This window comes from Ceratosolen solmsi, unplaced genomic scaffold (assembly GCF_000503995.2).
Source record: "Ceratosolen solmsi marchali unplaced genomic scaffold, CerSol_1.0 scaffold27, whole genome shotgun sequence".
NCBI lineage: Eukaryota > Metazoa > Arthropoda > Insecta > Hymenoptera > Agaonidae > Ceratosolen > Ceratosolen solmsi.
This window is the reverse complement of record NW_011948426.1, coordinates 743,824-865,719: the sequence shown is the minus strand read 5'-3', so window position 1 is coordinate 865,719 and position 121,896 is coordinate 743,824. Positions and strand designations below refer to the sequence as shown.

Genomic DNA, 121,896 nt, shown 5'->3' with positions numbered 1-121,896 from the left:
ATTGATATTTATTGCATATAAGTATACGAATCACTTGGAACATTTATCGAACAGCTGATTCAGGCCGAACTCGAGTTTTAAAACCAAAATGTACGTGCGATGTTGCGTTCTTGATTAAATTGACTTAATTTAAAAACTTTACAAATTACATAATAAATGATGTTTGTTCATTTGTAGGATCTATGAATGCAATTAATCTTAGATCCCGATAATAGAATTGCACGGCCATATAACCATTCCGGATGATCGTAAGCTAATACGTTAATTTTAAATTCCTGCGTATTTTTGTCTATGGTACATGAGTTTTGCGATTACCTTACAAATGAAAACTGTGGTTAGGACCATGGAGTTATATTGTAAAATATTAACATCAATATTATAATAAATTTACAATAGTTATAACAAAATAAAAACTTGTTGTGTTCTTATTAATACTTACCACGGACACCAAACCAAACAAGAAATATATCTCAGCTCATACAATTATTTACGAATGATTTTTATTTAATATTAATTCTTTATAATATATCGAATTTGTGGATTAATTTCGTGTTTCTATATTTAATTATATTAATATCGTCAATATAGTTTGAATTTTCTTTTAATATTATGTATATACTTTATTAGTTCCAGGAGTACGGAAAATTTAATTTTATCATCATTTGATTAACTTTAAGCGGACATATTGATAATATTGGTCGCTTCCAAAAGTTTCGTAACTGTAATGGATAACTTAAATGAAATATCTTTTATGGCTAGTTGACTTTTTATCCCAGCATTCTTAAGTGCATATTGGTATACATCAGCATAATACTGAAAGGTAATATACCAAATTTAAGAATGATAATTATTATTTGTGACTTAATTTAAAATTCATATATTTTACGTAATCTTTTTCATCCGCTGGATCACTACAGAATTCTGTGCTGACTTCTGAACAATTAACAACCGAAGTATGGAATGGCGTTACCAGGAGTATTGCGTTAGATTTCTAAATAAACCAAAATTTTTCATAAAGCATATATTTTTTTACATAATAATTATAATTAAGTATCAAATAAAATATTGCCCTTCTATAATATTCTTAAGAATGTCGATGCATATGAATGAATATGGAGCATATATCCATAGCGACAGACTTATTATTATAAAACATATATCGTAATAATGATCGAAAACTTAGTCCGAGTTATTATTATTCTAAGCAACTTCTCAATTTATTAACACATATATTAGCCGATAAAAACACAAATTTCTTATCTCGGAATATAGTGCTACGTCATTGGGTCCGTTAGCTCATGGTCGTATCATTAGATATTCTGCTCGATTAGGCGAATCCCAATCGGTGCTACATTATCATATATTCACCGCGTGTATAATGTATTTTTTTCGGTAAAAATAAGTTCTCCTTTAAATTTTCCATTCCAATGTAATAATTGTATCTTGATTGATTTAATAATTCTCTTGTAAAGTGTATTTCCTACTTTAAGTGGTCCTTGATGTATGGCAACCTCTGTTTAATGTTTCGTTGATTCCAGTTCTTCTTCATCAATAATCGTTGAACGTTGATTTTCATAAATTTTGATTTCATATCTTTATTTTTGCTCCTCTATTATTATTACACTTTTAACATTTAAAATTTAATCAGCTTTATGTGAAATACAAATTTGTTTGACGTTCTTTGGATGTTCTACATAATGTATGATTGTTCTTGCAAATATCTTATTTTTAGAGGAAAGTTTATCGGTATGCATGACAATGATTATAATTTCATTTTTATACATCGATTGTCGTACTATTTAAATTCAACTTCTTAAATACAAATCACAGTCGTTAAAAGCATTTTATTTTATTGCACAATTACAAAATTCTTTTAATTAAATCGTATTATATTAAAAAAATATAAAGAAAACTGAAAACAACTTTTGATATTTTAATATCGGAATAGGTATTTATTTTTGCAAACTACTTTTTACGATTACTAATGTACAAACAAATCATAAGTAACAAGGCATCTATTGACAAAGGAATAAATAAAGTTATTTTCAAACAATTTAAAACGTAAATTTTTAATAGAATAATAATTTCTCATTGTCTTCTGTTAAATAAAGTTAATTATCATATAATAACGATAGTACAATATATTAGTAATTAAATATAATAATATTATTGTAATAAATTGGAAAACCTTTACAAAACGTAAATATTGAATTTATTTTCGTTACACACAAAGACATTCGAATAACATTTTGTATAAATAACACAACAAAAATGTAGGAGATCACCCTTTTACCATACAGAGATATATATTTCTTAAATAATTACTAATATTTACTAACTATTTACTAACTAAAAATAAATAAACTAAATATTTACTTAAAGAATTTGAATAAATTAGATAGAAATATATATTATATATGAAATAAAAGATCACAAAATAGGATTATAAATAAATATTTGAATTTAAATAGATTAAAATTAAAAATTTAAGATTTTAAGATAAAATGAGTTGAATTAAAATGGCAGTTTAGTAAATTCGTATGTATTTTCAGTTTTCTGATATCACTTTTTTCATGTTGATATAGCAATAATAAAGTATAATGTTGTAACTATAAATACGAAACTTTTTTAAATTTTCTTTTGTAAAAGTAATTCGCTACGCATTAAATAATTAAAATCATTAGCTTATATTTTTTTTTCAACATTTTCTTCAAAATAGAAGTGTCAAAAGAAAATTATAGAATTTTAATTTATCTTAATTTAAATAAGTAAATCTAACAGCATAGATTTCATATCTAAACAATAATTAAAGAATAAATTTATCATTTCACACTAAAAATATAATAATTGTATACAAATTAGAAGAATAAAAACACACACACATACACACACATTTGTCTTTTATTGATGTTATGTCAAAGTAAACATTGGACAAGCAATTGACAAGATGTCTGTTTATATTTCATAAATGAATTTACTAGACTACACTGTTAGAGCTTAAAGAGGCAGAGATTCTTAAAGGCAAAATTTGCAAATGAATAAGTCGCGTGTGCATGTGTTTGTGAAGATAGTACGCACCTGCTTAGCTACAAAACCGTGGATTTCTTTTATTTGCACAACTATATCACGATATCCTCGTGTCGCATTCCATCTCGACCATGAAAATGAATAGGCGGTGGACACCAAACCCATGCACTGCAGCAGATGAGCTACGGCTATTGGATGCTTCACAGAAATTCCTTTGATGTAGCTCGCGGCATCTTGCTCGGGGAAGAAATCGCATCCCATTCTTCGTAATGTCTGTGAATGTTTATCGTATACATAATGGTACTTGTTTTATCGACTAGTTAATTTTGAATGCAATTTTACATTTGCCTATTAAATAAATAGCTTATCGATTATTATTGGAAGAATTTTTTTTTAATTCTATTACTCTTATGTAATTATGCAAGACATTTTTTAAACAAGACACAGTGTAATTTTTGCTTTATCACATGTTAAATAAAAATGATTTTACCATTAATCAGAAACATTTTCATAACAATAAGTATATATTGTAATATTATGCTGCAACATTTCTGAACGGTAGTCCTTATATATATATATATATATTTATATATATATATATATATATATATATATATATATATATATATATATATATATATATATATATATATATATATAGCCTATTGTTATTAGAGTTACGAGAAAATTATTTAATATATAATACAGTTTTAGTTCATAAGAGTTTTCGTAAGTATTATCATACGCCGGCTTGCAAATAATTAAATCTATGTAAATCAAATAAAAATATATTTCTAATAATATTATATGTAACATTCCATAAATATTTATTTTATTATACTTTTCAATGATGACAATTTTACTTTAATTTGATTATATAATATAGTGATTCATTTAAATGCCACGAATATACAAATAGTAACATAAAAAAAATAAAATATTTAAAACAAGTCAGGAATACGTAATTTTAAACATTGTATGTTTTATTCGATAATTGATGAGCTCGAGCATATTTTAAAATTCTTATAAATATAATAATTATTTATTACTTACATCGATTAATTTGTGAAGTCTGATAAACTCTCCTTCAATATTTTCAAAGACCTTATGCGCTGCACCCACTACTGAATTTAAACAGACCATATCTTCCTAATTGACAAATTTTACTTTATACTATCAGAAGTACTGCGGCATTAAGTAGACGTTAAAACAAGCGTATTATCACAGATTTGTTCTATGCTTGTTTAATTAATTTTGCGTTTAGATAATAGGGAATTGGAATAATAATGAGAATTTACTTGTGATAGATAGCAGATTCTATTCAATTTCTTTGATTTGTGATTGATTATATTAATTGCAACGGTAATAAGCTAATAATTGAAATCACATAATAGAACGCATAATACAAGTCATGTGAAATATTGACATTTATCGGGGAGAAATATTTTCTTCGCATAAATTCATATCCAGCACATAGTTCATACCCTTATAAGAAATTCCAGCTGAATAATGGCGCCGGTGATACTGAGTATGACGCCGTTACCATTTTTATCTGCCTCTGGCTTTAGCTCCCAACTTTGGAAGGGTAAATTGATAAAGCGGTAGGCTACTAGACCGTGAATGCCGAACTTGCCAGTGCGAAAGGTAATCGTTTGCTTCTCTTCGTTGTATTTAATGTCATGTACATCCTCCGTGGACCATATCTTTTCATCTGATAACCAATGTGCAACTAGCGGTGGCTCGAACCACAATTTGGTTTCCGGTAGCCTGTGGAGATTAAATGGCCTGAGACGATTGCTCGCAGAAAAAGTTAAATTCGCAAATACATCGAATCTTTAAATAAATTGATTATAACACTTAATTTGCCTTTTTATTCAACAATTTAAACTTATGAGAATTTTCTAGTACCATATGCAATAGTACGCCGCACAGCCCACGTTAGTTTAAGATTCAATTTAAATGCGTTTTCCAATACTTTATTCACTTAATTTATTCATAAATTAAAAAACACCTTATCAAATGTTAAAGAATCACAATAACTTTTATAAATATTATTGAGTGTAATGATATTATTAAATATGCGTATTAAATTCGAGGAAAGAAATAAACTAAGAAACTGCTTGTTCTTTTGTGCGATATTGTACTCAGTAATTTATTGCTATATTATATGATTGTTGTAATATAGTAAAATAATGATAAAATAGTAATAAATAATACACAATAAAAAGAATAAGGCCCACTTAAGAGTGACAAGGATGAGTGCCTCCATCGATGCCTCCAAAGCTTTCATTTCGGCCTCAATGATTTCTGGTGTTCTTTCGGACTCTGGCGCAGTTGGTGGAGCTTTATAAGGTCTTGAAAACTTGATAAATTCAAGTTGGTTCGGTAACTGCACTAAATAAATCATAAAATTACATTAAGTACATAATTCAGCATAAAGTAAATTTTAGGATAATATTATTTATTGCAATTTGCACACTTATGACTGTACTATTGTATAAAAACTAATTGTTGTCGATTGTACCATTGCTATTGGTTTTAAATCTTTATCTCAACTATCACAAAGCATTAATATCTTTGGATATTTATGAAAGTGCAATCTCCTTTATCTGATATATTTTAAAAGTTTTAATAGGGCAATTTTCCATCTACTTAGTTCCCTTCACTCAGAGTTATTTTTTCTCTCATGCCTTTTTACGAAACGGACTGTTCCCATTTCGCTTTTTATTAGTCTTAATATCTAAAGCTTCTCCATATGCGCTTAAGCTCGGACAGTTTGAAAATGCATGTCAAAAGTGCCCCAAGGCCAATTGAATTAGAGGAAAGGAGAGATCAAGGCAGTAAGGGTAACTTACTTTTAACGATAAGATAATTTGCATTTAACATTGGTAACTTAACAATACTAAAATAATCACACGCTACTCGTTTTTCTCAGCAATGCCTACTGATATATACACAAATACATACGTAATTGCATACGCGCATACTTGCATACACACAGACACATACACGGACGCATTTACACGCACACAAACATACACGCGCGCGCGCGCGAGCGCATATTTTTGTTTGTGAACGGATGCAATTGTATCTGTATTATCAAATATATTTACATAATCTAGTAGTTTCTCATTTTATCAAAATCATATGCCACTCGATGATATATATATATATATATACAACTACATACACAGACATACATACACGCGCGCGTGCGCGCGCATATATATATATATATATATATATATATATATATATAAATGACACGCACAGATATATGAGTGAAGTGTGCGTATGTGTGTGTGTGCGTGTGTGTGCACCTGCGTATGTAATTGATTCTGTTCATGGAAAATAACGTTCTCGTTTGTTTCTGTCTCATTTTGTAATATACTTAAGTATGTATATATATATATATATATATATATATATATCAAAATATAAGCCTGCGTCTTACACGTACATAAGAGCACGCATGCATAAATGCATATGTACAATTTCACCTTGACAAGTGCATACATTCATTTAGAATATCGGTCAGGAACTGATTATTGCTTTTCCTTCTTTGTCTTCTGTCCTCGTTTGACCCAAGGAATTAAATTTACATATGAGCTTGCCGTACCCTTGCCCTTCACAATGCATTTTTCTGTAACTATTTCTTCAGCACGCATATATTTACTGGCCAATCACATATATTTTGCAAGCTTGGCAATAACCAAACGATAAGTTCTTCAAATTTTATAGAAAGAAATCTTGATCCTTAAAATTTCACCGTTGGAATGTTGTAATAAATAAAATATGTAGCTTAAAAATTTGTGTTCTTTGTTATCACATTCACCCAATTATTAATTCAATATATTTAATATTAAAGATGATATTAAAGAATATTTTAATATGAAACAATACTAATTCTACACCATTTATAAGTTTTAATAACATTTAATGAAAATCAGCCCCAAGACACTCTAACACAACACATTTAAAGTTCATGATTTTAAAGTTGAGAAATTCATTTAGAAAAGTCTAATCTACATAAAAATAAACTTATAATATATATGATTTCAAATAATGTTTTATATGCCTCGTTCAGTTACTTACGAGTTGTAAGAGAAATGTCTCGACGGAAATCTTTCGGCTGTGGCGGTTGATTTATTAGAGCAATTTGATAATGCCCTCCTAAAATTATGTATTTACGTAAATTTACTTCTGTTTTTTTACATTTCGTAAAAAATAAGCGTCTTCTTTCTTTCTTCGTTTCATCTACCATTACATAATAATTATCAGTAAATGATAAAAGTATAAACCATAAAACGATACTGGATATAAAATGATTAATCACAGAGTGAAAATTAAAATTTAGTAGTGTTTTCATTTTTATTAAATTTGTATATTGAATCTTAAAATTGTGTAATGAATTTGAATCAGTACAATACATAACACCAATAATTGAATGAAAGTACAGTAAAAAAAACAAAAACAAAAAAAAAACTATAACAAATTTTAATCATATTGTAATACTGTAATATCATCACTTTCGTTAGAAAAATTTTATTATGGAATAAGGAATTTTTCTCGTAAAACATTATTATATACAGACCTTCATGATGCGCGATAACTTCCTCTGGGTTAGCTAAGTTTGTTTCCGGCCCAGCCTCGATTGGTGGCATGAAATCGGAATTTGATTTTTCTTTGTGTTTCTTGCGCTTCGATGATTTCGATCCTGCGGTTGACTCATTCGTGGGCGGATTTAATATACGCTTGATCAGCGCTTTTTTCTCAGCTAATCGTTGCACACGAGTATCCTTCTGTTCTTCCCGCATTTCATGAAGGTAATTGCTTTCGGAAATGCAGAAATCTAATAAATCTGTTGGATTTTGAGAATTTAACAAAATTTATTTAAGCCTCGTGTAATATCTAATTTCTTTGTGCAAATATTTGAATATAATAATAAATTTTATGATATTGATAAATTTAAGAAATAAATTTGAAATTACTAAAAGATTATATAATAATAATGTATCTGATACTTTCACCAAAAAATTAATATTATTTTTTATATTTTTTGTGCATCATTTTAATGTTAAATAGTCAAAGAAGACTAAATTTAGCCAGCAATTTCACAATGCATTTTAAGCAGTTTCATATACTTAAGTATACTCATTAATGAGTCAAAGTAATGTATTTATTATACCTGGGACTAAGTTAGATAGATTTAACTTGATTGAATAAAATGAAGTTCATTTGAGTAACGAATAAATAGTAATTAATGCAATATCAACTTGTCATGTATAAGATACATAAAAGAATCAACAATATGTGTTATAAAATATTGAATAGGATAGCGGTTATAATAAATCTGACCGTTGCTACCACAATTTTATCATATTTAAGTTATTTAAACAAAATTCGGAAGTGTTTCATATAATTAAAAAAAAAAAATATATATATATATATCAATCATTTAAAATTGTTAGAATAGATTTAAGAATACACATCATTAAATTTGACTATTCAAAAAACATTTCAAAAAAAAAAATTTTCAACAATGAATAATTTATTATACTTTCCTCTGTCGATTATAATTAATTCTAGAAAATGACGTTATGATTATTATGAAAAAATGGATAAAAAAAATAAAGCTTATTTTAATCTATTAATATTAGTTATTTTATTAAACCACTTAATTATAGTAATTCGCGATGAAGAATCCTACATTTTTATATTAAATTGTAGCAACTAATTCTTAAAAAAAAATATTTTAAATACCATAAGCATTATTTTAAAATAGCCAATACAAAATTCATTGCAGTAAAATAATTATTTCGTATTTGTGCTTTAGATAACATGCTGGCTTATAGAAAATTCTAAATTATTGAATTATTTTGAATTATTGAATATTTATTGAAATTATGTGACAGCTGTCCTTAATATAGACAAGAAAATTTATTTCTATGATACGATAATGAAATTAATTTGGTTCACTGACATTATGAACTATCAGGCTAATAGTATTTTTTGTCTATTGATAAATTTTGAAATCACATGAATCGTAAGAAAATTGACACAAAATTGAAAAAGGAAATTTTATTTTCTATAAAATTCATATTTTAAACCATCTACAGACATCAATATTAGTTGAAAAATATCAATTCCAAAGAAAAAAATATTATCAATAATAATCTGTTATTGACAATATAAATACTTATACATTCTTTCTACAAACAAATGTCTTATCGATACAATTTTTTTAAATACATATGTTCTCTTAGTAATGAAAGACATTGTTTAATAGCGCTACATAATTTCTTGCACTGAATATTAGTTAGAATTTATGTTTGAATTGAAGAATAATTATTGAGTAAACATTAAAGCACAATAAAAATTAAACATAAAAATATTACTGTATATTTTATTTTTCCTTCATTGTAAAATAAAGGTTTTGTACTATTTCTACCAACGTATACCTAACCATTTTTTTTTATAAATTAAAACTCTCACGTACATTTTTACGTTAATTCATAACAGATTTTCATAATTTTTTTACAATGATTTTCAATGCTGCACCATATATATATATATCATATCATGATAATTTTAAGTAATAATAATAGCAAATTATATAATGAAAGAAATGAAAACTTTATTATTTTATATTTTGAAGATTATTTTATTACTATGAATTTGAGAAAATATTACACGTCAAGTATATTAATGAGATACAAGTTCAATAAATAAATTGATTTATAATAAACATTCGTCTCAATATAATTTTGTATTAGTTTTATTCAAAATTTCAGGATAAAAATTTTATTGTAAATTATATATTGAGAATTTTATTTATTAAGATTATCATATAAATTAAGAACAAACTATAGTTGTAATGAAATTTTATTAACATAATAATGAAATAATGAAAAAATATTTGCTATGTTATTAGATGTATGATAAAATAAGTTACCCATTTTCATTTGGTATTTATCTGGTAGTTCCGGTATATGAAAAGATGCCGACTGATCGGAAAAATAGTCGTAGCTTAGCCAAATAACTCGAATGGCTGAAGAATAGCAGTCGATGTCAAGAGGTAACTTAATTGTCAAATGAATCTCTTCAAAATCAATTTCTATGGCCTTTCTAATAAATTATAAAGTAAAAGGTTGTTATTGGCACCCAATAAGGCATACATTAATGATGATAAAATTCAATAAAAAAATCTGAATAATTTTAGAGAAGACAGTCTTATTATTAAAATATCGATTATTTTTGTATCCTCAATAATTATATTACTTTATTTTTAACCTCAATTAAAAATACAGAATTGTTTGGAACATTAGAATACAAGATTGTTCAAATATAAGTATAGTGTCACACTCATAAGAATGAAGAAAATATGTGCTAGAAGCAAAATTATAGCAATGAAACTAATCAATACAACCGTCGTACAATACTATATTCAAATATATATCCATAAGTATATTAACAGTTATAATAAAGTTAATGCCTGTCGAAGTAAATCTACAACTAAAGGGATATCGAAACTATTCTAATAAATCATTCGATAAGCTTAGAAAAATTAATAAATTGCAAATAATTTAATAGACCAAGTTTCATAAAACTATTAAATTAATTGCAAAGAAATTTGATATAATACGTTTCCAAAATTTTTTAAAGCATTAAAATATCAGTCAATGTTTGCAAACAATATACAAAAATTAATAGTTGTACGAATGAAGCAACTATCTAAGTGTTTATATATTAATTTTTAAAAATGATAAATATATTCATAAATGGAGGTGATTTATTTAGGATTAGTATCTTATATTTAGTAACTGGTATGAAAATATAATAGAGAATTAATTCACATATATTTTATCATGCATTTTTTAATTATAAAAATAAATAATACAAAGCGAATAGTACAGTTCACATAAACGAATATGATGACATTAACGAAAATATATATAAAAACCTGTCTTTTTCAGAGATTTGTTTCATGCTGATCGGCAGCTTTATAAAGGCCCAAAAGCAACAAACAAGTGATGATAATTCCTTAATGTATTTTGCATTTTTTAAATCTACTTTGATCGTGTCCCTTTCTATTTGACGAAGCAAATTATAACTTGCCGCGTCTATCGCAATTTGAAGACTATCTCGATATTTTTGGCGCACCTATACATATTACATATACGTATCGTTAAAGGAATCGTGCTTTCCATAATAATTTTATTTACAATATTCGTTTTTTTTTTATATATATATATATATATATATATATATATATATATATATATATATATATATATATATATATATATATATATATCGTTAACAAATAATTTCTATTATTTGAGAGCGTAAACTTTCACTTACCGTTATTATCATCATTTGTATTGATATAATTTTACAAATACAAAATTTTTAAATCTCGATCGAAATACAATTTTTCCAGCTATTATTTACAGAAATTTAGTAGCTACACATTTTATTGCAATACATGCATTAAATAGTTATGTAATTATTATTTTAGCAACGAGAAAAATATAAATAATATAGTAAGCCGTATAAATATACTATTTTTCAAATAAATATTATTTAAATAATATACATTCACCTCCTTATAATTTTCAATCGAAATTAATTTATGATCCAAGGGATAATCAATGATTTCATTTAACGCGTTTATAATCTACAAAAATACAAAAAGAATACTTTAGAATAAAAATAATTGACATATTATTTTTTTTAAATTCTTACGCAAATTCTCATCTGAAATTTTGTTGACAGAGTATTTACGCTTATTTTCGAATCATCCAATGATTGAATGAACAGAAACGTATTTAGATATTGAACATTGTGTGTATCTGGTAAATTTTTGCATATTCTGTAGCAACACCACTGAGATTTTAAGTATTCTATATATTAGTTAATTGGGATTATATTGTAAATTATAAATGTCAGAAAAAATTTAATCCGTTTATGTAACAACGACTAATTCTAAGAAAAATGTATAATAGGTTTATAAAAAATGTAACGATATAAAACGAAACTATAAATATTTTAGTAATGTATCTGCCGATACATAAAATTATATACCATCATTCCATTTAAATGAAAATCTTTTTAATAAATAAATAGATAATGTATATATAAATTCTATAAAGTATTATCCCAAAAAAAGAATATGTAAGTATTTGTTTGCTATCTAATAAGATAAGTAGTTAAAATTAATTTCATAGCATTTGCATATATAATACATCAATTTTTCATTTTCTAAGACTTTCCTTTACAATTTAGAAAATATATAATTTATATTACGTATATATAATTTATATTACATAACGTTAAAAATTTTAGCTGACAATATTTAATAATATAATGTAATATTTAAAAGAAAATACGGTAGTTATTTTATCCCTATTTAAATTCTTTTAAACAAAATTAATTAAAATTAAATATTTACTTCTTCTTCTTCCCAATATTTAAGTTTATATTCCGTGAAAGCTTTCCGTTGCTCATTTAGTAGATTAATTAATTTTTGTAATTGAATTTTTCTATGAACCATCTGCTCCTTCTCTATCACAATTTTGTTCTCAGTTTTAAATGTTTCCGTATCAATTTCATTTTGTAACTCTTCGACAAGTTGAGTTCTAATATAAAATATACATTTATTATTATTATTATATTATTATATGTATATGTATATATATATATATATATATATAATCGTCTCATTTATATTAATGTTATGAAAGTTACCGATCATTAATTCGTTTATTTTTATCATTATTATGATTATCAACATAACTATTAAAAAATTTTATTTGTTCTAAATATTCACTTATTGTAGACATCATTTTTATAATAAACTCGGATTAAAATTCAATTTATTTGAAATTATCTTATATGCGTTTTTTATTTATGTATTACGAAGATAAATATGTATAATTATTCTGAGGATTTTAGTTTTAATTTTAAGAGAATAAAATTTTTATTTACTTCGTTTATTGATATTTTAATCATAAATGTAAGACTGTTAATAATTGTATTGAACGTAATATTATGTAAAGCAACATATTCGAGATTTTATTATAAATTATATTAAATTTATTCGTAAGAAATGATTATTTTATTGAATAAATTTTAGTATTATTTTCACACTCAAAAGTACAGTGAAAAATTCAAATTCAATTTAAATTAAGTACATAAAAATGATATATTCTTAATTACAAATACACATAAACAGGTGCACAATTGTTTGTATATATATATATATATATATATATATGTTTATTTATACATTTATCTCTAAAATGTTTAGATCTATCTCATAATAAATATCAATTATAAATCACAGAAGGAATGTCGGGATGAAAATCAAAATAAGTAAATATATTGATGTAAAAACTACACAAACTCGACTACTATACTTTTTTAATTAACTAGACAAAATACGAATATAAAGTTAGAGTATAATGAACGAACAAATGTTGATTTAAAGCACGAACTGAAATTTACTGCATTCGATTTTCAACTGGAATATACTCGGAAATGCTTCTATATGCTGTATAAGAGAACTGATAGAGGGGATATAATGGAATATATAGATATATAGATGGATGGATAATTAACGTTTCGCGCAGCTGAAGCGTGTTCCTTAAATTCTGCATAGTACATGAAAGGAGCGCGGAGCGTTTCGTTGGAAAACAGCCAAAATCTCACATAACCCACAAACGTATCCAATGCTCTTACTTTCATTGCATAGAATCTAATAAATCGTTTATATGTAAGAGAAAGTTCCAAACATACAAATGAGTCTGTCTAATCATGCAAACACACACATTTTTGCAAAAACACACAGATTTAATGTATCATTATTATGACAGTTTAATGATTTATAAGTATTTTACGAACCTATTTATATATTTTTTCAATTATATATGAGGATAGAAAAAAATATTGTATACGTTTTATTACTTTTATTATTGTTTATGAATAATAATTTTGTGTATGATTTAAATTAAGCAAATGGCTTAGCGAATTTATGAATATACGATAATCGTTTGATTATTAATTTTGAACAAAATATATATGGATATATTAAGATATATTACTATTTTACAAGTAAAGATGTTATTTTTAAAGTTTTACGAACGTTTTACTGCAAAACTGGATATATGTTCATATATGTACATATACAAGTTTGCATTGCTCTTAGAAAAAGAGGAGCCGATTTTAATAATTATATATATTATATATGCTTCTTAAATTTGTTGCATTCATTATAGAACTTAATATGTATATATATATATATATATATATATATATATATATATTACGAATAACTATATTAGTGCACGTGTAAATGTGATGTTGGTCGTTTTGCGAACGTGTTTATATCAATTAATACGTAAATACGCGTATGTTGGTGCATGTGCAATTAGTAAACGTAGTAATTATGCCACGCATCTCATCAAAATGAAAATCTACGCATGGTACATGTATTTAATTTACCGTAACCTTTCATCCAATTAATTTAGCACGCAATCTTCCTACCCAGCATTTCGATGCATGCAAACGATTGCAGAAAGTACGTTCTCTCCCCCCTCCCCCTCCCCGCCCCCTTCCCCCTCTCACACTCTCTATCTCACTCTCACTCACGCTGTTCCATATTTGACTACGTACTCCGGAGTTCCATGGCCGTGCACATCCCATTTGCATGGAACATTCATTTTACAATAAATAGTCGTTCCTGAGAACAGATGGTGCACCGATAGGATGACGGCGGAAGAACAGAGGGCGAAACGTCATGAATAATGGACAATGATAAGTGAGGCAATCGTAATGAGATGTTTCAACTAGCGAATCGGACACTTTATTTTGAGAAAGACGCTACTTATCCGTAGTATAACGAGGCGACTGTATCATACGGTTAACGAACTCCAAGTGACAAAACTTTGCTGCATACGTAGATGTGCATTACGAATTATGACTTGCATGAATTTCATAATTATTTATTATAATTCCATAATAAAAATAGCATTTAAAAAAGAATTTATTAAGTCGTGAACTAGTTTAATAATATATCTTCGATAATAATGAATTTCGATAATAATTATTCATGCTAATTTACAATCAGACATTAACATGGATGAACATTAAAAGGCATTAATAATAAAAATACTACTTTCGTGTATTTAAAATCGTAAATTTAGATTACGAATTTTTACACAGACATTACAACTCTTTACATAAATTTTAACACAAATTTATCTGGTCATTATAATAATGTTAAAAATTCGAACTATGCTTGTTATTTTACAATATATTCCAAAAAATCATTAGCCTCGTAGTGAAAAACTAATAAAATATTATCTATTATTAAGTAAAATTATATTTTTATTTATTATACATTAATTTAAGTTTTATTTAAATTAAATAAAAAAAAAAAATACCTCTCATTATACAATCACTTAACACTTCTCCATAAAATAATTATAATCAAGATCAAATATTTATAAATTTCATTTTTTATCTTTTAATGTATATAATTCATATTTTTTAAATTTAATTATACCGAAATAATATTACTTTTTTATTATTTCATATTACTAATTTTACTTTTTTGTATACTTCTCTAATTTTAATGGCGTTTAAAAATATTTACATTTCGTTTTCAATTTTGAACTTTTGGCCTAGCTGATAGACTTAAAAAAAAGTATAAATCTTGTTAAGCTACATAAAATATATAGATTATTAATACATAAAAATATTTTTTTATATTTTGTATCTATTTAATCTGAAATATTTTAATTATAATAATTAAATTCGAGAGAAAGTTTTATCATTAAAGAGTCGATTGTGCAACAATTGTGCTTTCATAGATGATGATACATACTTCAATTCTATTTAATTATAAAAAGTGACATACACTTGAATATTTATGTCTTCTAGATTTTGAGCCATTGTAATTGCATCTTGTCCGTCAATCTTTTTTTTTTTTTTACTCAATCCTTTTTCTAGTTGCTTTTGGGAAATCTATATGATACGAATAATAAAATATTGTTTATTAGCAATATTATTTTTAAATAAAATAAATAATTGAATATTATAAAAAAAGTCTTTGTATATATATATATATATATATATATATATATATATATATCCATAATGCATAAATGCTGTAAATATTAGATTCGCACAAAAAACGATTTTAAATATTGATAATCTGTATTATATTGTACGAAATAAAAATTATATACTAGATTATAATAAAATTGTCATATTATAAAAGTGGTTTCTATGTTGCCTCATGTTAAAAAATTTTTACTATTTTTGTTCTTTCAATAATGAGTATTTAAAAGCGATGGTAAATTGTCAATTTATTATGAAATTATCTGTTTCAATTGTATTATGTAATTTTTCACACCTACTCACATCCAATCGAGTAATCTTTTAAAAGATTTCATTTCATTCAATTCAAACAAACAAAAATATACGTTCCAATATTTCAAAATATATGCATCTACAGAAGTTATGAAATTTATAGACTAAATACTTTCGAAATCTACTTTTAATAAATGTTAATATTAATTAATATTATTATTATATTAGAAGAATAAAATGAAATTTTTGTTTATTTTGTGAGGTTAATTCAGTCGATATTATGTAATGTATATTCTAATTATTTTAAGTTTTTTATATTTAGAAAAACCAACTTTTGTACAATAAAATATTGTTTAATTTATTATCGTAATTTATAATATCAGTACCTATCAATTAGTATAAGCAGATATTATTTTTCATTTTCTATAAATTTTATTTTTTTGGATGTACTGCTTAAATAACTATTAATTTTATCTGTTTTTTTTATCAAGATTATTACATTGATACTATTGAATACTTTTAAATATTAAAATGACTTCTATAGATACTGTTGTTATTAATTTGTTCTTTATTACAATAAATATTAATAATTAATCTTTAATTGGGATCATATTCATTCAACTAATAATTATTTAAGACATAAATTATACTTTTAATGATTTTTTTTGTTGAGCAATTAATAAATAAATGAATTGTGCATTAATTTGAATATTAAGGAGCTTTCACATTTAAGAATAAATTCTCATTAAGTTATTCAATTATGATTTATTAATTAATTTCAATTGTAAATTTACATTTTTTTAATTAACATAGATTAAATAATTTTTGTTTATAAAGTTGCACAATGTAGATATCTTATTGCATCTTTTTAATATGAATATTTTTCATTTATTATAGAAATATTCTTATTTCTAATTATGTAATTGCTAAAAAAAATATACATATATTCAATAAATTCTTTTCGTAAATTTTAATTTATATTTATTGTTTCTTAACTATTTGCAAAATTCTAGACTTTATTTGAAAATCTATATATTTTCATCTTCAAATTATCATACACGTAATAATAAATCCGATTTATTCTCTGAGGTAATACTCGAATATTCATTATTATTTATAGAGTTGTAAAAAAATTAGTTATTAGTTTATTTTAAATTCAAATAATTATTACAATATGTCTAAAGAATTTATTTTACATAATAATACTTATTTATTAACGCCGTTGATTTATAATACCTTATGTACTAAATACTTTACTATTTATTACTTGAGAATTTTATTTATCAAAATTTTTTTGCTTACAAAATTCTATGTAAATATCATGCTTTTTATTAATTACGTTAAAAAATTGAAAGCAACATTGGTATTTTTTTCTAACTCATTTACATAATTTAGGAGAATTAGATTAGAGTAATTAAAAAGTAATTGAAACTAATATAGATAAAACATAATTAAAATTCTATTAATTTACAGATACTTTAGAATCTAAATTCTAATTTAAATGTATTGTCTGCATTACTTTTTGTGATGTAAAATTATCAAATTTAATTAGTAATTACTAATTAGTAATAGCTACTTTTTAATTTGTATACCCATAATATTTCATTTTTAATTAATTATAGGTATTTTATTTTTTATTTTTAAATTATAGATGTTCCATTAATAAGCTATATCATGTAAGATCCATACATCATACTTTTAATATAAAAATCATAAAGTGAATAAATTTTTAGAATAGTAAAATAAAATGTTCGAATAATTTTAAATAACAAAAAAGTTTCTTATTAATAAGTTTCTTAAAAATTTGCTCGGCCATCAAAACGATTTTAGATTTCAAAATGATATATATGTAAATTTTTTAATTAACTTCTTGTGTCTTTCGAGTGGAATTTAAATTTGATATTCTAACTCCAATTGTAATAATTTAACATTAAAATATGAAGTTTATAAAATTTCTAAATATATAGAGTTTTTACAGTAACATTTGCTTATAATCATTGTTCATAAAATAATTATTTATAAATTAAATTGAAATTCTATATTAATTATATATATATATATATATATATATATATATATTTAAATTACCTTGCAAAAACTAAAGAATTTATGAAAGATGTTAATTATTATCAAAAATCTATAAATCTTCACTATTGTATAATTGAAAAACTTCATATTTTCGATGTGAACTGAATAAAATAACAATAAAATAAGATACACATATTCATGAATTAATTAATAAATATAGAAAACATTAATTAATTAACTATATGATTAATATTTTCTATCAATATAAACCTGTTTGTTATAAAACTCTAAGCGGATAAAATTTTTATGAATTTACTATAATAATCTTTAGAATTACAATTGTGATGAATGCATTTAACATTTTAAGCGGAAAAGAAAAATTTGTTTATTTACATTATGTGGTCAGAAATTTTCAATAATCAATGGATAAAATTAAAAAATTTAAATTTCATACAACAAATTCCTTAATCTTTCAATTCGAATAAGATAAATGTTTTGGTTGTCTTGTTTTTCAACAAATACGTTATTATTTATTAAATATATGAAAATATGAAAATTCAAGGAAAGCCGAATTGTAACCTAAATTTCTAAGATATTTTAAAAATAGTATCTTATATCTAAAATGTAAATTCTCAGGCTTAAAACAATAATGTACAATCATTTGCCATAGTCTCAGAATCTTCTTATGAAACGGTTCGTTTTCAATATCAGAACCCTCCATATTTCGAGCGATATCCTCTTCATATTCATCGTATATAGTATCTATCGGGTCGTCGATGATTACCGGATTTAAGAGCTTTTTTTTTTTCTTAAGGGACTTCCCCTTTCTTTTAGAAGAATTTGACACTGTTTCCGGCTCGTTTACATTTTCTATAGAGGTTGAATTCATTGTATCGACTGATTTTAAATTATTCGGAATAATTTCTTTGAGATCTTCGGTAGTCGACATTGCTTTTCACTTTTGTATTCACTTCAAATATAATTGAAAAATTATTAACTTCCTGAACGTTCAATTACCTTTTAACAAACTTATTGTTTTTATTTTTACTAGGTTAGTTTATCTTTCGTTGTTTATAAATGATGTATATTATAATTATATATATATATATATATATATATATATATATATATATATATATATTTGTATATGAATATAGATAGAGTTACAATAATACATCGAAAGCTTAAAAGTATAAAGAGTAAGAATTATATGTATATATACATATATTATTAAACTAAGAAAATAAAAAAAAAATTAAAAACCTATAATTAATACACATGTACAGTTAAAATAAAAAGAAATAAAATGTACGATGATTCGACTTTCTTAATCTTGAAAATTAAATACTTAATTATATGAAGCGGAAATCAACCTAGTCTAAGCTATAAATGGCCTTGGTAACTAAAGTATTTATAATATGTAAATCAGAAGGTTCCGTTAGAAAACTGATTCGTATCTGATTGTACTGCAAGCGTTACATACACAGTTCAATCCCATTCAATGCAATCATTATTTAAAATAAATTATATAATTATTTAATTTTTAAAGCTCTAAGCTTCAATTTCATGTTATTTTTGTATTTTTATAATTGTAGTCAACAAAATAAATAGTCATATATAATTGAGTTTCGTACTTATTATACAAATACATTCTACAATATTTTTACTACGAATTTAATTAAGTCATAAAGTTATAAATTAATTACAATTATTAGTGAATAAAAATGGCAAAACTGTATCAAAAAATTACTATTTCCACTTTTACTTTTGATGAGAAAATGTTCATATAGAACCAAAGATAAAAAATAGGGCTTTTGAAAGTAAATAGCACTTTTATATTAGTCTTACACTAAAATAAATGTTAATTATAATTAATATTAATTATAATTTACGTAATTATTATTTAATTATGTGATACAATTAACTCTAAGTTCATTTGTAATAACTAAATTCTATTTATCTGTCATAAAATTTTAATATTAATTCAGTACACATAGGAATTTAAAAACTACTCAATGTATTTTTTATAAAATAGAATTATATTAATTTAATATATCGTCGACTTTATTAAGAGACACTATTAAGCCTTTGACGATACTGTCAATTCATTTTTTGATTATATAAAAATCACACACATTATCATATGGAAAAATATTTATTCAATTAAATATTTAAATATTGAAGCATAATTTATAATGAAATGAAGCCTCTATTATAAGATACTCACATCATTATCTTAGGAGTTTGTTTCTCTGAAAATGTATATTCCATTAATATTTACAACATAAGGTAATTTAACATTTATAATAAAATTAAAACAATCATTTCATTATAACCAAGAAATAGTACGACGAATGATATTAACGTATTTTATTTTTTCTTTCATTCGTTTCTTTATCAAATGAAGATAATGAATTAAAAGTTGTTAAGTCATTTTATTTATTTAAAGGTGCACTATAAAATAAGTATATTAAAGGCAGTAGCTTATATTTGTTAAATTATTTGAATAATAAATTAATTAATTTGACATACTGTCAGTAGTTAACAAAAATGTAATGGAAAAAAATATTTTTTTTAACAACGACAAATGTAGAATGCCGAAGAGTCCAGATTATAATCAATGACTATTTAATGTATTATAATTTAATGTAATATTAAGGATCAACGTTGAAGAAATTTTATCGAAACATTGATAATCAATAATATTTAATTACTTCTTATCTACAAGTACATATAATTATTATAGTTCTTTTTTATATATTTCACAAAAAGCAGACATGGTTTTACGGTTAAAATAATAATCTTTTAAGTTATATAAATACTAAATACATTGATATTGCGATAATTAATATTTGAAAATTTCATTTTTTATAATATCTTGAAAATAATTGATGATCAATGGAAGTAGGTGTACAAAATAAAAATATTTTTTCCCAAGTTAGATTACTATATTTATTAAAGATATTAGTCGACATGTATACATCTTATGTTATGTATTATGAAAGACTTGTCTTAATATGCTAACGATTTAATTTTTCTTGATAATTATGAGAAGTAATACATTTTACGAAAGTGACGTGACCTGATGGATCAATCCAGGTACCTCACTGCAGGACAAGTATAGAATCCTTTTTGCCTTGTTTAAAACTTTTTGCAATAATATTATTCCTATTATGTTATATAAATAATTTTAATCGACGTATGAAGGTAAATGAAATAGATAGCGAGAGTTTTTCATATCAATTTTAGATATAAACTTACAGTAAACATGTTTCCTCACGAACCTAAATACAGTACGAGAATACATAGATGTTTATCTTCCCTTATAAATACTATTTACATTTGTTATAATGAATTTACTACTTGACTAGATTAACAAATCGTATCAAGATCCAACAATGACTCATGAACCTCTATGGAAATAATCATTGAAGTATATAAACTATCCATTAATTCCAAATTTAATTCCATACTAGGATGCTTATAAATTAAATGTCGTGAAATTTATATTTTATAAAAATATACCTAAATTATATGTTTTATCAATAATAATCTAGAAAATAAATACGAGGATAAATTAATTTAATTCTTTCATTCTACATGAAATTTTTAAAAATTAATCATTTATAATAGACAACTGATAAAAGAAATTCATAAAAAATTATTATTATATATTAGCCAGAGATTATATTCAGAGTATTGTTATTTGTTCAGTTGTTTTCAAATAAGTTTAACGTTTACTCTTCGTACAAAAGAAGTAAGTAAATGGTATAAAATATACAATTAGAGATAATTAAAACAATTGCTTTTTTTAATCGTTAGATTAAAATTTTAAAGATTTTAGATTTTAATTTACATTTTTTAGATTATATCGTAAAATTTTATTTAGTAATTGTATATTTATTTTGCTTATTGATTGTTATTTTCTTAAAATATTCAATTTGAATATACCGCACGATAGAAAATTAATTTATATTATATATCAAAAGATGATGTAAAAAGAAATTACTATAGATGGAATTATCATTATTTTAAAATTCATACTACATTTATATAATATAAGGAATAATGATTTGATTTTTTTTTAATATTAAAATTTCGTAAAATCAACGACTATATGATATTAGAAGTTTATAATATTTATTTAAGACGAAAAAGGTGTTAAGTAGCTATTAAATTTAATGATGGAATTATTAATGCTGAACGTCGAGTGCTTATAAAACTAAAATTGAACACAATTTTACTTCATATAAATGATCCAATTAGCAAGTATATTCAAAGAATATAAACAGCAATATTCACTCTTGGGCGTAAAGCCAACTAAAGTGCATACAGAGATACAATGGATTTAATTACATTTATTAAGTATAAACGAATAATGACTAACCAAAATAAAAAATGTAAATTAAATAACAACAAAGTCATTAATGTCGTTGCTAGTATTATCAAATTATGCATACGAAATCTTTCACATATACGTACATACACATACCAAGTTGCACGATACAATGTTGACTATGTACATCGACTTACGCAGTTATATATATTCATACAAGAATTTACATAAACACATGAGTATGTTCATATTTAAAATTACAAAATTTAAATATAATAATAATACACGAAGCCAAAATAAACGAACGCATATAAATAAATGTGTGTAAATATGATTAAACGAGAATCCAGGCGTAGCGTCTATATGCACACATCGTTATAATGTATGGAGAGTGAAGAGAGAGAGAAGAGAGAGAGAGAGAGAGAGGGAGAGAGAGAGAGAGAGAGAGAGAGAGGGAGGGAGAGAGAGGGGCCGAGAGGGAGAGGGGAAATTTCATCAAAATAGCATGCAAAATAAATGTATGAAGAAAGAAAAATCTTTTGTAATATAAGTGCTGTGCTCACAATCTCGAAAAAACAAATGCAAATGTGTCGCATTATATCTAACATCGCAGCAAAGCGTCGACCACGCATTAAATAATTAATGAGAGGCAGGAGCTACCTTTTGACCCCGTATACTGGGGACCTTAGTCACCGTCTCGCGGCTGCTTAAGTACCTGGCCAAGAGGTATTGTGTCACTTCCTGTCTAGCGCCTGCACAAACTTATTGTCGATGGTTCCAACAAACAGTCACTAGTTATTTTTTCACTGCTGCTTCAGATTTCTTCTCTGAAGTTCATTCATTTGCACTATTATTAATATATATTAATTGGCCAGTGAGTGCTCGTGTACTTTTTATGTGACTCTTATTATTTACTGTGTTTCCCGTAGTGGTTCGCGCAAATATTTCGAAATCGTGGATCACAAACTGATAATAAAGTCAGTGCGGTAGGTTTCAATAAAATAATATATATTAGAAAGATAATTTTTAAACGTAAAAAGATTTATATTATTTTTTACGAAGTCCATATATTGTTCTTTACATTTTGTAAATCATTTTGAAAATATATAAAGTTCATTTTATTATCTACTGTTGTAGATATTTCATATCTAACGATTAGTAGAATAATTTTGTCGGCAAGATGTTGATTGATCGAGACAGTTGATTGAATTTTGTTTAAATTACATTGTATTTGGCTTTTGAAAAATTAAAAAAATTATCAATTATTAAAGAATTTCTTTCCTTAATAGTGATCATTCAAAATTTTACATGCTATTTATAACAATTTTTTAAGCATTAATACATATAATTTTATTAAATTATCAGTAAATTACCAAAGGTAAAACATGTTTTTATAAGTTTTATATATTGTAAATATGAAAAAAAAAAGAAAAATACAATAAATTTAATTTAATAAAATATCAATTTTTTACTTCTTTTTAATTGATACGTTGATAAAAATAATCGCGTTGATATAACATTAAGTAAATATTAATAAGGTAAATAAAAATAAATATCTGTCTGTACATTAATTTTAATTCGAGTAGTACCGTTTACTACGAAGTACTTATCATTTACTTCCTAATATCACTCGGTCACTATATATAGCCTATTGTAAAATTAATTTTTTTTTAATATTAAATATCTGATTGAATGTTTGATATATGTACGAGAAAATTATCAGCTATTTCACATTTTTTGCTAATTATTCAAATAAATATTAATACTAGAATTAGGAAATTGTTCTATAGCCTATGAATATAAGTAATTTATAATAATTCAATGTGTTACGAGTATACATCTTGTTAATGTTATAGAATAATAATAATAACGACAAAATATTATATGAAATGACATTGTACTTTCCTTCAATAAAAAACTCTGAGATTTAAAATATATTTTTTTCTTGTTCTGCTTAAACATATTTACTACGTAATTTCAGTTTTATAATATATGGTCAATAATATTTATAATTATATTCAATGATTTAATTAATTAATACTAATTTCAAGTAAATACATAAACGAACAATTTATTAATAATTAAAGTTCTTATAACAAGATATAACACTTTTTAAAAATTAAATGATAATTTAATTATGATTATTTTATTGGAATCGAAGATTAAAAATATGGTAATCGGTTCAGCTTTCATTATGTACATATCGATTTCTTAATATGAACTTGATATACCATTATTGATTTATAAGTACATGATTTTCAAATCGATACAATTACATTGGCAATTATTTAAAAAAATTATTTGGAAAAGAAAAAAATTTATTATTTGTCATTATATTTCCCTACGAATATTATCTCCGTTTCTATTTTACGAAGATGGAGACGATAATTTCACCAAGATTTTATATAGGTTTGATAACTCGATATAACTTCTAAAAATCATGAAAATTATAGGTATAAATAAATATGAATATTTGTCCTATATAGAAATAAATTAACAATTGAAAATATTATTTTTAAATTATGAGTAGAACGAGTAGAATAACGTTAGAATAATACATGTTAAGCGTAATAAAACTGTACTTGAAGTCAGTCATTCTAAAAAATTATCCAATATTTACATATATAAGTTCGTATATTGGAATTATGTTCAAATATATATATATATATATTTTTTTTTTTTTTGAGTTTGTCCTATATTCAGTTTGTCAATTGTTGAATTTCCATTATTAAATCTTTGCATTATTGACTAGAGATAAACATTATATTACATATATATTAATATTGATAAAGTTATTATCTACATATAAGTGCTTGTAAATTACTATATCACTACTTTATAAATCCTGGATAAATATGGTTTTATATTTATAAGATGATAGGTCAAATGCTCTAAATAGTTTATTATTGAAATAGAATATTATAAGAAAAAATTGTAATTACAAATATTTGATATGCTTATTCTAATTAGAAGTAAAACGTTCATGAATTGCTAATATAGATAAATACGTAGAAAATATAACTAATATTTCAAGCGTTAAAATTTGATGGAATTTAAATGTTAGAAATTGAAAGAAAAATAATATTTGGAAACTATACTGTTTATATTATACTATTTGATATTGATAGTGATTTTCATTTATTACTTTTTATTTAACCAAATAACTGGTCTTATGTATATTTATCTATAAAATTCATATATAAAATCTATTTATTATATTCTTCTAAATATTATATTAATAAACTATTCTAAAATATAGTTTAGATGACTGAAAAAATAATCTTGATACGTATAATCATATAAACATTTAATCGATGTTGACTTAATTTACAAACATACTAATTAAAATTCGCTTATTCTTTAAATTAACAAATGTACGTTTACAACTATTTGAAAGAACACACTATTTATTATATGAAATAGTGTAAAAAAAATGAAAGCCTTAATATCAAAGATTTTTCATAATCGGATACTGCTAAGTTTTATTACAATACGATCAATAATATTACGTTATTTTTCACTTTTCATGCAACTTTACAATGATAGCCATTCAGTTATAAAAAATGCGAGTTCCTTTGGAGCAGCAGCCTTCCATCAAATACAAATAAATTCTAAGATTACAAAATAAAACCATATTCTGTATATTAATGCAGACAACCAATAAGAAAATGGATCCATCGAATTCGATTCCGGCGTTCTTTGCCGGACGGAGTATATTCGTGACCGGCGCCACAGGTTTTATGGGCAAAGCATTACTCGAAAAGTTACTTTGGTCCTGTCCTGACATCCACGAGATCTTTCTACTAATGAGACCGAAAAAAAAAATGGGAATAGATGATAGGTTGAGACACATGCTGACATCACCTGTGAGTATCGTACGATTTTTAGTTTTTGATCAAATTTCCAATATATCTGAAAGAATTGCAATTATTTGAACTTCAAATTATATAATATTAAATAAATCAAATTCATATGATTTTACAAATGTTAATTATTAAGATTATAAGAATAAACAAGTGTAGAACAATTTTAATGCTGTAAATTCACTCAAATTAAGGCTCATTAAAACAAAATTTAGCTCATAAAGGATATTCTTAGTTTTATCAATTTTTGTGTTAGTGAACTGTACTAATTTACGAATTTATATAACATCTGCGCGTAAATAAAAGCAAATAATAAATATATACGCTTTTATAATACGCAACAATAATAACAAATCATTGAGCTTCTTTAAAAATAACAATACTAAAAGAAAAAGCTAATAGATTTAAATTGTTTATAGTATAAAGTTTGAATTATTATTACAATATTTCAACATCAAAATAGCGTATGATTAACTTACTAAAAATAAATTACTAAAATTCTTAATATATACGATAATAGAGATTGTTGTATTTTTATAATATTATTGCGATTTTCACTACTTTATTGTCATTCGAAGCAGATGTGATTACAAATTATAGGCCATGTAAATTTCAATTTTTATAATGCTCATTACATATAAACCTGCGTACCATTACTTAAAAACATGACCTCTTAATTATAATTATTAGATATAATATTGTTTAAAAAATCACGTAATTCATAACATTAACATTTAAAAACATAATTAAAATATTAATTAATACATTATTTTTATAGTGCAGAATTCTTATGATAGAAAACTGAAAATTTATTTATCCTGTCAAAAGATTATGGATATTAATCACATCTAAGAATAAATAATTAATTTATTTTATGCATTCTAATAATAATATTAATTATATCTAATATATATTAATAATCATTTGTAGTATTTTTTATTATATGTTATAATTACATAATAAATTCTTTAAAGATATTCATTAATAAATTTATAGAGTTGTTATATCTATCTATCGATGTTTAAAAATTTTATGTTTATATTATAGTTATTTAGAAATTTGCATGTCCTAAGTGAATACAATTTCATAGGAATTTAATTTTTCTATTTAACCACGTGTTTTTAAAAGCTTTATTTAAGTTTAATATTATTCACAAATTTATTTATACAATCAAATATCTTGTAATCATAACTATTGATATTACTGGATAATGTTGGATGGAATGGTACTCATTATGAAATTATATTTATTCGCAATGGCATAATTTTCATAAAATTTTTCTAAGCGAACATTATAAAACTACGCCCCTTTATATTATCATAATAATAATAATATTTCCCTTTGATTATAAATCTACATAGAAATCATAATATTTAAATTTTCAAATATTAACTTAGCTTCGATAAATAAGTTCCATTACCTAAATATTAAATTAAGACAAAAAAAAAGAGAAAAAAGCAAAAATGAAAGTGGAATATAAAAGATATATATATATGAAAATATATTTTAGAAAAACAAGTATTGTAATGAGTTTGCATCTAATTAGTGTTTAATTTGAATTTTAAAAACATTAAACTGTGTGATATATTGGCATCAATAAAATAATAACACGATTGTCCGGCATTAAAAATTCTAAGTCATGCCTAATTAATCATTAATTATAATATTTAATAATTCCTCTTAATGTAATTGATCGTTACCATCTAGTTTACCGCTACATTGAAATAAAAAGAATAATACATGTTATTCTTCAATTCCGTTTAGATATTTATGAGATTGCGCGAAACACGACCCAAAGCTTTAGAGAAATTAATTCCAATACAAGGAGACATAAGTGCAGAGGGTTTGGGATTACCATCGGTGGAAAGGCGAGTACTCATTGAACGAGTTTCTATTATATTTCACGTAGCTGCGAGCGTAAGATTCAATGATCCTCTTAAAGATGCAATTATTATCAACACAAGATCTACGAGAGATATATGCATTTTGGCAGCGAGTATGAAAAATTTGGTGGTAAGTGATCTTGTCTAATGAACCAATACGATTATGAAATGCAAAATTTTTGCGTTATGTGATTTGATAGTATAAAAAAGGTATGCTCCTTAATACTTTTTTTTTTTACAAAATTAGCTGGTTATTTTGCCTTAAAAATCTTCAATTTCTCTTAAAATTTCGAAAAATCTCTAAAAAAAAAAAAAAAAAAAAAAAAAAAAAAATAGATAATCGTAAAAATATTAACAGATATATTTTACCAAAATAATAAGGCTACGAAAACAAATCTAAAATTTAATGGAAAAAGAGAGACAGGATGGCGACGATGTCGATGCTATTTAAGATATATCCCCTCCCGATAAAAAGAGTAAAAACATTATCTCGATCCCTGACCTTTGTCGATTTCTCATCCCACAGCTATCTTTTATTCGGTTGTCGGTGATCTCCTGACCAAATTTCATTTCGCGTCTCTCTCTCTCTCTCACTTTCGCGCGCGTGCGCGCGCTTTCTGTATCTGTTGCGAGTATTAGTATTGCAGATTGGCCGGAAACTCCTTAATTTTGCCGTTCATCTTTTTCTGAATTTTGCGTACGTGATTGTAACTCTGTGCATGTGTGGTTTTATACTTGGTAAACGCGCATAACTGAATATTGCCAGTGCTTTATATTTCTGGTGCATCTCAGATTTTCTAATGACTAACGCTTTTAAAAATTCAGCGAGCAATAAGAATTCAACACTTTGATTGATAATTCTTAATGCACTAGAGATGCTTTTACGAATTTCCATATATTTTTTAAATTACGGATAATGTAAGAAAAATTTTTTTACATTATGTATCTGATATTTATATTAATGAACTCAATTGTTAAACTATTTTTATTGTCATTATTCATTTTTAATTTTGTTTATTTGATTAGAACTCTCGTTCTATTATGTCGAAGAAGTATTTTAGATAGCATTCTCATTTAGCGCAGATATATTGTATTTTACAGATTATTACGCATGATAATATATCTTTTACGGATAACGAAAATAAGCAAATGTATTATGTTTATAATAGATTAATTGTATACAAGTCATTCGAATATTTTACTAGCAGTTTATATTTTCTGAAGAAGTGTTGAAATAATCACGTTTTTCAAATCAATAAGAATTCTCAAGATTCTTTTTAATAATTTTAATCATTAATACATAAGTATTATTTAAAATCTTTATGGAATCATTTTATTATTGTAGTAAATTTTAATTCGTCTAAGTAAAAATCTTAAAGTAATAAAATTATAGTGTATAATAATTGTAGAGAAATATTTTTTTTAATATTGTATTACGAAGTAATTGTTTGTCAATATTATTTTTCAATGTTAATACGTTTTTATGCATTATTGATAATTCCTTATTAATTAAACGAACGATTCTTATTTGGAGACATTTAAAAATATTAATAATAAAATTTAAGAATACACGACATTTATTCATATACAGTAAATTTAACGAACGGAATAAAATAGATTTTTTTTACAAAAACTCTATTAGAAAAAAATATTGTTCAATACTATCTACACCCGACACTCTAACTACACCAATAAAAATATTTATAGAACCAATTGTGTTTTGTAAATATACTTTCTTAAATGTTTGCATGTTTGATTATACCATGAGACTTTCTTATTTACAATTCTAATATTTCAATTCAAGTCTGAGAACATCAAATCAAACTCATTTCATTATTTTGCTTCCTATTTATGTAAATGACAAACTCCAGGCACTTATGCATGTCAGTACTACCTATTGTCAATCGGACAAATATATTGTCGAGGAGCAGTTATATCCCAGTGAAGTGGATTGGAAAAAAATAATTCGTATAACCGAAACTCTTAATGATTCTGTCATAGAGCCCTTAACATCAAAGTAAGTTTTAACTTCAGTATATAAATAGCGAATGTCTATACACCAACACACCATTGAATTCCATGCGTATATATATATATATATGCACGTAGGCACAAATGTATACACATTTAGTAAGCATTCAGAGTTGTACAATATGATTTTTTTAAAAGAGTAATTACACGTATATATTTATAAATTTATAAATTCTGCCACATTTATTAATCAATTTAATGATTATTATTTTAAAGACATGTTCGGCTTCTTTAAATGATGATAAAGAAACGAGGCTTCGTCTAACAAGTTATGATATATTAAAATTACTTTTAAATATTACAGAAATATATTATTAAAATGATATTAGTAATATAAATGCGTAAAATAATTGTTGTGAAGAATTCAAATAAAACGTCTTTGCTTTAGTATGCAAAAATTAGTCATTGATGATAAATATTAATAGCTTCCGTTCAATTATAATTGCAATATTAATAGATTTACTTATAGGAAATTATAAATAAATTAAATCTTAGCATATTATTACACGTAAAATAAAATATATTGTAATACGCAATGATAACAAAGACAAAATGAAAAATTTGTTTGATTATTACGAATTAATATATCGAAAGTCAATTTTTTTAATTATTTTTAAAGATTGATTGGTAATTTTCCAAATACATATACATTCGCCAAACGATTGGCCGAAGGAGTTGTTGCCGATTACGCTGGCATATTACCAATTATCGTGTTTAGGCCATCTATAGGTAAGTTTGATAAATATTATTCATTAGCCTCAATATAGATTATATTATTTCATTTTATTATTTTTTTTTAATGTTCCATATATTACTGAAAATAACTACTTACTATAAAAAATTAATAGTAAATATTTATATATTCATTTATTCAGTTCAATCAATGGAAAATATTATTACTCTATACACATATCGATGTTTTTTCATAAGTCAATCATTTCTTAACATCTTTTTTTCCAACCCAATTACTAATTATTGTTTAGCAATATTATCGTGAATTAATAAATTTGCTATAAATGTGTATCGTGCGCATGCGACTTTATTTTCAGTAATATCATCGGTGGATGAGCCTCTTGTTGGTTGGTTGGATAATTTCAATGGACCTGTTGGCATGATGGTGGGTGCTGGAAAAGGCATTCTTAGGGTCATATATTTCGATTCGAACACCAACGCCGACTTTATACCTGTAGATGTAGTTATCAAGGCCATGATTACTTCTACTTGGAAACGGGGAATCGTTACGTACCGATCGTTCCACCCTCCATTTTAAATTATTCATTTCAGATTTTTCTTATTTCTTTTTATAGACTCTTAACTTTAGAGATATTATATTGTATGGAATTAGAATATGGATTTTATAGCACATATACATTTTGAAGAATATACCGGTGAATTTATATTGCAAAATTCAATATAGATTCTGAAATATAGTTAATTGTTCAGGCTTATGTCTTATTATCAGCTTATGCCTATTATCAGTCTTAATTCAATAATTCAAGCTTATGCACTACACAGTATTACAAAAACTCTAGTTGTATTTACTTTCTCGCAAATTTTAGTTAAAAATTCAAGCATAATGCTTGAAGCCTAATTAGATTATGCATAATTATGAATTAAAAAAGATAATCAAAGCATATTTCACTACTCACATTTTATATATGTATTATTTTTTCATTCTTTTAGAATATTAATTAGCTGTACCTTTCGTTGCTATCGAACGATTTTATATATTTAAAATGAATTTTGAAATTTTAAGATCTTTGTTTATTAAAACCTTTAATAAAAAATTGTTTAAAAATTTATTATTTTTAAATCTACATGTGCACTAATTACTTCTATTGATATTAAATGATTTAAAAAAGATATGTATATAGAATTTTGTATAAAATAATTACAACAAAAAATATGAATGGATATAATTTTAAGTATAAATATTTTTTATTACTAAAAATTTTTTACATATAATTATTGTTTTTTAAATGGAATACTAAGTGATTCGTATTAAATGAATAATAAGAGGATTATTTTACATAAATATCCGAATTTCAGTAAAAACAAAAGTTAAGTAGGTTTGTGGAATGACAATTATAGTGGTAAGCATCCATTATACATAATTTATGCTATTTATGATGTATTTAAGACAGTTTATTTTTTATCTTTGAATTATGAAGTTTTGTATAAACATTATCAATTTTTATGATTCTTCATTTAATAAATAAATAATAAACAAGGTCAATTCATTGTAATATATTATTATATTCAAGAACACCAATATTATTCAGTTATTATGTGACGATATATGTTTTAAAGAATTATAATAGATTGGTTTTAAAATAGCTTAATTGCGTTAGTAATGATTTTTATATTAATGACATTAAAGCTTGTTTTTATTTGGAATACAAAGTTGTTTACAATTCTGTTGTTTTTCAGTTGGAACAATTGAGTTAATAATAACATTACATAAACCATATTTAACCATGAAGATGAATAAAATGATGTTGAAATATGTGTTTATGTAAAGCTACAAGTGTGCAAGACACTGTATAACACAAGTTCAATATTTAATTAAAATTTTTATTTATGTAAATTGTACTTATTTTAAAAATTATATTTGCAGTGTTTTGATTATTCTCATTTACACAAGTGAACTCATTAATTTTCTTATTATTATATTTATTAGCTACTTCAACTATATACATTTCAGAAATTTTAAAATATAAGAATAGATTCTGTACATATTTATTATAATATATAAATATCATTATATGACATTTAAAATAAAATAATAAAATTAACTAGGTGCCTTAAACAAAAATTATTTTTCGAATTAGAATTTTATAATCATATTTAACATAAACATTAAGCGCTACATCGTAACAATATTAGGTTAATATTTTAAAAATATATTCATGAATATCTTTAGACATTGCATATACATCATTTTTAATGAAAATTGAAAAATGAAACCATACTATATTATATCTCATGAGTTTTAAAATCATTCTCTTCTACATTATATATTTCTATTAAATGGTATAATAATGTTGTCGTTTAATAAAAGAAATATATAATTGTATTTTTAAATTGCTTATTTACTTCTTTAATTTTGTTAAAGTATGTGTTTTTTTCCATTCATGATATCAATTCTTTCCCTTAGGATTACAAGGGATCCTAGTATTCACGTTTATAATTGCTCATCTTCTGATATTCGGGGTGTAAGTATGTCAGTAATAGTGGATTTAGGACTCCGATTCACCGAAAAAATTCCCTTGGAGAACATATTATGGGTTCCTCAAGTGGTCATTGCCAGTAATAAATATGTCTATTACATCCTCACACTATTATTGCATTTATTACCTAGTTTAGTGATTGATATGTTTTTAAAATTCGCTGGAAAAAAACCTATGTAAGATCTATATTATATATTTTTATGTATTAATTTAATTTTTGAAATTTTCATGAATTAGACATTTATTCAAATATAATTTTATTAAAATATATAAACATTTAAATACCCTAAACGAATTACGTATTAAATTTATGTCGTGAAAAAATATATTATATTTTATGTTTTGTTAAATAGCAATTTCATAGAAATATTTGAATAATAATTTAACAATTTTATGATAAAAATCATAAATATAATGTCTGATTGCGTTTCAGAAAAATAAATTAAGAAACTTTTAAAGAATAGTCATTTATAATAAAATTTGATTAAATAGCAGTTTTTTAAACGTAACAATATTAAATTATATAGATATAAATATAAATATGTTTATAACAGAAATTAATCGATTGTATTATACATTTAATTTATACCGATTTATATGCTTGTTTTTAAGTAAAAGCTTTTTCCCTATAAATTACCGGTTAAACAATGTTTGATTTTCTAATTCACTATACAGAAGTAAAAATTATAAATAAGAAAAAATATATCTATTGAAAAAGTTTAGAAATGCATTTAATAATACATATATTCATAACTAATTTAGATGTCAATATAAATTATGATTGTCTAATTAATGAAATTTAGAAATAAACTAATTTTGGCTGAAGTATATGTATTGGATATCTATGAAATGTATGAATGCAATAAAAAAAAAAAAAAAAATGTTTAGGTTGTTCAAGCTACAAAAAAAGGTCTATGCAGCTAATAATGCCTTACTATACTTTTTAACAAACGAATGGAAATTTAAGAATAAGAAGATGCTCACATTATTAACGGATATTTCAGCTACAGATGTTAATGATTTTGGATTTGATTATGCCGCATTTAGTGTAGAAACATATTTTTCGTAAGTCAACCAATTGTACATCACGTTATTAATTGAAAATAATCTTTTCTCTATAATGTAAGTAGATTTAAAACATCTTTTATTTAAAAAGTTCTTCGTTTACGATATTAATTGAAAAAATGATTTAATTATTTTAATAAGAATTGTAATATGGAATGTTGAATTAATATTAAATATAGTTTAATAAAATACAGATTTTATTTATAGATCTTTTTCGATTATCAATGCATATGCTTTTATATAAAACGCTGTTTATACATTCTAAAATATTTTGAAATACGTACATATATTTTTATATTATGTTATGATTTACGTTTCAGTTTAACAATACATTTATCGAATTTTTTTCTATTCTGTCAAATATTATTCATTTATACTATATTATTTATCAATTATAAATTAATAAATTGAAAAAATATTATTGCACTAAATTGTACTTTAATTTCGATCTGGGATGGAATAAATTTATGTAATTAATAATTCAGTTATCCCAATTGTATTTATAACTAAGTATTAATAAAATAAATACTCAAACATCATAAGATTGATATTAAAAAAAATGTTTTTAATTTTATCGTAGGAATTGTATAGTTGGCGCAAAAAAATACCTGCTTAATGAAGACATGAATAAAGTAAAAGAAGCTAAAATACACTATGACCGGTAAGTCATTTACATTCGATAATTTTCTTCTTAAAGAATATAATTTCTATTTTTATAATATCGGTAATTTATTGATTTTGCTTTTAATACAACGAAATAAGATGAATATGTATGAAATTGATATTTTTAATCTTTGTTGATATTAAATCATTTATATAATATTTTATGACTATTTTGACTAATATTTTGCAATAAGTATTATTAGAAAATTATAATAAAATTACTTACATCATTATATTTTTATTTTATTTTGAAAAGTAATGGTAAATCGTAATCATTATTATGCTATTTTTGTCCATAAAGAATACGTCAAAAAAAATTTCACTCCATCTTATAATTCATAATATACGTTGTCACAATTTTTTCTTGCTTGGTACAACCAATTTTAATCTGTTCATTACCATTTCTTTGATATTGAAAACTATTGTTCGCATACTAGTATACTTAGATGAATACTTTCTTTACTTATAAATATCTATACATGGTTAATACAATTTTTACAACACAAACTTATATGAATTTTTCTACTGCTAATAATCCAAAATTGTTTGGTTGACTAACTCTTCGTTACCTTAGTACCGAGAGTTTGATCAATCGTTTTATACCTAAAACTAGGTTATCTTTTGTATATTTCAGGCGCTCTTTCTCCCTTTCTTCCTTATGATTCTATACAATTTTTCCTAATTTTATTTTATTTTAAACTATTATTATCTATGAAATAAATACTTTCCATTGATACATTTATACGATATAAATACGAATTCATATTGAAATACCATAAGATGCGCAGGAATTGCGCATTACTGATATTAATTTAAAATTTTCATGCTTCTAAAATATTGTAAATCATTTATTTTAACAAGATAAAAATATTTGTATATGATATGTAATATAAGATAATATAATGTAATGATAAGTATAATTATGAAAAGTTTTAACAATATTTCTGTTACAGAATGTACTGGATTGACAAATGTTTTAAAATTTGGATATTAATATTTGCGATATGGTTTGTACTTAATTTTAACATACTACCCACTAACACAGGTTTATATATTCCAATGAGTAAAGTGTTCCAATAATTAATGGCAACAAACAAAATGCAATTATTTTATACACGAAACTGATCAATTCATCATAATGTGGTCTTCGCAATTCTTACATGACGTTAACCTTTGTCTCTCGTCGATGTTCTTACTACTCGTTCTATTTATCTGTCTCTATATATTTTTCACGCTTTCTTTGTTTTTTATTCATGTTTTTTCATTGCCTTCGTTTAATATCTTTCATAGCGTTTTATTTAATTACATAAATAAAAACGATTGCATTTACAATCATTTTATTATAATAAAAGAAATAAATATGTTTATAATCAATACTTCTTATCTCCTTATTTTATTTTATAATATATTTAATAATTAATCCATAATTGATAAATTAAAAAAATGCAGTTAAAGACGACTTACGTATGAAATTCATGGAAATATTTATTATATTTTAGATTTTCTTTTGTTATTAGCGTTTATAACTCAGAAGCTTATTCTTTATTTTTCACTCTTATTTCAATAATAATTAAAATACTCTGGCGAATTTCATAATGTATTAAAAGGCTAAGGAAAAAGATAAAAAATCTACGCTTGTTTACATAAATAATACATTATTAAAAAATTTTGATTTACTCTCTTTTGTAATTTAATAAAAATAAAATTAATAAATTGAATATAATAACCCCGTATCCAATATTTATCATATTATCATATTAAGTAATCTTGTATTACGATCTATAAAGGTAAATTACTCTTATTTTCAAAACATATCTAACTCAATTATAGAAAAGAATAATTTATTCATATCAATTGAATTTGTAACTCCCTTTTGTAATTTCTATAAAACTTTCGTCATTAACAGATAATTTAAATATTAATGCAACATAAATAGTTCTTCACTTCAATTAAAAAAAAAATCGTATTATATATATATATATATATATATATATATATATATATATATGTATTTCGCATTTAAATAATTAGGTAAAGAAGGAAATTAATTGAGTACGAAAAATTTGTGATGTTATGTTTATTTAATTTTTCGTATTAATGATTACTCTATATTTATAGTTGACATTATTTTATAAATATATTACATTACGATGAAAATTGCATAAAACCATTTATAGGATTTTTTTGAATCTTTGAAACTTATATATATTTTTAAATAATATTTTAAAGTTTCATGTTGAATTATAAAAATAATTAAGCTTTTGTTCATTTTTATTAATGCGCTAATATTCATACAATTATACAATATGTTTATTGGGGTATACACACACGCACGCGCACAAAAATACATCCACACCCATGCATACACGCACAACACAAATACACACACATGCATCCACGCGCAACTCAAATACACGCACACATACGCCTGCGCGGGCGCGCGTGTTTATGTATGTGTATATTTATAACGATATATTTGTGTATTAAAATATTATTTTATTGTATTAAAAGTTTTACCGTAAACTTTAAAAAATATTTTTACAATTTATTTTTAAATAGAAATGGTCAAGCTACATGTAACAAACAAAAAGATATTCTATATGCTAAAATGATTTTTGCAAAATATAGCTTATCCAAATACTATTAAAAATCACTTTATTAAGTATAATATCTAAACAAATTTTAATAAATATGTAATTTTTTAAATTTAGTGTACTAAAAATCAATATGACATTGGAGGAAATAATATTAATAAGAATAGAATTAAATAATACTATATATTTTCATTAATTTAATGGAAACTAATTATATGGAAAAGTTTTGTCGTGTAATATATATCGAAAATATTACAGTTGAACAAGTACGTAAAAAATCATATATTCATAAAAATTGCTCAGTAAAAACTCAAGCAATACATATCGATTATTTATCACGCGGTATTAGAAACAATTCTTTTAATTTATAATAAAATTAAGAAATAGAATATGTAACAGAACATGCTATTTATAATGCAAAGTAATACAAAAATTATGATGTAAAAAAAAAATTATGTTAAAGTATTTTATTGTGAAACCTTAAAATTAAATAAATTAATAGTTTTGCATAAATATTTGTATACATCTATTTATACAAGACTTACTTCTAAAAGAATTAGTTGCCTTATAAATTGTATCCCCAGTATTTTTCTTATACTGCTCATTCGATTAGTTTTTATATTCATTTATTGTGTTATTCACCTCTCAAAAATAGTCAAGAAAAATTTGTGAATTTTATTGGAAGAAGCCTTTTTATACGTGAATAATATTAAATTTAACTCATCATTATAAAGTTAAAAAAACTTATGTAAATTTTTGAACTTCATATTTATTTAAGTGAAAATGTATTGAGAGTCTTTAGAAAAAATTTCCATAAAATACATTAACAAGCTTCGAAACTCTTAATTCATTCAATAGTTCGACCATTCTCACTTATCTGTTTGTATTTTTGTCTAAAAATATTTATTATGTACGATTCTTATACTGCCATGTATTTTTTCACTACATTTTTACTATAATTTTATTTTATTTATACATTTAATGTAAGTTTTATAAACAATATAATATAAATAATTGCATAAATATAAGATAGTGAAATATATATTATTTGATAAAAATTTTTTTATATAATTTAATTATAATATTCCAGTATTTTGTAATAATTAATTAAAATTATGCTACAAATATTAATTTTGAACAAATTATACATCTAAATAATAAAAATATAGTTAATAAATTTTCATTTATATTAATTAATTGCGGTAAGGAAACTTGGTGAAACAATTCTTATTCTATTAACTTCGAAAAATTTCTTATTATTAGCAGTTAGTGCTTATTAGGACATGTTGATGTTTTAATATTCAAGTATTTCTAAAAAGTAAAAATACATAAGACTGATATTTATAAAATTACCTCAATTTTCAATTCTTATGAATAAGATTATAAATTTTATATATATATATATATATATATAATTAAATACAGATTGTCTATTAATATTACATGTAAACACAATCTAAAATAATGATTTGCATAATCGATAGAAGATGAAATGCAAGATTGTTTAATAGACAATTCTAGAAATATATAATAGATAAAATAATGGATGATATAAAAAATAAGAATATTTTAATTTATATTTTATTAAAGTTAATCATTGAGAATCAATTTTTATAATTTGTTCATAAAATGTAATATAGAAAATAAGAATAATAGTACTCTTGGCTACTTAATTTTCAAATTGGCTATATGATTAATATGTAAATACACTTAATGCAGTTTAATGATACCTTTTTATCGTACTGATAAGGAATATTGCGTTTCACAAAAAGCGTACGATTCAATTTTACGCCGACGAAATTGAAATATATTTAGACATTGGTATTTTATCTAATCTATAGATCCTAAGTAACACTATCGTATTTTTAATACTTTTATTTAATTGTAAACTTCAATTTTTTGCGGACTCTAATGTTAGTTTGAAAAAATTAGAATTTTAAGTTGTCAATAAATTGTATAAGCAAAATTATTTATCCAAATAAAAATATATTTTATAAGTAATTATTAAAAATTTTATTCGCAACATTTATTTGTCACAGTGTACATTTGTGAAAGTTCATTGCTAATTATATTTTATATCATTTGTATTAATAAATATGAATTCACTATCATATTTTATATGATTTATATATTCATTCAGCTTATAAATATTATTACCTTGTACTTGTCGTTTAATAATTGTGATTTTATCATATTTCGATAAAATGTTCAATCTAAATTATAGGTAGTGTAACTTGTAAAAAAATAAAATTATATAGTCATCAATTAGATTTATAGAAAATAATTAACAGCATACAAACAATGAATACCCTATTTTATATAATTCCAATAATTATAATTGGTCCTTATAATAAATAGATAAATTTATATATTTTATTTTATAGCACTTGTTTGTTTTATATTAGTAAATTTAAAGACATTCAATAAAATTTTATATCATTAATTACACATTATTAGGTGAACATAACAAATTTAATGATAGACAAATAAAACTTATTAATAATAATAAGAAATAAATATTGCTTATAGAATAACTAAATTAGTACGTAAATTATATTGAGAAAGATTTATAAAATGTATGACGAAAAGAAATATTTTCTATTATAGAAGTAGATAATTTATATTTTAGTATTACATTGAAACTTTGAAAAGAATATAGAAAACTACATACAGCAAACAGTTATTTTAATTTTAAATACAAAGCAAACATTGAAATTTACAATAAATTTATTATGAATAAAATTTAGATAAAAATAAATATATGTACAATATTTTCCTTTCATAATTTTTCACTTTAACGAAAAAATACTACAATATCACATACTATTATACTGGATTTTATATATTTTTTTAATATGAACATTTATGCCTGTTAAACGCTTTTTAAATATTTATTTATAGATATAAATATCAGTTTGGTAAAGTTAAAAATTCTTATAGGATCTTTATTAATTCAAATGATTTTAACCATACACAATAGTTTAATATGATAATTTAAATATGATATTATTAAGATTAAATATGATATTATTTATATAAATTCTGATAGTCTTAAATATTCAGTTAAAGACTTTAAATTACATAATAATGCAAATATATATATATATATATATATATATAGATACCTAAATAATATGTAGTAGAAAAGTAATTTTTAACAGTAAATTATATTAATTGTGGAATATGAATGCGATTCATAAAATACAAAATTAAGAATTTTAAATAAAAATTAAATATTTAAATTATTTACATGTTATATTCTTTATTTAAATATTATTTTTTATATCACAAAGATATATAATTATTGTAATCAATTTGAATATTTAACCGAATATTTAATTTCAATAACCATTCAATTCAAATTACAACTATTTATTGTGCACATTTCTAAATAGTTTAAAAAAAAATCATAACCCAAATATTTATATTATATTATGAAGAAAGTTAAAAGAAAGTCAAAATAAAATGTTTTTCTTATTAAATTTGATTGGCCGTAATATTTTCTTTACTACTATATATATAAAAAATAACTGTGTATTACAATTTTTTTTTTAAATAATCATTCTTATTCATAATAACGTCAAATGGTTACTTTATAAACTTGTTAATTTATATTATTACATACATAAATATATACATAAGAATTATACTATATATAAATGTTAAATTAATGAATATTTGAATAAAATAATGATATTTATGATAAGTAACTAGGTATTAATTTGTTAAACAGTAGATAATTATTGATTATTTAACCTTATTGTATGCTTTACATATTACGACAGGTAAGAGATCATTATAAAGTATTGTTTTTTTATTCCAAATTTATTGTAATTTTGATAGTGATGATATACTTGGACTAATGTATCACTTATTGGTGTTAGATTCACATGTATGATATAAAATATAATGATGTACTTAAGGATTTATGAAATTTATAAAATTATATTAGTTTTCCAATTTGAATCGAATTTAAATAACTAAAATTAATGTAAACTTTTTGAATAGAGATATTAAATTTTATTAGGTAGAATCTTATGAATATTTTAATTCTATATTGACAGATCTAATTAAAATTTAAAAATATTATGAAATTAATTTATACACACACACAGATACACACACACGCACACGCACACACACACACACACATAGATACACACACACACACATATATATATATAATATGTATACTTAATGAAATGCATTAGCAGATGAATCATATGAAAGATTTGTTATATGAATATTTAAAACTATTAATACTAGTTTAAACTTTTACACAAGGAAAATTTCTATTATGAATTTGAAGAAATTGGATTAAATTATGTAATGATATAATAGTGGATAAAATTATATTTTCTTCTGAATCCATAACTATGAAAATCATTCGGGATAATAAATCAAATACAATTTTAATTATATAAATATATGTATATTCCTATCTAAATCCTTTGTAACTAACACTATTACTGTTTTACTATTTTATTATATAAATATTATGTAACAATGATTGGATGCGGTAAAGGTCCACATATACAAAAAACAACGAGTAGAGTATAAAATATATTTTTCATATTATGTTTTTTTTTTTTTTTTTAATTATTCTCTATAACATATGCATTATACATAAGAATATTGCTCGTAGTATATAATAAACCAAAATGGTTATATTACTTTATAGTAAATTTTAGCTTTTGCAAGATTTAATTGTAGTAAATAGTTAATAGTAAAATAAATATATTAATTTAAAATTTTGAATCATTGTGAAAGTAAAGTTTAGAAAGTTAAAGTTCAAGCTTTGTAATAATTTATATATTAATACATAGAAGAAAGTAATATAATATTCAGGCTTAATTGAATGTACTTGATATATGAATTAATTAAAAAAAAAACAACAACCGCTATTAAGGATATTTATAACGAATGGAATATTTACAATTTTTCCGATAAATTCATAATTCTTTTCATTCGTTATTATAATAGGAAAGTGAAATTTCTTGCAAAATGTAAAATTCTTTTCATTACTCATTTTATTATCTCAGCAAAATAATTGTGCATCATATTATAAGAAATTAAAAAAGAATGTGTTAAACTTTTAGAAAATAAAATACGTTTAATTAAATTTACGTAGAATTTTAATAAACAATTATCGTACATTATTTACTAAACTAAATTTACTAATAGCTAGATAAATATTTTTGAATGGGTATTTCCATATGACGAATAAGTCACGACACGACGTCAATATTAGCAGTGCTCAACAATTTCAAGATAATATTCAGATAATAGTCATTTAATGATTAAAAAGTTCACTGCCAACCGAACACTTCCTTCCACTCCATCGTTACTATACTTAATTTATGCCCTTATGCCCTTATGGTTAAGAGATCTCTGTCTACCTGCGCGTTAGCTCCCTCACGTACGCGTATTAAGTGAATCCGGGCCAAGTAAATCCTCTATAAAATTGTTCACTATTCGTGCTGCAGACATTTCACAACCAAATCTTCAATAAAATCTTAGCCCATCCGAAGCGTGCGAGAAGTCACACACGCAGGAGGCCTTTGGCATCCATACACTAATGTGCATTCGCACGTAGACGCTAGAGCGGGAGCCTTCGAGAGTTTAATCGGTCGCGCAACGCTTTAGTACTGTCTGTGCCGCCGTCGTGATCGGCACAAGTAACAGAGACTGTCCTCTCCAGAAAAATAGATATCACCGTTGTTACATGTGCACGCGTATGCTTGCGCACACATATAAACGAATGTTCGTGAACGTAACTTGTACGTAGCGTATCGTGCGTGAGTCGTGCTTTCGTAAATTAGCCTATCATCGATAGCAATTTCCATTCGGTAAATTAACGGGGAGGCCGTTCCGCAGTTTAGTGAATATCTTTCAATAATTTAAATTTAATTTTATACTCAATATACAATAGCTTACGTAAACACTTGTATGGTTTAGGATACATAATAGTGAACATGATTATTCTTTTATAGTATTGTGCATACGGGAATGATGAAAGACGGACGAGAGAAGAAATGACAGATATTAAGGGAGTCAAGGGGAAAGTGGAAGAAAGACTGAGATACAGAATGTAAGAGACAGAGATAGACATAAATAAATAGATAAATAGATAGATATAGAGAGTGAGATATAGAGAGTGAATGAAATAGAGTATATGTATGCGCGCGCGCGCGCGTATGTGTCTCGCAGAGAGACAGAGAGAGAGAGAGAGAGAGAGAGAGAGAGAGAGTGTGTGTGTGTGTGTGTGTGTGTGTGTGTGTGAAGGTGTGTGTGTGTGAGAGAGAGAGAGAGAGAGAAGTAAAGAGCAAGTTTAAGTGCCGACTGCAATGCAAGAAAGACAGAGATATTATACCGCATGCGCAGTAAATTAAGTGTGAATTCATAATCATTATACGTTTATATATATATATATATATATATATATATATATGAGTTTATGTACTATTCTAAGCCTCAAAACATATTACAATAAGTATAATTACAAGTTTTTAACGTTTTAATATAATCGTACAGATAAGGGTTCATTTTTCTTATGCCTATTATTAAATAATGATACTATCAATAAAAATCATCACAATCAACGTATGTTAAAGGTAAAAAATGTCTTAACATTCTGTTTATACATTTGAAAAACAATTGCTCAATAAATCTCTATTTTATATTGCACAATTGTTATTAAGTTGTAGTACAGTAAAAACTGATTTTATTGAATATTATTTTTTTTAAATTTCCTAATACTATAAAGCTATATAGCTTATATCATATTGGCAGAAACTACTTTTTAATACATTATTTTTAATTCTTATTATATTTTTAATATAAAAAAAATTCTGGTCCATAAAGGGATTGGAATTTGTTCAACGATTATATATATTTCAATTCTTGTATGTACAAACCAGAAAATATGGTTTAAAATTTCAAATGATTTTGTTTAAATAAGGTATATTACTCTTATATATTATTGTTTGTTTGTGACTATAGTTTATTATATCTAGTATGATTCCATTATTTCGATTATCAAAACTGTAGAAATAGACTGATAAAACTAAGCTTAAGCAGTCTTTAAAAATAATCTGAATGCGTATTTAAAATGATCAAAAATTACATAAAAGACCATTGAAAAATATATATTATCATTAAATTATTGAAATAGATAATTGCATAATATATAAATAATTAAAAAATAATTAAATTCTATACTTTTGAATTTTCTTTTATAAAAATTAGATGTTAAGTATTTAAAATAAAATCTCACATTTAAGAAACGAGTCTATAAAACGATTTCTTCCTGATCTTTTAATATAATTTTTTTTTTTTGAAAAATGTTTTTCTATTGTAGCATTTCATCTTTTAATTTAAATTATCAATAATAAAATGATTTTTAGATCTCACGTAAACTTTAGAAAATATATATAATTCAACATAAATAAAATATAATATTTAATATAATATAATATTTAATATATTTTATAATAAAAATAAAATATTTAATTGAATTTTATTAACTGATAAATTGTAAATTCTTTTTTTATTTTTAAATGTAAAATAATATTTTGGCCTGAATTTAGTATAAAATTAATATTGAATTTAATAATGATATAGAAATAATAATAAAGAAATGATAGCTGATTGTATATTGAGAAAAGTAATGAAGTTTAGCTCTTATGTATTTAATTTCATTTGCTACCTTTAGCCTTTCCTCTTGAGCACATTATCTTATTATTTTATTATATTAAATAATTAATGAAAGTAATGAATAGACTTATAATTATAAGCCCAATGATGTCTTCAATTTATTTTTATGAAATTCTTGAATTTTTTCTTACAATCATTACAATTTAATCCAAAATTAAGTTGAAATTAATTTGAATAATATAAATAGTATATCAACATAAATTATGTATAATGATGCGTGTGTGGCAAGACAAATATATACATACGTGCTTTGGATATTCTTCATTATCAATTTAATTATCTTATATCTAACGTAACAAACGGTTGATTCTATGATCTTGAACTAATCTTGACATCACCTTTGATGAAATCTCACATTTTAATTGGCATATGATTAGAAAGATAAAGTACGTAATAAAGAAAATTTATAAAACAATGACATATATAAATTGTAACTATTATATTAAAAAAATCATATATCATACTTATTTAATTACATGTAGATTTTACATTTAATGTAATTAGGAATAAGATTTTTTTATCATTGCAATGTTCTTTTTTAAGTTTGACCATTGAAAGAAATATATATTATTTGCTACGATCATTATAAATATTTATCAGTTACACAAAGTACCTTCTATTTACCTTCAAAGCATTTATCTTTATAATTTATATCGCCTGATACTTTAATTACAAAGATGTAATAATATCTTCGTATAAGGTCTATTCATTTCTAAAAATTGAAAAACATCTGCATTAATATATCTCTGCACGGTTCAACTCTCATCATATTTTACTTCATTATTATTTTCTTTCTTGGCGAGATATATAATTGTTGTAGCTTTCTCGTACGGTAGAGTTGTATCCTAAAATTAGCGTGTCGCGTATGTTAGTCTTTTGCGCCTTGGAACTGGATTGGCGTCGGCGAAAGCCATGACGCATGTCACGCGGAAGAATCCATGAGGTAATGTCGTCAGACGCATTAGGAAGGGAGAAAAGCTAGAATCAACAATAAATGAAGAAACGAGAATAAATGATCTATGAGTATAAAATAATAAAAAGAGAAACGAACGAGACAAAGTATAATAGATAAAGAAATCAGTGGAAGCGAGAATGAGTAAGAGTAAAAAAAAAGGATTGGCGAGAAACAGGGAGAGAAAGAGAGAAAGAAAGAATTTGTGTGTATTTGTAATAGGGAGTTAGTTCTTTTCAATGAATTGATAGTATATATATGTATATGTATATATATATATATATGTAATAACAGATATACATACACATACAGTATTTTTGTAATTTTTAATGCATATGCTTCTTGAAATTAAAGTGTCTGGCTATTAGAGTAATTAGTATACCTTTTAATACAAATTTATACTGCACTTCCATTATAATACCTGAAGCATAAATTAGATAGTTATCATAAATATATAAAAGTTAATGAGTACACAATTCTAAAAGGTAATGAAAGTACTTTTTCATACATGCATTCGCAAGCGCATGCTACACAAACACACACGCACGCACGCACGCACGCACGCACACACTTACACGCACATCACATTACAAATTATCAAATTATTAAGTTTAAGATTTTTCTTATTATACTAAATATTTGTTGGTATAATCATATTTATGATTTAATTATTCTTATTAATTCTTTAATATATCCGAGAATGTATTTAGTTTTTTTCAAAGAACCAGATCTATTTTTCATTGCTCTCCATTCCCCTTATCAATAATTAATTTTTCGATTATTGGTATCATTTGTTTTATGTTATTGATTTTTTTTTTTAATATTTTATATATATTTTTGTTAATTTTATTTCTCATTAAATTTCAGATACTTACATTTTATCGCAAATAACACTTTTAAAACGGGGTCATTCTATTATTGTTACTGCAATTTATTGTTTATTTGAATAGTATTTAAACCATAATATATAAATAAATTTTTGATGTATTGAAATTTCATTTATCGTTACAATTTACATTCAACCTAAACGTAAACTAATAAAATAAATTGGTAAAATCATCTTTCATTCAATAGTAATCATTGTTATAGTTAAATTGTTTAAATGCTTATAGGTATGAATATTTTATTTAGCCAAATTGTTATGATTCAATTGATTGCATACTAAAGTGTGATTGATATTCAATCAAATTGATTTATTTCAGAGGATATGTCAAGGGATTAAAAAAATTATTAAATTGTTAAATATTAATTAAAATTTTAAATATGAATGTTGTATATAATCAATAACTATACAAGCTTAAAAATTTTCCAAATTATTTGTAAATAATACCGAATTAATTAATTTCCTTTCAAAAGATTTTCTCAGAAGTAGAAAGTTATAGATATATTATTGAACATAATTATAGATCTAATTATTTATATACTATTATAATATAACATTTAGAAAAAGTATGACAAGAATTAATTTTCACTATCCGAATTTTAAATAATATATTAAATTAATAAAATTATTATTATCATTTTGCATTCATTCAAGTAAAAATTAACTGATTAAAAAATAAGCTAATGATATTGAAGAATGGAGACCGATGAATTATAAAAGACAAATATATAATTAAATGAATGTTATGTTTTAAACATTTTTATTTTTAATATAATTTATATTATAAGAAGCAATTGGAGCATTAAGTACTACTAATTAAGCAAAATTTTGAACTTAATTGAAAAGAGTATTTCATTTTAAATTTCTATTATTTTGACATTCTAAATAATTAATTTTAAATTTGTCACTATTGTGAAAATTTGAAATTCATGGTAAGTAATAATTGAGAGTTTTACAAAGGAGAAATATGGTTTAACAATTAAAAGCTATTAATATATATTCATATAATAGTATAAGAAATATATAGTATTATAGATTGAATTTTTATTTTATTCTTAACAATTTTTTGATTATCTAAATTATCTAAATTGATTATCTCAATTATTTTCAAGATAGTATTCTATAATTATATGGACATAAAATAACGTACTTTTAAATATAAATAAATAAGGTTATCAAAAATTTGAATAGATGATTAATTAGATTTAGATTATCAACAGAAAGCTTATACAAAAGTTATTTAAAACTTGTTTACTTGGAAATATATACACTATTTTTGTTATTTATAAATAAATAAAGTTATATTCATATGATCGCAACATAAAATTAAATATTAATATATAATAATTTTTATGTTATAACAATATTCATGATAAAATTTTATACCGATAAATTTACATCGAAAGAATTTTCAAACATCCTAATTATTTAAATTATTGTTTGAACTTTATTTTATAGAATATTCTACATATTAAGTGGATTAAAACAAGTTATAATTATTAATAATCTTATCACCATAAAATTAAATAACGTAGACTAGAATATGGAGGTTTATCGACTAATTACTAACCTATATTTTTTATAATGATTATATATAACAATTCGTTAAACAGTCAATTTTTCTTAATAAATTAATTATAATATATAGGAAAGTATTGGAAATAGCTAAATAGAATAGATGACCATATAGATTAATAAATATTACTTAATAAATATTTCAGATATAACCTGTTCTGATAGTTAATCCAATCTCAATACATTAAACTAGTGTTTTAAAAATTATAATGAAAGATAATTATTTAGTTAAAATTACGTAAAAGTTATTCTATATTAGCATTGAAAGAATTTCGTAATATAATACTTTGAACAAAATTCTTAAGCTAATTTTATAACTTCAAATAGCATTTGAAATTCTTTTATTTTATTAATAAAATTTGTGCGATTAGCCTTTCAAAATTTTAAGTGTGAATTTAAAAGAATCAGTCATAAATTGTTAAGTTTTATATAAAAGTTTCATTTTAAAAATACATTTAAAGTAAGATATTTGAATATTCTTAGATAGAATATTAGTAGTTCTTTCTTTGAAACTTTAATAAAAAGTTAAAGATCAATGACAAAAAACTAAAAGCATTTTTAGTTATACAATTATGACCATGTAATATAAAATATTTATAATTAAAATTTTTAAAGCTACTAGATTATCAATTTTTCAGATGTTGATATTGACTCAATTATTGTGAAACTTTTTAGATGTCCTTACATATACCTTTACAAACACACCGTTACAGAACACCTAATAATTATTTACATTATTATTGTACAGTAATGTGTTAGATATTCTATTTTTGTATTAAATATGTAAAGATTACAAATTCTATAGATTTAAATATTACATTCAATTAAGAATAAAATTAATTTTTATAACAATAAAGCGGTAATGTTCGATTAAGTTTAGCACTATATACAAAATTCATTTTATTTCATGAATTATTAGAGATTAAACTACAAAAACGTATCAAAATGATACAAAGTTAATTATATTTACATTAAATAGATATTTAAATATCAATTAAAAATTAAAGTTGAACAAATAAAGATGAAGAGATAATAAATATAGCAACAAACTGCTCATTATATTGATCTATACAATGTAATATATTAGACGAAAAAATAATTGAGTATTTATTAGGAAATATTAAGAAAAATAAATTTAAGTTAAAATCGTTTGGCAACTATAATACTCAAATTATTGCGTAACGAATTACGATCTTGATATGAAAAAATACATGTAAGGACGTACATAAAAGAAAAGTTTTCGATTAATCTAGTCACAGGAGAAATGTTATGTCTTCCACGCTATAAGTTATATTTTATTTCGTCATAATAATTTTAAAAAAAAATTATTGATATATTAACTATTAATTAAAACTTGTTTTACTATTACGAGCGCCGAAGATTACAAAAATATTGAGAAAACTTCATTTTCTACATATTAAGTATTTAAAATTTTAATAAATATTTTTTTAATCTATATAAAATGTAAAATTTTATTTTAAATCTTCTAACTCAATTGTAAAATATCAAAATATCTGCACGTTTAAACAAATTCCAATATACAACTATCGTTTCAAAAAAATATTAGCATACATAACAAATGCAAATGAGATAAAGTTAAGGGAGAATAGATTCAATACCTGAATATTTAATAGACTATAAATTCAACTTATAGTTATGCTTGATATAAATTCGGATGATCAAAATAAAAATACATTCACAGAGGATTCAACGCACTATAAAATATGTATGAGTATTTTGACAATATGTTAACGATGATTATTCAGTATTATAAAGTAAAGAAACAAAAAAATATATTGTTACTTGGCAGTTTATTAGAATAGAATATCTGTGATATTTTTATGTTATAAAATTTGCATATTTTATAAAAAATTTGTATAATATATTAGTAATGAAAAATCTTATACAATTAGTAATATTGCATTTCAGAAATATAATTTATAAAATATAATCCTTAAAATTCAAATAAATTGAATAAAATAAGAAAAGCAATAAATAATTAATAATGGAACTTACATTAAAGAATATTTATGAAGTATTTTAAGTCAATAATTATCTTATCATTGATAAGTGGCCAAAAATATCTACGCAACTTAATTAATTTTAGACAATTCTAAAATATATATAAAGATATGATCAAGTACTTAAAATACATCAGATATATGAAAAGTCAGTTATTCGATTTTATTTTTTATTTAATATAATGTTTTTTATATTAGCATCAAAGGAAGACTTTTTCTATCCCTGTAGTAATTTGTATAATAAATATAGTATAATATAATTATAAATACGAATAGTTATACTGCATATTATATATTTATAAAATGCTTACTACAAATATAACTTATGAAATTATTTGAATAGTAATTTAGTACTGATGGAATAAATATAAAATCAGTATTTGAAACACTACAAATATGAATCATTCTAATTACAAATATATATATATATATATATATATATATATATATAAATTTTGTTAATTTATTTAACTAAATATTACGTGAAATAATCCAATATTTAAACAATGTAATATTTATAATTATTCATATTATTTTCAGAAAATTATTCTATACTGTATCTAACTTCATAAATTTAATTTTTGAACGGTTATAATAAATTATATTTTTGAAGTTACCATATTATTGCTGCTATAAAAATATTAGTTATGAACATTTTAAAACTTACAAGCTGAGAATTATACTCATATTTGAAAATAACTTTTTGACGTTTGAAATTATATAGTAATAGATTTTCATTAGATGATACAATGGAAAAGTTTTAAATGGATGATAGAGAATTTTTATCGATGATAAATATCAGAAGTCTTGTTTATAATGAAATAGAAGTGATTTGAGAATATAAGACAAAAGGAAATCTACAATTAATTTATCTGAAATATATAATGAAAAGGAAATCTAAGCACTTTGTATCACATATTATTTAGTTAGATTTGTTATGTTAAATAAATTTCCTTGCATCAACACGATATTATTGATCAAAAATCTTTTTGGATACAACTACGTCTTAATAAATAATCCTGCTTTTTTGGAATATTAAAAAAACTATTTTGTTCCATAACAATGTTCAATAACAATGTTTGGTCTTTTTTTTTCTACGAAATTTATTAAAATATTTCTCTAAAATTTTATTCCTTTGTTTAAAAAATATAGAAATGTAATGTAACATAATATTAATAAAATATAATTAAGACTAATAAAACTTAGAATAATCATTAGATCACAAGTAACAAATTTAATATTTATGCGCATACGAAATGAAAAAAAAGGCAGAGAAATTTATATTTGCTTAAATAGAAAACGACGTATATATCAGTAGATATATAAATAGTGGCTAGGTCGATACATAGTAAACGCAAGCGAGAGAGAGAGAGAGAGAGAGAGAGAGAATAAATTACGTTTGTAACTAGAAACAAGTTCTACCGGTTCACAATTAATATATAATCCATTATCGCCTTCATTATACATGCTTGTGATCATCCACGTGTATATTATAATTTGATACAAGTTCTCTCTATACTCTCTCACTTATTTCATCTCTGGAAATGTTGAATTCATAATCGATCGAGCAGTCGCATGAAGGTCGCCAAACGATTGAACTTGGAAAGCGCATTTCTTCCTTTTTGATCACTCATATTTTTATATCTTGTATTCTGTATAATTTGTGAATTTATTTTCTTATTTAAAAAAGTTTTACTAACATAAGAATTTATACTTCTTCAATTTCTTTCTTTCTTATTTTCTACGATCACAGACAATCTTATTTGGATAGTATTATACAGCGATTCATTTGAATATTTTTTTGCGTTTTATAATGAGCAAAAGTATTAAACAAATAAATTATGTTTAATATTTTCTGAGTAAGACATTAAAGTAAAAAACAATTATGAAAATTTCTACTTTTAACGAAATATTTTATATATCTTTATTTTTACTTTATACATTATGCATCTTATAATTCTATTTTAAATGCATGCCTGACACAATATTGTTTTTTAAAAAAGATATAATTAAACAATTTATCAATAGACTCAATTTATTGTATTTGATAAATGCAATTATATTTCGTAAGTTATCACTTGAATTGTATCATCATTATAATATTGAATTAATTCATAAATACATTATTTTCCTATCACTTATTATTTATTATAATAATAAATCTGACTGAATCGGATAATAAAGCTGACTGTTAAGACTTAACATGCTCTAAAGTAAATGTAGATGCTGAAATATTTATCTAAATATTATAAATAATTTGCAAATAGAAATTAAATTTAAAATAAATATGTCTTGAAGATTATCTAAGAACTTACGATAAAAATTATTTATCGTAGATATACAAGTTATGAAAATAGTTATTTTTTTTTAAATATTGTCAAACATTTGTTTTAAAACTAAGAAGACACCCTGGATGTTTAATTCTTTTTCAAATACTTATTTTATAATGTTATTTGTACTTTGAAGCAGAGAAAATTTTATATATTCAAATATTATTTATTTATACTTATTATATGACGTACATAAATATTTATATTTAATTAAATCTATTTTATAAATTGCATTTCATTAATACAATTTCAACATATTGTAGATAAATATTAGAATTTTTGATTCGCTGAAAAGAAGATAACATTTTTCTCAGTTCATCTTTGATATGAAATAAGTAATAATTATTATATAAAGATAATTACTAAATAATATACGTCTTTATTTTCGTTATAATTACTATTTCTTATGACTTTAGTGTAATAGTAATTGTAATAATATGTAACTAGCCCTAACTATGTTTAACATTAATACTAAACTTCTATTAAATTTTTTAATGCACAACATTACAATTATAACATAACATTAAATTTTTTTTGTTAAAGTCAATGATAATTTATTGCAAGTTTAAATTTCTCCTAAAAATTTTATTATTATATATTATTGTAAATGGTTTTTTATCGCTGATTTTGAAATAATGCGAATGTTAATAGTAAAGATGCGATGGTCCGTTATTTAACGAATGTTGAAAAACTGTTAATGATGTATTCCTCACACATTGCCACATATATGTATATAATTTTTGTTTTTATGTCATGCAAATAATACTATATCGATAGAAAAAATGTATCGATGAATTAACAAGATGAATATAACTTCTTCTATATTTATGATATTTTCGTTCATAATCATAATATTAATAAATAAAAAAATGACCACTATGCGCTTAATGGAAGGATTGTTGATACTTGTTGAAAAATTATTGATATCTAAATTATATTCGAAGTTTACTAGTTTGTATTTACTTATAGGATTGAAATAATGTCGGAAGGCCAATTATTCATTTGCTTTGCAATAATCCAAGAAACTTTTTTGTTATTTCATCATTAGTTCGACGCGTAACAATAATTTTTTCAACAAAAATGATTAATTAAATAACATGGACTCGCAGATTTTCACTAGAATTAAAAGAATCCACTCAGTTGTTTGTAAACTGACGTTAGTTCTGCTAAGATAACTACATTTTTATTATTGCTGTTAACGTTAATCAACCTTACGTTACGTGATAAATACAAGGTAAAGGTAGTTTTATCTTACAACATCATAAATAATAATTTGTTAAATAGATATTTTTTAATTAAAGGATAAAAGATCAATTTTGTCATTAGTGAACAAAGAAGTATAAGTGAAAAATAATAAAAAAAAATTAATATGTACTTCATCACATATTAATATTATTATTAATTATATATTATTTTAGATTTTTTCTAGCTAATATTAGCAATTTAGAGGATATTCAACAATAATATAATGCTAAAATGCAAAAATTGAGTATTTAATCATTATTTACAATAAATATCAGAAATTTATTTTCGATATAGTATTACACGATTAATTATTTTTCTTATTTATGGCAAACAAAATTAAATTTATTAACTTCTTTTATTTTAAAATGAAGTATCTAAAATAATTTTAATAAGTTTGTAATATTTATTTTAATTAATGAGAAAATGTATAATAGAAAATACATGCCCTTTTAATTTAACCAAGAATTATAAGAATTACGGTTCATTTTTCTTAGATGAATATTTGAGATTACTTATGTCGGTATAAATGAGTAAATTATATGAAACGTGAATACAAATAAAAAGTTGCAATTATTGTATTAAAATTAGTTATCATATTTCACTTTAGTGATACGCAAATAAATAATAAACATAAATAAGATATGTTAATGAACGCAAAATTAAATATAAAATTTATCGTTTTGATGTTTTATTTTATTATAGTTAAAAATGATATTATTGATAAATTTAATATTTTATAAAGAAACTTATATACCTAATACAATAAAAAAATATGATCGAAAACAAGGTAAATTCTGTGTAAGCCGTAAAATGTAGATATTACGCTCGGGAAACGATAATGATATGTTACACGTATTTATAAGATTTTTCTACTCTCGTCAATTTTGCAATTACAATGTCTGATGCATTTTTATAATTGAGATGTGTACATGCAATGCATGTATGATCGGTTTTCTTCGAATTTTAAGTTGTATTAAGTTTTGAGAGCATTTAGTTGTATGATTTAGAATTTAAAGTTTTTTTTTTTTAATTGAATTTTGATCACATAAAAATTATTATAAGTTTTTCATACATCATAAATGCCATTGAAAGAGCAAAAAATAAAATTAACATAATAACAAAAGCGAATATGCTTTTGAAAAATATCTCATTTTAACTAATGTTCCTTATTAATCCTTAACATTGCTTCCTTACTAATAATAATTAAATGCTAGAGATATAAATCATCAGAAAATGAATAAATAATGGATTTAAAAGCATAAGTAGAATATGTAAATATACAATTTTGTATATCGTAGAAATTATCTAAAAAATAAATATATATACAAAATTATAATTTAGTAAATTGTACATTTTTATTATTTATTTAAATATTCATAATGATCTTATGATATTCATATTCAATTATATATTTTAAAACGTTAAAATATTTTTATTATACTTTCATGTATGAACAAAAATAACTATTATAATGCAAGAATCAAATGAAAGAAATTGGAAAGATTTGATTTTATTCAAAATTATTATGTCATGTATATTAAAAAGAAATCTATATTTCGTAGATTAAAACCCAATGAATTATCATAATATATAAATTTAATGAAAGTTGAATTCTGTAACATTCAATTTTAAAATGTTATGGCATAATTGTTTCTAATATCGTAAATTTTCAATATCAAATATTAATACTTTATTACATATTTGATCGAGCAACTGAAATTTTTGTAAAATGATTGAAATATAGAAATGACGAATATAGTTAAATAATAGACCTTATAATATATTTACATCAATTGTAAGTTTCAATATTAGAGTTTAAAAAAAAAATGAACTGTTTGTAATTATGTTTAAAAAGTAATTTTTTATATATGTAATAATATCCTTTGTTATTAGTTTTTTAAAATTGTCAATGAAACGTATACACTTTTAGTGCGGAGTTAAAAAAAATTAGAGTAATATTGGAAATATTGATTTTCTTATATATCATTAGATATTGAATTAGAACGTTAAAAGAATATATTGATATGAAAAATTAATAAATATATTTCTGAAAATTTTTTTAATTTAGTATGTGGTGTTATTTTTTCCTTATGTAATTTTCAAAATATATAGCTATTATAAGTGCAAACTAATTGAGAAACAATATATTTCAGCTGATTAACTAGTCGGTTTATCATGGCAAAAATTCGTATGCCAGAGAAGGTGGAATCAAAGCCCACATCTCTTCAATCACAGCATATTAGCGATAAGTTTAAGTATTCCAAAAACAACAATAGATCCTTCGACGATCTTAATCACATGATAAATGGAGTCCAGAGTATTAAAATAATTAAAAGTATTATCATTAATAGCAAAAATTCAAGAAAAATGATCATAGAGCCACATAATCATCAATCCGTTTTGAAATCAAATTTTGCATACAAAAATAATAATGTAGTTTGTGATGATAAGAAATTAGACAAACAAAGTGACGAAGATGAAGAGGATGATGACGACGACAATGACAATCTTATTGAACGAGATCTACTTAAGTCCCAAGCATATTTCGTGGATAGGTCAACGCCGTATACAGAAACATTTCATTGGTCAAATTCTGATATTATACAACAAAATGAGGGCTCGACAGATTATGATATTAGTGCTAAAGAAATTCTAACCGATTGCGAACATAAGAAGAAGATAGACTTTTGTCTTGATAAACTATCGAATATGAATCAGGAGCGACAAATAACTAATTCATTTCCAACAATTTGTTCGGATTTCACTGGAGCTTCGTGTTATTCGGTAAGAATTTTTTTTATTGTTCTAGTACTTCGTATGTATAGTTGAAAAAATTTTAATGGCAGAAAAAAGTACGATGTAAAGAGAAAATATTTAGATCGCATATCCATTATATATAATTACTGTTATATATAATTATTTTTTTATTTTATATATAATAATTTTTTTATTAATAAGTGACATAAATTATTGCTATTTATTAAACTATATTTTGCATAATTAGTTGTTGGAAAATATATTATGTCCCTATTAATTAAAATGTTGAATCTTGAAACAAGATAATTTAGTTTTACTTTTTTTTTTAATCATATAAATTTTCAACGCATAAAAGTACATCAATATTAAATGTGTTTTAAATTTTTAAATTGATACAAATATAGGAATATTATATTGTTACGAATAGTCGAAAGTTGTAACAATTTTCTTATTAGTACTTTTTTTTTATATTAGTATAATATTCTTATTATACTTTATGAAGAAAAACCTTTTACTTGCAGGTATCGTTTAAAAGTTCGAATTAAATTATAAATATACATTCTATTGAATTATATTTTAATTGTACCGAAAGTTTTTTTAAAATTATATAGATTCATTCGTGGAAGGGAATTTAATATATTTTTACCTTTTTCCACAAACACGCACACACGCACACACACACACACGCACGCACGCACACACGCACGCATATATATATATATATATATGTGTGTAAATTCATTTTAAATAATATGTTATTTAATAAGAAATATTTGTGCCAATTTGTGCATTATATCTGTATATCTATATATATATATCTATATTAATTTATGTTTAAATGTATCTATATGATATAGTAAACAAATTATCAAAGAAATTTACAATTTTTAGCTAGTTTTTTATTATACGATAAAAGGTTTGTTAATATATGATAAATTTTTTTAATTAATCGTTACGAATTTTCCAAATATCTGGAAAATGTGATGTCCGAAAAAATGACAATGATCGTATTAAATACAATGAGTGATAAATTATCAATTATAATGTTAAAGAAAATTTTAAATTCTATATTTACTCTTACAATTGAATAGGTCTCTTGGAATGGGATTATGTCATTATAACTATAAAAGAATAATTACTCTACTCAAGTAACATTCAGCATCAATTAAAATAAAGTGAATTGTTTATTTTGAACGCTTTTATTCTTGCTCCAAGAAATTTAAGAGATTCAGAGAATATTCACCGTAGCTACCAGCCAGTTAAAACTATGTTGCATTTGAATTCTTAAGTTTACCAAGAAAACTACTGTCACAGTAACTAAACTCAACCTGCTTCTCGTTCCCATCATATTCATACACTTCGCAAATGAGGGAGAGATTCAAACGAGAGAGAGAGAGAGAGAGAGAGAGAGAGAGAGAGAGAGAGAGAGAGAGAGAGAGAGAGAGAGAGAGAGAGAGAGAGAGAGAGAGAGAGAGAGAGAGAGAGAGAGAGAGAGAAAAAAAAGAGGAATATACAACTAACACGGAGTTTCGTTGGCCAGCAGCCACCGCAGCCACCGCAGCAGCAGCAGCAGCAGCATCAGTGGCAGTAGTCGAATAGATCGTTGGGTGACTTGCACACCAGAGACTCGTGCCACTTACCGTCGATAACAGTTCGCAAGACGAAGACGTCATTGTTGGATATTCTTTCGAGCGGCTCATCAGTCTTCATCCAGTCCCCTCGAGCATAGTTGTACCGGAAGCGCCGTCTCGACGTCGCGGATCTGCACCACGGAGAATAACTGCCCGGATTCGCCGGCAGGCAGTATCAACGCCCGCGCAACCTTATTCTCGAGGCCCAACAGTCGAGCCTCGAGTCGCGCTCGATCGCCGAGCTGCATCAGCGATTGCAGCGGAGCGTCATTTTTTTCATGCACTGAGTAGCCCCATGGGATCGCCTCAGGTGAGAATTACTTCCCTCGACAGCTTCTGGACACTGATGATTACAAATGTTATTCGTAGGATTAGTTAATCTGGAACGTCGCTCTGACGGAGCTTCAAAACCTATCATTGGTTATTTTTTCAACCCTGGTCACTATATGTTAGTGTAAATATTTACTATTTGCATCGAAAACTTGCCGATTCAGCGTAAGCAATAAGCGGCTACAACTGTACTACCTTGCAATCGCTCTAACAAAGTACGGTGCTTACAACTTTAACAATTATTCAGGAATAATAGCATAAAAACATATCTACCAATGCTAATTATCGCTGTTGTAATTATTTTACATAACAATCAACTGATGTGTCACGTGTCCCTTTGAGCACCAAAGCGTTATTATAGTTTATCGATGTTTTCGAATACACTATTGGCCAATGGCGACGCAGCTCAATTGCATGCAATTTCAAAATAATTGCGTGTATAAAAATATTATTAATTATTATGACAATATAATATAGGTGAATTAAGTAATTGCGTTTGAATTAATGAAAATTAAACGATTGTTAGCTGCTGTACGAGCTTTTGTAGAGAAGCTTTATAGGAAAGTATGTTGATTCGCTTATGATTAAGTGATAATTGTCATAAAAATGATATTTATATAACTTGCAAAACTAATTAAATTCAAAAATCAATGATCACTTGATTATAAATCAGAGATTTTTATCACACAAACGAGACAGAATTTATTGCTTTATGGTCATTGGATAAAATGAACCAACTGCTTCCACACTTTACACTGTATTCCAAGAATATGAATATAGTATTGCGTGAAAAATACATGCGTTACTGCATTCGGAATAGTCTTTCGTGTAGTTGTTAGTAAGATAATTGCATGCCTGTAATAAATTCTAGTTTATAATTGCTCAAGGTTGTGCATAAATTTGTGAATTTAAAATTAGTATTTGAGCACATATCTGAAGCGCAATTTATTCATTTTCAATACAAATAATTATTTCATATTAATAAAATGATTAATTTAGGAACAAAATAAAAAAAAGAAAAAACAAAAAATAAAGTATAAATTATGAAGATTATAGATGAAAATTTTATTACCAATGATTATTATTCTGAAAAGAAAATCAGTTATGAAAAATTGATACTAAATATATGTATATATTAATATTAATACATTTACAAGCCTGCAAGAAACAAAGATGAGAACATATAGTAATATAATTATATATAGGCTTAGTCAATATTCATGATTTATTTTGAGTGATTATAAATATTATTATTATATATAAATGTCGAATATTTTATTTCAGTTTTTCTTTCAATTGCTATATATTTCATTATTAATCAAAACTCTTTTTCTTACCTCAGTATATAAAGAAAACCTTAATTTACGATATTAAATGATGTCATATTATATATATTTTATTGCATTATATCTAGTATTTAATATATAAGATCGTAAATTTAATTTTTACGTAATTTAACAAATAAACTAAAATTATATTGTCACTTTGAAATTTATAAATCGTTTTGGAAATTATGATCATATTTCAATAATTTCTATTTTAAATTTCTTGATAACGCAATTAAGCTTTATCATATAATAGTTACATGCAACTATCGCTAACTTTAATCGTAATAATGTTTATTTTTATTAGAATATAATTATAGTGAAATTTAACAAACTATATTATGGGCGTTTAAGCAAATTCATTAAATGTACATATAAGTAATATTTAGAATATTTTTATTCATACTATTAATGTAATGAAAAATGACTATAAATATTTTTGTATTATAAATTTATATCATATAAATATTTACTTGGCGTTTAAATTTATTAAACTAAATTTTTGTGTAAAATAATTTTAAAAAAAATATAGCAATTATAAAAAATTAGAATTACAAAAGGATTATCTATTAATAATTATTGAATAATTTATCATAATTATAAATTTAATAGTATCATAAAGTATTTATTTTATTCATCATATAATTTAGCCCGAGATCAGTGAAAATTTAATGATAAATATCAAGACTGATAACCAGGTGTTTTAAAAAACAGAATATCCTAAGTCAAGGGTTTCCTTGATCCTGAATCTGAAAATATGAATTGTACTCAATGTATTGATTGGTCATTCCTATATAAACAAATGAAGCCCTCAGGCAAAGTTGATCGAGTCATTATTTTACTAAATATCTTAAGTTATATTTACCACATATATCAGATATATGTTTACTTATAAATGTTCTTAATAAAATATGTTAAGAATATTCAAACATAATTAAAATTATTTATTGCAATAATTGAGGTAGTAAATTATTTATATAAAAGTTTATAATCTTCATCTTGAAGATATGAAAATTATGTTATATTATTTATCATTTGATAGCAAATTACAATATTATGGATGTATACAGGCAGTTCTAATTAATGTATTGATTGATTTTATAGAATAAATGTTTATAAGCTTTACAAAAGCTAGCAAATCATTGTACAATACATTATTTAAAGTTATCTATGCTATATCTCATTTTCATAAATGTTTGTAAAATTTTTAATTCTCTTTCTCCTCGTCATTTTTCAACAAATCACACTATTTATTTCGTTTATGCCTCTGCTAACTATTTCATTCTCCATCTTTCTCTCAGCTATATCTTTTTTCTTTATTACCTTTACAACGCTTATGAAGTTTAAAATTGTTCCGTGTAGTTTCCATAAATATAACATGATGATGATGCATCGCGTTAACTTCATATCTTATACGCATTAGTGTCATTTTCGTTACGGAACGTCACAGTAATTTCCTTTGCTGTTTTGTCTCTTTTGAATAAATATTCATTTATCAAGACCGTCAAACTAATTACTCATTAACCCTCTTTATTATAAGCAGATCATATGATTATCGGCAAAATTTGTTTATTATATTTATTTAGATGACCTATATATATTATTAATATATGGCAATGTTAATAATTACAGACCAAACCTATTGAGAAAAAAGTTTTTGATAAAAATTTTGAATTCTTAATAATATTAATTTGTATGAAATTACTTTTTTAAAGAAATTTTTATGTGTCTAACAACGAATTTAGATAATAAACATACATAATTTGAAATATTAATTTAATAAATGTTTTCGGCAACATCTATTTAAAAAAAAAAAGCATATAAATATTTGATAATTATTTAAGAATAATTTATTATTTGTTCCACGTTATATTTTCATGATATATTTAAATATTTTTAATTAAAATTTTAGGTCTCACCTCAGAATTTTTACAATCGTCAAAGACCTTCTTCATCTTCCTCCTCCAGTCATTCTTATTGCGAAACCCCAAGCCCGGGTAACTATCAAAATCCTCTGGATCAGCATCTGGAGGAACAACTGGGTGATAATATAATGACCCGTTTTCCTATCTGGCGTGATAACTTCAATTCATCTGATACTCTTGTTAACAGTGTAGATAACAGTGAGCTTCAGCTACAACTTATCGAAGAGGTTATACGTGGTGATATGAATGATCAAATAAAAAATCGTACAACCACGGATCTTGACTTACAAGTTGTCCCAAACTGTAGATCAAATTCATTTTCAAATTTTAGCAATATTTATTCGTTAATAAATAATAATGAAATGTTATCTTCGGAAAACTCAACCTACGTGGATAATAGCGAGACAACGGATGATTTGACAAATACATTACTTAGATTTGTTCGAGGTGAACAGACTATTATTTCATCTAAAAAGCTGGAGACTAAATCCAGTTCATTATCTTGTGGTTATAGTAACAGTAGTAACGAGGCTAGAAAAACATGTAACGGCAACCGTTTACAGACAGAACTGATGAAGAATAACTATTTAGAAATATTAAAGACACCACCAAATCAATTTCCACAGCAAGAAATGGTGAGACACAATATATTTATAGATTTATTTATATATCAAACTATAATGTATCAATAATGGGGTTGAAAAAGGTATATTTTAGTATGAAAATAAGAGAATTAATATTTAAAATATTGCAATAAATTAAATTACAAAAGAAAAAGTGAATACAAGAGAAATGGTGAGACACAATATATTTATAGATTTATTTATATATCAAACTATAATGTATCAATAATGGGGTTGAAAAAGGTATATTTTAGTATGAAAATAAGAGAATTAATATTTAAAATATTGCAATAAATTAAATTACAAAAGAAAAAGTGAATACAAGTATATATATATATATATATATATATATATATATGTATACATTGCTATTGTAATCTTTTAAATTTTTTAATTTAATTTTTTTCATTAAAACTTATTTAAAGTAAATCAAATTTCTATCAATGAAAAATTCGTTCAACCCTTTGTATTTGAATACATAATTTAAAAATATTTTCAAAATCGAAATAAAAACAATTTATTTTACATTTATTTTTCTACGTAATCTTCGGCAAGTTTAATTTTATATTAATAAAGCTAGTTATTATATTATTAAATGTTAAAATAATTAGATGTAGATATTGCAAGGAATTAATCACTATTGAAAAGATGTATTTTCACATTTTGAATCGCCTATATCGTTAATCTTTCAATTATTATAAACATGGAATTACTTTCTAAAGGTTTATGAACAACAATGCACAAATTTAAGTCATACAATGAATGCTGAAGATTCACAATTTTGCCCGAGCCAAGATTATGGGAATGGAAGAAGTTCGTGGCCAAACTATCATGAAGCAAATTCAATACCGGGAACTACATCTGTTACGAATAATTTTACTGACTTCCAAATACCAGAAACCGTTATGATTTTTAATTCTCAAAGAGTAGAAAGGTATTAAATAAATATCTAAATAAAATTCTAAAATATTGGCCGATTTCACGAATTGTCATTGTTAATATTATTAGGCTTTTCCAAAATTTTCATAAATCTTACGGGTAACCAAATTATATATATATATATTTTTTTGTAAAAGTACTTAAGTAATAAAGATATTACTTTAAGCATTATTCTAAATTTATATAATTAATTCGCAACAAAATTATTAATAAAAAAGTTATTTTAATGGATTATCGATTTTGAAGTCCAGTTAATAAACAATAATTATCAATATTAGAATTTAATAATCTATTTACGTATTTTAAATTCAGGAATTAAATGTACTAGTAAGTAACTAATAAAATTCACTATTATAAGTTTAGTAAATTCTAGTATGTATTAAGTTAATATTTCATTAATTATTGAGACATTTCGATTGGAAATATTGGTAAACAAAAATTTTTTTAACTCATTATCACAAACATGAGAATCATTTAATTTTATAAATTGAGAATTGTATACTGTAAATATATTTTTATATTTATATTTATCATTTTAATTTAGTCTATAAATGTATAATATAATATAAATGTACCATAAAGATTATTTTGCACTCTTATTTCATTTCTAACGATTTTAATACTGTTGGTAATTTAGCTTATGACAATCATTTCATTTTATAATTAATATCTTTAATGGTTAAAGTATGCTTAAACATTTTATTTATAAATTCAAATAATCAGTTTTAAATAGTAATGTAGATGTAGCTACGTTTACATAACAAAATATACATATATATATATATATATATCGATAGATTAAATTAGATTAAAATTAGTGTTTAAACAAAAGTTATAACATATGAATAATATTCGAAAATTACAATATAACGAATACGTTATACGATAGAACTATTATTAATTAATTTTATTTCATCATTTTATTACATAAATTTATGTAGTAAAAGTATGAGAACTCTGAACTATATATTTAATATATAAAAATTTTTTTAATTTTACATAGACTATAATAAAATACAATTATACAAATGATTTAATAGCAAAAATTAAGGTAAAATAAATATTTTTTTAAAAATTAAAAACAAAATTATCTGCTGAATATTATATTTTCAAAACATTTTAATACATATATAACGAGACGTTTTAATAAATATTATACAGTAAATATTTAATCTAAACATCATAGAAATTTATATTTTCCGATTTATTGTATATGAAATACATATTAAAAAAATTATACAGATTTAATATAAGTAATAAAATATATTGTTTCTAACTGTACTCAGTCATAAAATTTATAATCATCCAAATATAGTTGAGTAAATGCAATCTTTTTAATTCAAATAACTAGATCGCTGGAAATGTAAGTAAATATTTTATAATATTGCACATTAAATCATTTTATCGTTAATTTTAATAATATTTTAATTTTATGTTATAAAGAACGTCTTTATTAATTTTAATTTTTAATTAGGGTTATTAGTGATAAGCAAAATATTATTTTTATATGATAATTAAATATATCCACTATTTTATTATATAAGTATAATAAGGCAATTCACAGAATTACTAAATATTACATTTTATTAACTAGTAGAAATCATTAAAAATAATCATTAGTAAATATTAAATTTCCATTCGAAACAAGCGTCTTAATTATTTATTACTTTGTACGATCATTAGCATATAAAATAAATAATGACTTATTTTGTGAATTAGCAATTAATACAAATAATAATGTAAACTTGAACGAAGAGGGGATAATAATTAATTACATCATCGCATTTTCATAAGGGATTGAGCAAATGCAATTATTTTTATATTCGAGATTTATGTTTAAACTGCAGTCTTCCTTGTTGGCACTCATAATATCAAGTCTTACATAATTATATAAATCATGTACTTAATGTAATTTTTTTATGCATTTGTCAGCTCAAATGAGTTCACAAGTAATAGCGGAATCAGTAACAAACGAAGCATAGCGCCATGGCCTTCCTTAAATCTACCGTCCACTCGAGCTGCCGAGCGACTAAAGGAAGTTACTGATCCGCTTGAAGTTGAAAAGGCCATGAAGAATCTCTTAAAGAGATCGCTTGACCAGCTAACTAAAGGAGATGAAGACGGAGACACGTGAGTGTAATACATTGAGAGTCATTTAACTGTTGATATTAAATCTTGTCTGTTGTACAAAAATAGTAAGTGGTCGTGGCTCAAGTAGGCCTTATTACATTAATATGTTAGATTGTTCCGATTTACATTGTAAGGAGATTTTTCATATTTTTATTTAAATTATAATTTTAATCTTGTTGAAAATAGTGACTTATTCATAATATATTAAATTTAACCTTGCTGAATAAAACTGGGATCAATAAAATTTTATTGAATAAGAAGCTACATTAAACAAATACGTATTATGATGTATGAAAAATTTGATTGAAAAATTTCCTATTGAAAGTAATAAAACTAATTTTTTTTTTAAGACAAAAAATTGAAGGACGGTAGTAGAGAATAAAACTTTTTTGTTTATAATTCGAAATAATAAGTCTTTCATAATTATAATATTATACTAATAATGAAAGATTACGATAATCATAAATTTATTTATGTAATTAATACCAGGGATTTGTGTAACTAAAATACTTATTAATATTATACTTCTTTAACAGTGTAATAAATTATTCAAATAGATTTGTAATTATACTTATTTATTAATACTAAATCATTTCAAAGGCGGATGTTAAAATAATATTTACAAAATTGAGAAATTCTTTGTATTGTTTTTAATTTATTATCACGTGAAAGAAAAAAGAAGAAAAACCAGCCTTGGTTAATAACAAAAAATTAATTTCACGAACTAACACTTGATGATTAATAAAAATAATATATTGATATTGAATTTAAAAAATAAATAAAAATTTTAAAAAACTTTGATCAAATAGGACTTGTATATGTAGTACATTCTTGTAGTATTTGGAATTTTTATTCTTAGAATTTTTTTATTAATAAAAATATTACATATATTATTATTCTTTAAATAAAGAGTCAACTTTTACTTTAATCCGCGTTTTATCTGTTGAGACTTTCAAGTGTAGTCTAGAGAGTAATCAATTTTAAAATATGGAATGATAAATAAATATTACCTTGATTATACAGTAAATGTGTTTGCACTAATGATGATGAATTCATAATGTTTTTAATATAGTATAGACTGATGTAAACATTATCGTAAAAAATTCATATTGAACAAAGAAATTCCTTTTGACGAAGTTATTATAAATTCTTAAATTGAGAAAGATTTTGTTCATTCAAATAATTTTACTCGTAAATTTTGAAGTGAATATTTGGTTTTATTAAAAAATTTATATAAAAAATTATTTCTTTACTAGTAAAATATATTTCACGACTATATTAAAAATAAGCAGCTGTGAAGTACAGAAACAACATAATAACAATATTCGAGCAATATATTTTAAATTTTAACAGAAAATGTTTGAATTACATTATGAGTTTATCATTCATTATTAAATATTATTAGTAACACGATAGATATTAATTCAATAATTGAACTATTTTCATTTAAATATATAAATATATATATATATATATATATATATAAATTAATAAATTAATAAAAATAAATTAATATATATATATATATATATATATATATATATGAATTAAGAGAACGTAAATCGTCAATGATTTGTTATTATGTTTGTAAGAAGGTGTGTGCGAAATAAAGCATTAAAATAATCTCGTGATTAATCGGGTAAAGAGCTATCGTTGTAGCCTTGCCTTACAATGTCACTCATCGTGTATCCATGATGAAATTATGAATTTGCAAACAGGATGCTGATGTGCTTGGTGGGAAATCCTTTGGAGTTGCGGAGAAAGTTGGCCTATTTGGCGCCCCTTGTCGAGCGTCTCGGCACAATCGAAGGTGCGCTTTCGTCGCTCAACAACCGCGGCGAAGATGCTCTGTACCTTGCTGCGATGAACTGTCCACAGATGTCCTTCGTAGCAGGATATTTGGCTGCGGCTTGTCTTCAGAAAAACATCGATATTAGTCAGAGAGTCTATCGCTCCAGGGTCAGTGCTAATGCTCACCAACATTCAAGCAAGAGTTTTCCTAAATTTTACCGGTTTTCTTTCTCAATTCTTTCCAAAGTTCTTTATAATTTTCATTGAAGTATGCTTTAATGTATTATAAAAATATTTTCACCCACAATGACTTATTAATACAAAAATGTGAACTTTAGGTACAACATACATGATTACAATATTTACATCTATTGAAAATTTTCTTTAAAATTATTTAACAAAAATATGTTAATGTAAAGAATAATCTTCTATCTTCAATGATGCGGCTTTGAAAAATAACAAAATGTATAAGCGCCAAATTATGTAAACGTTTAGATAAGCCAATGATATGTATTTGTAAATATCGAACTTTTATAATTATTTTACGCTAGCTATATGATAATTTTCTGGATTAGTAACTTCTTGAATTAGTAATTCTGTATGTTCTACGTTAATAATATCCTATATTCGAGAAATTCGTTGTAAATATTAATTAATTATATAAGCATCAGTAATAAATAATTATTACGTTTATGTGTGCTAAATGTACAACAACAACAAACAAAAATTGTGTAAAATTTTATAATAATTAATTTTATCTAATTTATAGTCTTCAAAACATTAATTAATTACAAATAAAGATTAAAAAAAGCTTATGTACGTAATAACGAATAAGTATGGCATTGTATACAATTAAATATTTATACAAAAATGTGGTAATATGTATTTGGGAATAAAAAGTTTTATTCCCAAATACATATTAATATAAACAGATTATTAATAAATAGAAGATAAATAAATTTTAAACAAAATTATTACACAAGCTACCTTCGAGTGATTAAAAAAATTATAATACTAAATGTACAATACACGTGATAAATGCTATAACTTAGATTATTGAAAGAGTTAGATTTATATAATCAAACGTTCCTGTTTCCAGGGGGATACATTGGTTCATGCATTGGCCGCCAAAGGCGATGGTCACGGTGAAGTTCTAGCTGAGTTACTTTCACTTAAAACAGCGCAAGGGAATTCAGTATTCGATCTTTTAAAACGCAATTATGACGGTAGGTAAACTTTTATTCGTTATTTTTAAAAAGAAATTTCGAATTCTGTTGTAATACATTTATATATGAAAAACAATTATACATCGATGGTTGATGACTAATGTAGTGTAATGTTTATAACGCTAATAAAGCATTAGAGTACAAAAAGTTAAATTAGATATGCTAATTTAAGTTTATATATTGTAACGTCCATCAGTTCGAATACAAACATGACTGTATTTTTGACTTTTTTTTTTCTTTTAATAATCGAAGGTAGAACGGCCCTTCATATAGCTGCGGAATTGCATGGATCGACAAAGAGGAATGTGAAAATAGTGTCGATAGGTATAATTCAACTTTTATTGAGCAACGGAGCTGATCCACTAATACGCGAAGTCAGATGTGGTGACACTGCGCTGCACCTCGCCATTTCCATGAGCTGTGACCCATCAATTGTTAAAGTATGTTCAAAGCGGAGTACCAGCTATTTGCTTCTATCCTCTCACTATCTCAGTCTATTATTTATCTCAATGACGAAAAATCAAATTATTGAGAAAAAAGTATTTTATAGATCAATAGTGTATATCATTCGGTGTGCTGTTTGCAACTTAAATTAGGGAAAATTCTTTCAATCGATCGTCAGAATTTCCATAGTATATTGTATGATCGGCATGCTACTGTAATTTAATTCTCCATCTATTTATTGCAAATGATAAAACATCGATTTTATATATTAATTTACTTGCATAAAGTTTTCAATGATGTATGTAAAGATTTTACATTCATTGTCAATACATGTTAAGGCGATTTATTCAATTCTACGTTAATATCATCAGTCTACCATTATCAGCTATCCATTATTTTTACATGAAATTTTAAATTTCTTATGACTATCCCAATCACTATACTAAAAGTTATTATACCGCTTTTAAGATGTCAAATAATTGAATCTGAAATTTTACATCTAATAGATTTTACTCTCGGGCAGAGGACAACAAGCTGTAAATCTTGCCAACTATGATGGAAATACGCCTTTGCACATGGCTGCCATAATTTCAAAACAGACGAGCCTCGAGCAGCAATTAGAGATCTGTCGAATATTGGTGCACGCGGGAGGAAGAACGAATATAACGAATTTGCAGGGTAAGACTCCATTAGCCTTGGTATCGGCTGACAGAAAGGAAACGCTCCGACGAGTTCTTCAGAAAAGTGTATGAGCAAAGGATACGCGAACAATTTGTAATATTTTGTAAATAGTTTAATAATTGGAGATTTTGTGCAACGGCATACGTTCCCGGCGAAAAATGCAATTTTTTTATGTAACGAGACTGTTATGCCAACGTACATGAGTGTAGTATGAACTTTGTTAGATTTATTAATAAAACTATAACGACATGTTATGATTACTGTTACAAATATTTTTTAATTATAAGGAAGTTCGAGGACGATGATATAGAGATAGGAAAAAAGAATCTGCAAGAACTGAATTACGTTGAAAAACATAAACGAAGAAAACTAATTGTGATATTCCATAATATTAGTATTGAATATTATTATTACAATGATTTTCAATTTTTTCATCTAATATTTGAATTTTTATGAGTTTACAAATTTCAGAAAACGAGAAAAATCAGTCGTTTAATTGAAAATTATAAAGATCGTCCTTTTATTTAATAAACTATTCATAAAATTATGGATTGACTTATTGATGTCATGTAATTTTTTATAATGCTTAATGTTTTCTTTAACTCAGGACGTTATTTAAAATAGAAACAATTTATCAAAATGCAAGAACACAGTAATTTATGAAAGATAATTTTTTAGTTTTAAACATAATTTAATATATTATTAAAAAAGTAATGTATTATTGTACTATACTTTTGTACCTACGTTCTTGGTTAATATATGAATAATATATTTTCAAAAATATAAATAATATTATTATAAATAAATAGATAAAAAAAATATTGTAGAGGCCGTATTTATCATTTTATAAGGATTTTATAATAATATTAAGTCATTGTATCATTTATTATTTAACTGTAATTAATTAGTATACAGTCGAGAAGTAATTAATACATTTCATAATATAGTTGTCAATTATTTTTTCCTGAAATAACCAACGATTGTTTTATTGTCACATGTACGCATATCATTTCAGAGATTTTAAACATTTTTAACAGATTTGAAAATAAAAATTTTATGAATATGAAAACTAATATTGTTATATCAACTATTTTTAAAATCTTATCATTTACCTCATTTTACGACTTAACAAATTGTTCGATACATGAATAATCTTAAATTCAGTTAAAAAAAAAAAGGTTCAATTTAAGAAAAACAATATTATTAATTATATGCACATAATTTAAATTAGAATATAAATCAATAAATAATCAAAATTTTTATAAAAATTAACGATAATGGATCGACAATGTTTTATTACTTTATTTTTTTATGTATTAAGATGTTTTTGATATATTCCTATTATATGAACAATGGTGCAAAATATTTTTTACATGATTATTATTGAAGAATATATCTAGTATTTCAGAAATTATGATTTTACTTTTTATTAATTATGAAAATTGTTTTGCAAACATTAATTTTCAGCACCTACTAACTTGGATTGTTTTATTAAAAGTTATTATGAACGAATTTTTAACTAACACTATGTTGCAAAACTCTTTCGGAAAGTAGAGATTAATTATATTCAGATTTATAATGTATAAGTACACTACAATAACATATTTTCTAGACAGATGTGATTTTATAAAATTTCTTTTACTTAATTTTATACTTTTAATTTTTTATTTTGTTTCATATTGTATGTACTCAGAACAACTATATTATATGTTATAATACATATTATATAAAATAATGTTTTTTTTTAAATAAAGTAATTTTAAACATAATGCAATTCTAATTCTAAATATTTAAAGATTAAATCAATTTTTTTTTATCAATTCACTATTATTTACAAGTCAATTGTATCTTATATATTATACTATAATAATTACACATTTTTATCACTAATTTTTAGTAACATTAAATTAAATTTACTAATTTAAATATTAATATGTTGTTGACATTTTCAATAGTATAAAGTCGTTATCTAGTACGTTTTTATTAAAATTGTCAGATAATTTATAATTCAGATTCATATATACGCATAAAGAATGTTTTAAAAAATTGAATCCATATTTGATATACAATTTCCATTGTATAGTTGTTTATATACAATTTAAGTATAATTAATAACTTATATTTTATGACAAAGAAATATTATAAATAAATTAATATGAAATGGTATTTATTCTATTAATTGCCTATGTATCCAATAAATCACTAGTGATTTAAAAATGAATTTCATTTATATAATGATTGTCATAAATTTTTTAATACGCCTTTAATAAAATCATATATAATTTTTGTGTATTGTATATCTAGTAATCTGGTAAAATTAATTGAAGTGTGAAATTAATAAAATTATTTTAATTTAATTGGTATGGATGTATTAAGACTACCATTATTTTTCTATACAAATTCCGTACGTATCAGTTATCTTTAGTACTCTTTTTATCGTTTTTTATTTTATTTTTCCTTTCACTTACAACTTAGATATATATACAGAGAAAGAAAGAAAGGGAGAGAGAGAGAGAGAGAGAGAGAGAGAGAGAGAGAGAGAGAGAAATAGTAGTGAGAGATTCTGTGCGAATAAGTAAATTTTAGATTTTCTTGCGATAGTGAGGATGATTTATTGTAACTTATGCCGATATTACGTTGGCTCGCTCGATCAATTCTTTTCTTTTGATTTTCTCTTCTCTTACTAAATTTGCATGAGCGGTTATCGCTGCCACTGCAAATGTTAGCTTTGATAGAATAGATTAGGAATTGGTCGAGATAGAAACGATGAAGTCTATAAGTCGTCAGTCTTCTAGAATTGAAAAGAAAATGACGTAACGTTTTTTCGTATGCGATTCATAGTATTCGTTAATAGTGCATACGGAAGCAAAAGAGATCCGATCAAGGATATTTATCATCCAAGTGAAAATTCTATGTATTAAATGATTCGGGCATACTATCGCATATATAGCATCGACGATGAAATCATTATCACAATATCTTAAGTATTAAGACATATTACCATCCGCATTGCAATTACATATAGGAACTTACAATTTACGGTTTGTGTGTGTGTGTGTGTGTGCGTGTGCGTGTGCGTGTGTGTATGTGTGATTATATGAGTATTGATAATAAGAATCTTTTGGTAGCCGAGGCGTCACAGGTGCAGCTGCAGAGTGGCTGCTGCTGCCTCAAAATCGATGATGCGAAATTGGAACAACACGGTGACTGCGCCACCCGCGGTGACTGCCAGTGTCACTCGGGATAAAGGCGTCGTGATGCTATTAGTGTGATTATCGTATATTCGTTATTCATTTGGGAATGTTTTTATTGCAGGCGTCACGCATGCACAAAATAGCTAGTTGGTGCTGAACTTTAGTAGGAGAATTTTTTATAGATACGATCCGTAATAGTAATCCTATCAACTGACAATGTCTTCGTATAATGCAAGTTAACCTACCATTGAATAGAATATTTTTTCTCTACTGCCTTAAGATATATAAAAAAGAAGATATTTTTTAACTCTATTACTCTGTTAATTTTTTAGTATAATTCTATGAGTTATTGAAAATTTATATGTGGGTATTGCAGTATGAGTGGAAAAATGTAAACTTGCATGCTCCAGTCAAGTTTGTATCTTCTATATCTATTATTTCAATATTATAGGGTTCCTTTTAATTATTATAGATCTTCAATAATATTGTTCATATTTAGAATTTCATTAAGATTATAATATAAATACTTATTTTAGTATATTACTTTCTCATCTTACGAAATAACTTAATGAAAATTTTCTATAATCTAAATTTCAATTTAAAAATTTTAATAAAATATTTTAAACGACTATATATAATAATTTTAATTACCTTCGAGTTCATTAGATCAATGACTAAATATATAATTAAATTTTTTTAAAATGAATTTCCATTTAACTATCGATTCTAAATATAACAAATAAAATGTAAAAATAATAAACAAAATTCTCATATTAACTACATATTGCTCGAAAATATTTTTATTAATCTTTTCATTATTATTGAATGATCAAATATCTTATTTATCAACTTCAATGACACACTTCCTAATGATATAGAATATAATAATAACAAAATTATACTATTACTATTAGAATTGTATTCTATAATACGCTATAATAGGAAATATAATATACCATATTGTTTAACTATATTTATTATATAATCTGTATTAAAATACAAATTGTCTTTTAATGGTTTTAAATTGTATGAGCTGAGGTGTCGATCAGGAAACGAAAATCATTTCTTGAACGCATTATATAACGTCGCTAATTGCTCATTATTATATGTTTCAAGTGTCAAATATTTTAAACAAGGTTTATAATGTTTTCAGTTAACTTCCGAGAACAGTAGGACATTATATGGAGCTAAATCAGGAGGATAGGGTGAACGAATTGCAGGCTAACTTTATCTTCATGTAGAAACTAAATTGTTTCAGCTACCGTATGAATTTGTACAATGTAGTGAACACAGACAAACTGACGATGTCTCGACTTTGAATACGAGGAAATTTTCGTACTATAAATATTCGATAGTCACTTGCTATATATCATTCCGGTGTAATGTATGTTGATTTAGCACAATAGTGTCTATAATTTTTGAAACTCCTTTTTATAAATTGCAATTATTTTCACACTAAATATTTGCAAGTCACCTTATCTTATTAGTTCTTTTAGGTTCAATTACTTTTTTTCATTGGAAAATATAATTCACAAATTATTCAACTTTTAATTCGGTATTCATTCAACTGAAGACGTTCTAAAACGGCTTCATTTCCATAATACTTTAAGTAAAAATACATAAGAGAATAACGTATTTCTATATAAAAATAATTTATATAATTAATTATTCAATCCGCAGATTTATTAAGTATATAATCTGCAATATTTTCAAAATAATTATTATTTAAATTTTCGAAACTCTTTACAAAGTTAATAGGCTATTTAGGTATTACATAAAATGTTTATAAATATAACATTTTTATAAGTACATAGTGATTACATAATATCTATTATTTAATTTACTATTAGATATCAAGTATTAGGTACTCTGAGCTCTTGTAAAGAATTAATCGAAACAATTATTATAATAACAAGAAGTAAAATGCAATTAATTATATAATTAAGTGTAAACTAATTTCCTAAAATAGTATTATATACTTGATAATTAATATTATTAGTATCGATAGTGAGCATTATATCTTTTTCATAAAATGTGGTCGTATATATATATATATATATACATTAATGAGTTTTTATTTTTTTAAATGTTTTATGAAATAATAATTTTGCACAAATTCTAAAAGATTAATTTCAAGAATTTTTAAATATTAAAGTAAAAACAAATTTTTGCCTTTTTTATAATTACCGAAAAATGATAAATAAATTTATGAGGCTAAATGCAGAATGAATTAAATTATCATATATAATCTGCTTTGCTACTTCACGTGAGATATCCTTTCATGTGAACAATTGCAGTATCAATTCTAATGATTAATGAGAATTATATTCCATTGAGATATATGCTATGGTATGAAAAAAATTTACAATTCATGATTTGAAACACGCGTTTTTGGTAAAAATTGTTTCAGTTCAGTTATAATTTGAAAAATGAATGAAAACATGAAAGAAAACCAGAGCGAGAAGATTTTCTTATTATTTCGAAGTACAATGCTGCGATTTTCTATTAGGAAACGATACTTTGAACAAAATTATTTGTATAATTTCGCAATTCATTAATACTGCGTAGTATATTTAATCTGCCATTGTTATTAGAATATTTTGATAATGAAAAGTTGTACTATGAAATAAATGAGAATAAAAATGAAAATTTTTGCATACGAAGCGTATGCGATTAAGAAAATATATTTCATCGAATTTACATTTCAATTTATATATCAACGATAGTATGATAAAAAAAAGAAAAACGTTTCTATTTTTAAAGTTTAATTGATGAATGATAAATTTGTAATTCTATAATTATATGTTATAAAAAAAGGATTTTTGATTAATATATGAAATACTATTTTTCGTATTATTTAAACAATATTACAGCACAATAAGCAATAATGTATATGTATAACATGAATTAAATAGAACAAAATAAATATAATAAAATTATAATAAGATAGTAAATAAGTCAATATTAACAATATCAATTGATACCATTAATATTTTGATCTAAATATTTCAACGCTAAGACAATATTTAAAATCGTATTATTGTATCCATCATACATTAACTATATAATTTAATTTAACAGACAATTAAGGTTCACCTAATGACTATTTTTTACAATATTTGTTTTGTGTGTCATCAATTATTACATTATAAAATTCATTGTTCTGTTATGAACTGAAATAAACATTACTGGATATATATATTATCAAAACAATAAGTTCAAATATTTGCTCATTATTATCATTTTTTAGATTACTTACTTCTACACATAATCGGCCAGCATTAGCATCGCTTTATAATAATTTTATTTAACTGCCGTAGTCTTCATAATTGATTATTAGCATTCATTTTCCTTTCAAGAAAATGCAAATTAAGGGAAATAAAAAGAAATGAAAATTCGTACGAGTTTGCAGGTTCAAAGTGTATTCCTCGACGTTCTAAGCTTTTCAATTTTGGCAACGAATGTGCCTCTATGGCTAGTTACGCCAAATAACTGTTCACTTCCCTTTCATGCAACTACGGTTCACGACGGAAACTTTGTTCTTGTGACGAGGAGCGGCAGCCCTCGGGAATAGGCCGCGACACCGCGATCACAATCCATGCTTTGTTCCTCTGGTACGCAACTTGACGAGAATAGATTTTCAGCATCAAAAAGGCTCATTACGGAACGAGACGGTCCAGGACACTCTGAAGATGCAAGGCGGCTTGTGCTCTCGTCGTACAAGAAAATTGTCGCGCTGTTACGGAGGAGTTGAGCCTCATGCGGCAGTTAACAAGTCATTTGAAAACTTCAAGTCGAGATAATGCGCATTCGCTCTTATATTATTGCTAAATTTAAAGTTAATTTCCATACGTTTTCCTTTGAAATTTGCGAATAAAATATTATTAGACTCGCTACAGTACAAATAATGTGACGTTTTACTTACTTCGTGAGAAATGAGTGTTGTGTAGCTGTTAAAAATCATTACTTAAAATTTTCTGAGCCAATATTAATAAATTTGAAGTATAAGAGTACATATCAAGGTGAATAAATAGTTATATCAATAGGTTTTTTTTTTTAACAAATAAAATTTCCTTCAATTGTAATAGGAATTTTTTATCCTAAGTAAAATTAATATTGTAAATATCGATAAGTTTATTTATAATTTTGTTTTAAATGCTTGTTGGATTTTAAATTGGCTTTGTATAAACTTTATATAAAGAAATTCAGATGTATACACGAATAATAAATATCTATTATATCTGTATATAACTAGCCACACTTAATGAGCCAAATTAAATCACATTAATTGGCGATATTGAAAAATCTAATTTTTTTTTAACATTTACGCCCTATTTAATTGATATTTAAGCAATAAAATTATTTATTCCTGTCATTAAACTGCTGCTTAATTAGCTGATTATTTATAAACCGTTATATTTAAAACATTGCTTATTTCTATCGAAAATATCTTCAGCTATATTAATTTAGTTAAAGAAAAAAAAAAGATAAAGAACGTATCCGTTTCGATATAAACGAAAAAAAAACGGAAGAATGTGATCCTTCGTACGTGATGTTGGAAATTTTCTGAGGGATTAGCCTAAACCGTTGGGCAGACATACACGTGGAAGATCTTATACATATAGTTATAGCTTCTGTTAACGAAGAGTTCATAAACTCACACCACCGGAAAATGTGAAGTACGTAAGCTGAGATTGAAGAAAGAAAGAATTTTCTCTTGAATGTCAAGCTTCATCTTCGTTATTCCGTGACTTCCTTTTCCCTTCATTATTTTCCTTTGTCTTCCCGCACTTCCATGTTCTCTATTTTATTTAGTAGAGACATAGAAATCAAATTCATTAATCACATTAATTTTGAACGTATGCTTATTCAAAAATTAATTGCTAACATACATTATTATAGTTTGCATACGATATTACAGTTTTTAACAAATATATTAAAATGTGATAAGATGTATAAAATGAGTTTCTCTCTATTAATAAGTCTAATATTTATATATTAAAATTATATAAATATTTCTGAAGAATTTAGCTTGCATATTTTTACGAAGATAAATAACAAATTAACTTATAAGGTAATTGAAAACAATAAGAAAGACCTGACACTAAATTTTTTTAGGTAGGATAATGGAAATATAAAACATTTTATATACTAAATTCAGAGATAATTATGAAAGTATAAATTATCTAATATTTTTACATCTTAGATATTGAAAACAAGCAAATAAAGTCTGAAATTATAAAAGTCAAACATTTCTAACTTCTAACATAATTGCAATGCTTATGCTCTTACTATAGTGTTAACTATATTATATATAAAATGCAGTAGATTATTTCTTATTTTCTATTTTTCAAGTACATTTTCTGTTTAAAAAGGATTAACATTTTTGTATATTTACGCAACTAATAAATTTGTACAGTATAGATGAATGTAGTGATATACATATACGTAAATATTTGTTACCTACAACTATAATGATAAATTCTTTCAAACGTTATAATTAAATCATATACGATAAGTATTAAAATACAAAAATAATCATATATTAATTAAAGTTCCATTAATATTTTGAATACTCACTCTTTTCAAATCCGTTAGACTATTCATAAATTCATGCAATTTGCAGTCTATTAAAGTATGACTAATTGTACTCTTAATTGTGTAAGTAATTTACAAGGTATACAAATCTGGTTATTATCAATTCTGATTCATCGTGGCATTCTTGTGATATAATTGTAGATTAAATTTATAGAAGAAGGCAATTACCATTAACCTTCATTATTCAACAAAGCAATTTAACTTTGTAATTCTCAAAATTGCACGTTCGTATTGCTACGACTCTAAAGACCTGCAACATTCTTATTGTATTAATTCCATAATTAGATTATAAAACTCAATAATATAAAAATTTCAATATTACGATTGATTCAATATAAATATTGAAATATTATCTGTACGTACTTTTGTTGAATTTCACAATTAGCGTATAAATTTTACAATGATAAAAATGATGCATAATATGCATTTGATCATGAATTTTTTAATTAACTAATACATAATAATTATATTTCTATAATTAATATTAATTTCAATAATCATTATTGAAAGCTAATCGAATTAACAAGCAAACAGGAAACTTGAATAATTGTCATAGCAACGTTCGAATTATTTGTTAATTATTTGTGACTACTAGAGAATTTTCATTTGAAATTGTTGTTGATATTTCGTTTAACACCTTATTTACAAAACACATCATATTGTATAAAATAGAATTTAATAATAATTATTATTATATATTACAATACACTGATTGTACACTTATATTTGCATTTTGCATTCGTTCGTTCTATAATTAATAAATATGGAGCTTATTCTATTATCAACCACTCATTACACATTTACCGAGAATCTACGTCAATAAAGTTAACTAGGACAATATTTTGATGCCCTGTATATTTTAATACGGGATGGCCAATGTTAAAATTTACTTAACACATTATATTATTTATTTAAAGAACGTGTATTTCATATGTTCGTTTACATGATATTTATCGATCGATATTTTTTAACATCCCCGTAATACTGAATATTAAAATAATATTCATCTACAAAAAAGTTGTGTTAAAAACTTTCAATGCCGAAAAAATCTATTAACAATTATATTTATAGATATTTTATAACTTGATTATCTTACATTTCGATCATCAATAATAATTAACTATACAATAAAAATTTTGAAATATTGATGAATTTTTTACGAAAACTTGCATTAGCATAATTATTATTTCCAATTCGTGTCGAAATACATTATTATTTTTAAATAAATACTTGGGACGTTAATTATTATTGAAATAAGATGGAATTTTTGTTTAAAGTATTCATTAACACAATTTCAATAAAGATAGTTTGAAATATTCAGTTTCATTAGCAGTTGATATAATTTTCAAATGTTTCCTCTATTTATCTAAACGTACTTTAATTAATGTAAAGTGTTTATTATCTAGATATTTTTAAATGTAAAAAATATAAAAAACAATCAATAACATATTTTCAGTTATAATGGTATTACATTTAATTTTCACGATACTCACCAATAAAAATTCTTTTAAAGAAAGATTTATACATCTATTGTCATTTATATACTAAAAATAAATTTTATATTCCACGGTAAATGTATTAAAAAATTTATTTGAAAATAAATCTTAAAATTCATCGGTACAATTTGAAATGAAAAATAACATATCAACAGTTAAGTTTCTCTCCTTGAACTATTCAATTCTCTTATTTGTTAATTACCGTTTTTCGAGATTTTAATGTTTGTATATATAATAAAGTTAAAGCATATTAACAATAACATTTTAATTTACGGATTTTACTAATATTTTATTTAAAATAAATTTTTAAATAAAAACATTATATTAAGGACATTTTTTTTTTTCGTTAAACTGAAGCCATCGAAACCCTCTTCACTTTGTAAAAAATGTCTATTAATAATCTATTAATATACTCATTTCGTTCTATGTGGCATTCCATACTATTTGCTCGGTAAGCTATGGATTTCGTATATTTTATATGTTCGAAGGATATTTGAATTGTAAATAAAAAATGAACATTCATATCACTAAATGAATATTTAGTTTATTAGTTTATTTAAGAATTTATTAATTTTGTTTCTTAAACATTTTTTTTTGTAAAAGAAGCTATTGAAAGCAGTTTTAAACCACTAATGAATGAAATGGAAGAAAAATGCGTATTTTGAAACCTAAATGCTATTATTGTGTTTTAAAGCATTTCTTTAACATATTTTCTAAATTATTATCAATGTTAAGAATAAAAGGGACTTATTATTTACCGTTAAAAAAAAAAAAGTTAAAGGAAGAAAGTATATTATATTGATTTATAAATACATAAGAAAAAACCCTTCGATTTAATTCGAGAATCAATGAATTAATTATCCTTGGTACATTGGATCAGTTGAGACTTGCATTAGCCGAGCATTTCAGGTACGAAGATTCCAAAGCGAACGCTGGAATCTGACTTTCTTGGATACTTAATCGGTAATTAATTATAAGGGCTTTGCGTCGATGACAGATAGATGTGAGGCGGTGAGGTTTAAAGACAGCATAGTGCGTAGTGGAGGAAGAGGAAGTGCGCCGTCGCTTGGTAGAGAGTGGGGTTGGCGGATGTATGCGTAGCTAATAGGCTGGGTGGGGTCGAGGGACATCTTAGAGGAAGAAAGCGTTTGACAGGATCAGCAGTGTAGATAGGATACTTGGGTGCCTACGAAGAGTTATAGAGTTATGGTTACACTTTCAAGTGCTGATCGATGGCTGCAGATGCCACGCTTATGCTTCGTCTTCTTGTTTCCTGTATCGGTATCCCTCTTATACATTTCTTTCACGTTTTCTCATACCCCCGTTTCACTCTTATCCATTTGTATATACTCTGTTTTTTTTTTCCTTTCAGGCGTCAAGATAGCTTGCAATTGCTTACAAATTGATCCCAACAGTTGGAATATTCTAAAATCAATTTTAAATAAAAACAATTTTGTATATATCCTACATCGATTTATCCATACATTATGATATATAAATGCATATTTTATTATTCTATATTTGCCCAAGTTATCTTGTACTATTATATAAATTATTTATAATTAACAGTGAAGTTGGTTAGTTGGAAAGTGTAAAAATGACTGTATTAATTGTATTCAAATGTATTAATATATAATGAAAAAATTAGGCTGCAGAATCGAATAGTTTATAATATAAAAAGTATATACAATATTAGAAACAGTAGTGAAAATGTAATTTTTATTTACAATCAATTATGTTCGTTACATTTGCTGTATAATTGACAGGCATCCTATTCATATGATTTTCAACTACTCTTTCGCTCGCATTCTTGACAATCACTTACATAAGTCTTTTTCATATATTACGACTCCAACCTTGAATGGCTAATATACACGTACGTTTCTCTGCTGTTTCTCTCTATCTATCTTTCTCCTTCCATCCGTCACACCTCGTCATAATTTCTTCTTTCTTTTTTTTTTTTATCATTATATATTCTTATTTACTAATGTAATTGTTTTATTGTTATTTACATGGTATCATTAGTTTTAATTGTCACAATAGAACAATATCGTTGAAACTATATTCGATATATTTTTTTATATATTTTTTCTTGTAATCCTTTCGTAAAAATATTAAATATTTTCATAATAATTTCGAATTTAGGTATTATTTATTAATATTATTTTTCAATCAATTTCATTCACATACAATATCAAAGTTGTGTTCATTTTTTTTTTCTTGTATAAATATTACGTGGTAAAATCATCTTTTTATTTTAAGAATAAAAAGCTATTGAAAAATTTTTAAATAAATAAGAAAATGTGATGTATTTATTTTTATTTTACAAACACTAATTTATTATAAACGCAGATTTGACAATATTTAATACCTCATTTCAATTATATAGTTTTTTTTTTTTTAACATTTCACTATTTATTACAATTATTTAATAAATTATTGCCATTCGTAAAAATGTCAATGCTTAATAAATAAGTTTTTATAAACTGTAATTATGGTTAATGAATGCATTATTGAATTTTTTATAATTTTATTGTCTCTTTATTGTTCGTATTAAAGAAAAAATTACAAATTTACACGAAGCAAATCGATCCATTAAATATAATAAGAACTTTTATCTAATTATTTGATTTTTTGTAATATTAAGTTTAACTAAACGTTTCAAACAAGAATTATTATATCTGTACAAGTATAATATTTTCTGCCAGCTACGCCTACAAAAATCTCTGTCACTAATGTATCAGAAAGTTTTTCAGTGGCTTAAGAGAAACGAAATCAAAATAGTCATTTACTATTTTAGGCTGATACATCTTCAAATATCTTAATATACAACTGCAACTTTTCAACTTGATTACATCGTTTCTTTCTAAAAATCTTGTTCACTCTATATCATCAATATCTATATAAAGATCTTTCAAAATAAACGTTTCAATAAGAAGTATCACATTAAATATTCGTCCAAATATACATTATAATATTTCTTTTATTTTTTGTTAACATAGATAGCATAATTTAATATGGGACTGACTATAAGTTTATAATGGAAAAAGAATTTTGTATCCTGATATGTAATTAAACGAATATGCATAGGTTGTTGGACTTATTATATAGATGAAATTAAACATAAATATACTTCACAATATGAATACATCATGTGAAGATATGAGAATACTTAGTATGATGAGCTTCATTTTAATGTTGTGATATATGATTTTTGTCGTATGTATTAAAATTGCGACGAGGTAGACATTCGTTGAATTTTAAAAGTATAAACCATCGTAGGAGAAGATCAATGATGCAAAGTATAAATGATTTTTTAAAAGAATTTTAGATTTTACTTTTAGTTCAGACATTATTAAATTGTTTATTCCAACGGCATTTATCATATTTAGTTGAAAATTAAATATTACTTAAAGCTTTCATATATAATATATATCAACAAATTTATCCTTAATATTGAGGAAATTATTGAAAAAATTTATAATTTATAGATTTATACAAGTATTTTTTAATATCAATGATATAATAATAATTATTATTATTGTAAAAAAGAAAACGAAATTTCATAGTTCACAAATAATAGTATATAAACACACTTCTATTATTCACTTTTTAAAAAATACATGAACTTGTATATTATAGTCTACACTTGTAATATTTTGCGAATATAATGATATATTATTACTCGAATAAATTAAAGTTTCATTTTTAAACGTCAGGATTTAAAAATATTTATTTAATATTGAGTATTGTTTATAAATATTTTTAAATTTAAATCAATAATAATAAAAAGGCCTTATCAATATATTCGTTAGACATTTAAATTTGAAAGACAAATATCGACGATAAATTATTTGCAGTCAGATTTACAAGTAAAAATTTATTCATTTATTTTCAAGATTTTTTCCATCCAATTATATATAAAGATAAATTTTTTATATGACAATATTCTTTAAAAATAATCTATTAATATAATCTTAAAATATAGTTTGATATTTATTAACGTGTTAACAGATATCACTCTAAATGATATATACACTGTTAGGTATTTCTACACTTATTCTAGAAGAATCAGTTTTAAAATATTCAGTTTTCTTAAGGTTTGGTCGAAACAGCTTAAAAGATAATTCACATGAAATAAAAAGTGAAGCATTTTATATTATTTATATGAAAATATATACAGAAATTAAAATGAATTTGTTTTAATCGTACTGGATATTAAACGTAAATGAATAAATGTATATGTATTATAACATTTCTTTAAAAATTTATTTTGGCAGAAATCTCAGCGAATAAGATAAATAAATAAAATATTTTCCGACGTTATTGCAATATTTAGCAGGTAAAATGCATAAAAATGACAAAGGAAAATATCTGCACAAAAAGGCTAAATTTTTATGTATTTATACACAAAACATAAATTACTTGACCAATAAATTTAAGATTGTAACATATTTTTGGATAATGATTATTTTACACTCAAGAATCGAAGGAAAATTCAATTTTCTTAAAATACATTCTACTATAAATAATCATTAAACTAGTCTATGAAATTAATTAGCGTTGGGTTGAATTGAGAGCTCAGAATAAAATTTTTAATTGACGTGAATTTGATTCATAAGATTCTCATTTCCTAGGCAAATAGACGAAATGTATGCCTATCCTAGACATTTTCTTATTTATATTACATCAATCAACGATTCGTAGATGGCTATTATCTAAAATATATTTTTATGTAGCTTCGGTATAAAAAGTTAAATAGTCTAATATTGGACGGAATACTGCTTCGCATTAGCTGCCGTTATTGATGTCTTCGTTGGTGTTGCATCACTGATACTTTGAACTATTAAGTTTAAGCAGTCTAAGCTACTGCCAGAATTTTTATCATTTGCTCCTTCTGTATTTTGATCGTAAACTGAAAGTAAAGAAATTTTAACAGTATTGTAAAAGCTTTATTATATCAATCTAGTAATTTTAAAAGGTATAGTTTAAATTGAAATTATTGAAAGGGTCTTTTTAAATTTTATATAGGAATGATAAGAAATACATTACTTTCCAATGCAATTCGTAAGAATTTTGTAAATATGAATTAATATTTTATTACATATTAAAAGCATATTTTAAGATAATGAGATTTAACTGCATCATAAAAGTGGTTAAAAATTATGTATTAAGTTTAAACTTCAATTAAGTTAGAGAATATATTAATTTTAAAAAGCAATTTTCAATGTACCGTATATAATATTCTAATTAAATTTATATTATATCTACTGATTAAATTTGTAAACAATAAGTTTATATATACATATATATGTACATGAAATTCATATTATTTCTACTGATTAAATTTGGAAACAATATGTTTCCAAATATATATTATTCTCTGTAAATTTAATTAGTAACAGTAATATACACAAAAATTCATATTTAATTATATTTTATAAAACATATTTACATAAATTTTTAAATATTTATTGCGTAATTATTTTTGTCACAGCATAAGTTATAAATTTTACCAGCTGCGACTATTAGAAGGATAAATTCATGCAAATAGTTAATATATAAATTTATTCTATTTTTAAAGTTATATAATTAGTTTATTTTACAAATATAAAATAAATTTAGCGGCTAAATTCACATAAAGAATTTTTCATTCTTAATTGTTCGAAACAAATATTTTAGACTTTCAATCTCTTTCATGACCCTATCTTTCTCATTTATCCTGTAATATAATTCTAGTACAGCGTCTTATCCATTTTTCTCGGCGACAGATCGACGTCAACTGGGTATATTTCAACGTCAACGCAAATATATGCATATCTATGCAACCTAAATTGTGTAGGTCTACACCACATTTTCTCGAGAAGAAAACTTGTCACATGGAGAATAACTTTTCGATATAATGAGTCTTGAATACTACGTGTGAATTATGTTTTCATTATTTTTCACTCGTGTATTTAACGTAATATCTGTTTCATTTGTATACATAGTATCATGCATGGTCACGATTCAGTTATAAAATCAAACTTTTAATGTATGTTTGTAATTATGCAATAAAATTTTCAATTATTTCATGTTTATATAAAGCAGATATGAATTAAATTGGTAAATATACAAATTTACACTATTAGGTTATGATTATTTTACATTAATATAGTATATGAAAATAATACAAGAAGTAATACATAATATAATATAAAATCATGAAAATTATAATGAATTTTATGTTATATATATATATATATATACATATATATATATATAACTAACAAATGTTTTAGATTAAATTTTGAAAATATAAAGTCTTATAAGCAAAAATCATAAATTACTGTTGGTATACTTTATTTACGTTTCATTGGAAAATTAAAAATATTTTCTATATAGCTTTATGATTGTCTAATAAAGTATAAATTCATCGTTTGACAATGAATCAAATAGTAATTTAGTTAGCCAAATTTATTGTAGTACAGAAATTAAATTATTATTAGATTGCCGAATGTTTAAATGAATACCGTGTAATGTCATATATGCATCCTAAGAAATAATCCATAATTTACGATAAATTTATAAATTTATAAATACGATGTTTTGATTGCAAAGTAAAAATCATAACATCATGCCTATCGTGAAAAGTACACGCGTACGCGTAGTAGAATAAAACAAATCAAAAATAAAGGAACGTGATAGGCAGTGAAGAAAGTGTGAGAAATAGATTAAAGGAGAGCGAAATGTGGAGAAAAGACAGCCTAGAAGCTTGCATGGTGGTAGGATCAAATCGACTCGATAAATCGTCCGCTTTAGTCGTAACATCTCGTAAAGTTGAACGAGCGCGACAAAAATAACTGGTCAAATGTATAAAGGAGAATGGTGGTTGAGAGAGGGGCGGGGAGGGGGGCGAGGAGCGAATGCTGTTTAAGAGAGAAAAAGAGAAGAAGATATGGGGTTGCAGTGTATGTACGAGAAAGCGGGCGGGGGGGGGGAGCAGGAAGGCCGCGAACGGGGATGGAGGGAGAAAAGGAAGGCAAAGGGGGGTAGACAAGAAAGCGGGCAGCTTCTACAGAGAAAGATATATTTATAAATGGAAGTGTAGCTCTCTTAAAGTACGCGGCGATGAGAAAGATAGAAGAGACACACACGTCGATTTCCCTCTCCTCGACACTTACTTTTTACACAAGTAAGCTCTGCAGCTCAGTGTCGAGTGCATGAAGACAAAAAAAAAACTCGTTGTAAATACGAAATGCCCTTTAGATGCTTCCGAGAAACTTTATTAATAATAGATTTAAAGAGAATAACAATTTCAAGACAGTTTTCTATTTATAAAGCAAATATTTAGTTTAAGCAGTAAGGCATTATAATAAACATTTGTATTAATTACTTAAGAATTTGTGTACTTTTAACGAATTATGATATTTAAAAAGTTATAGACGAATCATTCGGCCTTAATTATTTTAAAGTCTAGAATTAACAATAGTCAACTTATCGTATTTTATTATAAAAATACAATACCGATAATTGATAATTTTGAATTCACTATTGCGTATGTATGTAGATGGATGCGAGTGTATGCGCGCGTACGCGTATGCGTTTGCGACCGCAAACGTGTGTATTTGTGTATTAAAAATATTAATGATATGGAATAGTATGTAATCTTATAGAGAATAATTGGCTAATTACTAGTTTCAAATTTGTAATTAAATTTTATAAAGCAAATCAGCTCGTAACTACACAAATATAATGTGCGATTCATTCAATGTGATTTATTTTTCAGCTGTGACAAAAAACTTTATGAAATTAATATTTTTTAATATTTACATAATCTTATTTTGTCTTGTAGTTACTTGAATATAATATATATTGCTCATTTAAAATTAATAAATATAATTAATTATGATTGTCCGAATATTATTTAATTCTAACGGCAGGTTAAAGAATCAAAAACTTTAATTTCCAAATTTCATGGCTTCGTTTGTAAAATTCATATTTGTTGTGTCCCATTTGAAGAAACGTTAGTTAGACAAAAGCACTCGACAATCATTTAACCTGCGATTTGACCTGCGAAACCTAATAATATATTCGATATAAAATATGAAAGTAAACAAATATTTGAATTGAAAAGGACAATATGCATGACAATAAAAGAAACTTTCAAGTAATGCCAAATGTAGTATTAATTGAATCAATAAAGAATGTAACTTCAAACTCAAAATGCATTGGGAAATAAATAAAGTTGTCAGAATAAGCTATAAATCATTGAAAATACAAATATATTTCAAGATCGTAACGAGAGCGGGTAATATTGTCATCAGGGTACAAATAATTCAACGATTTACCGATTTCATACGATCCGTTAAATTAGTAAGCTCGTGCGCGCATAAGCTTACAGATATATAAAGCGCTGCAGCATGAGCTTGAAGTATATCTTTTGAATCAGTGAAGAGCAGCGAGAATATCACGCGCGAATTGTAAGGAAAGCAGCGGAGGATGATGCAAAACTAGCATGAGCTACGGTGTGTCAGTGCGCATTACAAAGCGCAAAATTCCCTTACGTTAGACTCGCCCCCGTATAACTCATACGGCAGTACTCGCGGTTGCTTGGCGCTCAGATTCGTACATACAAGAGTTATGCGCATAGTTCGGCTGTACGAAAATAAAGTAACCTCGATCCTCGGTTCATGCCTCCGGGGGGTCTAGCTATGATCTGGCCCTCTTTGTTTCCCATTAGCGGAAGAAACTTTCCTTACGCCGCCTTTCTCTCACCTCGCTTTTTCGTCTCGTAAGAGATTATGTCGGTGAAGATCTTAGAATGGGATTGCAGCGAATGTATTTGTTTTCAATAGGGACTACTTAGAGCTTACGTAGGTTCACATTGGAAATATGATATAATGATAGATAAAAGCACAGATTATAAAGATTGTATCAAAAGATCTAGCAATAAGTTCGCGAAGAATCTAAGAGTTATTCTTAAATATTGAAATTAAATGGAATAGAAACATTAGATTAGAAAATTTAAAAAGTACTTACAACATATATTACACTGTCTTTGACAGAATTTATAATTAATTTAAGTGGATACTAATGAATGCAAATAACCTTTTTTCATCAACATTTTTAATCGTTACCGTTAATTATGTTGAGAACATATATCGTCAATATATATAAAAGGTATTTATAATAATAGATTTCAAACGATTTAATATACACATTCATTATACATGAGATCTTACATTACATTCAGTTACTTAATTTCCATAAAACTGTCTAATAGTGTTCAAGTGTACTTTAATTCCTCTTGAGCGTTCTGAAAGTATACTAGAAGTGCCACATGGAGTTTATAGACTTTTATGAAAACGAAAGGGAACTGTGGCCTTAATACTGTTATGTAAATATATATTTTCAAATTGAATCATGCACGTTGCATTCACTTAGTGTTTTAATTAAGTGTATCTATAGAAGCCATTAATATCATTGTGTCATAAGCATCGATGTATTTTCGATATATTTTTTCTTAGCTATTGATGCGTCAGTATGTTAAACAGGAAGGAACAACAAGGTTCATTACAATGATAGTTAGTTCATAAAAATAACTATTTTCTTCCTTCTTGAAGCTCCATTATATGTGTCGATAAATCGTTCGTTTAAATCGATGCTTCAAGAGAGATTTATGTTTTTGTAACAAGCCACTTAAATCAGAAAATTCAGTTATTCCAATACACAGCATGTTTATAAATTTAAAAGCTTATATGCAAAAAATACTCAATAATCCTTAAATAAAATCCTATAACTTTTAAAGGCTTAAGTAACTTTACTTATATTATGGAAAAGGAATTTAAATAAAAGACGAATAATTTTCTCTGCGATGAGAATGATGTTTAAAGCAAATTCCTGAAAATTAAAAATAGTAACAAGCTTTGAAAAAAAAAGTTCGGAAATTTATACTATTGGAAAATAATGTTTCCATGTTTCTAATGTTTCAAAGTTTTCTATACGTAAAAGCCTTGCATAAAATTTTATTATTTTTATGCTAATATGTTATACTTTAACCACTAATGTCTTTTCTTTTAAATTCAATCGTTAATAATTTGTTTAATAATAGCTTGCTAAACATAAAAAATATGCGATAATGAGTTTACACATACATATATATGCATAACAAATGTATTAAACGAATTATTAATTCTTAATACTTTTTCAGATATTCATTATTGACGAAACTGCCAAAATTGTAAGTAAAAATTTATAATGCGAATATCCTATTAATTCAAGAATCTTACAATCAACACCTGCCTATTTGTTATAATAAAATTGCACACATTCATTATTATCACATCCACAAAAACACATCTATATATTTATGAATTTTAAAAGGAATATGCGATGAGAGGTAGATTAGCTTGCTCCCCGAACTCATTTTCTCATAATGAAGAAGCAGCCCAGATAAAAAGTAAAAGTAAAAGAGATAGAAGACAAGGAAGAGCTTATAAGTGTGTGTGTGAGGGAGAAGAAGAAAGTTTCTTCTTTCGCAAAATAAGCTCATGTACTCTAAATTCCTGTATTTTCAGAACATAACATAAAATATACACGGTTCCCCTAGATGAATGTCTTTCAAAGAAACTCAATGCTTCTTCTTGGTCCCAACAGTAAGCTTTCTGAACGTATATGTGGAGCAGAGTTCTGGAGATATGCTTTAAAAATAAGAAAGGAAGGAATTAAATATGCTGGATAATAAGAGGCTAGAGTGTGTAAGTATGTGTTGGGTATAAGGATGAAGCAACCATCTTCCTTTTTCAATCTGTGAAATGAGGACGCATGCAAAGAAATAGCCGAGTACAATATCTCATTATAAATCTTTATAAATTAAAATGTATTTTAATGCGGATTTTAGCATCAATGTGCGTAAAAATATTTGTATAAAATAAGGAGGTTAGTTTTATTATTAAAATAATATTTTTAATCTTTATATTCCAATGAAGTGTTTGCAGTTCGTTATATTTAATTGATCAAAGAAGAATTTATTTATGTACTTATTGTTTAGAGTAATTGTTACTCTATCGGAATTTTATTTTATCGGAAAATTTATTTGACAGAGGCATAAATTTTATAGCGAATAAGTTTTTTTTTTTTTTTTTTATTAAAAACGAATTTTCCTAAGTATTTGTTAAAAATTTCCCCTGAATCATGGATTATATCCACATATTCATATATTTTATTTAACATTAATTTATCATATTAATCTTAATTGGCTCGTTTTTCAGTTTTATAGTAATTATATAATTGTTTCAATTTAAATCCATTTAATCGTTCTTCCAAGTAGTGAGACCAACATATTTAATTCGATTCCACTTATCATGAGTATTATTATTCGACAGAAACCAAAATTTTTATTTCGTATTGCTTGCTACTATATTACATGCTAATAAATATTTTATATTATTAACTATGACCCTTTATATAAAATGTTCTCGTCTTATGTAACTCCGTAAATTAATAATATAAATAATTTATGTAATAGATCGTTCAAAGTTATTGAATTTAACGATCAGAAATATTAATTTCTTTTCAATTGTATCCTTCATTTATAATACAATTATCGGTGCTCCGTCTATAAATTTTAATGATACTAAATTAATTCAACATAATGCATGTAGGATAAGAAAATGATTGTAAATAATTAATTCAATCGGATATTTTTCAGCTGTTTTATCTATGTAAACATATATATGTAAATAAATTAAAATCATCTAATTTTATCTTAAATGAGTTATTATTTTATACACATCAATATTAAAAATATTTTAGTCAGTCTAATTTATAGTAAAAGATATTATTATTATTTTTAAACTGTATTAAAATAAATTACAAGTAATTCATTATATTCAACATTATTTTATTAAATATTAATTATATTAAACATTAAATCATCTATACAATACTCGAAGATTGTATTGACATTAACTTTATTAGTTAAGAAAGGTTTAAGAAAATAGTATTGACAATAACTTTATTAGCTAAGAAGAGAGTTAGTACGTAACAGAGAGATATTAAAAAAATTAATTATTATGTTTGAATTCATCTTATACAAGTTGCGTACACATTAATAATCAGAGTTCAATAACTTACGTATTATTTGTTGCGAGATTTATTAATTTCATTAATTTCTCGATTTTGCAGTCTTCGTTATTTTTAAAAAAGATAATGTTCAACTATTAAATAAGAGAATTTTATCGATCACTATAAAAAATTTCAACAGTTGAACTAGTTTCAAGCTGCGAAGTTAATTAAATAGTCTCAGATATATTACAAATTATAACATTTTTGCTAAAAGCCATGGTACTGATAATAGAATTACACCTACCATAGAAAATATTAATTAATATTTTTAATTAATGATATAAAATGATTAAATTAATAAAAATTTTATATCATTATATTACGATTTATATTTCAAATAATTATATTTCTAACCTTAAATTAATCTTATTTCCGAAATTTCCTATTACTTTTCGCTTTTTAATGGATTAATATATTTCCCTTTCAGTAATTTCGAAGTGCGTATTTTTATTTGAAAATATCTTATCACTTCGTAACTGCTTTTACGCACATCTATTTAAAATTAGCGAATAAAAAGTTCGGCTGTAGACGAGAATCTAGAGAAATGGTTTTCTACATTTGAGAATATACGAAAAATGAAGCAGATTTATAAATACTGTAATAAATTAAATTTGATGAGTAAAAAATCAAAGGATTAATCATTTTAATAGAATCTAATAGCACGGGCCATGTAATAAGACAAGGCAAAAAGCAATTCTAATGCTAGGTATTTAAAAAAAATCAACTAATCTTTTCTTATTCACACTGAAAGATCACAGTTGCTCGTTGTCAGATGAAAAGATGTGAGATTCGTGTGCGAAAGTGCCACAGGCTGTCACGGAACATTAGCATGACGCATAGTCTGGGTGCAAAGCAACAGTAGTGTCGAGAACGTGTGAATCGAAGCGCGCAAATATATCGCGAGAAAGTGCTGGCCAAAATATACAAGATAAAATTTTAGAAGTCGAAGCCTCACGCGCACTATAAATCCAGGGACATAACGATTAAGGTTAATTAAAGCGATTCGCCTTTACTAGATAATGAAATAGTACACAAAAAGTATTTCAACTAGTTTTGCACTTAATTTCTCAAAATCTCATTTCCTCTATCAATAAATAATGTTATCATTATTTCGGAATTTTAAAGCTGACGAAGTAATGTTACTCAAATGTTATGTTATTCAAATTGGATGGATATTTCAATCGTATCTGCTATAAAATAATTTCAGTTTTGTTGATTAAGATATATAAATACTCTGTTTATTTACTCATAGAGCAATTCAATAATCGAATAAGTACAAAAACGATGAGCATTTGTAATTTATAATATTATTTTATCTAATTAATAATGTAATTTATAACATATCAACATAAACAATAACTTTTGTTTACTTATTTAAGTGACAATGGTAATAAAATTTTAATTCCGAAAGTTTAATATTTATAAAATAATAGTAATAAATACAAAATTTTTCTTCCAATCTCTATTATATGTTCATCTATCAATTAATAAGTGATTTTCTCAAATATTGTCTTTGAACGTGCAATGTTTAGTATACAGAAAAAAATGATTAATATTTTATTAAAAATTCATTAATTTATATAATTCATAATTTATTATAAACGAATATATTATAAATAATATTTTTAATTAAATTAATCAAAAATTCTTCTAGTACAATTTTTCTACTTTTCCATATCCTCCAACTTTTGAATAAATACTAAATAAATATCTTTCTAAATTAATAATAATAAACTATGCCAACAAATTGAAGTTTATTCAAAGCAAGTGGTGATGCGCATAATATGTTATATGGTTTTACGAAAGGATATTTGTTATACTCGAGAGAAATTATTTAGTCAGCATATTCATATAATCCAATACAAAGAAATTGAAAATGTTAATATTACTTCTTAATAAACATAAATTAAGAATATCATATAATATAATAAAATGACATAATAGAGAAAAATATAAATTAATTGCATTTAATAATTATATTTACAGATTTTATCGATCTTAATCGTTATAATCGTTATTTATTTCATGATGTATGTAAATTAACAAATCCCTGAAAATATATATAATATTGTAAATACTTTACATCTCAATATTTGAAGAATTATATTTTTGTATTCACTAAAAAATTTCAGTTATTCCATTTATTCAAAATAAACGATAAATCAATATATAGTGATAATAAAAACTATTTTTTCGTTTGATCACTCAACTGCCTTTGTATATTGTGTAATTTAAATATATTCTTTATGTTAAAGAATTATATATTTTTATGATTCGATAAAAATAATCTATTTATAATATAACTAAAATATATTTATAATTAGCAATAGTTTTGAAATACAAATAATCTGATGTAGTTTTCAGACGGCCTTACTCCAAAATATTCTTGGTATGAAATGCAAGAGTAATCTTCATAATGAGCACATACTTAGAATAGATTTTCGAAAAATAATTCGAGTACAAACAAGTTAAATTTTTTATAAATGAGTGAAATAAGTAATATTAAACGATAAGTATATAAGTACTATGGAAATAATATGTAAGTAAATCTGTTTTAAACATTTCAAATCAAAGATGTAAATGTTACATTAAGTCTTATTATAATTATGGTTATTGATAGAATGTTTATTATATTCGGTAAAATTACAAAAATATCAGCACTACTAGAAATAATATTAAGAGATTAAGTTTCCTAATTAGATGACTCGTTAGTGTCTTGTATTCTTTTTTAATAATAAAGAAGATTAGCGGATAATTTTCAAAAATAATAACATTTGCGTACAATTATTTATTTTCGTTCGGTTTTCAATTAACTTCAAAATTAATCTCGAATATTGATGTTGTAACTTATATTTACAATTTTCCAATATTCTTATTAGAATAGACGTTATCACATTCTAAATATTTCTTAATCAGTACTTAATATTAATTATCCTTATCAATCCTTTTTTGTTTCATCAATTGAATTTGATATGTCTACATAAGTATTATCCGAAATGTCATTCTAGATTATTAAATAGAAACTAAGATATGAGATGTTGCAGTTTTATTTAGAAGTATAACTTTGTTATAATTTTTCGATATAAGGTTCGATGTAAAATGAATTGAATAGTAATTAAACTGTTTTTAAAATGCATGTAAGAGGGCTACTTTACAACTACATAGCCCGCATGTACATAAATGTTAAATTATATGAAATAATTCTAAATTATTATTTTTCGTTTAACTTATTTGCTCTTATCAGATAAGCTTAATTTCAATTACTTTAAACATACAATAAATCGTTGTATTATTAATATTTTTACTGTATAAATTGACTGCACATCATTTTATATATATAATTCTGTACCTAAATTAACATGCTATATATTTTACGAATTTTATGTAAAATATAAAGTATTAAAATATGAATTATTCAATGATTATGTATTTGAAGCTCTTTTTTTATGCATAAATAAGGTAATAAAAGTGTCGTGCTCGACGAGTGCAGTTTTTCTCCTTTACAATTTATATTTTTATCATCAGTCTTTTATAGCAAGTTTTTATAAATATTTCAGTTTTGTAGTCATATAATTAGTAGATGAAAATCCTATTTTTTTTTTAATATGGAGGATTGTGACTTTCGATTAATGATTAAGCTTATCATTAAATCAAATGCTTCATCAAGCGAAGCAATATGTAGTTCTGGAAAATGTGTAGGGGTAAACTGCATCTGCAGGGATAGATATTCAGCGTCAATTTTAATAAATTTTTATCACAGCACTGTATGGAGATATAATTATAACAGTTCCACCACCAAGACTAATATCGAAATGCTCCTCTAATATCAATATATAAATATAATATAGTAATAAATTTCCAATCCAATAGAGAATACATAAAATTGGATGAGTTCCTACTCATATATCACTCATATATCACGCTGTGGGACCCGTTCACAGCTCTACATGGTAAGAGAAACAGTGTAATAGAGCAGGTCATACGACGTACAAGTCATGCAATATACGGTTAGTTGAATTAGACGACGTGTACGCAGAGGCGCGAAACGCATGAAATCAAACAAGAGATTTTCGTTCGATCCAAGGTTCAGATAAGCAAGCGTACGCGCCAGATCGGCCATTGATCAAAAGAAACCAAGTCGCATTGCCGTTACAAAGGTTAGCACTGTCTTACTTTCGCCCGAGTCTGAATTATGCTTCACGCTTGCCAATAGCCAGGTATTCATTAACGCTAATTAATACCGCCACCGGTATTTATAGAACAGTTTAGATATACGGCTCTACGTAAGAAGAAGTGTAGGGTAGAGAGGACCGCTGTTGTCGTCAGAGTTTCTTTTTCTGGCTCGCGATCTGCTCTAGGGAGATAAACAGAATGAATGCAATTTGTATGAGCACTTATTTGAGAACAGCAATGTTAAACATGACGGAACTGCAGGATTCATTTGGATATGATTTATTAATAGATCTCGGTCATTCTCGGTACGCTCGGAGATGGATTAGTGGATTAGGGAAACAGAGTTTATGAGTTTATGGCGCCTTTTTCAAGGAATCGTTGATTCGCCCTTCCGATGCTATGCTAAAATCTGACTACCAAATAGAAATCCTGAACAACTTACTTGCTTGCTTCAGCAATTTTGCCGCTTATGATATGTAACTATCATTTGAAATAGTTACTTTTATTAAGAAGGCAGGCTAGTTAGTTGAGAAATTCTAAAATTATACAAATTTCAATATTGACAAATTTTAAATTACAATATTGGTTAAAAATAATTAAATAATATTTTCAATAATTATATTTATATTATGATAATAGTTCAGGATGAAGTCTTTATTGGATATATTGTTGCGTAAATGTTAATGAATTAATATCAAATGAAAGAAAAAATAAATATAAAAGTTCATTTTTCTTGGCATTATTTAATGATATGTATTATGAAATTTTTTTTTGCACAATATAATAGAAATTACAAATATATATATATATATATATTAATTAAAGATCGACTTTAAGATGGAATTTAGGACAATTCAATATATAATAATTATTGATTATAATATATAATTTTATTTGAATTGAAATAAAAAATTGTTTGAAATTTATTGCTACGATACTTATATTTAAGATGAATTAATATGAAATTAATAATCTAATGATTGAATTTATAAAAAATTTCCAATTTTATTTTAAAAGTTAGAAATTATACTAATGTAATTAATATAATATTTAATGTTAATGAACAAACATTGTAAATGTTTTTATTATAATAAAACACTATTTAATTTTACAAAAACATATAGTAAATCATATTATTAACAATGATATTTAGAAAAATATTAAATTGTGTTCAAAAATTTAGCATTACCATTCAATAATATTAAATTTTAATTTTTATATATTCTTTACTTAAAATAATGAATTATTTTCTTTAAATATTATTAATGAATATTCCTTATTAAGAATTTTAATTTAAAAATCAGCGATATATAACATGTCGATTAATAAATGAAATTATGTTCCCATGATCATTTTAATAAAAAATACATTTCTTTTAGATACTTATTTATTATAATAAATTTTCTTCGCTGTAAATTATCACCATAAGTTTTTCACTTTTATGTTTTTCACTAATAAATTAAACATAATTTGAATTAATTTTTGTATTACAAGTTTATAATAAAACTTTTAGAAAATTATAATATAAATATATTTCCTCATTTATGAAACACGTTTGCGAGTAAGTGATAATAATAAATTAATTACTTTTCAATATAACATTTTCAGCCTCTGTACATGCACGAAAGCATATCTATTTTATACTTTTTATACTTGCATATTTACTTATATAAAAAAAAATAATGCAATAATAATTTTCAAGATAAAAATATTTTTCATAAATTCATTTTCTAAAAGAATTTTAATAATATATGTACTGTTTATGTTTCAGAACCTTTTTTAGTTTTTAATACAAAACCGATTATAATGATTAGCCGTTAAGAAAAGCTTAATTAAGTGCTTTGTTTTGGATAAATAAATCATTTGATTATATTTAAAGAAAATTAAATTTTTTTTATAAATAATGTTAAGATAATTCCAAATATTGAATCATAGATCAGATTTAAAGAAAAGTGAATAAGTAAAGTGGTGCCAAGGAATTCAAATTGTATCGATCATGGCATAAAATTTCGTTGCTGTATGATAATGTTATAATAGCTATGTTTCATGAAACATAATGTCGTGATACTTTTAAAATTATCACATCATGTTACTGACACTTTGCATAAGTTTCTGTAATGTAATTATTATTTACAAACTAATTAAAGCAAAAATTTCTTACAAATAATCAAGATTCTAATATGAAAGCATTGCCTAAATACTGAAAAATAACATGCATTTTATTAATTAAAATGGCATACGGTTAGTTTCATCATACGTAATTAATTTAACATAAGCATGAATATTTTCAAACAAATTTTTTAATAACATTACATATTTTAGACGATTTTATTAAATAATATCGAATTTTATTATGCAATTCCGTATATCATACGTATATTTTTGTATTTGCCATAATTATTTTATTCAATTTCCATTTAATGGAATTCTATTATTTCATATTTTATATTTATATTTGAACATAGTGCTACAAATCAAATAAAAAGAACTCGTAAAATATGAAAAATAAAAATGAAACTTTGAAAACCAAGTGACTGAATCGTAAATCACCCTGGATTTACTTTTTATTATACTTCTTTCTATTATACTACATTTTTATTATAAAAACCATATTTATCGTAGTCGATATTAAATAAAATAAGAAATTAATGTAAAAGAAAAATTTTTTCGAAATCTTTTTATACTTTTATGAAAAATATATCTATTCGACTTACAGCATTTATTAAATATTAAGTGATACTACATATAATATAAAACCGATTGATTCTATACAAATACTACTTAGTTCAAATAGAGCTCAATTTCAAAAAGAATACAATTTCCAACCTCTTCAAGAAATCAAGAGCTGAAAAAAATAATATCAACGTTCTATGCTGTCTCCCTTTATTTTTCTTTCATCATAATATTTATATATACACTTAATCGATTTTCTTGTACGCCATTTTCTATTATTTTGAATTTCCTATTTTTTTTTCGTTGTGCAAAACTTCGTCATAACAAAACCAAAACTGTGTAATAATGGAGTAGAGTAATAAAGACAAAGAGTGAGAGAGAGAGAGAGAGAGAGAGAGAGAGAGAATTGAATTGGGATTCAAATAGGAGAAAAACAGAAATTCTCAAAGTTATTGGAAAATATAAAATGGAAATTAATCTATTCTTTTTGTCGTAGCTCATTCTCTTTGTTGAACATGAAAGATTGTTTATGTCACTATTATTGAATAAATATGAAAAATCTAAAGAGTCCGCAATATATATTGGATTATATTTAAAACAGTAAATCTAGTGAAATAAATTAAAAAGTATACAAAAGAATAGATATGAAAATGCGGAGGACAAGAAATAAATAGATATGCATGTTAATTAATAAAATAATCTGCAAAATATCTTATAGAAAATTCTAATGGAGCATCTAAATTATAACAATTTTTTTTTCTTCTATAAATATATCGAATAATATATTGAAGTGAGGAATAAATATTTAATATTTATACTTTCGTTGCTCTTTATATTACAAAAAATTATGGTGGCACCAAATTATGGGTATTTAAAGACAATGGGAAATCACAGCCTTTGCGTATACGAAGTAATCTAACTGCCTCGAATAGATTAAGATCACCATAACTGATATTGATTTCATCGCGTTAATATATTATCAGTTTGAACTTTATTAGTTATCCAGTTGATTTTTAATATCTATTTGGGCTTTTTGGGTGCATAATAATTTCTTTGCGTATGCAATGTAACGAAAACAAATAAAAAAAATGATTCTAAAGTCTTATTCTAATTGAATACTTTTATTAGATTTTGACTGAAATTTCATATTTATATGTATTTTTTAACTGATTTATTACAATTGTATGGGCAAATAAAATATCGATTGCGTAAGTGAAAACTACGTAAAAATTAATGTGTAATGTGCGAGGTAATTAATTCAAATCATTAAAAAAATTGATTACTAGATAATACATTTCTTATAAACGTTTTTTCAGAGATAAAATAAATTAAAAATACAACAAATTTTAAATCTAAATAATAATAATTCTAAATCATTGATTCGTTGAATTCATTCAAATTTACTCATTCTCCATATTTATATATTCGTAAATATTTTATCGAATTAATTAATATTATTATCAAACATATAAATATTGCACATTACAATATAGTTTATTCCTATTACTTAATTTCGTTTATTATATTTTTAATTACATCTTGAACATAAAATTTCGATACTCTTTTAGAAAATAGAAATGAAAATGAAAATGAAATGTATAAAAGAACTATGAATAGAAGTACGTCTGGTAATGTTCGTAGTAAAGTAATGAAAGCCTTAGCATTAGTTTGACTTGACAAAGCTCATTAATTACAATGTTCTTAACGTTCTGTATCATGAGCTTGTCCGAACATTTCTCTACTTCAAGATCGTGAGTTCTTATCTGTACTAAGAAGTAGGGATTATGTCTACATAAAACGAAAACTTTTATAAAGTAGTAATGGGACATGCGTACTCTGCAACAACTTTCTAAATATTGTTAGAAATTCGTGAAAAAATTTATATAAAGGGCATGTAATATAAAACGTGTTTGCTATTTATATATAATTGTACATAAGCAATTTATTATTGGTTTTATAAAAGAAGCACAAATATGAAATTCAAGTGACTTAAATTTAGAAATTTTTATTCTATATCAGTGCTTTTGGTAATATATACCAAAATACCTAGAAATAAATATTAATATTATCGATCATGTCAATCAAATCCCTGTTCTTGTGTAAAAAAAAAATCACTTTCTTTTTCATATTAATATATCAATATGTAATATTATGTAATTCTGCATTAAGTAATTAAAATTATCTATTTAACTTCGCTATATACTTTTGTAATTAATATGAATTGTTGAATTCAGAGCGAAAGAGCGAAAAATCTCATAGAGACACATTTTGGTAATGGCAATAATTCTTTTACTTCTCAGTCTATATTTCTTTTTAAAATAAGAAAATTTATTGCTTTCATAAATTTCAAATACTTTTTGTTTACGGTTTCCCAAATTAAAATAAAAACTTTTATTTTTTAAAATGTAACAAATTGAAATTAATTTGAAACGTAAAATAGAAATATTCATATGTACTACTTGTGCAATGATAAAGTTACATAGATAAAACTCCCATCAAAGTTTGAAACTACGAATATTGTTGGAGAAAAAAAAATACATCTTTTCAATAAAAGCATCATGTACAAAATGAGTTATCTGGATAATTTTCTTTTTTTTTTTTTTTACAAAGTATATTTGCATAAAGTATAAAAGCAGTTTTGAAAAATTAACTGTATTAAAATGTCCAATGCTCATGTTCGAATAAAGTTTATCTTATTAAAACGCCAATTAATATATAATTAATACATTGGAGGTGGCCTTTTGACAAAATTTAACTTAAATGTAGAAAATTGATGTATTAATTATTAAACAAAAAATGAAAAAATACAACCTAATGAATGCTTATAAAAATATTTATACGAATAGTAAACAAGTGTCTTGATGGCTACCGCCAATCTTACATGATCGATATAATAATTTCAATGCATATTTTGGAACAAAAATTGAATTGTCATACATACCACTAATAGGTTGAAACCTCGCCAAAGGGTCAGAGAATTGACGTAGTCTGTCGGTTACGTACTTTGTAGAATCTACATTCTGCAAAATGTAAAATAATTTTCTTTTTTAAATAATAAATTAATACTAAAAGAATTAGAAATAAATTACATCATTAGTTGTTGATAAACTAAATACTTTAGTAATATAATTATTGAATATCTATCGCACATTCATTTTATTCATACATCTATGGATTAAAGAATACTAATTCTGGAGATTAAAAAACGTTGATTCTAATATGTCAAAATCTTTTTATAGATTTACATGTCTTTATTTGCTAAAATATTTTATAAATAGATATATTAAGTAACTGATAAAAAGTTTCTTAAAATCATTAACAAGATTTTTCAATATAAAAATTATGTGAACTCGCTATATATGTTTCATTATATATTCGTATTTATCATTACTTTATTCATTATTACATTTATTTCAATAATTGAGATCCTATTCTTCATAAAGAAGAGTATTTTTTTTTTTGTATTTTTAAAAAAAATATTACAATTTCCGTGATTCATTATCTTTTAACATCTAAGATTCTAAAACAATCAATTATCTGATGCTTTCAATTTTCAAAAAAATTCATCTATTACATCTTAAATTTATGTACCAATTCTGTATATAATTTATTCCTTTATTAAGTATGATTTATTCCTTTATTATTTATGATTTCTCAATACTTTTTAAATTATAAATATATAAAGAATCTTATTTCATTGACCACTTATGAAAAATTGTTGAAACTTGCATCCATTCATCTTGAATTGACATATTAAAGTAAATAATATTAATATTAAATAATAATATTAAAGTAAATAAATACAAATTCTAGTTAAAAATATTATTACATCCATTAATAAATTATATAAATTGTTCACGTAATGAAAATCTGCAGGTTTTTACAAAGCTTTGATTATACTTTTTTCAACGATTTTAATTTGAATGTTGATTTTGTATTTATTTAATCTAAAAAAGTAGTTTATACATTAAAGGAGACAATCTTCGTTTTAACTATAAATTTTTATTTATAACCAAAACTTTATTTTTTCCAATAATGATTATACTGTTAAAATTAAATTTTTATTTGAACTAGGATACTGATTTACTATGTTCAGGAGAATTTAAGATATATTAACATACATTTATATATATATATATATATATATATATATATATAGAGAGAGAGAGAGAGAGAGAGAGAGAGACAGACAGACAGAGTATAAAATCTATTTCGGATCTAACATTAATTCCATGTTTTATTATGTTAGTGTTGTTATAATAATATTACTTTAGAATTAAATATTTTAATTAAAAAGAACTTTATTTTCTTTTCATTATATTATGTGTTATCAAGTTGCATTATCAATGCATATGTAGTATACATGAGCCGGATTCAACTTGAGCACTTATTTTCTAATTGCTATTGCAAGTGGGTGTACAAATGATGGGGATATGATGTAGAGTGGAACATAGATGTTACGTGTGTGAAGATATATGTAGTATTATGTGTTAGACAACCTTATGTTTTCATGTTCTACATTGTCTAGATGATTTAGGTATCAAATTTAATGTTCAATAAATGGGATAAATTATTTATTATTGTATTATTTGTTAAATTTATTTCCTCGTGTTATTTTATTTTGCAATTATTAATGTTAGTATTTAATTTTATACAAATTTTGTAATACCAATGTAGCAATAGTATTTTAATTTAGACAATATAAATTGTTGAATGTACGGATCTTTCTTAATATTCATTAATAAATTATAAGTGTTAAATATTGCATAATTAATTGTCATTAGACTCAGTAATATTTATGAAAATAACGATTATTAATGTTCATTCTATTTAGTATTATTTTTTAAATAATTTCAATTATTGAATCTACATGTTATAAGTTTCATTTAACACTCAAAAATTATAATTTACTTGGATGTAATCGATTACTTAAAATATTTCTTACAAAAAAAAAGAACAACATTTAACTATATTCTCATGAATAAAAAACTCTTTTTCATTTTGCAGATTAACTTACCATGCCATGAAATCTTCTAAATAAGTAATCAAATAAATTAGTGACTATTTCAATTTATAAATTGAATATAAAATATTTTAAAATATTAGTTACTCAACTGAATTTTTAACTTATATACTCATAAATGATAAATATATGTATTTACTTTGAAAATTTCGAAGTAATCGTCATCCCAAACTGTACACACGTGTCTTTTTTACCTTATTAAAATCTTTCCTGTTGGGCCGATAATTTAGTACTGCGAAGGTCCATTCGTGTACATTTTTTTCTGCATAACGTATTTTTTTTAACTATTTTTTACTATTCAAAGGCATTTAAAAATTGCCCATACAATGATAGGATTATTTATAATTATAAATAGTATTTTTAACATTTATAACCAAAAAAAAAAAATATAACTCTTCAGCTATTAATTATAATTATGAAGGGAGTCCTTCTGAAGATGATCTGCAAACTTCCCATGAAACTCATTTGCTTTCCTTATATAATCATATAGTACAATTCATTATACAATCAATAATGTACATTATAGTACTCAGATACAATAAATTCACATTATATTATCTTGTTTATGAGAAATAGTGAAATATATATTTATATAATAATAATTCATAAGTAAAACTTTGGATTATTTATTATCACGAGTAGACTCGATTTTCATTGATTAGTGAATGAAAAAGGAGTAATACAAATTATTAAAGATAATATAGGTAAAAATAATATTATTAGGAAAAAATATTAAATTAAACAACAATAATAATAAAATATTTTTAATCAAATGGTTGTTTAAATAGAATATACAATAAATATTTCGCATGTGTGAAAGCAGTATTGCTATATACAGAATTTGACATTTGTAAAATAATTTTTTTTTATCTACATTGTCAGAAAGAAAGTCTTTTCTCAAACATACTTTTGTAAGTGCATCAAGAAATTTTTAAATCGATTGGATATGCCTAATCTTTAAAATATGTTTCTTTTTATTATTTTAGCTTTCAAAACTTTTAGATGGAAGCTTAGATGACTTCAAAAAGTTTCATAACATACTAAACGTATATTTTATATTCTAAATCGTAATGGATCTAAAGTAATCCGTGTTTATCAATAAATAATTTATGTTACGAAATTTTTAGATAAAAAATTTTACTTTTAATTTAAGACTTATGTTATTTTGTTTAGCTATGCATTTTGAAAATGAAATGTAAAGAGAAATTGCAATTAACATCTTAAAAATCTATATTTTGAGTGATGGCAATAAAATTTATATTAAATCTGCAATTTAATAACTTATTTTAACCAAACTGCATTTAATAAGTCTGATAAAGAATGAAAGTTTACATAAATTTATACAAAATACATATTATCTGAAAATTACTGGCTGCTAAAATAAATAGTTTTAAAAAATATTTTCCTTTTAGTTCGCCAATTCCTTATTTTATCGCATTCCACTGATTTTTTTTTTTTTTTTTTTCTATTAATAAAATGATGTCTACTATTTATAGAACTTTGGTTTCGAGATTTTCTATATCACATTTCATTCTGACATTTTTAACAAGATATTTTAATTTTATCTTAATCATTGTTATTTTATAATACACATTGAATAAAAATAAACATTTGTTAAAAATTGAACTTTAAAAGAGTGCATTTCATGATAACAATATCAGTCGTCATTACAACTTTGTCATTAATTTATTCTTAATAATATATAAAAATAAGCATAATAGTCGATAAATAGATAATAATCCATGAAAATAGCAAATACTATATTAGTTCTTTTATACGATAAAAAAATAAAAATACATGATAGTTTTTTGGATATAAATAATCCTGCATCTGCACAAAGAATATAAGAGTTACTTAGTTTTCTTTTAGTTTTGTTTATATAAATATTCTTTGGACTTGTGCTCATATATTTGACTAAAAATAACACAAACAAGCTTAATTGATGTGGTAAAATATTGTACCGCATTACTATTACTTTCTGAACCTCGAATTCTACAAGAGAATTACGACTGTAAAGATTAATTGAGATAAAAAAACTTATACGTGTTTTTCTTTCTTTCTTTTATTTACATATTTAAATAGATTCAATAAGTTTATTCGTTAAGGTTCTTACTGTGTTTTATGTAAGAAAAAACTAGATAAAATTAGAAAGTTAGCAATAAATAAATACTTGATTAGATATAATAAAGGTATCATATTGTTGATACCGAAATTAATTATACCCGCTATCTCTAACTTATACAAATGTACTGTTTTCACATTCCTAATAACCACAGAAGTCAATTTAAATAATAACTCTCTCACATCAATAATGAATAGTAATAATACGACGTCGTAACGGTGTACAATTTCACGTTACTTTATTTATCATACCATTCATTTACCATTTACCATTTACCATTCAATAATTCTGAATAAATTCGTACGATAATATTATTACTTCTTTACTTATAATAAGCTTTCTTAATATTATTATCGAATAACACAAATGGCTTTGAGGATAATTAGAAGAAATAGATTACATATTCATATAATAAAGCATAGAATTAATTAATATAATATGTGTGTAAGAGAAAAGGTTGAACGTGAATGATATATGTGTATTTTATATGTGCTTATAAAAATCATATACATATTTATGGTTACATCTTGATTTCTCCGTTCGAATGACAAAAAAATTTGGACGTAACATTAGAGAGAGAGAAAATGTACGGTAGCAGTTTTTTTGTTCAGGGTTCAAGAATTTAAGAAAGGTTCAATCATAATGAGTGCTTTTATATAAAATCACTACAAGCTATTGACTTAAATTTCATTAATTAAGTAATTAAAAAATAATTATACGAATGGAAATATTCTATATCCAATTTCAAATAATTCATATTCACTATTGTAAAAACTCTTTTTAATTTCATTTTATTATTTTAAATGTATGTATGTAGAAGTGTTGAAAACGAGTTCGTGTGCATGCATGCAGGTGTGTACGAGTGCACAAGTTTGCAAATTGCTTACCATACTTTCCATTGATGTTCGTTTCTGCGGTCCTGATACTCTATTTCCCTGCAGCAGAGCTTCGAGGCTTTCAATATACTCAATCGCGTTACGTAGGATTTCGACTTTTGGTAAGCGCTGATTCGGATTATCACTCGTTCGTCTCTTCAGAACCTCGAATGCCTCGTTCACCTTTAAATATATCGAATAATAGCATCAATTCCACAAGTTTTTATTTCTGGTAAATATTATTTAGTAATATTATAACTAAAAGATGAGCATTCAATGTGAAATGACAAAATAAACATAATGTATTTCCATTCGATATTCACTTTAATTTTTAATTTTAAGCACATGGCATAATACTACAAATGCGTCGATCAACTGGCAATTATGTGAAAAAAAAAAAAAAACAAAAACAACATTTTTCTAACAAGTAAAAAAATGACGTTTGACGTATATAAAATCTACCTTGCGTAGACGTCGTCTCTCCCTGAGCGTAGCGGCCTTTCTCCGGTCCACGGTAATAGTTTTCTTTTTACAAGCTTTGCATGCCCAGAGTAAACATGCTCGCTGCCCGTGATGTCCGCTGGTCGCCATCGCCCGTTTATCCAGAACATGACCTGGATGGGGTACGTGATGTTCATCGCTCACGTTCACGATACTCGCACTTGGTGACTCGAGGCTGCTACTCGTAGCCGATGCGTCGGCCGACAATACCGACGATTCGTCATCATCGTCTTCGATATCCGAATCCGTTTGATAATTCATCTCCGGACTGTATATAAGTAATTATTGGTCGCTGGACCGTGAGTTTCGGCACAGATGCAAATTAAATATAAACTCTTTCAAAATGTCAAAGTATTTCGGAAAAGTCGATGAATTCGCTCGATTTACGGAGTTGCCTTGTCAAATTTTATAAATTTTTGTTAAGATATATTTTCATTTTTGGCCAATCATCTTTTGTGCGACGAAATTTTTAATTTACATAATAAAGCCTGATCGTTTAATTTTCAGTAATGTAAGTGCTCAAAGTTCTTTACACCTGTCGCGAGATATAAATTAAGACTTTTAAAACAAGACAAATTAAAAAGCGTAGATATTAAGCTCGCGAGAACCATGCACATTTATTATACAATATAATTATATAAAGTTAAATAAATTAATTTATCAAACTTATAAATATAAATTGAATTTACGTCTCTATATTTCGTCATATTTATTCATTAATTAAACGGATTAATAGTTTATCTATTAATCATGACAGACTCTATAGTGATTCAAATACAAATTCAACTTGGCTTAGAAGGGAAATTGCATACAAAAGCAGAGTTCTACGTTCATCTTGGGATTTAGGCAATACGAATTATAGCGTAGAAGAATAAAAATTTTCCATTTGTAAACATAGGGCATTAATAAAGTATATGTTATGTTACAATAATGTGATAATACTAACAGTTATAATTAATAATTCATACTAGATGTTTACTATTAAATAGTTCAAATGGAAACTTAACGAATAGCTGAAATGTGTTAGTATCATATAATAAATTAATATAATATTACTGTTAAATTAAATATCAATGATTTTATATTATTTATATTGACTAACTTAGCTACTACTGACTAACTACCTTAGCTGAAAGGCTATTTAATCAAGAAATCGATTCGATTTCATTAATTGACATTTTTCACTTTGCGATTAGATGAATCTTAGCTTTTCCACTTTAATTTAATACAGTCCTGTTTTTTAAAATATTTGTTATTACGATGATTCATCATGTTAAACTTAAAAAAATTATCTTACAATCAAATTCTATTGATTATTGAATTATATAGAAAAACAATGTAGGGCTATTAATACTAGAATTGCACAATTTACCTAAAAATCCATTAAAAAATAAAGCGCATGAAAATCAAAAAACAAAAATTCAAATCGTTCAAATCTATCTGAAATTTTCATCTAACTTCTTATACTTTTTACACAAAAGATTTTGCCCTCAACATCAACGTTAATCTTAATCACTCGCAGCAGTGTATTATCATACTTCTAAGGAATTCTTAATATTGGAAGATTTGAGCGAGGTAGTACTAACCCAAGGCGATCTGTTCTGTACTGCATAATCAAATCGTCATTGCTTCTATTGAATTCCAAGCCTTTGGAGATGCTCGTCATGTTGGACCTGTAAGGCGACTTGGACAATCTAACAAGGTAATCCGCGTCTATTGTAGCTTCGGTGCTGGTAGGCGCCGCTTCTACAAGATTTTGGTCTGTGGTTTGAGAATCTGGATGACGTCGATATCGCATCCGCTGCTATATGCACGGATTGTTGTAAAAATAACAAATTAATTTAAATCAGAGAATATTGAGGTGCGACGACAAGTAATTTTTCATGTTCACGAGAAGACATTTTTTTTCCCCCTTATAGGCATTCCAAGTGCAGCACTATTTTATCCTTATAACGATTACATTATATTGTACAATGATCCCGACTTTTCACTATTTCTTAATATTAATAAAATAGGTAATTACTTTGTGCATTTCGAAGTAAGACTTTCTTTAATTACATTTAGTAATAGATAAAATATATTAAACAAAGCATTGCTTTTGTTATGGATATTTCCAATATTTATCTTAATTTCGTATTAAATTATTATCTAAAAAAATTAAATAAAAAACATTTATTATATTTATGTCTATGGAAATAGATGTTTTAATGAAAAATTTTTAATATCTCACAGAAAAATGTATATTCTTCTGCAAATTTAATATGTAATTATTACAGTTGAATATATAATGAATTTTATTTAATAATTACAATGAATTTATTTTATAGCAAACAATCAAATTTCTTCTCCAAAGTTGAATTAATATTTTGAAAGTAACACAACCTCTTAGAATATATATTGTTTTATTGAATAAAATACGAAATTTAAAATAATCAGAGTAAAGTGAAATGAAAATATTAACACTAATACAAGATCGAATAAATACTTGAAATGCTAATTTACTTAATACATTTAATCTATTTATTTTAATTATTAATTTGTTTAGCAACTTCTATATTAAATTAGCTTACATATAATGAATTTATATTTTTTATATATAAAAAAGGCTATATAATTCCTTTAGATTTGTTCAATCGTTTGAAGTCTTTAACTTGGATTTTTGTTGAAGAATAAATTTTTACTTTTAAATTGAAAAAGAAATTATATTAAATTAAAACAAAACTATAAAATGACATCAAAACTATGAAATACATAAAGTTTGAATTATAAATAAAATATTAGATTGGACGTATGTGCTGATATTATTTTTTTCCAACGTTTTAAAATAATTTGACTAACATTTATTGTAAATATTATCATCTATTTAATTATATTAAAAATTTAGTGTTTTTACTACAAGTGTTTTTACTTTAGAGTGCAGAGAGTATGCTTTCATTAGTCTAAAAATGTCTTTATTTGTGTAATTCTACGATTGAATCTTTTATGTATAATTTTGTGATACTATTTGTATTAAGATTTTTAATTTTTATTGACAAACTCATGGAATTTACGATATAAACAATCGAAAGAAAATTATCATTATCATTAATATTATTAATAATATATTTGTAAATAGTTTTAATAAATCGTATAAATTTATTTTGGAAACAAGGTATATAGATATAAATTCATAATTATATCGAAAGTTTATAGAATTTTATAATCCTATTAATATAAATATATGCACGCGTAATTTACAAAAAAGTTTCATTTACCCATTAAATAAATATTTAATAAATATTTATGAAACAAATACTTAAATATTAATAAATATTGTGGGATAAACTAGAATGAAAGTATATTTAATTTCAATAGTATTACTATATCACCAATATAAATGAAAATATTTTCCATGTAAAATAGTTCAAGAAAATTTTACAGAATATTTAAAACATAATATACGTAATACGAAAAATTTATAATTCAAACTCTCTTTTCAATTTTAACAGATTTTTTATGTTAGTAATTATAAACTAAACAACGTATTGTGTCATAATAGAAATGAGTTATCATTGTTTCATCAGGAATTATCTAGTCGTATCATTATATAAATATATCTTGTCATTTTACATGTACGTATATATAGTGAAGTTAATTTAATAAGATTAGCAATAAAAATTTTTTTATATTACAAATTTTACTGAAAACAATATTTGTAGTTATATTAAACTTATAAGAATATTAAATTACATCGCAGATGTGAAATTATGCATTAATAAAATGCATTTATGCCAAAAATTATGGTCCCGGATAATAATATTTTTGTCTTTGTTGTCCTTCTAAACAATAAACTCGTTTACATTATGAACACGTAATATATTGAAAAGTTTCTGCGGAAAACTAACAGCGTGCTGTTGTTGATGGTATCGAAACCGTGACATTCGTACAGAAATCCGCTGGTTATCCTGATGATATAAATTATTATCGAGGTGTTCGTGCTGATAATGCTGTTGATGCTGATAAATTTGATCTGGATGTATAGATCGAGCTAAGGACTCGTATTGCAAATAGGTCCCGATCTCTGACATCAGAGTCATCATTTCCACTTTACCGGGAAAATTCGAAATCGCCGCGCCTCACGCAACAACGCCGACGGTAAACTTTTGATTTTAAAAGAGTATTAAAGGTACTCGTGTTAGAAGTTTTAGCATTGATATTTTTCCATAAATGTTGCAGAATTCTTTTAATTGTTTAATCGTTACAAGTATTTAATTCGGTATTAGCATGTAGAATTATTAGATGACAATTATTTTTAAACTTTATTTCACTCGTATATACTTTATGAAGAGACAGTATATAACTTTTAAGCGCACTATAGATTTAATTATTTTTAACAAATAATTAATATGAGCAAACTAATATCCTAATAAGTTGTTTCGCCGAGAATTCGAAATAAATTCTTAAGTCTCATTTAAGAATAATAATTCTATGTAAACAAAATTTTTTAATTATTTTATACCTTGTTCATCATGTGTATTCATGAATTTGACAAATAAATTAACTGTGCCTATTATCGAATATTTTATTTCAATTCAATTAGTGTAAAGTAACATTCATTGTAATACGTATAGATGATTACAGATATAGTAATTACTGGGAACATTATTTAATTGAAAATAAGTTGTAAATACTAGCTAATGTAGAAAACGATAATCATGTTTCTATTGTAAATAAATGTTCATTCTAAATTCACTAAGTTAATTACTGAATGATATTTTTATGTTCTTTTAAATTAAATTAAGATGAAATTTATTTTAAATATCTTAATATTAATTTACTCAAAAAAACAAACAAAACAAAAAAACAAAAAAAAACTAATCATTTCGATTTTAAATCACAATCGGCACACAAAGAGTAAATAAATTTTTTCTTGTTGAACTAATTAAAATTTAACACCAACAATTATATTCACAGTTCACTGTCAACAGTGGCTATCGATCCTTATTTATCGTTATCAATCGTTCGATCAACTCAATCAACTGCAGCTAACTCGCGCGCGCGTCTTCGCAATCCTTCAAGTCGGAGGTTAGAGTGCCGAGTGAGGACGTATGTCCGCTTCTCTTTCCTCAGTTTATCTTCCTCTCCTTCTCTTACTCCGATTCTCTCTATCTCTATCTCTTTCGCAAACTATCTCACTTATTTTCACTCTCTCTCTCTCTCTCTCTCTCTCTCTCTCTCTCTCTCTCCATGTCTCCATGTGTATTCATCCGTCGCACTTCCCTCCTTCTCTAACGTGAAAGTCAAAGCATGTGTTTCGGATGAGTATTTCCTTTTTTTGTCATGCCTGACTTGTGTATGTGTGTGTGTGTGTGTGTGTGTTTTTTTGTACAAGAGCTTTCGGTGGTGGTCGTTGGTGGTGGGGATCCGTCGCGCTAGTTTTGTATGCCCGCCAAAGAACCAAAAGCAGACGAAGATAGAAAGTGTTATAGTAACAGAAATACTGATTCGCTGGACCCCTATCCACCCCTCATACGTTGCGTCGCGGTTGTTGCGCGCTCTCTCTCTCTCTCTCTCTCTCTCTCTCTCTCTCTCTCTCCTCCGTCTTTCCTCTTTCTATTTGTCTTGCTCCACCTTCTCGCTCGCTCACTTACCGTCTTTGATTTTCTTTCTCTCATTCTCGTTCTCTCTCAGTCTCTTACATACACAAGAAATTTCTCTCCTCACTTATTTACTCTTCCTCTCTTCCTTTCTCTATTTCTCTTCGAACGCGACATTTCTTGATACTTTAGGGTATAAATTGCAAGCAAAATTCTCAAATTAATTTTAGTACTATTCAATCATTTCTGTTACAGTATATCCAATTATTATATACGCAATAACTTTATACTAATTTATGAACTTTAAACTTCTTTTACATTACATGTACATTATTATTTATAATTGTTTCATCAATGGTAATTTTTTAAAACAATTTAAGTAAATGTTTACGATTAATAATATTTTCTCAATCAGAGAGGTTTATTCGTTTTATATTATATTCTGATAGAATAAATAAAAAATAATTAAATGGAAATAAGTAAATTGTATTTCAGTGAAATGTGAATAAACAAAACAAGTTTTCTTGAAATACAATACAACCGTATTACATATTTAAATATTGTAAAACAATTTTATGTAAGTTATAAGATATTATAATTATGTGTAGAAATTTTTCAATAAACTTTAATTCTATAGTATAACAGTATTAGCCTTTTTTTTTAAATACTTTTTCTTTACTTCCTTTTTTTTATTTTTCTAATTAATATTTTTTCTATATTAATTGTTAAGTAAAATTTCATACTTTATTATTTAATATAAAATGTTTGATAATTATAAAATAATCATTTTATGAAATTATATAACCGTTTCTATTATATTATTTTATTAAATGTTTTTGTGACAAGATATTAAATTTTTTTATATATTTATTATTGTATTTCTAATTAAGTTATATACATTTGGTCTATTTTGTTATTAAAATAAGAATGACGAATAGATGTAATTTAGGTGAGTTTTTAATTATCAATATAAATTTATAAATTAACAGAAAATAATATTATGAAAATTTTATTATTCTAGATCAAAAAAAAAATTTTTTTTATTTCGTGATTAATACGTATCTAATTCTTATGTAATACTTTCCCTTTTCATAAAATTATAAAGAACATTCTGGATAATAATATTAATCCACAAAATATTTTAAAGTATTACGGATATTATAATTTAATATTTATTTAAAAATCTCTCAATTTATAATTATTAGTATTTTCATCATAAAACAAATATTTTCTATTAGTAATAATAATGATATGATACATTAATATATTTTATTAAGAAACTATAATAAAATAAATACTTCATTATTAAAATAGAATATAAAACAATTTTATAATTATATTAATGACAGTATAGGTCCTATTATAAAATAAAATAACTCAAATATATTCCTTCGGTCAAAATTTCTATTTTGAAAAAAGTTTCTGCCTCAAAATTTCTGTACACATCTTATCGGAAGTAAAGCAGATTCTGTTATAGGTTAAGAAAATTGTATTAAACACGTCCGAGTACTTAAGAAAACATAAAAAGTAATACGACTATACGACATATACCAAGAAATTTAAGAAATGTATGAGCCTATTCTATTTTTAGAAAGTGATCAGTCTAATCGAGTCACCGAAGTCCGGAAATGCATTTGAATCCTCGAAAAAATTAGGTTCCGCCTCGAAGCATCCCCACTTGTATGTTAAGTTCTCTCTTCAAAGTGTGAAGGGAAGAAAGTTTTGCTCGGCACAGTTTACGAGCTTCATAACGCTTGGAATGCATATTATTTCATAATTGGTAATGCATGAAATAAATAAGCATTTTACGAATTAAGATTTAACGAAATACAGTCAACTAAGCTTTTATACTTTTATTATTAACCTATGATTATATTTATTTATTATATAATTGAAATTTTCTTAAAATTAATACCACTAATCTCATGTTATACATGCATTCGTGCATAAATAATTTTTGAATTATATAAATAAATAGCGCCAATTTTTCTTTAATTAAAAATTTTATAAATACTAATCAAATTGATTCTAATGAAAATATTTAGATATAATTCTTAATCTAAATTGCGAACACATAATTGATTATAAAGTCTTTTTCATTTAATTTTTAATTTAAATAACAATTTAATAATTTCAATAAAATTTCTATTATTTTAAAATAATAGTTCCAAGTATGGATTTAACAATTATCTTTTCTTGGCAGTTGCTCCTCTCTCTTTCTTCCTTTGTCATAGAGATTTATAAATACATAAAACTTTTTTTAATTTATTTCCAGTCTTGCATTCTTGTTTACTTAAGCCAGTAAGTTTCTGGAAGTAATTTCTCGATTCCAAATTTAAAATTTATAAAAACAATACGATTGAATTTTGTTAAAATTATATAAAAATAATTTTTACGATATTACAGTGTGATTTTTTTTTATTATTTTTAATTAATATTTTCATTTTTCATAAGTTAATTACACTTATTTACCATAAAATTATGTTTTTTTTTGTTGACTATAATCTATGATTTCAATTTGCAACATATAAGTCAAAATAATTTTAAATAATTAAATGATAGTAGAACAATCACTTACAATCACATGCGAATTGAATGAAATATTTTCAATAAATAATTATAAATAACGTAAAACACTTATTTAAGAATTATATTATTATTAATTATATTTATTGTTATTAATTAATATTATTTATTATATTTAATAAAAACTTTCTTCTACAAATAAGTTAAATTAAAATTATATTTTAATATTAACTCGATTCTTTTTTAAGTACATTTTATAGTCAAAAGATTTATGACAATATAATTTCATTTTAATCATGAAACAGTTTTTTATTAAAATGATTAAAATTTTACCAAAAAAAGTTTAAAATAATTAAATTTGAATTAATACATATATTTAATTTTGTATATTAATATATTTTTTTTATTGAAAAATTCTTGACATAATTTAATGTTCACAATATTTATAACGTCAGCAATATTGTAAATATAAAATTTTATTTACCAATGAATAAATACGATACGATGTGAGACATAGAAAATTCCTAAGTGGTGTTTAAAAAACCGACGCTATAATTAAAATCTTCCCAAATATATAAAGTTTTTAGTAAAGTTTTTGACACAATTTAAAACAACTCTGTATTATCTATTTTTAACGTTAAAATTTTTTTCAAAAAGATATTACTCGCAAAATAATACAAAGGAATAAACATAAAAGAAATAAAATTTATGAAATTTAAAATCAAGTTTGTTTTAATTATGTAATTAATAAAATTGAAACAGTTACTATTAGAAAAGTAGCCGGTAGCCTAGAATATTATTTGATCGGAATGTAATTATATTTTTAATAAAATTATCTGTACATTTTATTAATATATACATGTTCATATTTTACAAACATGAATATTTGTTCGGCATCCGATATTACATCTTTATTTTTAAACACGCGAAATTGTTTATTAGTATAATATTCAAATTTTTGTGTAATAAGATGTAATTAAAATCAGTAAGCTTTCCAAAAACAAAAACAAAAAAACAAAAAAAAATTCAAACAAACTTATGGAAATTTTATAATTCTTTGATATGAAATTAAAAGAAATAAGCAACTTTCGTTATTTTTGCACAGTTCTAAAATTGGAAAATATTACAAGATCGACTGCTTATTATTTCAAAAGTAGTTTAATAATACTAATTTCTGTTAATTAATTAAAAAAAAATGTTTAACTTAAAAAAGTAAATATAATTGAAGATCTACTAGTACTTAATATAAAATTATATTAAAAAAAACAATACATTGAAAAGCAAACTTAAATTACTTTTGAATTCTAAGACGATAGCCATATTAAATTATGTTGTATTATTCATTGTGTAAAAGTTAAATGATGTTAATAAAAAATTATTTGTAAGCTATAATCAGTTATTATGAAGCAAACAATTTTTTTATAGTCAGGGGAAATAAATCTTTTCAAATATTTAATGATATTATGAAAATAAGAAAGATAGATCTGGATTGTAAAAAAATAAAATAAAACTTTTTAAGTTGTCAAAACGTTCCCGAACTCACAGTAAAAATCTAATATATATTATTGGAAACTTGAAAATAGGATTAGAAAGTGATAATCGCATATATGGTATGTGATTTTGTATTTGTCAACCATTCTCTGACGAGTACACATGACACTTCTATTTAACTAACATTATGCCTCTGTCGCTTAAATATTGCAAAGTAAATTATCTAAATATAATTGATATTTTGTATTAAAACTTTAAATAAATATTATCTCATGGATTTTTAATATACTTTATTCCATATGACCTACATTTTCCCGTCATATCTACTATCCTTTTTATTTTGATTCAATATTAACGAGTACATTCTTTTTTTTTTTAATATTTTTTTCTTAAATCTTTAACCCAATGTATTGTAGATAATATCCGCAATATAATACAACACATATAACTAAGAGAATTATAAAATTTTGAAAAACGCTCCATTATATATTTTATTGATATGAAATAAAAATAAATTAAAATTCTTCAATTGTTTTACGGTACTTCATTTCATTAGTTTATAATAATGCTCCTGTGATACGTTGATAAGAAAGCTTAATTGTTATTATAATACTTCTGCGCACAATTACTACTAATGAAATATTAATAATTTAATAAGAGATATAATTGATATAAAATAAGACATAAAGTCAGTCCATCTATCTTAGTAAAAAGTAGAGTACAAAAATAATATGATAAAAAGAAAAGATTTCATTCGCATTTCAGTTCGGTATAAAGAAAGTATTGTTTCTACTTAAAATTATGAAATTAATTATTATCAAAAAATGGCTATTAAATATAAATTTTTAATCGTAATATCAACGATAAAATATTATAGGTTTTTCAATTTCAAAATGATAAATAGACATTTCAATTAAAATTCAATGCTATTATTGGGCACAGAAGATTGACTATAAATTATTCAAAGGCGAGATTACTTTTAAAGAAATTCCAAGCATTTTTTTTTGTAAAAACAAATTTTTTGATTTTTCGACACACTTTCAACAGATAATGTTAATTCAATTATTTAAAAATGTTCTAAAAATCTTTTCCGCAATGAAAAATGAGAAAATGACCTGTAAAATTTCATACTTTAAATTGTAATATACATTATTAGATTAGTTGTATTATAAACGAAATTTATAAGTATTTATAATAGCGTAATATATAATCAATAAATTAATTTCGATTATTATCATCTTTACGTTTGACATGCATTTATTTATTGAAACCCAATGGCGAAAAAAAATGATATTTTCAATTCTATTGATGTTTCACTTCTAAATTTGATATAACATTTTGCCTTTGCTACATTATTTCAAAGTAAATAATATTGCCAAAATAAAAGAAAGATGTTAAAATATTGATTTACTTTTAAGATGTTTTATAAAATTACAATTATGCATTATGGGGCTAAATAAAGAATAACTTAATTTCATTATTAATGTTATGTATGAATTGATTATATTTGAAATACTTATAAACCTGGTTTCTAAAAGTTTTTTTGCTTATACAATATATAATACAATAATAGATCAACGACATTTGTATACAAATTGAAAGTTAATAATATTCTGTATTAATATTACTACTAAAGGGTTTCGATATCATAATTGTTTTGTTCAAAAGTATAGTTTTGAAATATATTGATAGGAGTGTAACAATTACAAAAAAAAGTATATATACATAATCGGTAATAATTTTATATAAATAAATAATAAATAAATATTTCAAATAAGTTTTTTCATAATTGTTTTAATAGTAACCAAATTAAAAATTTATTGAAAAATACTTATTGTTATATGTAATATGAGAATATCAGAAAATTTAACAAAAAAGTCAATAAAAAATCCAATTACGAATTATAACTACTCAATTATTTATAATATAATAATAGTAGAACAATGTACAAAATGTACTATAGAATAATATTTTTATAAAATGATTGAAAGTGCCATAATTATGTAATATTGTCACAAAAAGTAAATGATTTTAATGATGATTTTAACGAACGTAAATAGGAAGGGAAAATGACATAAGGCAAAATATTTAGTTTAGATATGAATTATAAACAATTTTCAAAAATATCCTAATATTTTGAACAATCAAGATATATATACGGACAAGACTAATACATAAAATATATGAATAATTGTTAACGTATCTCACAAATTAGAAAAGAATAAATTTATTAAAGGTAATTGTTAAGAAGTCAACCTTTATGTAATAAATAGCATTTTGTGCTTGTGATTAAATAATAAAAATCTTGGAACATAGCGGCTGTCCTTAAATAATTTAATTTATTGCCGATCGATCTAACTCCTCAACGTTATTTAAATTCACTAATAATTAACGATCTATTTGTCTATTCATAACAAGTTTGAGAATGATGTTTTTGTATCGTTTCGTTTTAGAACTTCGATCATAACAATAGTAAATGCGTCATTAAGCCATGTGATTTAAATTATTTACAAATTGCAATTGGCAATTTACGATTAATTATTTCATTGAAAAAACAGCATTAAATCGCATTATGTTGCATTCGGTCATATTATTCCTAAGACATTAGATAATTCTTAAGTTTGACAAATGAGATGTAAATATCCATGATTACATATATATTTAGATTTTGCTATTGATCGAATTTTAACAAACTATTTATTATATTTATTTCAAAACAAAAAAGCATTTATTTATGCTTCAGATGGTTCTAACAATTTTCTGTAGAAATTCGCATGCGACGTGATATTATCTAGGTTAAACTAAGGGAAAATAAACCCTCGACCAAGAGAACGGGATGTATTTGCGTTACTTTTTTTACAATCCTAAAACGGAAATTTAATTGTAAATAACAACACAATGCATCATAGATAATGAAGTTATCTTGAAAAATTTCTGCACACATTTTTCTCATAATATCATATAAATGTTATCTATTTGTAATATTAATTATAATGATACTTCCTTTTTCATATTAATAATACATTTATTTGAACCTATAAATTTTGCAGTAGACGAGCTTCTGTACATTAATTTTCAATTAAGATAAAGTTTTGTTATAATACATGAAATATATTTCTAACGGTTTATTTCAGAAAGTTATGCGTTGTAATAAGTAGTTTTACAATTTACATAAAATTTAATGAATCCTAAATTTTGTGATTTACTTAAACACTGATTTATTGAAATATTTCTTGTTATTGTCAAATGTATTATTACATCAACAAATACTATCATATAGGTGATTGATTGTATGCGATTATGATAAAATGATTTATAACAATTTGTTTCATATATTTCTTCTTTATTATATATACTTTAGTCTCACAATGATAGATATCTTTTTGTAACACACATATTATGTAAATCAAATGTTATCGAATTTTTCAAATAAACTTTACAAACATATGAAATTGATTGATCAACAATTAATTGAAATATTTTATAAATGTTAGTACATTTATTTACATCCATGCTAATATCAAAGTAGAATACTTTATTTATACGTAAATAGATTGTAATGATCGTATCAATCAATAAAATGTATAATTATGAATTTAATACGAATTTAATATGAATTTAATAACACATAATAAAGTTATTTTTCATATTATATATATAAATAAAAAATTGTAAAAATTTTATTACGCTTACACTTTATTTTTGTGAATTAAATTTTATATATATTTTTTTTTTTATGTCTATCAATTATCTATAAATGCTATATATTTTTGATTATTAATATGTTTGAAATTATCATTTGAAACTATTCAAATTTATGTGTTAAAAAAACGTTTCTTTGTTCAGTATCGCTATTATTTTTAATAAAATTACAATAAATGTATTTATTACTACTATGAATAGTACGAAAAGCAAAACC

At 24.2% G+C, this 121,896-nt stretch overlaps 4 protein-coding genes across 4 annotated transcripts; 2 read left to right on the top strand and 2 right to left on the bottom strand.

Moving 5' to 3' along the window:
* Window positions 1–635: 635 nt before the first annotated feature.
* On the bottom strand, window positions 636–14,750 carry LOC105363296 (axonemal 84 kDa protein). Its single transcript, XM_011500963.1, has 13 exons — window positions 14,680–14,750; window positions 12,581–12,668; window positions 11,776–11,916; window positions 10,991–11,190; window positions 9,983–10,155; window positions 7,622–7,888; window positions 7,123–7,284; window positions 5,268–5,421; window positions 4,512–4,794; window positions 4,081–4,176; window positions 3,079–3,300; window positions 887–991; window positions 636–813 (listed from the first exon to the last, which is right to left on the bottom strand). The coding sequence occupies exons 1-13, from the start codon at window positions 14,748–14,750 to the stop codon at window positions 673–675; spliced, it is 2,103 nt and encodes a 700-aa protein (XP_011499265.1). The 3' UTR covers window positions 636–672.
* An 11,623-nt stretch (window positions 14,751–26,373) lies between these two features.
* Window positions 26,374–36,769, top strand: LOC105363075 (putative fatty acyl-CoA reductase CG5065). The gene is made up of 9 exons (XM_011500653.1): window positions 26,374–26,634; window positions 28,396–28,644; window positions 30,386–30,531; window positions 31,165–31,274; window positions 31,595–31,787; window positions 33,703–33,951; window positions 34,664–34,840; window positions 35,421–35,501; window positions 36,457–36,769. Exons 1-9 carry the CDS (start codon window positions 26,416–26,418, stop codon window positions 36,581–36,583), a joined length of 1,551 nt encoding a protein of 516 aa, XP_011498955.1. The 5' UTR covers window positions 26,374–26,415; the 3' UTR covers window positions 36,584–36,769.
* A 6,643-nt stretch (window positions 36,770–43,412) lies between these two features.
* On the top strand, window positions 43,413–70,994 carry LOC105363295 (uncharacterized). Its single transcript, XM_011500962.1, is given in 12 exon segments — window positions 43,413–44,188; window positions 56,973–57,603; window positions 59,168–59,274; window positions 59,276–59,477; window positions 59,479–59,517; window positions 62,775–63,422; window positions 64,133–64,344; window positions 66,282–66,479; window positions 68,198–68,438; window positions 69,370–69,496; window positions 69,749–69,936; window positions 70,447–70,994. Coding segments are annotated over 11 exon segments (2,817 nt in total). The 5' UTR covers window positions 43,413–44,188; window positions 56,973–56,994; the 3' UTR covers window positions 70,693–70,994.
* A 14,483-nt stretch (window positions 70,995–85,477) lies between these two features.
* Window positions 85,478–110,181, bottom strand: nau (myogenic-determination protein nautilus). Its single transcript, XM_011500652.1, has 5 exons — window positions 109,971–110,181; window positions 108,346–108,652; window positions 107,896–108,066; window positions 102,805–102,883; window positions 85,478–85,824 (listed from the first exon to the last, which is right to left on the bottom strand). The coding sequence occupies exons 1-5, from the start codon at window positions 110,048–110,050 to the stop codon at window positions 85,673–85,675; spliced, it is 789 nt and encodes a 262-aa protein (XP_011498954.1). The 5' UTR covers window positions 110,051–110,181; the 3' UTR covers window positions 85,478–85,672.
* Window positions 110,182–121,896: the final 11,715 nt, after the last annotated feature.

Excerpts from the sequence above, each read along its gene's own strand:
- LOC105363296 (XM_011500963.1), bottom strand. The coding sequence starts at position 14,750 with ATGAATGTTCCATGCAAATGGGATGTGCACGGCCATGGAACTCCGGAG. Across the intron at positions 12,669-14,679 it reads GTAGTCAAATATGGAACAGC|AACTCAACTTGTCGAAGAGT; the intron begins GTGAGTGAGAGT and ends ATTTTATATTAG. Across the intron at positions 11,191-11,775 it reads AATTTCAGATGAGAATTTGC|GTGCGCCAAAAATATCGAGA; the intron begins GTAAGAATTTAA and ends TAATATGTATAG.
- LOC105363075 (XM_011500653.1), top strand. The coding sequence starts at position 26,416 with ATGCAGACAACCAATAAGAAAATGGATCCATCGAATTCGATTCCGGCG. Across the intron at positions 28,645-30,385 it reads CGAGTATGAAAAATTTGGTG|GCACTTATGCATGTCAGTAC; the intron begins GTAAGTGATCTT and ends GACAAACTCCAG. Across the intron at positions 33,952-34,663 it reads TTCGCTGGAAAAAAACCTAT|GTTGTTCAAGCTACAAAAAA; the intron begins GTAAGATCTATA and ends AAAAATGTTTAG.
- nau (XM_011500652.1), bottom strand. The coding sequence starts at position 110,050 with ATGACGAGCATCTCCAAAGGCTTGGAATTCAATAGAAGCAATGACGAT. Across the intron at positions 108,067-108,345 it reads AGAGACGACGTCTACGCAAG|GTGAACGAGGCATTCGAGGT; the intron begins GTAGATTTTATA and ends ATATATTTAAAG. Across the intron at positions 85,825-102,804 it reads GAGGTTTCAACCTATTAGTG|TTTACGATCAAAATACAGAA; the intron begins GTATGTATGACA and ends CTTTACTTTCAG.